Below are 144,179 nucleotides of genomic sequence, written 5' to 3'. Positions count from 1 at the left end.
TGATGAAAGATGGTTATTCCCTCTAACTATTCAATTATTTAAATAGAAATAGGGTCAAATGATAGAGCAATGGGACAGAGTTTACCTTCTCCAGCTGAACCTCCAGCCTTTTGGATTTCAAGTGCTAAATATCGTAGTTTTGATATGGATGGAGGTCTTAAAGTCTCTCTTACACATAGATTTAGAGAAGAAAAGTCATGCATTTATTCTCCATCATTCAGAGATGAACTGGACGCTGAAGAAAGACCACAGTAAGCTAACATCATTGTAGAATTTTGTATTATCTGGCTTTAACTCCAAAGTAAAGTGTCAAGCCAGTTTGTTGGTTTTTTTGTTTTTTTTTTTTTTTTTTTTTTTTTTGTTTTGGTGGGGTTTTTTTGTGTGTGTGGGTTTTTTTTTGTGTGTGTGTTTTTTTTTTTTTTGTCTTGGGACATTGCATTTTTATACCTGACTTCTTATAAGAACAGGTAATAACTCACTGATTCAGTGCTTGCCCATTGTCAAGTCATATGAATGGAGTTAGCATCTTCTGGATGGTGGGGCAGAGTGCAACCTCAATTTGCTGATGATACCAAACTGGGAGGAGTGGCTGGTATTCTGAAAGGTCAGATTGTTCACCAGACAGAACTTCAGCAGGCTGGAGAAGTGGTCTGGCAGGAATATCACACAGTTCAACAAGTGCAAAAATACTCTACCTGGGAACAGCCCCAGGCACCAGCATATTCTGAGGCCACACAGCAGGAGAGTAACTCTGCAGTAAAAGACCTAACAGTCCTTGTGGGCTGGAAGTTGAATATCAGCCAGCAACATAGTCTTGCAGCAAGGAGGGTGAAAGATATCCTGAGCTGCATCAGAAAGAGTGTTGTCAGAGGTCAAGCAAGGTAATCCTTCCCTTCTATCCAGCACTACTGAGTCCACAAATAAAGTGCTTTGTCCAGCTCTGAGCTCCCCAGTTCAAGAGAGACATAGACATACTGAAGACAGCCACAAGAAAGAACACAGCCCAGGTCAGCAAGGCCAGCAGAAGGCACAAGTTAGTCTTGCAGAGCGAGGAAGCTGAAAAGAGAAAAAGTTAGTTCACCCAACTAATTCTTATGGTAGATATCTGTCCAATGGGATTGTTTAGAACTATCATTATTTTCCTTTTTACACCCAATAGTAATTTATTTACATTCTACTTCTTTCTGTTCAAGATCTGTGGAAAATTTTCTAGGCATAGCCTGAAACTACTGCACATCTGTCTTCTTCACCACCAGAACTCCCAAGTCCTTTTCCACAGGGCTGCTTTCTATCACCTCATTCCCCAGCCTGTATTGATAACAAGGATTGTTCCAGCCCAGGTTCAGGACCCTGCACTTGTTCTTATCGAACCCCATGAGGTTCACCTGGGCACACATCTCCAGCTTGTCCAGGTCCTTCTGGATGACATCCCATCCCACTGGCATACCGACACAGCTGAGATCTGGGACTATTTAGCCTGGGGAAGAGAGGGCTTGGGCATGAATCTTATCTCTCCCTTTCTCCCTCATTCCCTCTCCCTCTCAATCTCTCTCCCCCTTTCTCTATCTCTCGCTCCCTCCCTCTCTCTCTTTCTCTCTCTCCCTCCCTCTCTCTCTTTCTCTCTCTCTCTCTCTATATATATGTAAATATATTCATATATTCCTGTAAGGAGGGTACAAAGAGGATGAAGCCCTGGCTCCATCAGTAGCAGGGCTCTTTTCAGTAGTTTGGAGTGAGCGAACCAGAAACAATGGGCACAAAATGAAAAGCATGAAGCTCCAAGTGGGCATTTCAAACCACTTTTTTCACTGTAAGGTGACCACACCCAGGCACGGGTCACCCAGAGAAACTGTGGAGTTTCCCTCCGCAGAGATACTTAAAGATCATTTGGACACAGACCTGGGAAACTGGTTCTGGGTGGCCCTGCTTGTCTAGGGAAATTGGACAAAGTGGTTTCCAAAGGTCCCTTTTTAATTCAGCCATGCTGTGATTCTGTGAAAGCACATGAGGAAGGATATAGGAGAGTACTGTGGAGATGGGAATAGAGGATTACGTGTGATGTAGGTGAAAACAACAACAACACCCCCCCACACACCCCCCCTCCCCTCCAAAATAACTACTGTTCAGCTCTTTCTATCAAATATGAAACATACAGCTCAGGACAGCAAGGTTCTTAAGTAAACACATGAGAGTCATAAAATGGCAGAATTGTGATTAATGGTTAAAACTTTTTCTAAGTGTCCAAACTTTTTCTGTGTGCCTCATATATCATGAGGCAGGTTATTAAATACATCATGCAGTTCCTTCCCTGCTCCTTTTGGGACTTTATTACACTGCTGTATTTTTGCTCCAAGTTGTAAATTAGGCTGGTGAAATTTGAAACAAGGAAATGGTTTCAATGAATTACAATTATAAATACATAGCTCAGAATACAAGGTATTGTAGAATTAGTTTTTACAGCTAAACTCTTCATTTTTTTTTTAGCACAACTTTTTCCCTTTCAGCTTCATCTCCCAAAACACCCACAGAAGTGGGTTCTCTCTGTTTTTCACTAGAAACATCAGGTTTTCCCTTGTGTCTGCTAAAAGCAGGGTGTATTTCACTCTCTGAATGGCTAGATTTCCTCTTCTGTGTAGGAACTGATATTTCAATCTTATGTTGTAAAGTAAAACTCAAAGTTAAAACATGTACTTGGGAAAATTAATGTTATCCACATCATAAAGAACTGAAAGAAGGGGAAAGGGCAATTTTATTTTTTTTGTTTTCCTTTGAAGAGCAACAAGATAGACTAAACCAAATTCACAAAACGCAAAGAATGGAAACAAAAATCTCTATCTTGTTTGATTAGCGGTTGGTTATTTTAAGAAGGATGTGTCTGAATAAACTTTTCTCTTTTCTGCAGTATTAGATCTTACTGGACAAATGAAACAGTAAATAATTGTAATAATCCAGTACTGCAATAAAAGTGAATTAAAAAGCAAAACATAAAAGCCTGTAAATGTAAGACTTTTACTTCAGAATTACATGAATATCTGAGCAGCAGTCAGAGATAAAAATTCTAGTATGTCCTGTAAATTACTGAGATTTTCAATGAAAAATAACACTTTTGTTCACTGGAATAATAGCCAATAAAGGAAGGCTATGTATAACATCATCAAGGCCTTGAGTTTTTACTGAGAATTACAAAGCTGATTTAAGGACATTCTCAAATAAAGGAATGAACTAATACAGTAGCTTCAATGACAGCTTCTTCTAAAGCTATAGATTAACAGTATGAGATAAAATAAATGTCAGAAGATCAGCAGAAAAAAAATTCTTAAAACAAATGCTTTTACACAGGTTTCTGCCATTTTTTAGTATCAGCCAACACACCTTCTAAACAAGAAAACTTCACAAGAAAGTGCCACACTCATTGTATTCCTGATTCAGCCTCTCTTGGTCAGGTAATATGTACTAGGACAGAGGAAGGATAGAGGGAAGTAGTCACCAGGATTTAAGATTGTGTTTTCAGACAGTGGCCGAGCTGTGCCACACAAGCAGAAGCAGATTGTTCAGAGTTAACTCAGTTTTCTCTGCATGGCATCTCTGCTTTGCATAGGAGCTAGCTTCCTCAGCAGAGTCTCACTGCAGTGAAAATACAAACACTCTGCAGCCAACAGGGCAGCTGCACTAAACCCTATCTGTATCATGACCAAGAGCTAAAGAGAAATAGATAAAGAACGTTACTTTTCCTTCCCTGTGCATACCTTAAAATACATTTCAGGCATTTGTTATATCATATATGAAATAATTTTACCAACATTTGTTCATTAAAAAAAAATATTAACGCTTTAGACATTGATTAGATGTGGAATACTGTTTCTTTTATAACAATAGAATTAAGTTCTAACTGCTGAAACCAGAAAATTATATTTACATCAGTCAGCCAAATGAATTCCTAAGCAATAGTAGCATACAGATTTAAAGTAGTTTATCCAGTTCCCTCTTTCTCCTTCTTGGTTATCTCTTTTTGACGTACTTTCCTACCCCCTGTGCTCACAATGTACTCATTTTTTATTCTTTCCAAGTCACTCTCAGATAATGTGGAATCTCAAGATATTAAATACTTTATTTTTGTAGGCTACTGTTAGAATTCCTAGTGCCAGTATAATAAATATCTGATAAATGGATGCTTTATTCTTTCCTTCTGAACTGATTAGTAAGACTCAAAAGGATCTGAATGTTAGCAAGATTAACTAATCCAGTAGCCTAGGACAATTAAGTTACTCTCCTGTTCTCATGCCTCTAAACCCATAATTATTCAGGTCTTCTCACATATTGATTTCAGAGAGTCTAACTTACCCTCAGATGCACATATTGATATGCCTCAGTGTTTTATTTCACTGCATAGTATTTGAGTGTTCTCACATAAGCTGTTTTGCTGGGATTTTGTAGTTCAGATAGACCTCTATCCAACGAGTACAGATGTATAGATGTTTGCAATCAAATAACTTTTTTTTTCCTTTTGGAAGGCAAGACTGTGACATTTGAACGTATCTTTCAAACAGTATCATGGCTTGTTTCAGTTTCTGCTCTTACAACATTCTCTTCTTTTGTTTTGATGCAAATGTCAGCCAATTTGACATGTGTAAAGAAATACAATGGCCTGTTACTAAGCAGCTTGTATTCTTTGAACCAGAGGCACACTGATCTACATTTTCACAAAACCCAAATGCATAATTATACATTCAGAAGGCATGATCAATTGTGTGACACACATTGTGTGTAGCCACAAGCTAGATTATATGTGATTTTCACTACAGCAGACAGAAAAGCTGTGGATCAGACCCTTTTGAGCACACAGTTTAGACAGCTTATGTAAGAGTGGAGCCATAATACTATTTTTATCTATATTGAATGGAAATCCATAGAGGTTGGAAATGTTTCCTAAAATACATTCAGGCTTTGACACTTTGCTTTACTCGAGTCAGAACAAAAACCTGGGTTGGCTTTTTCAAATTCTCTGAGAAAGAAAATTTAAGGAGAAAAAGCTTGGGGCTGATCAAACCTCTTTGTTCTCAAAGTACATTTTATCTGCTGTGCAGTATGAAAATTAAAGTGGAACCAAACTATTTCATATGAGTACAAACATTTCTTTCCAGAAGCAACATAATCTTGAGCAGTCAAATCCAGGACAACTCAGTAACCATACCAGTTACAGAACACAAAGATGTGACAGTGCTCCCAGAAGCTTTAAAAATGGTTCAGTATTGACCATTTTGCTTAATGACTCTGAATTGACTCTTTTAAATCGAATGGGTCTCTACTGGAACATTGTTATGGGATTTTGTTCCTTACTTTAGCTAAATAGGTATTATGAAAGGACACATTCCAGACATATTTCTTAGACAGCTGCTCTTTATCTTCCATTTCTATGAGTAGTGTGAAATACACAGTTCTAGAAAGACATTCTAAGAAAGATTGCTTAGAATAGGTTAAAATAGAAAAAAATTCACAATTTAAAAATGCTGAGACAGTTTAAACAGGGACACTGATACAGCAGCCATCACGGAAACCTGGTGGGATGACTCCCACAACAGGAGTATGGGTACCAGCTTTTCTGAAGGGATAGGCAAGGAAGAAAAGGTGGTGGAGTGGCCTTATATGTTAGGGAGGCATATGAAACTATGCAAATTAATGAAGGTGATGATAGGCTTGAGTCCTTATGGGTAAGAATCAGCAGTAAGGCCAGCAAGAGTGATATCGTAGTGGGAATCTGTTATAGACCACCCAACCGAAGAGATAGATGAAATTTTTTATAAGCAATTGAGAGAGGTTTCACAGTCACCACTCCTTGCTCTCCTGGGAGACTTCAACTTCCCAGGTGACTGCTGGAAATACAATACAGCAGGGAGACAACAGTCCTGAAGTTTCCTGGAGTCCATGGAGGACAATTTCCTGACACAGCTGGTAAGGAAGACAGCCAGGGAAGGTGCCCTCCTGGACCTGCTTCTTGTGAATAGGGAAGAAATTGCAGGGGAAGTAAAGGCTGGAGAGCATCTAGCGCTCAGCGATCATGAGATGATTGAATTCTCTATCCTTGGGAAAACAAGGAGAGGGGTGAATAAAACTGCCACCTTGAACTTCCAGAGGGCAAACTTTGGCCTGTCCAGGAGACTGATTGACAAAGTCCCTTGGGAGGCCACCCTGAAGGATATAGAAGTCCAGGAAGGCTGGACATAGTTCAAGAGGGAGGTCTTAAAGGCTCAGGAGCAGGCTGTCCCTGTGCTGAAAAATGAGTCAGTGGGGAAGGCATCAGGCCTGGCTGAATAGGGACCTTTGGCTGGACCTCAAGAACAAAAGGAGAGTCTATGGCCTTTGGAAGAGGGATCAGGTCTCTCATCAGGACTATAAAGATGCAGTGAAGCTATGCAGGGAGAAAATTAGGAACACCAAAGCACAGTTAGAGCTCTACCTAAACACAGCCTTTAAGGATAATAAAAAATATTTCTATAAATTCCTTAACAACAAAAAGAGGACTTGGAAAAATCTCCATCCTTTATTGGATGCAGAGAGAAACATAGCAACTAAGGATGAGGAGAAGGCTGAGGTGCCTACTTTGCCTCAGTCTTTAGCACTGGACACCCAGCCTCATGAACTAGGAGTCAGGGAGGGGAATCAGAATGAGGTCATCACAGTAAATGAGGAAGTGGTCAGTGAGCTGCTACAGTGCTTAGATGCACACAAGTCTATGGGGCTGGATGGATTACACCCAGGGGTGCTGAGGGATTGGCAGATGTGCTCACCAAGCCACTTTCCATTATTTACCTGAAGTCCTGGCTGCCTGGTGAGGTCACAATGGACTGGAGAGTAGCAAATGTAACATCCATCTACAAGAAAGGAAGAAAGGAGGATCCAGAAAACTATAGAACTGTCAGCATGACCTCTACCACGGAAGGTCATGGAGCAGATCATCTCAAGCACCATTACACAACACAGAGAACAACCAGGGGATCAGGCCCAGTCATCATGGGTTTATGAAGGGCAGGTCCTGCCTGCCCAACCTGATCTCCTATAACAAGATGACTTGACTATTGAATGAGGGAAAGGCTGTGGATATTGTCTACCTAGACTTTCAAAAAGCCTTTGACACTGTTCCTCACAGAATTCTTGTGGACAAAGTGGCTGCTCGTGGCATGGATGAGCACAGGCTCTGCTGGATAAAGCACTGGCTGGGTTAACAGTCCCAAAGAGTGGTGGTCAATGGAGTTAAATCCAGCTGGCAGCCAAGTGGTGTTCTCCAGGGCTCAGTGTTGGGACCACTTCTGTTTAACATCTTTACTGATGACCTTGATGAAGACATAGAGTGTGTCATCAGTTAAGTTAGGTGGCAGTGTTGGTCCGCACCAGGGTAGGGAGGCTCTACAGAGGGACTTGGATGGATTGGATCCATGGCCAGCCTTAACAGGATGAGGTTCAACAAGGCCAAATACCGGGTCCTGCACTTGGGTCACAACAACCCCAAGCAATGCTACAGGCTTGGGGAAGCGTGGCTGGAAAGCTGTCTGGCAGAAAGGGACCTGGGGGTTCTAATCGACAAGCAATTGAATTTAAGCCAGCAGAAATGCTGTGCCCAGAAGGAGTAGGGAGGTGATTGTCCCCTGGTACTCAGCTCTGGTGAGGCCACACCTCAAGTATTGTGTCCAGTTTTGGGCACATCAATACAGGAGAGATGAGGACGTGCTGGAGCCAGTGCAGAGGAGGGCAATAAAGCTGTGAAGGACCTGGAGAATAAATCTTATTAAGAGTGACCAAAGGAACTGGGGTATCAAATTTTGGGCTCCTCAGTTCAAGAGGGACAGGGATCTACTTGAGAGAGGGCTGTGAGGATGATTAAGGGACTGCAGCGTGTGCCCTGTGAGGAGAGGCTGAGAGCCCCTGGGGCTTTTTAGTGTGGGAAGGAGAAGACTGAGAGGGGATTTAGTAAATGTTATTAAATGTCTGATGGCTGGGTGTCAAGAGGGAGGGTACAGGCTCTTCTCAGTTGCACCTTGTGATAGGACAAGGAGCAATGGATGGAAACTACAGCACGGGAGGTTCCACCACAACACGAGGAGGAACTTCTTCACTGTGAGAGTCACAGAGCACTGGAACAGGTTCCTCAGAGGGGTTGTGGAGTCTCCTTCTCTGGAGACTTTCAAGACCCATATGGATGCATTCATATGTGACCTGTGATAGATTCTATGGTCCTACTCTGGCAGGTGGGTTGGACTCAAAGTTCTCCGTAGGTCCCTTCCAACCCCTAACATCCTGTGATCCTATGGTCCATACTCCAGCCCTCCCTTCCCCAGAATACATAGTCCAAGGTCTCAGCTACATCAATATACTAGAAGGACAGAGTGTCATGCAGAAGGACCTGGACAAGCTGGAGAGGTGTGCCCAGGTGAACCTCATGAGGTTCAACAGGAGCAAGTGCAGGGTCTTGCACCTGGGCTGGAACAATCCTCACTACCAACACAGACTGGGGGATGAGGTGACAGAAAGCAGCCCTGAGGAAAAGGACCTGGTGATGCTGACAGACGTGAACAAACAGTGCGTGCTTGCAGCCCAGAAGTCAGATAGCATCCTGGGCTGCACCAAAAGATGCGCTGCCAGCAGATCCAAAGAGGCAATTCTGTTACTTTTCTCTGCTCTACTGAAACTTCACCTGGAGTACTGAGCCCAGCTCTGGAGCCCTCAACACTGGAAGGATGTGAGCCTGCTGGAGCAGGTCCAGAGAAGGGTCACAAACATGATCAGGGGGTTAGAATGCCTCTGCTGTGAAGATAGGCTGAGGGAGCTGGGATTGTTCAGTCTGGAGAGAAGAAGGATCCAGGGGAGCTTAATAGTGGCCTTCCAGTATCTGAAAGGGGCCTATAATAAGGCTAGAGAGGGACTATTTACAAAGACCTGTAGTGATAGGACAAGGGGTAATGGTTTGAAATTATCAAAGGGTAGATTTAGATTGGGTGTTAGGAACAAGTTCTTTATTATGAGCATGATGGAACACTGGAACAGGTTGCCCAGGGAGGTGCTTGAGGCCCCTTCTCTGGAGATATTTGGGGTGAGGCTCAACAGGGCTCTGGATAATCTGATCTAGTTGAGGATGTCCCTGCTCACTGCAGGCAGGTTGGACTAGATGAGTTTTGGAGGTCCCTTCAAGCTCAAAACATTCTATGATACTGTAATTTATTGATTCCAAACTACAGATGCTCATTCCTTTATCACTGCTGATACCAAACAGGTTCTAACTGATTTGACATGGGCAGTTCTACTTCTGATTGTTATGGTGGTGTGTGTAGCCACTAAAGTGGCAGATTTCTTTTGCAAGGCTTTTAATAACTGACAAAAGAAATTTGCAAATATGCAGTTCTGCAATCATATTTATACAATCAACAGAACCAACACTCTATTTATCTAAATTGTCATAACTACTAGGGTGCCCAGAAAGGATGGCCCGACCTTGAAACAACCAGATGAGAGTTCGGACTGGGATCTGAGCAACCTGAGCTGGTGGGAGATATTTCAACCCTGAAAACAATCCAGGTTGGGCTGGGTAGAGCTGTGAGCAACCTACTTTGTTGACTGCAAGGGAGGTTGAAACTAGATGACTTTCAAAGGTCCCTTCCAACGCAAAGTAGTCTGTGATCCTATGATTCTATACAGAGTTCTTACATATTAGTTCATTTAAGAGTTTATATAAGAGCTTATGTATATTAAAGTCTGATTGTCTTTGTAAGTTTCATTGGGTTTATTTCAGGTTACCCTAAAAATCCTGCAAACTGAAATTTCCAGGTACCCTCACTTGTTCATTATATCAGAAAAAGACTGGCTTGTTAGAGAAACTTGTCCAGTCACCTGGTCATGACTTCAGCAATACAGCTAGCATAAGTAACATTATTTTATGAGGGAAGCTGTCATTCTCTGCTACCAAGTGGGCAACACATTTGTTCTTTTCGCCTCATTATCAGTCCATGAAGGTTCTCCGCACCAAGCAGACAAACCAAACATTTCTTCTTCCCCTCTATCAAAGTTTCTGGGTGCAGAATGATTACTACCTTCCTCACTGGCCTTGAAAGTCCCAGGCACCCAGCCAGTTCAGCACTGGTGATGGACCTGGCACAAAGGAGGGAACTGTAACAGCACAGAGCACCATCCACAAAATCAAATCCCAAGGGGAAACTTGGACCTGAACCACTGCTGAACATTGAGACCCAGGACCCCCATGCCCAGGGACACTCCCAGCATCTGTGGCTGCCTCCAGAGACCAAGGGAGTGACTCATTTGCTGTTACATGATTTAAGAATCCTGTTTATGATTGTTATCTCAATACAGCAAACTATATATCAAGATCTGACCCACTCTAAAGAGGGGAGATTAGAAATCATAACTATAGTTGTACTATAAATTCTGTACCATACTGCTTATAGGTTGTACTACAGTGATCATCCTCATAGAAGTTCTGACCCATTATAATAATAAATGCTATGCTACACTAATCATAATATTCTGTTAAGAAAATTTAGAATTGATCATCGCTATGATTTTATACCTTCATCATTCTGCCAATGATCTCAAAAACAATCCATCTGACCCTCAGTGTGTGATTTTTCCTCAATCTATCCATCATCTGCCTCTGTATCTGATTTTCTTGGCTACAAGGCTATATTTTGTCATTGTAAATGACATCCTTGCCAGCACTATGGCTACTGAAATGCTATCCATCACTGTCTTTCTGTCCATTTCTTTCTCCTTTTGTTCTATTCCTTCTCTTACTTCAAAAACATATTTAAATGCTGAGCTGATTTCAGTATTCTACTAGCATTTTCTCTTATACTGCTGCCTTTTTAAAAAGAAAATAAGCAGCAGTTAGTATCAATGCTTTTCAGGATCTGGACACTAAGGTGTGAGTCTGCAATATTAAATTTCCACAACAATAAAGACTCGAGAGAATATTATTACAATTATGTCCTCCCAGAACCTCTTCTAGCTTGTTTAGTTTTTTCCTGGTTGTTTTTTTTTTTGTTTGTTTTTAAATATTAGAGGTACATCCTTTTCTATCTCTTTCAGTATAGTCTAAAGCATGCTGTGGAATCAACCTATCTCAAAAAGATTGCCATTAACAGGGTACAGCCTGTCTGCAGTACAGGACACTGGATTACAGATGTGCTGCTTTGTCATTTCAAAGAAGGAAAACACAAAGGCGGCAGAAGCCTTGAGGACTATCTTTGAATTAAAAATAATTAGATTGTGGTATAGAGTGAAGGCAAGATTTTTCTTTTGAGAATAGTTTACTTCATCATTCTACATGATTTTTAATGTTGATGGATATTTTGCTAATCTATGCAATGAATCAGAATCATAGAATTGCTTTGGTTGGAAGAGATCTTTAAAATCAAGTCCAGTTACTAATCTAGCACTGCCCAGTCACCAATAAGCCCAGAAATAGCAAAGGGAAAAAGTAACTCTTCATTAAGGCTAAGAAAGACATGAAAAAAATTACAAACACAGATACAAAATTAGAAGTAAGAGAGCATTGTTCCCATTTGCCTGCCTTCCCCTCTGTTGACACTGAACAATGTGTTAATGAGTTCCATGACACAGCTGAGCAGAGTAATATGGGATATAGCCCTGGAGAGAAGAGCACTTCAGGGAAGGCTCATTAATATTCAAGGATCTGTTCCTCCAGGCTAAGGAATGATGCATTCCAACAAAGAAGTCAGGCAAAAACGCCAGGAGGCCTGCATGGACAAAAAGGTGCCCCTGCCAAAACTCAAACACAAAAAGGAAGCTTACAGAGGGTGGAAGCAAGGACAGGTACCCTAGGAAGAATAGAGAAAAATTGTCTGAGCAGCCACAGATCAGAATAGGAAAGTTAAAGCCTTGACAGAATTAAATCTGGCCATGCAACAAGAAAAGCTTCTATAGGAAGGAATACTAGAGAGAATGTGTGATCTCTCCAGAAGGAAATGTGAGTCATGGTTAACTGGTCTATGCAGAAGGGTGAGGTACTCAATGACATTTTTTGCCTCAGTCTTCACTGGCAAATGTTCCAGCCATACTATCCAGGCTGTAGAAGGCAAAGGCATGGATAGGAAGAATGAAGAACCACCCTGTGATGGTAGGGCCATGACACGGCCCAGTACAAATCCAGACAGGCCTTAAGATGTCTAGACAGAGTCCCTTTCTCTCCCCTTCTTCCTGCAGGAAAATAGGGCAACGTAGGAAAAGGAACAAAGGGGACAGGACTCCTGCCTGTCTAGTAAACAAGATGTTTATCTGGGGTGAGAGCACGTAAGCTGACCACGGCTCCCCCAGATACAAGGTCCTTGCTTCTGCCTTTTACGGTTATAGCTGGGCAGAACGCCTTTCCATTGGGCAACTACACGTTAGCTTCAGTGCCCCATTGGACCAACTGACTGCTGGCAATTTGTATATATGCAAGTGGCTAGGTAGCCTAGCCTTGCCTTGCTCAACCTTGCTGAAGCCTTGGCTTGCTTCAAGCCTTGCCACCTCGAGTTGCCCTGCCCTGCCTCGAGTGCCTCGTCCAGAGCCTGGGATAAAGCCACGAGCCATACACGTGCAAGCCGGAGAAGCCACAAGCCTAGCAGCCAGAGCCGCCGAGCCTGCTTCCCCTTGCCACCAGAATTGTGCCGTGCCTCAGTTTACCCAGGAACCAAGCAAAGCGCCCATCACGAAGAGCGTCGTTAACTGCCCGCCGTCCGCTGAAGCCAGACCAGCCTGGGACTGCGCGGTAAACCTTTCCGGCCATCAATCTGCCACGATGCGCCCCACAAGAGCTCCCCAAAGCCAATGCAGCAGCAATAGCATCCCTATGTGGGTGAAACTAATTGTGAGTAACTAATTCACTGCCCTTTGGGTTTAACGGTTCTTATGGAGCCTCCTCCCTGCGGTAATTGAGCGCTACCTGCTCTCAGGGACCTTCTCTTTCCAAGTTGTTGCCTCCTAATTTGCATAGAATAGTTTGTATTTGCCCTGAGACTGTATATTCCCATTGTAAATATATCTTCTAACTGTACAATGATCCTTTAAATGAGTTTTGGCATATTTCATTAATAAAGGGTTACTGTTTTATTAATACCCACTTGCCATATCATTTATTAATTATTGTTGTGAGGGTAATTAATAAATATTCCTCCCCTCAACTGCAGCACACTCCCTATAGGATAAGACCAAATTCAAGATTATCTAAGGAACCTGAATTTGCATAAGTCCATGGGACCCAATGAGATGTATCTGCTGGTCCTGAAGGAACTGAAGAATGAAGTAGCTCAGCCACTACCCATCATGTTTGAGAAGATATGGCAGTTTGGTGAAACTCACTCTTACTGGAAATGGGAAAACATTATTTAAAAAGAAACAGAGAGAAGGAAGAACTGGGGAACTACAGGGTAGACAGTCTCACCTCTGTGCCCAGCAAGATCAGCAAACAGATCTTCCTCGAAACTATGACAAGGCACATAGAAAATAAGAAGGTGATTGGTGACAACCATCATGGCTTCTCAAAGGGCAAATTGTGCCTGACAAATTTGGTGGCCATCTAAAATGGAATTACAGTGTTGGTAGATAAGGGACATCTGAAGGAATTTGTGCAAAGCACTTGACACTGCTGTCCACATGACATCCTTGCATTTAAGTTGTAGAGACATGGATTTGACAGATGGACCACTTGGTGGGTAAGGAATTGGCTGGGTGGGTACGTTTGTAGTCAATGGTTTGATGTCTAAGTGGAGACTAGTGATAAGTGGAATCCCTAAGGGGTCAGTACTGGGACCAGTGCTGTTTAACATCTTTGTTGGTCACGTGGACAGTGGGACCAAAGCACCCTCAGCAAGTTTGCAGGTCACACCAAGCTGTGTGTTGTGATTGACATGCTGGAGAGAAGGGACAATATCCAGAGAGACCCTGAAAAATGTGAGAGGCAGGCCAGTGCCAACACAATGAAGTCCAACAAGGCCCAAGTGCAAGGTCCTGCACATGGTTCAGACAATCCTAAGTACAAATACAGGACAGGTGGAGAAGAGATCAAGTGCAGCCCTCAGGAGAAATAGGAGGAGAAAGAAGATAGTGGTTGACAAAAAACTCAACATGTGCCAGCAGTGCACATTGCAGCCCAGAATTCCAGTTGTATCCTGGAGTAAATCAAAAAGAAGCATGGCCAGCCAAAGAAGGTGACTTTGCCCCTCTGTTCTCCCAACACCTGGCGTACAGTATTCAGCTCTGGGGCCCCCAACAAATGGATCTGCTGAAGTGAGTGCAGAGGTGAGCCACGATGATTATCAGAGGGCTGGAGCACCTCTCCTATGAACTTAGGGTAAGAGAGTTGATGTTGTTCAGCCTAGAGAAGAGAAAGCTCCAGACAGACTTTATAGGAGCCTTTTAGTACTTAAAGAAGGCCTCCAGGACAGCTGAAGAGGGACTTGTTACAAGAACATGTGGTGACAGAACAAGGGTTTTAAACTGAAAGAGGGTAGATTTGGATCAGTTTTAAGGAGGAACTTCTTCACTGTGAGGGTGGTGATGCCCTGGAACTGGTTGCCCAGAGAAGTTCTGGATGCTTCAACACTGGAAATGTTCAAGACTAGGCTGGATGAGGCATTGAGCAATCCGATTTAGTGGAAGATGCTCCTGCCAATGGCAGAGGGGTGGAACTAGATTATCTTTAAGGTCCTTTCCACCCACACAATTCTGATTCTATAACCCAACTTCCAGTCATGGGTCTATCTTGGCCCTTCATACAAATTGCTATCACCCAACTGAATGCTGATGTTTGGTCTTGCTGGAAGACACATATTTAGCAAAGGTAGATGGAGATATGCAATTCTTATATAGCTCTAATACAGCAACATGATTTCTTGTACCTTATGGCTGACTTAAATCTTGTGTTATCATGATTGCTCCTTTTCAACGAGTTTCAGCAATTCAGAAGCTTAAACAGTTGGCAGCTTGTAAAATGCTCCTTGTAACACAGCACCAATATAAAGTTTTCATGTTGCTGCAATATTGTTTTAGTAAGGTGAGGAAACAGAGATGAGGATTTCTATTGACTAAGATAGCCAAAATCTAATGTTAATAAGAAGTAATTTAGTAAGATTTTACTGACTGACAAATCTTCCTTGATAAATTACAGCAATTGAGTGAATTATATCTCTATGAATAAAAATATATATTTATTTCATAAGGAAATAATTGTATCTATAGTATTTGATATACATAATTTCTCAGGTAATATTCTCCAGCCTTGCTTTCTAAGAATATGTGATGAAGATAGATGTGTGTGAAAATGTCTGAGGCCTCCAACAGCCTTTGAACCTAATGGCCCAATGCTGACCCAGTCTTTACGAGAACTCAGAGTTAATTACTTTTCCATGAGTATTAGGAAAATTAAGGCAAGATCACAGGATGTTACGGGTTGGAAGTGACCTGTGGAGATCTTCAAGTTCAACATCCCTGCCAGAGCAGGACCACATAATCTAGCGCAGGTCGCACGGGAACGCACCCAGTCAGGTCTTGAAAGTCTCCAGAAAAAGAAACTCCACAACACCTCTGGGAATCCTGTTCCAGTGCTCTGTGACCCTTATAGTAAAGAAGTTCTTCCTCATGTTGTGGTGGAACTTTCTGTGCTGTAGTTTACATCCACTGGCCCTTGTCATTTCACAGGGTGCAAGTGAGAAGAGGCTGTCCTTTCCTTCCTGACACCCCGCCCTCAGATATTTATATTTATTTGTTAGATCCCCTCTCAGTCTTCTCCTCTCCAGAATAAAAAGCCCCAGGCATCTCAGTCTTTCCTCATAAGGCAGTGCTGCATTCCCTTAATCATTCTTGTAGCCCTCCATTGGACTCTCACAAGTAGATCCCTGTCCCTCTTGAACTGGGGTGCCCAGAACTAAATGTAGTATTCCAGGTGAGGCCTCACCAGGGCAGAGTAGAGGGGGAGGAGAGCCTCCCTCAATCTGCTGGACAAAGTCTTCTCTAATGCATGAAAAGATAAAAAAAAAATATTAAGAGAAGAAAAGACTTCAAAAAACCTCCTTTCCTCTCTTCCCCCACCAAGGGAAATGGATCAAGTGTGCATATGACTTTAAATTGAATAGTTTCAAAATGGTTCAGAATGAGCTACATCTCATGCTTTTCCATCCTCAGGGAAAGAAGAGGTGACAATGATGTGAGAAGATGTAAGGGGCACAGATGCATAGAAATATACAGCACACAGTCATAAGGCATTGCTGCTTATGGAATTGCTTGGTTGTTTTTAACTTACTGGCACCCCACTTTCGCTACGGGGTGGCATGGCAATTCATCTGAGATGTGCTTCTCCACTGTCACCATACTGCTCCCAAATATGACATATTTTCTGTATCTGATAGGTAGGATTTGCTTTAATTTCTTCCTTGGTGCTGACATAATCCATGAATTTAGTTTTGGTGAAAAGGTATGGTAAAGGTCTAACTAAAACAGCGTATGTATTTAGTTATGCAGATATCAAAATTTGGATAGAAAAAGACAGAATATAGTCAAACCTCAGCTTCTAGGCAAAGAGGTCATGTCAGTTATTCATGTACTCCACACTCTCTATTCCCTGGGAAACAGAGGTAAAGCCACTAGGCGGATTGGCTGGTTAGAACAGTAAAGAGGTTGGAAGGGTGAGAAAGCAGAGTAGGAAGGCAAATGCAGAATTGCTAGAAAGTCTGGCAGAGATGTAACTAAACAAATTTATGTCAATGCAAATTACTTCTCATTCCCACAAGAATAAATCCTTCAGAGGAACTGAGTTACAGAAATGGGAGTTGTACTGAAGTTGTAGACTGGAACAGCAGTGCTGCTGTAAATCTCTCACATACACCTAGAATTTTTTCATTTAGCATCTGATTTAACTTGAGGCATGGAACTGACAGACACATAAAGACAGGTTAATTAAGGGGAGGAGGTAATGCAGGAGGTTATCTGTTAGTCCACCATTCCCCTATTAGTACACAAAACCTCAGAAGCACAAATGTTAAGAAGAATCCTTTGTCAGTAAGAAGGGACACTGTTTGATTGGTCAGACATAACATGAGGTAATCTGTTGCAGAGAGATGTCTTCCTACAGAGAAAAATAGATCTTAAATGGCAGAGCAGTAGGCTCAAAACCCTACATAGATAGGCACCAGCGAAGACCAACTCCCACTGCCAGCTCTAATTCCATTACAAAGACAATTTTAACCCTGCCTGAAATCTGACAATCTGACTTTACTCCTCTTGGCACTGCTGACCAATACCTTGCATGCATTTAGCCAGAAGGCAGAACCATTTGTGTTCTAGTGAGAAAATAGCTTCTGATTTACAGCAACTCTGTTGAAAACAGGTTGCAGCCTGTCTCAAAACCCTGGAGAAAAATCTTCTATTTTTAACATTCTGTATCAAATAGACCGTGAATGTCCACTGCAATCTTTACTGACCCTCTACTAACCGCCAAATGAAGAGGTATGTTTAGCTTACAGCACTCATTCAGTTGCAAGCTGCTTTTCTCAGAAAGAAAAGCCTCTCAGAAAAACCACTGGACTGCATCAGAATCATCTGCTTCCTCTTCTTTTCAAACTACTATTAAACATCTTTCTTCCTTAGTGTTATTGACAGTGGAACATTCCATCATATCTCCTCTATGCTTCCCTGGTGCAGGTACTGGTCATGCTTATATCCCTGCTCCTTGTTTCACAAACTCCCTCTCAGCACATACTCTGCAATTCCTCATTAGTAGCTATAGGAGGATATCACTATTTAGCCTTTCTTAATGTTTTGGTTATTGTGGTAGACTCTCTCATGACAAATTCTATGTGTATAGTGCTGTTTGCACAGTAAAACATGAAGAATAGACACAAAGCTTTGTATGGTTTTATTATTTACTCTGTGATTGACATGCTTCTCTAAACAGTTGCACTTTTCACTGTTCTACATTTATACAAATAGAAAAAATCATTGTGTGATTGATAATTAGAGGAAACGGGTATCCTTGCAAATTGTACTGTATCAGTGAAGGTAGTGAAGTTATTCACAGAAGCTGCAAAACCAGCAAATGAATTAAAGATATACCAACACACCTTGGAAAATCGTAGATTATATTATAAATAGTGTGTACAAGGTACCATTTAAATGTAAGTGCAAGGAATATTCTTTATAATTGACTGATAACTGCTGCCACAGTAACTGTTCACATGTAGCAGATACCATACATCAGATGCAACATCTTTCTGATCATCAAAAATGTCAACTTGAAGCATATATATCAGACTTCCATCCCTTTTAAAGTAATTGGGTTCAGCAGTGACTTCACTATCACCATTAGATACTCAGGTAGCTCTAACTTAAATTCAGACAGAAGAGTCCCATGACAGCTAGTAATTTCTTGTTTAATACCCCTAAGCATTTGATCTGTAATTAGTTAAAGTCGAGTAACCACCTTGTGATTATGTTTAGATTACTCTGGAATTAGCTATACCACACTTAAATCTATGGACTATTTATATTACTTCAATTTATGGACTACTTATGCTCCTGTTTCTAGTAGTTTCTTACTGTGGAAATTATTTCAAAATCAACAACAGATACAACTAGATTAAACAAACTGCTTTCATACAGGTAAATACTATAATAAGGAATAAGTAGAATAGTAATGGAAATGTATTTGAAAGTATACACTTAGATGAACATGATATAAGGTCAAGAAATTTAGAAGTCTGGGCAATTACACTATATAGCACAGCAATTCACCCATCAATTTTTGCATTTAGAGTAATACACTGTGCCTTAAGTAAGTCCTTCTACTTTAAAACAAAAATAACTAAGAAACACTTTTAGCATATTGGATTTTAACATTTAGTTTCTTCTTTCCAATTGAGAAACTTTTCTTAACTGTAAAACTCATCCTAGGACCAGGGACATATAGTAAGTAGAAGAACAGGACACCTGAAGTATCTCAGCATAATACTTGAAGGAACTTGTTCCATGGGAGTATCTACATAAAGAAACAGGATTCTTCATAAACAGAATGGATACTTTAGATGTGTAAATACGACCTCAGACACGGTTACCAATTTTGCAAATACATTTTCCTCACATGGAAATACTGGTTTCTGTACAGTCAGTAAATATATATGCAAATTTTATTGGCACTGTGTGAGCAGCCATTTACAAAAATTACTGGCTTTACAGAGAGCTGATGTCCATGAAATTAGATCTAGTTACTTCTTAGCTAAACTCCTATCTGTTATGTGAAACAGTATTTCCTTTCCTGATTTTTCAGTTTTCAGTGACAACATTCATGATGTTAATTTAGAAACACAAGACAAAAAGAGTTGATTAGTATGTTGTGGCAACTGGAAACAAGTGAAATTTTACAAGTAGAAATTAAATAATTTCCATTGTTATTATTTTATGAGCTCCATTATGCATATATTTCTTTAAAAGACCAATATATAGTTATTTGTTTCCTATATGACAGCAACATCTAGAAATACTCTGTTTAAACTTTACTCTTGAATTGGTCTGTTGAGCAACAATACTGATTTCTACTATCAAAGCAGAGTGTGAGCCTGATGAGTAATATATGCATTATAGTCTTTTGTGATTTTTACAGCTTATGCATAATTTCATTTACAGGAACACCTGTTAGCTATGTCAGACAGAAATATCCTTTATTTAAATTCAAGATATAGATGGATGGATTATATTAAGCCATTGCAACTAATAACCACAAACTGAGAAATTCTTTCATTGACACTAATGAGAATGATATATTGCTCAATAGTGTAATTAGTTCTTGTTTAAAAGTGTCAGGGTAAACAGCATGAAGAATTTACCAAGCCTGAAATGAAAGACAGCCCTCCACACACTGACTGGGATTATCCCATGAAGGTTACGTCATGGGTCTCAGAGAAAGTTTTGTAGGCATTAGGAGTGTAATCATATTTTCCTGTTTGTTCATTCTTATCAGAATTTTTTCCTTTCTCTAGCTCCTGTACAAGCACCTATACAAACACCTAAAGGATAGCTAAACAGCTGCATAAATACAAAGATATTTGTCAACGTGTAAATTTTTTTCCATCAACAGTGAGAGATATGCTGCATAAATATAAGGTCACTTATTGCTGAGAACCCTCATGGGCGTTAGCTGAAATTAACTAAGAAGCTAAAGTTATTAGAGGGAAAATACTTTCCAATTCAAAATGGAAAAAAAAAAGGAACAAAACAAAAATTAGAAACACAACCAACAACAACAACAAAACGCGCACACACACAAACCCCAAAACAAAAACCCAATATTGTTTGTCCTTTACACCTCAGCTTTTCGTCTCACTTTTAGCATCACTTAAAAAGAAACATGACTGTTTAGTATATCCATGAATGGAGTTTCTCAACACATAATTAAAGGCTCAGGAGAGAATCCATATGTGCTGCCTGTGAAGGCATCAACTATACATAAAGATAAGTGTAAAAAGACAATTAAATATAGGCAACAGCATGAAATTTAACTCAAAAGGCCACAGTCTTCAAGGTTGACACAGTATTCATGCAGCACTTGTACCTATGCTACTGAAGTTTAAGGGGTGTTTTGCCATGGTCCTTCAGGAACACAAACTTCTGCTCTCAGAGAGTGCTGGTGCTGTTTAATCAACTATTGTATATATGTATACATACACACAAAGCAAATCAATCTGTCAGAGAGGATAGTGATAAGGACAAAAAAACATATGGAAAACCAGTTTTTCAAAACACCCAGTTTTTCAAAACAAATAAAATCACAGGTTAGTTTAGGTTTTGTGGGTTTTTTGGGGTTGTTTTGTCTGGGTTTTTTTTTATTTGTTGGGTTGGGTGGGGTTTGTTTGGTGTTGTATTTTTTTTTTTTTTCTTTTTCAGTTTCTTACTAAGATTTTACCACTGCAACATTACTTTTGTAAAAATAAGCCATTTGCATGGCTGGTCAATTTACTGGACCCATATCCACTTACATGATTGCAGCTGCTGCTCTGTTTCAAGCAGAACACACATGGTGGCAGCTGTAGGTGTATTTTGGATATAGATACATTTATAGACACACCAAATGGTTAATGTTTTAAACAAACCTAAAAACTGTAGCAGTGTTATGTTAAAAGCATGCTCCCTCTGGCTTCCTGTGTGCTAAAATAATATGCCACTACCTCTGTGACTGAAGCTCACATCTGGATTTTCATATTCAACACACTTAAAATGTATAGACGACAACTACCTAACAATAGCATTCTTCTGGAATGCCAGAGCCAAGACCTTGGGTTCCACTTACTGGTGAGTTTCATTCAGTCTCTTGATTATTTCTTGAATTTTCATGTTTGTCTGTAAAATAAAACACAGCATTGACAATTCCAAGTTGGTACCAGCTCAGGCACAGTACAAAGCTCTGAGAATAAGCAAGTCCTGGTTTACTCTGTGAAACTCATCCTTGAATATTGCATCCTCAACAAGTTTGCTGATGCTACCAAGCTGTGTGGTACAGCAGACACATTGAAGGGAAGGGACCCATCCAGAGGGACCTTGACGGCTGGAGGGATGGGCACAAGCCAGCCTAACAAGGTTCAACAAGACCAAGTGCAAGGTCCTGCATCTGAGTCAGGGCAATCCCAAGCACCAATACAGGTTGGGCAGTGACTGTCTGGAGAGCAGCCCTGAGGAGAGGGACTTGGGGGTGCTGGGGGGATGAGAAGCTCAACATGAGCCACCAGTGTGCACTTGCAGCCTGGAAAGCAAATCACATCCTGGGCTGCACCAAGAGAAGTGTGGCCAGCAGGTCAAGGGAGGTGATTCTCCCCCTCTACTCCACTCTGGTGAGACCCCACCTGGAGTACTGCATCCAGTTCTGGACCCCTTATTACAAGAGGGATATGGACATGCTGGAATGTGTCCAGAGAAGGGCCACCAGGATGAGCAGAGGGCTGGAGCACCTCTTCTATGAGGACAGACTAAAAGAGTTGGGGCTGTTCAGTCTGGACAAGAGAAGGCTCCGAGGAGACCTTCTTGTGGCCTTCCAGTATCTGAAGGGGGCTACAAGAAAGCTGAGGAGGGACTTTTTAAGGTGTCAGGTAATGATAGGACTAGAGGGAATGGAAAAAAAAAAACCAAACAGAAATGGGTAGATTCAGATTGGATGTTAGGAGCAAGTTTTTCACCATAAGGGTGGTGAGACACTGGAACAGGTTGCCCAGGGAGGTCGTGGAAGTCCCATCCCTGGAAGTTTTTAAGGCCAGGATGGAGGTGGCTCTGAACAACCTGATCTAGTGTGAGGTGTCCCTGCCCATGGCAGGGGGGGTGGAATTAGATGATCCTTGAGCTCCCTTCCAACCCTAACAATTCTATGATTCTAAGATCCAGTTCTGATGTGCCCATCATAAGAAGGACATAGAACTGTTGGAATGAGTCCAGAGGAGGGCCACAAAGATGATTCAAGGTCAGGAACAACTATGCTATGAGCACAAGATGAGGGAGCTGAGGTTGTTCAGCCTGGAGAAGAGAAGACTCCATGGGAACCTTATAGCTTCCTTCCAATACCTGAAGGGATCGTAGAATCATAGAATCACAGAATTGTCTGGGCCATCTAGTCCGACCTCACTGCAGTCTGCAGGAACATCCCCAACTGGATGTGGCTGCCCAGGGCCTTGCTGAGCCTCACCTTGAATATCCCCAGGGAAGGGGCCCTAACCACCTCTTTGGACAATCTGTTTCAGTATTCCCTCACCTTCATAGTAAAGAACTTGTTCCTAACATCCAATCTAACTCTGCTCTTCTCCAGCTTAACGCCATTGCCCCTCATCCTGTTACTGCAGGCCCTTGCAAATAGACTCTCTCCATCCTTCTTGCAGGCCCCTTTTCAGGTACTGGAAGGCTGCTATTAGGTCTCTCCTGACCCTCCTCTTCTCCTGGATGAACAGCCCCAGCTCCCTCAGCCTGTCCTCGCAGCAGAGGTGCTCCAACCCCCCGATCATTCGCATGGCCCTCCTCTGGACCCTCTCCATCAGGTCCATGTCCTTCCTACATTGAGGGCTCCAGGCCTGCGTACAGCACTCCAGGTGAGGTCTCACTAGAGCAGAGTAAAGTGGCAGAATCACCTCTCTGGAACTGCTGGCAATGCATCTTTTGGTGCAGCCCAGGATGCCATTGGCCTTCTGGGCTGCAAGCTCACACTGCCTGCTCCTGTCCAGCTTCTCATCCATCAGCACCCCCATGTCCTTTTCCTCAGTGTTGCTTTCTATCACCTCATCCCCCAGTCTGTACTGATAGTGAGGATGGTCCCAGCCCAGGTGCAGAACCCTGCACTTTCTCTTACTGAACCTCATGAGGTTCACCTGGGCACACCTCTCCAGCTTGTCCAGGTCCCTCTGGATGCCATCCCATCCCTCTGGTGTATCAACAGCACCACTCAGCTTGGTGTAATCTGCAAACTTGCACTTGATCCCACTGTCTATGTCATTGATAAAGATATTAAACAGCACAGGTCCCAGTACGGACCCCTGAGGAACACCCCTTGTCACGGCTCTTCATCTGGACTTCAAACCATTGAGCACCACCCTCTGGATGCAACCATTCAGACAATTCCTTATCTACCGAACAGTCCACCCATCAAATCCATATCCAATTTGATGACCAGGATGTTGTGGGGGGCTGTGTCAAAGGCCTTGCAGAAGTCCAGATAGATCACATCCATAGGCTGTCCCTTATCCACCGACATAGTCACTTTATCACAGAAGGCCACAAGATTAGTCAGGCAGGAATTGCCCCTAGTAAAGCAATGCTGGCTGTCCTGAATCGTCTCCCTGTCCTCTATGTGCCTCATCAAGGCATCTAGGAGGATCTGTTCCATGATCTTCCCAGGCATGGAGGTGAGGCTGACAGGAAAACTGGAGAGGGACTTTTCATAACGGTCTCTAGCGATAGGACAATGGGGAATGTATCTAAGCTGAAGGCGATTAGGTTCAGACTGAATTTTAGAAAGAGGTTCTTCAGTACAAGGATGGTGACAATCTGGAATAGATTGCTCAGAGATATTGTGGATGCCCCTTTCCTGGTGGTGTTCAGGGCAAGATTGGATGAAGCCATGAGCAATCTAGTCTAGTTGTGAGGCATCCCTCCCTGTGGCAGGGAGGTTGAGGTAGACTATCTTTAGGGTCCCTTGCAATCTAAGATGTTCTGTGATGATGATGCATCTGAATTTTTATGTGCTATGCCTCAAACAGCCTCAGCTTAGCAGGTTAAGTGGATCTGGAAGTTAGGTCTCAGTGGCTTTTCTAAAAAGCACAATCCTGCAAGGTTGTCAAGAGCTGTAGCAAGGAGCACAAGTCAATATGCATTTTCTGAGACAGAAATGAGAGAAAAGTATTTATCCACAGGAATATACAGTAAGCAGAACAATTTGAGTATCCTGATACACCACTACATTGGGTTTGCTCTACATAATTTCATTCTTTTGCACTCTTCTATGCTATGCATACTTTTAACACTATTAGCATTTACATGCACATTTTCATAGCACTTAGTTTGGATTTGTGGGGAAAAAATACCACAACATTGTCTCTTTCATTGCTGTAGATCTGAAATCAATAAAAAAAAGGCAGTGACTTACCATCAGCAAACAAAGTTTCTGACTCTTACTACAAGTCAAGGTGTGACCAGGAGTCTGTGCAACACCTCCAGATAGAGTGCTACTGAATGCTGTTACTCTTGATTAAAATGCTTGTTTCTAAATAATTTTCTGGCTGACATGCTGTATGACCCAAGATGAATATTTAGTCAGATGAATACAATGTGTTTCCATCAGCACATCATAAAACACTAGGTAAAATTTCAGGAAGACAGCAAGTGCTTTAAAACTAGAAATGTATCAAATGGAAAAATACAGTACAAAATCCACAGTATTTTGAAAAATTATTGGTAAAAATAAGGGGAAAATATATACTGACATCAGCATACTACACTCAAAGAAGATAAATTCTTTCTTTTAAAAAAATCAATAGGAATGCAATCACTCTCTGGTTAAATTAGTAAGCTCTGCACAACATGAATGGCATGGCACAGAACTTTATAATTCTCAAGAAGATGGCAAAGTAACAGGTTCTGAGCGAATCTGTCAGGATATACAAATAATAAAGGTATGAAAAGTATTTCTATCAGTGTCCCCGACTAGAATGACTGGGTTGAAGGACAGCCAGATCCAGATATGTAAGAAAAATATTTGTCAAGAAGAAAGTATTTTGAACCTCAACGTTCTAACTAATATAAGGCTTCAGACCCAAAGAACACGTTGTGCTGAGTGTAACAGAAACTGTAACATCAATTTGTTTCTGAATGGAAGAAGATTCACTGTATGCAATGAGGTCTTGTGAGAAGGGACTCAAATACCACCTGTCTATTTGCACCAGCAAAACCATGAAACCACGCAAAATTAGAGGGGAAAGAAAAAGACTTCCTTCCAGATGCAGCCTGCAGTAAGGTGAGACAAGTGAAAACCTACGCCTCTATGTAATGAGGCTGTCTAAAATGGAAAAGAGAAAGTAAAGAATTATGGGCAACTGTAAAAAAGCTTTTTAAGCCATTCTGAAAGGCAGACAAAACTGAAAAAACAGTATCACATGCCAATAAAAATTATTACCTCATAGTAGTTGTTTGTATATACTTTTTAATCTGCTTAAGAGCCAAAAAGAAATGCACAGATCCAGTAGTAATTTCTTAATGAATGTTAAAGTTTATATACTCACTCTTAAGATAGGATACAATTTATATTAGTATGGGGATTGAAGTCTTTTATTTAGGCTTAAATATTTATTTGAAAGGATATCAAGCAACACAAGAACAAAATGTGTAGGGATTAAAGGTTACAGAAAAGCCTGAAATTGAGAGAGATCCATTTCTTGTGTGACAAAAATGCTACTGAAAATCAATAATAAACAAGAAGTCATGAAACAAAAATAACATTTGGAAATTGTTGGTCTTTTGAAATGAAGGAAAATATCTTAAAAATATGTTATCATTAATTATATATTCAAATACTCAATACAAACAAAATGTTGAATACAAACAATTTTAACGTGTACTATGGACATGGGAGAACTGATAGCACAGAGTCAAAATTAATTACACAGACAGTGATGATGACTGCTTAATTATTACTTTATGATAAGCAGTCTGTGACCACTCAGCTGTATTCAATATAAAGAAAACATAAACATGGTGGAAGTAAAGAATTCAAGTTTACAAGAACTAGAATAACAGTATTCATGTTCTTTCCCAGATTCTGCCCACCTTCCCACATCCCAGCAATACATGTGGCCTCCTATGGGATTACAACAGCTGTGCAGGTAGCAAGAATTATTACTCACTCTGCAACTGTTTGTTATATAGCTATATGAGTACAGGGGGAAAACCTGGAATACTTGGAGCATTCTGTTTTTTTCATTATAGGAATGATGCTTCTTATCACTCCATCCTGCAACAGAAAGATCAATAATTCGCCCGATCCTATTTGTTTTTGAGACAGGATAACAGCTTTGGAAGAGCAGAGATAAGCTGCATGCAGGTAGGAGAAGCAGGTTCTGTGCTGAAATAAGGAGTGGAAGTGAAGATTACGTGGTGTTTGTGTCCGTGATCCATGCAACACCTTCTCCATTCGTATCTCAAAAACTGGGTCATCCACCTTATGTGGCTTCTCATCCTAAGAAGCATTCATGTTTAGCAAATTTCAAATATTGTAAAAAAGCCTAATCACCTGTCACATATAGGAAACAGATTCTTTACTGACAGAGAAAGCATTACTGTGTCCAAACAACTTGTCCAAAGCCATGCAAATCAGTGACGAACTCAGCCTGAAAACTCAAGTTGTTAATCACATATTCAGATGCCCAGGACATCTCACCACTGTCATTCTTATGAATGTTGTGTTAGTCCTGACTGTGAATAAGTGGTATGGCACAAGCATTCAAGGAAGTGTTCAAGACCAGGCTCATAAGGGCCTTGAGCAATCTGATCTAGGGGAAGGTGCTTCTGCCCACAGCAAGGGTGTTGAAACTAGATGATCTTTAAAGTCCCTTCCAGCCCAAGCCACTCTGTCAGTCTGTAAATATCTTACATAAACGAGGATCAGTGATTTAGTAATGTATTCCAAAGGCCTCAATGTCACTGTCATTCACCTGCCACTATAATGGAAGACATCACTCCAGAGTCCAAAGGCTCTGTGGTATGAACAAGATCTGTGAAGGGACAGCCTGTCACGGTTAGCAACCTGGCAGAAACCATGGCTGCATCCGCTTCACACTAGTGAATCAAGTGAACACTCAAGGGGTCTCAGGCCAACTGGGACAGACTGGTGTGTGACTCCACATGGGAGCTCTCAGTCTCAACAACAGGGTGGCAGACCACCATCTGGGAAGGGCACATGCTATATCTCCACCACCAAACCGTGATGAACTCTCATGGGGACATGACTAAAAAGGTCACCATACCCCAGGCTTTGAAGAAAGTCATGTCCAAGTGCTCACTCAGTTTTATTTACAAGCATGGGCACAGCCTGTGTCAGTCCTCCACAGCCAGAATTCCATGCTAAGACCTGCATTTATCATAAATCAGCAGACAAACAGTAGCATTAAAAATGCACAATGATGAACTTTCACATCTTCAGAATCAGCTTTGACCTTTCTACAGATTGGTCTTTAAATTAGGTTAGAAAAAATATGATCTACCTGTGCTCTAACATTTTACTACTGAACCAAGAGTAGGGGATACTAGACCCAACGGTCATCACAGAAGAACTCAGGTATACTCCTAGATCCACCATTCTGCAAACTGACTCTAAGGATCATCCAGTACATTTCAGAGAATCAAAACTGACAACAGCTACACAGCAGGGATAAAGGACTAATTATCCTAGCACGTTTTTACCAGGGATTTGAGAAAAAGGTGTATTTGCAAACGTACAAGTAGTAGTAAGAAAATTGCCACTACACTTGTTCCTTCATCCATAGGCATGAAAACATAGCCTCATGAAGGATTGTACAATGGATGTCAGCTTGCAAGTCTTAAGAAAGAGGAAATGCAGAGTGATGTGTTACCCACAGCACCAAGAAAGCTGGGACAGACAACTTTGCCTGCAAAGTGAACAGAAATGGTGTGTCAGGGTCAGAAATGCAACAGCTCATCTGACGTTACCAGAAAGTTTCTTTCTGATGAATCATTGTCAAATTTAAAACTGCACCCCGGAAAATACATGTCCTGAAGGAGTGCCACAGCCACATGACCCTCTCCTGCAGGAAATTCTTATCACAGCTCTCTCTCTAGTCACCACACACATATATGTGCTGCTGCTCTGGAAGGCACTTAGAAAAGACTGACTCATGAAAGGAGTCTTATAAATATTTATACTGCATTTTTACATTTAGCTTTATTGCTACTACAACAGCAACAAGGCTATGTTAAAATAACTTTATTTGAAAATCTGTGAGCGAGAGCAAGCAGCAGTAAATAGAAACCCACAGAGAAGGCAGGCTATGACATTATTTGAAATTACATTTATAATACTGAAAAGTGGCAATGAGAAAAAGAATTTGTAAGGGACTGCTGCTGAAACTGATTTCTTCCACAGAAAACCAGCAGGATATGAATGTGTTACATTGCTGTAAACTGAGGACTAGAGCCAACTTCTTTCACTGACACTGGGCATAAACCCAGCACAAATCTGTGGATTTTCCCTTTAGAAAACAAGATATGAAACCTCTTTTCAGCAGATAAAAAGAGAATGGTTGGATAGCTGTGAAAGTGGGAGCTGTGGTTTGTATTAGTGGCCTCGGGGAAAAATTCACTTAATACTTTTGGGTAATGCAAAGCTTTGAAAACCTGAATGTTTAGATGCCTTCTGAGAGCTCTTGAGAGACATACAAGTGGCAACGTGCTGCTATTTGTCAGCTTTTTTAACAGCAGGGGGGAAAGACGGTATCTGCACCATATATATATTGGCTGATAGTATTTGTCACACGATGCCTTCTTCTTGATCATGGAGGCACTTGCATATGAGATGATGTGCCAAGTCATCCACCTAACATAGTAAAATTATTAATGATGACAGTTGAGCTACAGCTGTGAGAACTTCCAGGGTTGAGTAACAAGGGAGGGAAAAAAAAGAAAAGAAAAAAGTTCAACTTCAGGACCGCAGAGTAAAATCCTTTTTAGCAATGGTGTTGCAATTCTTAAAATATAAACAGTATCTTGTAGATCCCAGGATGCACTTTTTTTATTCTTACTGCTAGAGTATCATCTCTGCAACAATATAAAAAGTGTCTTTCTTACGCCGATCTGAGGAACCAGACCTGGCGAGCAGATAGATCAGTCCACGTGGAGGCAGCCAGGCCCAAGGGCGGAGAACTGCCTGTGGACCTTTCCCTCACTCCGCGGGCACCTGAGCCGCAGCGCCAGGACGACCGCAGCCACCTCCCCCGAGACGAGGCGGCCGGACAAGTGCGGGACCACCACTACCAAACGCCGCTAGACCACACCGTTGAGACGATCCACCTGCGGCTCATGGCTTACCACCTGCCGCCTCCCCCCGGCCACGCCGTTTGCCCCTTCTTATTTCTTTCCCTCCTTAGGAAGGTGAGGAGAGTATAATCAACTTCTCCCCGGCGTTCCTCACACTCTCCCGCCCTCTGCCCGCGCACGCGTGTGTGCGAGGTGTGTGGGAGAGGGTGGGTTGCGCAGGCGCCGTGCGGCGCGGCCCGTCCCGCTGCCGCGCGTTCCCGGTCCGGCCGGCGGGAGGCGGGGTGAGAGCGCGGGGCCGCGGGAGCCGCTCCCCTGGCGGCCGCCGCCGGGGCCCTGCGGAGCTGCCCTGCGCGTCCAGCCCCCGCCCAGCCCGGGTATTGTTCCCAACCCGTCTCCTCCGGGGAAGTTTTGCCCTCGTCCCGGCTCCGCTCCCCGCCGGGGCGGGGCGGGGAGGGGGGGCCGGGGCCCCTTTGTCGCCACCTCCCCGGCGTGCAGCGGCCGGCAGAGGGGAGGTGGGCGGCCTGGGGGGGGTGGGGGGGGGGGGCGACGCTCAACATGATGGCGGCCGAGGCCGGGGGTGAGGAGGGCGGCTCGGTTACCTCAGCCGGGACGGCCGGAGCCACTGTCGCTGCGGGAGCGGAGCCGGGGCACTACTCCGCCGTGTGCCGTGGCAAGGGGCTGGGGCCGCAGGGCCCATTCCCGGCCGGTCCTAGCGGCGGCGGTGGCGGCAGCCCGGGCGCTGGCCCCTCAGGTGGCCCGGCTTTGTGCTCGGTGCTAGGACACCTGGAACTGGGCGGGGGGCCTGCCCCTCCGTCGCCCGGTGGTGCTGCCACAGCAGCCGGCCCGGGAGAGGAACTGGAGGCGGCCCGGGCGACCGATCCCAGCGTTACCGCCGCTATCTTTCCCCCGCTGCCACCGCCGCCGCCACCCTTGTCCGGGGGCCTCGGGACTGTGGACGAAGGCGACTCACTGGACGGGCCGGAGTACGAAGAGGAGGAGGTGGCCATCCCGCTCAACGCGCCCCCCACCAACCAGTGAGTAGCCGCCGCCACGCCCGGCGCTACACCCCTACCCCTTTCGCCCCCTCCCCATCGCCAGCCCCTGCTGCGCAGGGCCCCCACCTCTGCCCGGTGGAAAGTGTGTGTCAAACTCCCGCAGAAAGTTTTTGTCGCGCACCATCCCCCCTCCCCCCATTCCCCGCTCCTCCCCCGGTTCCGCTCCAGCAGGAAGGCTGTAGCACCAGGAGAGTGCCTAGGAACGGGAGTCCTGGTCTGGGCAACCCCGGCGGGTGCTCGGTAGAGGGGGCAGCTCTCCGCCTGTCAGGCGTGGTGTGGTGAAAGGTGAGCATCGGCTGCAGGGACGTGAACCTCCCCTTCACCTAAAATGTGATACTCCGGGGATAACCGAGGTCAGCTCCTGGAAAAAAAGTTCCTGTTGTCGAGATGACTTAAGTTTTTGCAAATTTTCATAGTGATACTGCAGCCTGCCAGGAAGAGAGAGCTGTTCCGGTGGTGGTTTAGCTGACTTACCTGTTAGGGAGACTTCCAATCTGTAGCACTGTAGTCTTTCATAAGAGGCATAAACTTCAGTTTTTTTTAAGTTAAAGCTAACAAAAATGTCATCTATGGCATGAAGTGACTCCTATCCCATTTCATTGTTTTGTGGTGCTGTTTTCTACTAAAAGAACTCCTACCCAAAGTAGTATTTAGCTTTTCTATTTTATACAGAGTAATGTGCACGTTTGGGGTTTAAAAAAATAAGAAACCCAATGCAGTCTGGGAAAGTGGATTCAAAGTGAATTACAATTCTATTTCTAAGTGTTAGTAGAGAGGCTACTTTTATGGATAATGTCCAGGGGCTTTGCTGCTCAGCCAAGTTAAAGTTGCTTTTAATTGGATTATGTTTGGAGAAAGGAGGCAATTGAAAACAAGAAACTTTAACAGTTGTAAGTTTAGTTTTACTTACCCATCCTTTAGGTTAATCAGGAGTCTTGCAGGGCTGGTTATAAAATCTTGCAGTAGGGACAGACCAGTTCAGTGTTTATGTTGTGTGAAATACAAGCTCAGATAATGTTGCACAGAGCTTGTGGAATTGGTAAGTAGTCTAAACACAGCTTTTGGAATTAACTGTAGAAATTCTGCAGATTTGTATTAGAATAGAAAACGGTGCTCAAATAGGTACTATGTTATCCCCAAAATAAAATTGCGTCAGAGGCTGAAATTACTTTCATCAGTATCTAGAAATATGTTGTTCCTGAACTTACACTGGGTGTAGTCAGTAATTTAGGGTGTTGGGTAGAAGGTGGCACACGTATTCAAGATAGAGGATGGAAAACTAATCCGAAAATACATTTGAATTTGTATTATTTTTTTGCATTCTTTCCTAACTCCACTGTCAGAGAGTTAACTTCTGCAGTATTTCACATACTGAAAAGATTTCAGGAGCTCTTGCAGTTGTAAGTAGGACATGAAATGTAACATTGCACGTTTTGTTTTAAATTAATCCTTCCCTAACCTGGACAGGCTTCCCATTAATCCTTTATTCTTTTAAATTTTGGGCTTGTCATGGAAGCTTATAAACATTACGTCTTTGTTCTGTGAAGACACTGTTTAAATACTCTGAAACTTGTAGAATTCCTTGACAATCGGGAAATAGGATTGTGCAAGGAACAAGGAGGGAAATAAAAAGACATGAAAGCTAAGTTACTTCTTCAGTATTGTGTGCCAAGCATGTGAGATACAGGATTCAGATCATCTGATTTTTCTCCCTGAAAGATCAGGCTGCTACTTCTTTTGGAGCCTTCTAAGTTCCCCAGAGAACTGAGGAAAGGCCAAAAAAGCAAGCTGCTTTGAAATATGTTTAGAAAGTGGGGTAATTATTATGAATAATCACCTGTTTTGTGCTAAGTAGTTGTTACCACATCTACAATTGTGAGTGAATTTTGCAGTGGCAGTGTCATCTTGTAAGTCATGTGCAAGCATGGTTAATTTCCATGAAAGAGCATGTCAGATATCTGACAGGGAGTACCTGCTAGGGGAAGACAGTGGAGGCCCTATTTTTGTTTTTATTAACAAAGCTACTTGCCTTATCCACACAAAGGGGACACTGAGGTTTTTGCGGAAGTTGGGCATAGCTCTGTACTTAAAAGTTCTCATGAAGATTCATTAATTTGTGACCATCTAACATGTAAAATACATGAAAAGATCGTCACAGAAGTGCATACCTCCATATACATGACCTTTTTGTTTGTAATTTTTTCTTAGTGTGTAAGACTTCCCTGTTTAAAAAAAAAAAGTTGGTTGACTAAAATAATTCTAAGCCTTTTTCCCCCTTTCATTCATCTCTTATTTATTTTATACAGCATCAGTTCTTGCCATTCTCAGTTAAGTCATTTGAATTGGCCATATGTTGCTGGTATATTGTATCCTTTCAGTCATGCTGTTCTGCTTGGGAAGTGCCCTTTCTTTGTAATCATACCATCTGCTTCAATGGAGTCGAGCTCTTGATTTATTACTAAAAACAAAGATCAATATTATCTGTCATCTTATATAAGGAAGGATCCAATGTAAACTGGATCGTAAGAGCAAGTAATTGATCTTGTAATTTAGACTTGAATTAAATTTCTCCAGTTGAATATGTTTGCAAAACTGCTGTTCATTTGCTTAAATATGAGTGCTAGCTCCACCCTTTTCCACTTCCTCCTAATTCATTCAGTTTTTACAGGAGGCATGCAGGATTTGCTTGATGGGTAATACCACGATTCTTGCAAAAGGTTTTGTTTCTTTGTCTTAACTGCTTACCATATATTATGTGTACATGGGAAAACTGAGAGTGCATTTCAATCCTGGCCTTGCTTTATGAATGAGAAGACATTATTCCTTTCACAACAACTCAATAGGCTTCTTTGCCTTCTAATGCATCACATTTGAGGATTTACTGAATGCTTGGTTACTAACTCCAAACAAATATCCGGTAAAAAGTGCTGTGGTTGTTTCCAAGTTCATACTCCAATCTTTGATTAGTCTTTTAAGTTTAAAATAAAATGATGTTTTTTGCATAAACTTATATACAACTTTATCACATTTTTGTCTCCTAACTTTGCAAATTGAAAAGAAAAACCAACCAACAAATCAACTAAACAAACAAAAAAAGCCAAAACCAACCAACCAACCAAAAACCAAACCAAACTCAAAAAAATCAGAGCAAGTTCTCAGTTTGCAAACGTTAGGCCATAAAGGTGTTACACACCAAACATTTTTTAAACATGAAAAAGTTTTAAAATACCATGTAGTTGACATTCTGACTGTCAGAATGACTAACCTGAAAAAGTGGGAAGTGAAGCAGACGAAGCAGATGCAAGTTCTACACTTCCCATCAGGATACAGTAAATATAGTTTGTTCAGAGTAGTCAGGATCTGTTTGGCTTTGCTAGCAAGCACCTAGTACACTTAATTTCTTCTGTTTTCCACATACCTGAGGAAAAGGGGATCGTGTCTTTTCTCAGTGTGTTTTCTTTAATTTCCCATCATGTAACAGGCTACCTTCGTTCACAAACTCAAAATCCCCAAGTAAGGTGGAATTTTACTTTCTTTGTTCCAGAGTGATGTCAACTCAAGACTTGTCATTGTGTATGGTACTGTACTTATCTTGTTAGCTTAATGCTAAGTGAGATGCTGGGGAATAAATTGGCTAATTGTTTCTTTTGGTGATTTTTTTTTTCTGTGCTTTCTGCCCCATTTGCAAAGCTCACTGACAGGCTAGGTGGTGTTAGGAGATGCCTTTGGATTTAATGAATGCATGCTCTTTAATTTGGTTGTAAACCAGCAGTATGTGGAATATTTATGTATTTGATTTAAAATCTTTGTGGACAAAATTATCATAGGTGCTATTGTTGCATTAAGTTGGCAGGAGCAGTTGTACTATGTTCCATCAAAACTGACATTTACCTACAGGTTTTTGAGCACTGGTTATCAGTTTGAAATGGAAATCAGTTTAAATCAAAAGCTATCAATCATACAAAATTAAATAGCCTGTCAAAACACCATCTGGATAAAACAGATCTTACCCAAAGCAGATGTAGTCTTACAGTCACTCTTGGTGCTTGTTGAGGCAACATAGTAGTGAGAAAAGGAGCTGAAGATGGAGATGTGAATAGAGTAATATTAAATAAGCATGGATTGTATGAAAGTAGAACAGTTTGCTATCTGAACATAGCGGGAAGTTGTAGTTTCTTCACATAAGTGTTCTGCTGTGTTTATTTCAGTAAGTCATAAAAAGGATATTTTTTTCTGAATAATGGCTTAAGGCTCTTTTTCCATACTGATGAATGAATCTCTTGCATTGAAAACTGAGAAGAAGCAATATGGACATGTTCAGTTAGGTACTGTGTAAACAAAAAATGAAATATGATGTAACTTGATTTTGGTGTATGAAGTGGCTGTTTAATGTGGTTAGCAGGTAACCTTTTCCCTTTTTTTCTTTTTTTTAAGATAATAAATTCATTATATTATAATGAAATAATTTCTGTTCTCCATGAAAGGGAAACCCCTTGCTTTTCCAAGCTGGATGGGTGTTTGCCGATTAGGCCACTTATTAAATAGACCTGAATTTTTGGTGTTAAAAGTGCAGTCTTGAGTGGAGCAGAAGAAAATTGTACTTAACCATATATAGGAAGTGAAGCACTAAGTGAGCTGAGTATGTTTGTTACATAAATGAAAGCTTCAGATGAATAAATCCAGAAGTAAACCAGTATTTGATGCCAGAGAAGTTTGAGGAGGGTTTTTCGTTAGTTCAGTCAGTATTTCTAATTACAAATAGGTGATGTTTTGTTTAAACAGTGAATAGTCTCTTGACCTGCACTTTATCTGGTTTTTATTTTGTGCTGTTTTTTTTTTGACTCCCAGGCTTCAGTGTGGGACTGAAGCACTTCATCCACTGGCCTATCCTATTGAGAAGCGTAATGTTGTGCTAAGTTTCTTCACCTTTACTTCTGCTGGTGTTTTGTGGCTGGGAAGTGGGGACGAACACAAATTTTACCAGTGAGGGCATGGATCTTTATACTGTAGGACTCCAGCTGTTGATTCAGTCATAAATTTTAGGACTCCTATACTAGTTTTCCAATTTCTCACATATATTTCTTTCTCCTTTAACAAAAAACAAAATACACAAAACCACCAAAACCAACCAAATAAAAAATAACCTTGGTATTTGTCTCACTGGTAGGTGTAGGAGGAGGGCCCAAGAAAGCACCTTGTTTTAAATGTCTTTGTGATGCATTGGAGTGAAATGATTATATTCTTCTGTGTCCTTCCAGAGTATGGTCAGTACCAATAAAATGTTACCAGTGCTTCACAAGTTTTATGTACTTTCTCCTGTTTATGTACTTTTATATACTATATAAAAGCTAAGGTAGTTTTAAGTATTTTTTGGTTTTATTAAAAGTGTCTGTTCCGTTGAAGAAAAAAGGTTTCTGTCTTTAAATTACGTTTTGTTGCTGCTGGTGGGGAGTAGTCAGTATGGATTTATGGGGGGGAAATAGTGCTTAAGCAACGTGACAGGCTTCTATAATGAAGTCATTGGCTTGGGAAGAAAGAGAGCTTACCTCAGTTTTAGTAAGAGTTTTGACTCCTCCCACAACCTCCTCAGGTAATTGTATGGGTTAGATACATGAACAGTGGGGAGAATTGAGAAATGGCTGAAAGACTGGGCCCAGAAGATCTGCGTAGAGATAATTCCCTAGTGGTGTTCCCAAGGCTGTACCTGAGGGGCCAGGCCAGTACTGTTTAACACTTAATGACCTAGGTGGTAGGACAGAGTGCACCCTTGGCAGGTTCACAGACAATGCAAAACTGAGAGGAGCAGCTGAAACCCTAGGGGGGTGTGCTGTCATCCACAGTGACTTGAACAGTGGAGAAACTGGGCTGTGAGGGATTTTTTCAAAGCTCTGGCACTAGGGAAGAATAACCCCAAACACATGCTGGGGGCTGACCAGCTGGAAAGCAGCTCTGCAGAGAAGGAGGTGGACTTCCCAGAGACAGATCCAGTAACTTGCATGGTGAGGAAGGCTAGCAGTATTATGGGCTCACTGGGGGATCATTGTCAGCAGGTTGAGGGAGGTGGTCCTTACTGTCTGCTTAGGACTGGTGAGACACATGTGGAGTGCTCAGTCCAGTGCTGTCGAGGCCAGCACAAGACAGACATGAACTAACTGCAGCAGGACTACCAGGATGGTGAGGAGACTGGATCATCTGCTGGATGTGGAGAGGCTGAGAGAGCTGGGACTGTTCAGACTGGAGAAGAGGAGGCTTGAGTGGGCCTTATCCATGCATATAAATACCTAATGAGAGTGAATGAAGATAGGGGAGCCAATCTGTCCTGAGTGGTACCCAATGGCAGGGCCAGAGGCAATGAAAACAAATAAAAACCCTTGAAATTCCATCTGAAAAAAACCCCAACCCCGTTATTTTACGGTGGGGTTGGTCAAAGAGCTGCTCAGAGAGGATGTAGAGTCCCCATGATTAGAAGTGTTTGTTATCTGACTGAACATGGCTCACAGCAACCAGATGGAGCTAACCCTACTTCATTGTGGTAGGTAGGAAGAGAAGGTTGAGGTAAAGAGCTCCAGTGGTCACTTCCAACTTAAGTGTGATTCTGTATATGTGTAAACATACTGTTTAAAGTGGAGGATCAGTGTTGCAGGATCTATTTGCTGAAAATAGTTGCCTGATGTATACAGGAATAGCTGTAGGCAGCAATTAATATAGAATACTTTAAAGGAAAGTGCAACAAATCCTTAAATTGGTAAACAGGATGTTTTGTTATTTCTTTAGATAGGCAGATCTTACAATTTCTGCTGTAAAAGCTTAAGAATTTGCCTTACAAAAAAAGTCTTTGTAAGGTATCTGCTTAAATAAGTATTTATTAAGCTTGGAATATTTACCTTTTTCCTTTAAGGTATGTTTTTATTACATTTATTGTCTACAAATTAATGTTTACAAAGCAGTGTTGCTAAATTAACTTGAAAAGTTCACTTGTGTTTTGTCAAGGGAGTATTGAGGTCTCTAGGCCACTGTCAGTGTTCTGGTAAGGTAATGTTGTTGATGGACAAAGGAAGAGCAACTGATGTTGTCTAGTTGAGTTCATGTAGAGAATTTGACACTCTTGTCCATATGACATAGCTGTCTCTAAACTGGAGAGACTTGGATTTGATGGATGGACCTGTCAGTGGATAAGGAATTGGCTGGATGTTCACACTAAAGTAGCTCTGTCAATGGCTCAATGTCTAAGCAAGGACAAGTGGTGAGTTTTGTTCTTCAGTGTTTGGTACTGAGACCAGTGCTGTTCAGCATCTTTGCTGGTGACATACAGTGGAATTGAGACACCCTCAGCAAATCTGCTGACACCAGTCTATGGTGTGGTCAACATGCTTGAGAGATAGGCCAATGCCAAAGCTAAGTGCAAGGTCCTGCACATATGTCAGGGCTATCCCAAGGACAAACAGGGGCTAGACAGAGAATGGATAAAGAGCAGTCCTGAGGAGAAGGACTTGGGAGTGCTAGTTGATGACAAGCTCAACATGAGCCAGCAATGTGCACTTGCAGCCCAGAAAGCTACTCATATCCTGGGATACATCAAATGAATTGTGTGCAGCAGCTCAGTCTCTCTACTCTGCTCTCATGAGACCCTATCTGGAGTACTGTGTCCATCTCTGGAGCCGCCAGATGTGGAACTGTTAGACTGGATCTCGAGGAAGCCATGAAAATGAATAGAGGGCTGGAACGCCTCTACTGTGAAGATGGGCTGAGAGAGTTGGCGTCGTTTGTTGTGGAGAAGAGAACGGCCTACGGAGAACTCAGAGCAGCCTTCTAGTATTTGATGGAGAAAGACTTTTTAGCAGGGCCTCTTGTGACTAGGGCTAATGACTTCAGATTGGAGGAAGCTAAATTTAAATTAGACATTAGGAGAAAATTCTTCACCATGAGGTTGGCAAAGTACTGAAACAGGTCATCCATAAAGTTGTGGAGTTGTTCACAGGCAGGCTGGATGGGGCCTTGAACAACAGATGTTCGTGTGCATGGCAGAGGGGTGGAACTAGATGATCTTTAAGGTCCTTTCCAACCCACATAATTTTATCATTGTTGTGATGTTCAGATCCTAAAAAATAATTTTTCTCTTCCATTTTTTTTTTTTTAGCTGCCTCTCAGGTTGACTTCATAGCAAATAAATTCTTTTTGCTAGGGTTTCCTTTTCTGTTAAACTGAAATAGTAGTAAGTGCTATTGTTTGTTGTTTGTTGTTTTTTTTTTAATTATTATAAGTAGATTTTGTCAGGTTTAGAAAACTATAAACTAACACAATTTGGGAGGGACCTCAAAAGATTATCTGGATCCTCCTCTTGTAGAAAAAAGGATGTCTAGCTGAGATTGTCTAGCACTGTGTCCAATCACATCCTGAAAACCCACAGTGAAGTGTTCGTCCCTCCCTGTGCAGGTTGATCCAGTGAATGATTTAAATACTGGAAAACCATGAAGAAGTCCACTTGAGCATTCTTTTCTTCAGGGAAAAGAGGCCTGACTCAGTCTTACTTACTCATTGGGCAGGTTCTCCATCATCTTGTGGCCCTCCTTTGGAACCTCTCCAGGCTGTCCACATCTTTCTTGAAATGTGGGGACCAGAACTGGACACAGCACTCCATGTGGAGCCTGACAGCTCAACAGAGTGTGGTGATCACATCTGTCTTTGCTAGAAATGCTTCTGTGGGTGCAGCTCAGGATCTGATTTCCATTCCTTGCTGCAGCTTTGCACTGCTGACTCGTGTTCAGCTTGTTGTCCACCAGGACCCCAAGATCCCTCCCAGAAAGACTTCTTTCCAGCCACACCGACCTCAGCATCTACTGGGCTCTTTGCTTATACTGTTTTTCCTATCCCACTCTTCCAGCCTGCCCAGCTTTCTCTGAGATGGCTCACTTTTCTGATGCATTCACCTCACCACCTACTTTGGTGCCATCAACAAAGTTAATGAAGTTGCTTTCCATCCTATCATCCATGTCTTCATTCATGAAGACATTCAACAGTGTGGGGCCCAGTATCAGTCCCTGAGGGATCCCACTTGTGACAGACTGCCTGCCAGATCACCACTGATCACCATGCTCTAAGTGTGGCCTGTGAGCTAATTGCCTAACCATCTTGGACACTATCCATCTCAACTGTGCCTTGCCAGCTCATCAAGTTAGTGTTGAGATGGTAGCTGTAGATAATTATATTTGAAGAAATTGAGTGTGTAACTATATGGGAATACTTGAAATGTTACAGCTTTCTGCTAAGGATTACTCTCAATGGCTCAGCAGGGGGGTGTGTATGATTGTCTTATTAATAGCTACTTACAGATACTTGGATAAAGTTTTTTCTATGAACTTCCTCTTGTATACTACACTGCTTTTTTTTTCTGGAGTAGTTTCCACAAGCCATCTAGGTTTAGCTAACCTTTGATAATCAACTTAGGAATCATAAGGTAATACTGTGTAGATTCAGGTAAGTTTCCTATTATTGTTACTTTAAGTCCACCTCTTGCTTTCTGTAAAATTATGGATAACTACTGGATAGTAACTAACAAGACAGAAGGAGAAAGTGAATTTAGTAAAGTCTGAGTGAAACCTGCCTTAATTTAACTCTACAAATAATGTGACTGAAGGGTTTAATGCAGCCTTACAAATCTGACAGAGATGAGTTATAAAGTGTTTAAAGGCAGTCTGCAGAGTCTGGATAAAAATGTTAACACTAAGAATGTGTTTTAAACTAAGAGAAGCTAAGAGTGAAATGGAACTTGAACAGTAAATATGACCACCAAGTATTCAGATGGAAAGCTTGAAGGGTGATGGTTGATGTTAGCAGGATAAGAAGAAAAATTATAGAATGGCAGAACTGGGATATTTTGTTGTGGTCTTTTTTTGTGTGTGTTTTGTTTGTTGTGTTGTTCTGGTTTAGTTTTCTCCTCTGCCTTCATGAAACTACACTTGAGATTTCTGTGTGCTGTATGAAACTGAGGATTTTCCCAGTTCAGGGTAATTATCACAGGATCACAGTCTGTTAGGGACTGGAAGGGTACCTGTGGAGATTGAGTCCAACCCCCATGCCAGAGCAGGACCATATGCAGGTCACACAGGAATGCATCCAGACAGGTCTTGAAAGTCTCTGGAGACGGAGGCTACACAATCTCTCTGTGGAGCCTGTTCCAGTACTCTGTGACCCTTACAGTATAGATGTTCTTCCTCACATTGAGTTGGAACTTCCTGTGCTGTAGCTTACATCCACTGGCCCTTGTCCTATCACAGGGCATAAGTGAGAAGATGCTTCCCTTTCCTTCTTGACACCCAGCCCTCATATTTATAAACATTTATTAAATCCCTGCTCAGTCTTCTGTTCTCCAGACTAAAAAAAAATCTCTTCTCTGTTTTGAGGGAACAGAGTTCATGTAGTCTAAGGAAGTGATAGCAGTGATATGTGTCAGATATGAGAGGTACTTAGGCAGTGACTGAATAGAGAGGAGAACTCTGACCATGACTCCTAGAAGTTCTCTGTTCTTCTCATGGGTTTTATTAAAGCAGCAAGGTGTGGCTGAGAGGAGGTTCGAATGAAGTGAATGTGGCATTTGCTGACTGTTTTTCCTGTGCACTGTACCATTCTCTAGATGCAAATAGAGAGGTCTGTGACTATTATCAACATCTACATTTGTGTAGCAGTGAGTTGCTGAAAAACACTTTTACTCCTCTTCAGCACTTTCTCCTGCATTCCCTCCTCCTTAAACTACTGTGCTCCTAAGCTAAAATTGCAGCATACTGTAACAGCAGAATCCTTCAGTGGAGCAACAAAGCTTTGTAATATTTGCCTTTCCCACATGCAAAAAAGGAACTATGTAAATAAAAGGATTTAGTTGAATTATGTGATGTGCTTCCACACACAATAGCAGCTGCCTTCTTCCACATGGTAAATTCACCATCTGCTACCTCTTTGTGAAAGGCCTGTGTCTGGTAGGGACCTTGTGGTGTGTCCATGTTGGAGGTCAAATGTCCTGTTACTGTGTCATGAAGTGGCTCAAGGAATGCAGTGCAGATGCATTCTTGCTTCCAGTAGAAAGTGCTGGCTGGGCCTAATGAGAATGGTGTGACTGGGTTTCTGATATCCAGCATCTTCCATACAGTAGAGGGCAATTAAGGAGCTCTTGTCTGCAAGCGAGAAGTAACAGCTCTTGATGCCGTGCAGCTCATTTCATGAGGTTCATGACTTGGCTATGTTTGTCAGCCACATGATGTGACTGTGGTGTTGTGTAGGGACCATTGTCCTGCACAAGTCTGTGTTACATGTGTGGTTATATAAGCTATTTGTGGTGTTGTTCTGTCTGCACTCTGTTTGCTGTAATTAAGATTTTGATGCATAGAGTTGGAGTTTAGAACATGCTGCTTTTGATATAAACTGGCAGATGGGAGTATTTTCTTGCATAGCTTCCAACTGATTTGTGAAACATGGAAGCCTATTGTTGGTATTCTTTTAGAAGCAAAATAAAAATTGTATTTTAGGTAACAATTTTATGAGTTTGTTACAGCAGTTAAATCAGTGGTCATGGAGACAACCACCTAAATTGTGATCCATAGCTAGTAAGCCATTTTTTAATCACTCCTTAACATTCCAGTGCAAGGCTGATGCAAGAGATAATGCATCTGATAATAGCTATTGTATTGTTAGGGCAATAGGTGTGATTGAGAATGTAATTTAATGGTGTCTGCCTAAAATACTGTGAAAATAGTGAATTGCAAGTGTTTTAGAATTTGCAAAGTTACTGTTAGAAGTACGGAAGGTGTTCCTGGGTAGCACCAGGCAAGCAAGCAGAGGTGACTGACAAGGAATGACAGGGATCTTGGCTTTGGCAGTTTTGGAGGACATACATCTCAGCAGTAGTGAGTTACAGTTTTGAGTGCTTAAATTTGGTAAGTCACAGCCACAGGCCATTTTATGAAAGCTGGGGAGGTTTTTTTTAATTTCATACCTTCCTATCCAAACCTTGATTTCTTTGTGAAACCTACAGTGCATTGTAGGTAGGACTCCATTTTTATATTGATTCAGAAGCTTTATTTGATGAGAATCAAGAGATCTGGGTAAGCACTGCTTCTGACTGTGAGCACAATAAGCATGAAGCTGTTATGGTTGCTAGTGCTGAAGTTGTTGATCCTTGCCTATGAAAATCAAAATGATACATAGGCTCTGAAGAGGAAAAGCTAGTTTCCTGTATTTTTGCAGAAGCACTGAACTCAAGCTTCACTGAGATACCAGATTGAGGTTTGAATCCAGAGGATCAGGGATTTATTTTATTTCAGTATATATGATAGTCTGGTCCTGTCCATCAGTGTTCTGCACTCTTCATTCTCTAATGAAATTACAAAGACTAGGGCAGGTTCTCCTGTCATTTCTATTGTACTTTTTGGATAGCACTGTATTTTGGATGGGTCTTCATTTATAACCAACAATATATCAGAAATAATATTTTTCACTAGTATGAATTTTTGCTCATTATGTTAGCCAACATTCACTGAAAAAATGGGCTATGGATGTATTTCAAAGCAAAAATCTTTCCACAATCTTTTAACAAAAGTATTATATATAAAAAAAGGATAATGAGCACTTCCTACACTTAGATGAGATCAAGCACTGCAGTTTTGTAAAGCAGTCTGTTTGTTACCAAATTACTTGCAGATGATGCAAAGTTGCAGAGTACATCTTCATTGAAAACAGGAGACAGTTGTACGAAGTATAACTCCTGCCCTTATAAAAACAATGTCCTTCATCACTTAAACTGTGTATTGCTTGAATAAAGTGGTTCTGTCTGATGATGAAACTCTGCTCTCTGGAAAAATGTAGTTATTTCTTGAGTATGCAAAATACTTTTCTAATGTTATCTTAAAAGCTGGTATTTAAATGTTTATCCTGTTTTTGAAAGATCTGTTCTATCTGCAGAGGCTTCCTGAGGATATCACTTGAGCTGTTTTGAGCTTGATATTAACTGCTTTACTGCCATGTGTACCTTTGTATCAGTTGGTAGTTAAATTCAGTGTTAATACTTGTTTCTGTAGCTAGTGGTGTAATTTGTGCTATACACAAATGCACAATGAGCTGTAAAATACTGTGTATTTTCTGAGTTGTCAATATTTCAAATATGTGCTCAGTGACACTGAATGTAATTGCACCCAGAAGTTAAATAGATGTTTTTATTTCAGAAAACAGAGCTTTTCTGAAATGAGGGAGCAAATAATTTTTAACCTGGCTTCCACTTTATCAGGTAATGAATGTCTTCTGTTAGGCTTAATACCAAACAGTTGAATGGGAGAGAATTTATATAGCCTGTTCAGCATTAGAGGAAGTGATCTTCAGCTTGTGGGATATGCTGATATATATGTTGCAGTCACTGGCAAGGAGGGTGTCTTCTGTTCAAAACCTCTTGTCTTAACATTGGAGCACCCAAGTTTCTTCTGTCATTGTAAAAAATCCTGGTTCTTGCAGAAAAGTTGGATGTTTTATTTGCAGGTAGTCCTTCCTTTTTGTTTACCTTGTATATTTTTAAAAAATTCTTATTTTCTATTCTTATTAGCATTCCCACCTTCTCCATTTCAAAAGCAAGCCTCTAAATTTGGCATTGTAATGCAGTGTTTCAATAGAGTTAAGGTTATTTCTCTCAAGTGGGTGATAAATAGGAACAAATAAAAGATTAGCAAACCTATTGTTAGTTTTTAAAATAGGTTTCATAGAATGTTAGTTTCAAAGAATTTCTTGATTGGGAAAGTTTCTTGGGTCTCTGGGGAGTTTCTTTGTGAAACTTGGTCTATAGAGAATAGCAAAATCCTGTTGTTGAGATGTGTTGGTAATGAGCAAACTCGGTTTTCAGCCATGCTGTGCACGCTGAAAAGAATATTTCATCCTGGGTACTTCAGTATAGATGGTCTTGATTTCTTTTTCTTGTCCTAAAGGACCCTCCTGGTAGGGGTGGTGTGCTCTCCTCTTTAAGACATGGGTTTTTCTCTGTGAGGCTGGAATGGAATGAGACAGGATCTCACTAATGTAACAGGGCCAACAGCAGCCTCCAGTGCTATATGTTGTACAGACACAACAGTGCTTTTTCTGGTTTAACTTGTTTTGATTAGAATGAGGAAGAGAAGCAAAGGAGAGCTTTACTAGCCAGCACACAGCTTTGCCAGAGTAAACAGTATCCATGCTGGTGCTGCTTCTGCTGTTATACACGTTTAGTCTAATTATGCATTTTGTCTATCTAATTTTCATTCTGATAAAAGCTCTCAGAACTTTTACTTATATTTCATAGAAAAACAAAAACAAAACTTTTGGTCAGATTTTACTAAAAATCCAGCTGTTGGAGTTTTTTGCCTCCTCCTCCCCTCTCCCTCCCCCCCTTTTTCTTTTCCTTCTAACTTAATTGGTGCATTTTTTGGTATTCTTAAGTTGCCTAAAAGTAGGCTGTATGGAAGCTGACATTTTCTTGAGTGTAGAAATGAAACGTTGAGTTAGACAGTTAGCTGATGGATGCAGAGCTAAGAAATTATTACAGTATGTAGCTCCAGAACATGCTGTGGCTATGTGAACATGCTGAGAACAATGTCTGGCTTTATATTTGAATGGCTCTCCACTGCTGCCTTTTGGGGAAAAAGAAAAAAAAAAAGAAAGTAGGAGGAGTGGTCTGACAAGAGCTGTGTAAGTAAACTGAGGTAAGGTGAATGAACGCCTAAATGGCAACAGTCTAGCATTTGATTGAGACTTAAGTATTCCTTTGTCATGTTTTGCAGTCTGTGATTTGCCAGCCTCTACCCTTGCTTTTAATGGGTAGGGTATACATTGTGACTAGTAAAGACTGTTTTGGAGCTAGGTGGTGGTCTGGTGACTGCTGTCACTCCAGTTCAGTGCAGGCTTTGCTGCAGCTGTGTCTGCCGAGAAACAGACCTTTACAATTCACTTCTCCACTGATGCTTCTAGAAAATTCACCCTGAGCTGAAGCCCCTTATAGGCTTAAAATACAAGTCTTCCAAGTCAGGTCGGTCACCTCTGGTTCTGTTTATTTAAAATAAGAAACTAGAGAGGAGAGAAAATCTTAAATGATATGTGTAGAGCTTCCACTCTTTGGGATAGTTCACTGGGGGAAGCAGTATTCTGTCTGAAAAATATTGTTAATCGAAAATAAGTAGACTAGGAGACGGAACATATAAAGATGTGATAACATTGAAATAAAGGTTTGGAACTACATCAGTTTTGATTGAAAGCTTTTGTTTGCTTCATAGGTATGTTCTGTGAGAATAATAAAAACTCTTTAGTTCTAAGGACACTCATTTGTTACTCTTTTTTCAGGTGGTATCATGGAAAACTTGACAGAACAATTGCAGAAGAACGTCTTCGGCAAGCAGGAAAACCTGGAAGTTACCTTATTCGAGAGAGTGATCGGAGACCAGGTTCCTTTGTGCTTTCATTCCTTAGTAAAACAAATGTCAATCATTTTAGGTGAGAATTAAATGTTTTATTTTAAAATACTGTGACCTGTTTATTTTTGTTTGTGGGACACAGAAGACTACAAACAATTGTATTATAATTGAATACTTTTGACTCCTTATCCTTGCACGGTACAGATTTCTACTTGTGCTCAACTGTTTTGAAACATGCTACTTAAAAACTACTTTATGGGCTGAAGAACAAAAACGTGAGGAAACCAGCAACATCTGGATAGAGATGCCTGTCTAAAGCAATTGTGAATAGACTTAAAGCAACATGGGAGGTTTCATTAGTCAAGGAGATTGTTTTGAGTCTGTTCTGTAGTAGCCATTGTAGCTTACAGGACATAAAGTGCTACCATGTCAAGTTGCTTCCTTAGTTTTGAGGGAAAACTGCCCAAAACTAGAAAACCAAGAAGAAACAAAGAGATATTTAATAATCTGAACGCTTGCTGGCAACAGCTTTCAGTATGTGCTAGTATTAGCTGTTCTAAATACAAATAGCTCTTTATCCTGAATTGTAGCTAGGATTATTTCAGCATTGCCAAGCTGTGTACATTAGTAAATTCCTTTAGTCTTGTGAATGAGATGTATTCTGGGAAGAGCTTGAAGGCTGGTCAGCAAAGTGGAGTGTTGGCTGTAGGGTGTTAATGTTTATAACATAGGAAAGCAAATGTTACTTCAGCAAAGAAATCTTTGTCTGTTGTATTGAAGAAAACAAATTCAAAGCAAATTCTTTAACTTCTGGAAGTGGGGATTATCCACAATACAACATATGGGCTGTTATGTGCAAGGTTTGCAAGTGGAGAAACTTCTGTTGCATCTGCTGTGTGAAGTGTGGTTCAGAGGTCCTGGTCTAGCATTGACATGAAGGCTCATCCTCTTCAGTGCAGGCAATGTAACACGCAAACAATATCTCACGTTCCCATATTGCCATCCTAGCTATCAGTTTCAACCTCTCAGCTACACTGATGTTCATTTGGGATCTGATTACTGTGTAGCACTAGCAGAAAAGTAAAGTATGCTGGTACTTGCTTTCTGGTGCTGTTTGAGAGGCCTGGATTATTTTTAGTAACTTCTTTTGAAGTCAGTATCAGGCATTTGACTTGGTTCTTGCCCACCATAAATCTGTTTCTGGCATCACAGGTATAAAACAGTCTAATGATACTCAAAGATCACATTCAAAGAACATTGTCAACCTCCAGAATTGCCTACCTTAAAGTTATTTCTAGCAAATATGGGTTTGGATCTCCCATGTCTCACAGAGTAGAAGTATTGTTTCCACCAAATCTTGATCTTTGCCAATTGCTGCCTACAAGTGCTAAAAATGCCTAAAAGTGCTTATTTTTCACATCCTAATTTTCTTAGATTTCAGTCATACTGAAATCTCAACACTGCAGTTTTTGAAACTCTTTAAATTCTTTTGGTGCCTCTTGGAAGTTGCATGCAGACATACATGCTTAGTTAGCAAAGTTACATAAAGTATTCTGAATGAAAATATTTCTTTTAATCTTGTCTTTCAGAATTATCTGATTACAGAAGTCATTATTTGCTATCTCAGTGTTCTGTAAAAGGGTTTAAGACTGATGAAATAATAATCTTAACCTAATCTCTGTTGAATAATTTACTAAGGGATATTACATAAAGATCTAGCCTGCCAGAATATCTAACCTGTGTCCTTAAAGTTTTATTGTTTTCTGACTCCTCTTGCCTTTCTATATGCTTAAAAACTTCAGACTGCATCTATGAAGATTCATCTTTGTATATGTGTTACATCACTGCTTGAGAAAAATGATATAATTCAAGGAATTGATTGACAAGAAAGATTTATGATTTCTGTATCAAAATCCTGACTTCCTAAAGAAAAAGAGTAAAAGTAGAAGAAACCAATGAATAGTGTAATCATTTGGGATGAAGGATGGGTTTCTTGGCAATTGGATGTTTGGGTTCTTTTTCCCCCTTTTGATTTTTTTTTTTTTTTGAGTTGGCTCACAAGCTTGTTGAAAAGTTGAAACATGAAGTGGATTCAAATATATTTATTCTTTGTACTGAAATTTATTTTGAAGTACCCTTAAGATAATTTTTCTATCTTCTTGGAGCTGGAGAGACAAGTAACATGAGCTTTTATTTAACAGCAAAGTTGCTTAGCTTTGCAATAAATTATTTCTCACGTTTTCTAATATTCAAGTGACCTGCTGCTCAGTATTCCTGTCTGGTCTCTGTGCTCCTGGAAAAGTTTGGGTCTGCTTGATGCCATGGATTTAAATAATGTAATTTCTTTGAACTGTCTGATCAAAAATATTTAAATTTTTTTCAGATTAAGTACTTTTTCCACTTTTGCAAATGCCTCTTGAGGATAACAGGAATGTTTTAAATATTGTTAACTGTTTACCTGAAGGAACAATTTCTGACTGATTTTAGAATTTTTATTGGTCAGCAATGTAAACAGACATGGTGCTTTCAGTCTTTGATAGTACATTAACAAATCTCTGTACTTCCAGGAAAAAAAAAGCAAAAGCAACCCTTAGAGAATAAAATCGAGTTTTGTAAGAATTGTTTATTGTGTGAAGTTACTGAAAAAGTTTTGTAAGCCTTTCTCCCCCTCCCCCCTGCATTAGTTAGCAAATTATTAAATTGTATTTAAGGAGATACTTTCATTATTCCAAAGTAATTTCTTAACTTTTAATATGGTAATGGTAAGATTTGCCAAGAACATGAATAATATTTGAAGGTGCTTGTTTTCTGCATTGTATAACTGAGTGCAGTTATTCGTGAAATTAAGGCTGCCATAAAATATCTATGTTCTCCATGATGCAAATAATAATAATATTGTCTCTAATAGTTAATTATTTCAGTTTTCCAAGACACAGGCAAGGATTATTATTATTCTTTTTTTATTTACAGGATTATTGCCATGTGTGGAGACTATTACATTGGTGGACGTCGTTTTGCTTCACTATCAGACCTAATTGGGTATTATAGTCATGTGTCCTGTTTGCTGAAAGGGGAAAAGCTTTTATTTCCAGTGGCACCTCCAGAGGCAAGTAGCAAAATATTTAAGTGTAATTTCTTAAACCTTTGTAACTTCAATCATTGTTCATAGTTTTCTAGGCTATCTTCAAATGCATTAGCAGCTTTGTGAGTAAAGAGAACTAAAGAAGACAAGATGTTGTTCTTGGCTGGCAAAGAGCACCACAAGAATGTAGCCTCTGCTGTTTTGTGATATTTTGTGTATCTAACAACAGTTTTAAAATACACGTCCTGGAAATAACCAAGATTTCTGAGAACAAAGTTTCTTTCACATACCCATCCATAAAACAATATAAGTAATCAAAATGAAACTAAATGCTGCATAATGCCTTCCCCTAACAAAGCCCAAACCTACATAAAAGTGTTACTGAATGCTACGCCTCTGCAAATTTCCACTCTAAGTGAAAGAAAGTTTAGAAGTATACTTTTATGGGAATTATCTTACTGGAAATTTCTTTTGAATATGATAAAAATAATAACTGTCATGAGAGCAGACAAAACAAAATGAGAGCTCTCATAGTTAACTGTATGAACTATGCTTTCCTAGTTCTCAGTGATTTTGAGCTTCGAAAATTTAAAACTGACAAGGGAATATATGTTTCAGACAGCTGAGTATATTTTCTTTGCACTTTAATTTTGATCTGAACACAATTGAAGGAGAATGGATCTGGTTTTAAATATGGGCTCTAGGTATATAAAAATGTAGAAGTATCTTACTGTAACAATGTCTAATGAAATATCCTGTGAGGACAGGCTGAGGATGATGGAGAGAGGGAGTCTGGAGGAATGAAGGCTTCAGAGAGACCTAGGAGCAGCCTTCCAGAACCTGAAGGAGCCCTACAAGAAGGCTGGAGAGGGACTCTTTACAAAGGCCTGGAGTGATAGGATGAGGGGCAACGGTTTGAAATTAGAGAAGAGTAGATTTAGATTGGATGTTGGGAGCGAGTTCTTTTCCATGAGAGTGGTGGGATACTGGAACAGGTTGCCCAAGAAGGTAGTTGAGGCACCATGCCTGGAGATATTCAAGGTCAGGATTGGCAAGTCTCTAAGCAGCCTGATCTAGTTGAGGATGTCCGTACTCACTGCAGAGGGATTGGACTAGGTAAGTTTTGGGGGTCTCTTCCAACCCAAATTATTCTATGATCTATGATACAAGTAACTCTTACAAGTGCTTTACCTCAGAATAGCATAACAATTAGGAGAGGGCTTCTGCACTAGAAAGAGGGAAAAGCATTACTGACTTTGCTTTCTTAAATTGTAGCCTGTGGAGGACAGAAGGAGAGTTCGAGCAATTCTACCTTACACCAAAGTGCCAGAAACAGATGAAATAAGGTATGTTTTAATAATGGCAGGAATTGTGAAATTCTCAAGGGTATTTATAAATACCAGTAATTTAAGTATGTTTTCATATGCAGATACTGTCCACATGCATCTTAAACCTAACAGGGTTTAGAGGATGATGCTGATTCTCTTTTATTGCAAGTAGCAATAAGACTTTTTATTCTTGATGTATTTATTGGTACTAATTAGAAGGGAAGTGACATTAAGTTTATAAGAGCAATATTATAGTTTTGAAATTCACTTTATAAAGCCCTATATTTCTCTGCAACAGGGTAAATTTGTGTATGAAAGGCTTCTTTGTGGAAATGCCTCATGAGTGTGTGGGGAAAAAAAAATTCAATGTATAAATAAGCTAGGCTTTTTTTCCTGAACTTCGACAATACTGAGAGCAGCTAAATATTAGTTCAAGCCAAACAACAGATTTTGACCACTAGAAAGGAAATACAAGCATTGACTGCTCATAAATGGAAGAATAGAGTATTTAACATCTTCTTCCAAATAAGAAGAAAGGAGTCATGTTAAAAAAAAAAACTTTGCCTTTAATGTTTTTGTGTAGTTTTCTTGCGTGTGCTCGGAAACTTAATGATGTTTTTCTCTTTACTTCTCTGTCCACAAAATGGACCAAGAAGGATTTCCACTTCCCCTGTACTTTTACGTGTATAATATCCCATAATTTAATATATTTTTAAAAAATACTAAATTGCAGGTCTATCACAGTCTCATACTTTTTTTTTTTTTGTTAACTGTTACTTTCCTACTTTCTAACACTGGTAGTTCAGTATTGTCTTAGGGATTGTCTGTACTCCTCACCTTTCTGGCATTTTCATAAGATGTGGGGTGGGAAGAAAACCAAACTAACGGTCCCACATGCAGTAGAAGAGCATGTGCTGGTTGCTTGGAAGTGATACTATTTTCTTGAGATGCCAGGTTTTGTTTCTGGGTTTTTTTGGATTTGTGTTCTGGGTTTGTTTTGTTTGGTTTTAGTTGTATGTTTTGTTTTGTGTTTTTTCAGATGGAAAAATAGAAAGACTTGAAAGAGATTTGTAGTGATTTCTAATCTCTCTAATGAGACATTCTTGGTGTCATAAGTTTCATAAGTTGATTTAGCACAAGAACTGAACTGGGAATTGGCTTGTGTTAGGGGCTGTTTGCCTAAGACATAGAGAAAGATAATATGAGAGCTTTCTATCGTCATTATGATTAAAATTTATCCTAAGGCTCGCAGTCTGTTTCTATCTGACCTTTTCCAGGGAGTGCAGTGAGAGTATCTGTCTGACCTTTTCTAAGGAGTGCTGTGAGGGTATCTGTCTTTGAGATTGTTTTCTAAGCAGATGATAAGATGGTGGTAAGAGAAGGAAAGAACTCTCTAATTGCATATTGCAAATAGGGCTTCCTGATAAGTATATGAATAAAAAGATAGATTGAGACCATTAAGTATCTTATTGCACCCACCATCTTAAGAGGAAACAACATTTTATTACTTTGCTATAAAAACAAAAATAATAGAAAATTATATATTTCTCCCCTCTTTTAGGTAGGATACAGCTACACTGTAGACTGTTTTGTGCTTCGGTATTGAGATCCATGTGGCTAAAATAGTTCTGTCTTGCATAGCTGGGACTCACATTCTCAGTTTACTGTTTTATGTCAAATTAAAATGTTCTTGAAGATTTCATGCATTTCAGAGAATCCTGATTTAAAAATTTAATATCACAATTAATATCTATAAAGCTTGAAGTATTACAGGATTAATTTCAGCCTATGTTCCATGCAGTAACTTAATGTATAGTTCTCTGTAATAGAGCTGATGGAAGGTGCTCCTACTGTCTGTCACCCGTTTTCAGTATTCAGGTACATTAGCAGATTAATTCATTCTTTTTTCAGTAGTGGTTTCTTTTTTTGTTTCTTGTAATCCTTGCTGTTTGCTTTGTGTTCATATTAACATCTTTTCTGTTGGCCTACTTCCAATGAGAGAAATAGTTTATTTCTATTTCCTGTACCCTGATGTATCACCAGACTTGATTGAGAAGTCTTGCTGTGCTAGAATGAAAGGCTTTCATGTGCTCTGAGTTTGAGATAACATTTAAGAAGTAACTTAAACTAACTTCCCAGAAATGAAACTCCCTTAGACAATTTAAAGCTTCTTATTTATCCTTGTCCTGTAGCTAATTGTGTGGCTTTTCTGGTAGCTATTCTGTAGTGTCTTTGTAGCACTTGTCTTCATATGTGAGAACATAAAGAATAGATATTACACAAGCTTTAGTTATAGAAGATTTCTTTTTGATGAGAAGAGTATTCTTTTCTTACAGACCAGTAGGGGTATCACTGGTTATTTTACTTGTGTTTGTTATTTGATCCTTCTTGATAAAAATACAATGTTACTATCTTGTAATGTTGTGGTGTTATTTTTCTTTTCAACATCCTTAGCACACTTTGAGTTTGACAGAACTAAATATGTATTAGATAAAAAACATAAATCAGAAGTATAAATACTCATATATACTAGCCACTTAGCTGTCAGGAAAAACACACAAGATGTACTTAGGTTATCGGTTCATGCATTTTTCACGAACAGATTTTCTCAGCTATTTTGTGGAAATTATAGTGATGAATTCATTGTGTTTATTAAAATGTATATTATGACTATATCTCTGATTTAAATCTTGCTGTAATCCTCTTCAGTTTCCTTAAAGGAGACATGTTTATTGTCCATAATGAATTGGAAGATGGCTGGATGTGGGTTACAAACCTACGGACAGATGAGCAAGGTCTTATTGTAGAAGACCTGGTAGAAGAAGTGGTAAGTAACTTTTACATTCAAATTTCTTAAATGAATGAGTTGTTTTTTTTTTTTTTTGTAAAATAATACTGAAAGAAACTGAAAATAGTGATATATAGTTGCCTGTTTTCTAGTTATGTACTTTCCTACACCTTGTAATTGGACATACTAGTTTGAAAATAGCATAACAAACTTTTAAACCTAATTCAGTGTGAACAAAATCCTTACTCACTTGTCCAAATTAAATTACAAATGAATGGTCCTGCAAATTTACTAGGTAGTTTCCTAAACTCAGCAGTCCTGGTGAAGGATCTGGTACTCATTTAACTGTATTTCTTTTTTTATGTTTGCTATGAAATAATCAAACTGTATGAAATGTAGTTTTTAATTGTCTTTATTTTTAGGATGAAATGTGGGTTATAAATATAGTGACAAGTTAGTTATATCTAGAAAGGCTTACATGGAACCACAAGCTAACAACGCGACCTGTAGATAACTCAGTTATCTGGGGATCAGATGGTTTAAGATACTTCAGAATGAAAAAACGGATTTTTTTTTTTTTTTTAAGTAAGCTCAGCATTGCTTTGGAGTCAAATATTATCAAATATTTTTGATAATATTTTCCTGCACAGTTCATGTGATCTACTAATAGCTGTGTTACTTGCAGATGCTTCTCAGTCTGCATATGGATGTAAATGGTTAAAGTGAAGTGACAGAAACAAACCGTTGAACTGTAGATTCACGTATCAGACATTAAGTTAACCTTAGGAAACCTGAGATTTAAAAACATCACTTCTAAAGAAGGACTTGGAACATCATAGAAGCAATCCTCTGAAATACCATATTTTGGCTGAATTTTCACTTAACGAATGAAGAGGAAAACTTCTTTAACTGCAATAAGCCCTTTAGTTTAAAAAATGTCTCAGACTTCTACAGAAGGTCTTAATCCATGAAAGTTTTTGCTGTTTTGTTTCTGTTTTTAATTGAGCTGTACTGTTGTCATGCACTTAATCAATATATGAATTTTCTCATTAGGGAAGAGAAGAAGATCCACATGAAGGCAAAATGTAAGGATTTTTGGTTTTTTATTATTTAAAGCAATCATTACTATTTATAAACATCAGCCATGAGGTTTCACAACCTCTGAGAAGGTGAATCCAAGAGATGTATTTTTTTCATCTCAATACCTTTTTTTTCCGTACTAGCTGCTGAAGATGAATGAATAATTAGCATGTAAGACTCCTGTTGCTAATGGGTTTTGGAGTGCTAAAATGTTGGATAAGTCCCTGTATGATCACTTTCAGCCAAAATATGCACAATATAGTAGTTCTTGAATGTAGAGTTTGTCTTAGGTAATCCTCTGCTTTTCAGATCTGCACAATTAAATCCTAGAGACAGCAAAAATGATAGCTTCAGTTTGTCTCTATTAGCTTCATGTAATAACACTTAAGCTTTATAGAGAGGGCTGGAGGACTGTAAGATCTGTTCTGTTTGCTTAAATACCTACAATTTTTTTCAAGACTGAATACAATTTAACAATGTATTGATACATAAAATTGTAGCATGTTAAGCTCTTACATACAGTCATAAGTAGCAGGCTGAGATTAGACAGAAGGTGCTGAACTCTTTTAGGATGCTGTTCTGACACAGAACTCTGGCAAAGTAAAAGGTGTAAGATGTAGTCTAACAAAGCTGGGATTTATTTCCACAGCTTCTGGCAAAATTCAGTTTGATTTTTTCTATATTGCGTTTAATCTTCTTGTTTTGAGTTTTGGATTTCATCATTCAAGTAAATTGTTGTATGAGAATGACTTCAAAAATCGGCTATCAAATTATCTGCCATTGAGACAGTTCATTTTAATCTCTAAAAGTAGTTGTATTTAAGTATCAACTGTTGGAAATCTTTATTGAAAGTAATTTTTTTATATACCCATTATTGTTAGGGTTTTTTCAAGCTGTTGGCAGAACAGAATCACTAAATAGCATAATCTCATTATCACTAAATAGCATTGATTATCTCCTCTATGTATATCAGGTCTTTTAAAGAAAGATCAATTTATAGGTGCCAGAGCCTTGGATGTCACCACAGCTAAGGAAAGAATGCTGTTAGTCTTACTTTCTAATTTTTGTCTTCATCTTTGTTAAGATGGTTCCATGGGAAGATCTCCAAACAAGAGGCATACAATTTGCTAATGACAGGTACTTGTGTTTCTGATTAAAATACAGTGGTAGTGAAATGGCACAAAGTGATTCTGTGTGTATGAAACATGGCAAAACTTCCTTTTTATGTGTGGACATATGTGAGTGTTTAATCTGATCAGCTCTTGTGGTTGTTGCCACATTGGAAGAAAACTGCTGTAGCTATGAGTATTGAGTATGTTCAAGTATGTTTTCAAGTACAGTTAATTTAATAATTTTTGACTGAAGTATTTTTTTTATTAATTCTTGTGATAAATTATATCCCTTATTGATGTCTTCATCAAAATGCTGTGGAGAATACGCTTTTATATACCTAAAGAAAAATTATGTTACAAACTCGTTTAGCCCTTTCATAGAGCAAATATTTGAGATGAAAATGTCAGGATTTCTGACCTGTATTGTTATATATCATACTTTAAATATTAGAACAGAAATAGTTAAATTTTGAAAATATATTGTGAAACATTTTCTGTAAAGGAGTGGCAAAAATTTAATAAGGTTGCTGGCTACGGCCAAACCTTTTTGCATGAATTTTGGCAGTTCAGTGCCATGTCATTTAGTTGGAGATCAATCCTGAGACTTGCCTCATAGACTTTGCATTTCTTCAAGTGTGCAACTCTTGCTAATTTATGTGGAAATAGATTTGATCAGAGCTTCTATATAATACTAAGGAAAGTAACACTTATGTTTTCAGTTGGTCAAGTGTGCAGTTTTCTTGTGAGGCCTTCAGATAATACACCTGGGGATTATTCACTGTATTTTCGGACCAGTGAAAATATTCAGCGCTTTAAAATATGCCCAACATCAAACAATCAGTTTATGATGGGTGGCAGATACTATAACAGGTAAGTTTTAATGGTAAAAGGAATTGTGTGTATTTTGTATTTGTGTAAAGAATTTGTAGAACTTGTTCCTTTATGTTTATTTACTGATAAAAGACTGTAGTTTTCTTAATGGTATACTAACCATTTAACCTAACTTCCTTACTAGTTACTTGTAATTGAGCAGGTTGTTAAGGTCTGTAGAAGCCTAAGCACAGCTTGTTTCTTTTGAAGCATTGTCCTTCTTCTGCAAACGTTTTTCTTTACAGTAGATTGAGGACTGTATGGATCGTATGTTCATCTGTAATTAAGAAAATGTGGTGTTGTCTCAGAAGGTACTATTTGTGTACTTGCCTATTAGAAAAGGGACAAGAATAATTTCTGAGACATTCAGTGGGAGTTTCAAATACTAGAAAAGATTATTTACAGGAATGGGGACAAACTACTTTAATTGTTGGAAAAAGTAATTAAATTGCACTGTGTGTGGTACTTGGTGAGAAGGACAGATCACTTCTGTAGATAGCAAACTTCATGTGCATTTGTTTTGCCATTGGTACCAAAAAAATAATAATTTGTACAAAACAAAACAGGAAAAAAAACAGAGCTGTTTGGTTGTGGGTGGGGGTTTTTTTGTTGTTTGGTTGGTTGGTTTGTTTTTTTCGTGTGTGTGTGAGAAACTAGCTCTGTGAATTCCGTCTGTGATAATCTTGGGTTTAGAGCTGTTGTAGATACAAAACTTCTCAGCAGCGAAAACTCTCCTTTCTCTTTTAAGAGAGGCTATTGCCTGCCTCACAAAATCAGCAGCTTTCACGACTTGCTTACCCTGAACCAGGGCATTCTTCATTCCAGTAGAGGATTTCTTCCAGTTTGGCTTCTGAGTGGTCAGAGATCTGGCAGCTAGTGTGTCTGAGAAAACATGAAGGTCTCGTAACTGAAGTTCAGTGGACTTTCTCATACGTCTTCAAATGGAGGATGGTGTGAGGCTAAACAATTGGACTCTAAAGAACCTATGCGTATTCCACACCAGGGCTACTTGCATACCTTCTGCATTATTCAGTCTGTCCTCATTGAAAACCAAAATGGTTGCAGTTTCAGCCTTTCATGATGGTAAATTTTATTTGCTCATTCTCTACTTAAATGGCTTATTAGGAAGATGATAGACTAGGAGCCCCCACACTAGATGCTAACTAGTGAATTAGTGGAACTCTTACGAGTCTCAGATGGTTTTGCAACATTAAATAGTAGACCTTCAAAAAGATGTAACATTAGGTAAGTTATTGCTTTAGATGACTCTGATACAGTGCTGGATTCACTTCAGGTGTGTATATAAATTATATTCATCTGCAGAAGATTCTATGGTGAAAGAAAGCAAGATTGTAAAGTAACACTAGTTATGACATAATCCTTTTAAATTATTATTTTTAAAAATATTTTGGTACCTAATTTGCAGAGATCTTCCTCAGTGGGAAAAGAGGTTTTGTTTAGCTATAAAAGGATTTATTTTTGCTATGTGTTTTAAAGAATTACACCTATACTCCTAAGCTCCCATTCAGTCCAACTTAGTGCGTGCAGCAGGTTGGTAAACTTCCTGAAAGGTCAGAAATGAAGTGACACATAATGCAAGAAAATAAGGCTGCAAAATTAAGATATTAACTGCTCAAATTCTCTAATGTAAGATCTACTGTATAGGGCAATAAATAAGGAGCGGGAAAGATTAAAAACAATGTTGTGGTCTTTGTAATTCTCTTATTAGTTCATTTAATGGGAACACAGACAATTCTGAAATATGTGAAGGATTACATGTTTTGTGTGGTTTTTGTGTGTTTGTGGATTTGTGTGTTTTGGTTTGGTTTTTTTCCTATATAATTGGAAGTTAGTTAAAAAAAAAAAACAACAAAAAAAAACCCAAAAAAAAAAAAACAAGAAAAAAGGGCATTTAATCCAGAACACAGATACACAAAGCATGAATTTATGCAAGATAATAAAACTATTTGTAAGCATTTCTTGGTACAGATAGTTCTGTCATTGTAGCTTATCTAAAAACGGACTTTACTAAAACATTTTAACTTTTGTGAATCTTTCTGTTTTTACAATGGATAGCAAATTACTCCATTAGTAATCTTTTGACGTTTTTGTGGAAAAGCTGGCAAAGAAATTTCTTGGTGGCTGTACTAATCCTGGCTGGGGAGGACAGTTAGTTTTCTTTACATCAGCCAGTATGATGCCATGATTCAGATTTGTGGCCCAAACAGTGTTGATAACACTAGTGTTTTGGTTCTTGGTGAGCAGTGCTTGCACAGTGTTGAGGCTTCTCCTGTTTTCCACAGAGCCAAACTGACCAAAGAGATGTGCTCAGCAATAAAAAAATGGAGAGGATATTTTGTCTTCCTCAGTGGGTACTGCTCAGACTGTCTGAGCATCAACCACGTTGTGAGAAGGAGTGAGCGAGTGCTTTTATATTACTCATGTCCTTCCTCCTCTGCCTACTAAACTCTTTTTGTAAAGTTCTGTCACATTTGCTGTTTCTCCTTTATCGTGAGGGAAAGTACTTTGGGGAGTTGAGTTGCTGGCTAGTGTCAGCCCTCCATAGGCATTTCAACACCCCACTCTTCCTTCTCCTTTTCTGGAGCTTTTGTTACTAATCACGGCATTATGTGGTAGGGAATATCTCTTTGGCTGGTTCAGGCCAGCTGTCGTGCTGTGTCTGCTTCCAGCTCTCTGCCATTCTCTGTTCTGTTTGTGGGGTGGGCACAGGGGAACAGAGTTCAGGAAAAGCCTCAGCACTGCAAGTAACAGCTCGGCAACAGTCAAAATACCATTTCAGTTATGCCTAAAATGCAGTGCCGCTGCTGTGAAGAAATGCAACACCATCCAAGGCAGACCTTTTACAACAAGTTTAGTAACTCTCTGAGATTTCAGTCCAAAGATGTGTAATTACTGGTCTATGGATTTTACTAGGAAGGTAATTGAACACTGGAACAAATTACCCAGAAAGATGTGGAGTCTTCTTCCTCTGAGATGCTCAAGTTGTGACTGAGCAAGGGCTGCAGTAACCTGCCGTTGTTGACCCTGCTTTGAGCTGAGGGCTTGGGCTGGGTGGTCTCAGAAGTGCCTGCTGTGCTCAGCCGTTCTGTGAAGAACTTCCACATGTGTTTCACAGTGTTTTCTGTGTAAGATAGCTTTTGTTGTTTCAATTCTGATTTTATAGGATTTTTGTCCTTCTATCTGCTGCCTTTCAAAAATTTAACCTATGTGACAGGTAGCATTCAAAAGACAGTAACAAAACCCCAAAATGTAAAATTAAGTATAATTCTTTGTTGCTGGTGATTTTTGTGTCAAAGAAGATAAGAAACATTGTCCAAATAGTTTATAAAGTGAACAAGCTCTCTACCTTGAATTTGAGAGATGGTAAAATTAGAAAAACTAGATGACTGGAAGATAATTTTATTTCAGCTGGTAAATTAATCTGTATTGTGATGGGCTGACAAGTGTGGGCTTGATGTTAAGTCTTTGCCTTTGTAGGTTAACAGTGTATAGAGTGGTGTTGCTTAGTTCTGCATCCTGGATTCTTCATTATGTGAAGTGTCAGCTGTTTGAGTAACTCAAATCACTCTATTAAAAAAAAAAAAAGATTCTGCTCATCATGGTAAGGTATTTTTAAAATCATCCAAGTTAGCCAAGTTCTGGGGAACTTTACAAGCCCTATGCTAAGCATTTTAAAATTACTGGAGTAACTGTAATGCAATGCTGAGATAGATCTTTACTTCTGTATATTAAGCCAAGTTTAACAATTTATTAGAAAAAAAAATGTATCCATTTTTATTTATACCTTCCTTGATGCATTTTGTATAAATAAGATTTTTGTGGTTGTCAGACATTGAAAAGGGCTATGATTCATTTTCCTGTCCCCTAGATAAGTTTTGTGGTCAGTCTGATTTCATGCTTGATGTTTTTACGTTAGACATTTCTGATGACTTGGAGATTCATGTTCTCTAGCGTACTTGTCTGGAGATACCTGGTATCTTGTTGTTTGTAGTGTTCAGATTGTTCAGGCATTGGAGCCCTTGTAAGGCACTATATAAGTGACCATCTAAATCAAGTTCACTTGTGCAATGAGAGGGCTGCAAAGCAAACCCTTCAGTCTCTCCATCAAGGCGTAAAGTCTAGTCTATATACTACTCTAACTCCCAAAGGAGTTTTCAGATACAATGCAGTTTATTCTTCCATTTTATGAAATTGAAAGGATTTAGGCACCTGTTTCTTGTACTGAAGAGCTCCTGCTGGGGTTTTTAACTGAGGAAGGAGAGGAGGTACTGACAGTCCAGGTATTTTTTAATTAATGAGAAAAAATATATGAGGTAGGTTGGCTTATCGTTGGCAGTGGCTATTCAACATGCAAACCATAGTATCTGAGTCTTTACTTTCTGTAGTGTGGTAGGGTTTAATTTTCTATGAAGGAAATGGCATATGAAGATTGCATCTCAGTAGAAGCTGAAATAGATAAATTATTTGATTTGATAGTACTGAAAAAGAAATTGATGTAATTCCACATAATTGAAACCCTGAAATACTTTTGGGAAGATTATTTTATCAGTTGTGCACTAGCTCATAGCTTCAGAATGAGAGAGACAAAAGGAAACAAAGATGTCTTGCTTTATGTAAAAATTTGTGAGATTTTCTTTACAGCATGAGATACTCTTCCTGTGTTGGACATAACTGTATCCAGTTGTAGCAGATTTTATTGCTGTGTGCCGGTTGATTATCTTTGCACATGCCGCTAAGTGCACATGAAGTGACTTCTCACCAGTTTTGTTTTCTATTTAATTATTCATCTTTTAGGTGGATGCTTTGCATATGAATGCATATGAATGTTGGTGTTCTTTACTACTGTGTAAATTTAAGTAACAGCAAAACTCAGAGCAACTAAAATGCCTTGAATTTCATCTTGTATCTCACTGCTTCTCTCCTCTGCCTTCCAAACACAACCACTGTTTGAATCTGGTAGTTAGAATGAATGCTTCCCTGTAGAGAAGTGCTACCAATTGAGTATTTTACATGATAGCTCAGCCATTTTCTGCTATAATCTGTATAAACTGTGCTACAAACTTTTTCTATTCCTTTCCTTCTGGAAAGAAATTGCTCTGTACTTGTGGTATCTCTCATTGCCGTTCCTTAGTTAATCTAGGAAGTTTATTGCAGATGCAATAGCAATTTCAGCCTTCTTGGAGAGCTGGTAATGCACATGTGCTACTTGAATGTGGAAAAGCAGTGTCCTCATCGGGCATTTTAAGCAACTAATTAAAATATTTTTCACAGTTTAAATTTAATACATTCATTAATACATACAGTTTTGTGAGCTTTCCTTGACTTCAGTATCTTAGTAAATTTTCATTGCTACAAATGAGATTATCATATTTAACACTTGATTTTATTAAAATTTTGTGAGAAAATTTTATGTGCTTCTATGGAAAAGCAAATTCTCAAACAGAGGAAACTCTAACCTGTTTAATATTTGAATTCCCTTTTTTTTCTTATTGGAACAGTATTGCTGACATCATTGAGCACTATAGAAAAGAACAGATTGTTGAAGGGTATTACCTTAAAGATCCTGTTCCAATGCAGGTAAGATTTCATCTCAGAGTTTTTGTTGTTGAAGACACAAACCTAATTATCAACAAATTAGTTTATGAAGAGAATTACAGAAGAGATAACAATGGTAATGGAACAGCATCACTTCCAATTTTAATGTTTTCAGCTTGTGTGTCTTTTGTTTTATCCTCAACTGCATTCACTTGCTAAAGGTTCGCTTGTAGTCAACAGAAAAAATGGTAAGCATTGTCTGTCCTCTGAGGTGTTCATCCTCTGCTGTGTCCCCCTAGCTCTGGTCCCTGGCTCAACCATGCTGTGACTTAGTCCCATGTTATGGGCAACCAGGCTGCCCTGTGTCTGAGGTTATTCTTCTTCCAGAGGAAGCATGTATACACAGAAAAGCTTCAGGGATGATTTCAGGGATGGGATTGCAGGGCTTGTCCTGGAGTGCTCTTGCCTGATAGCAAAAGCTCATCCCAAGCGCTCTCCATGTCGTGTAGCTTTTCATAAGCTTGTAGCTAGTTATAAAGTATACATGTTTATTTTGTTCCCTCTTGTTCCCAAATGTTCCTATTTCAGTGGTTAGAAATTTAATTTCCTCCCTAATTAACATTACACTCAAGTTATACCCCTTTGAGATCTGTCATACCAACATGAGAACATTTCTTGTATTTCCCCTTAGTTAGCTCACTAATCTAATCATACTAAGGACGACCTTGTCCCTTTGTAATGTGTTCATAGTTGCCCTGCTGCCACCAATTTTGGGGCAAGGTTGCCTTTCTTGAACGTGGTACACCAGAACAGTTTAGAGTACCATATCATTTCTTTTTTCTCTGGAAGATACTTAATGACTCCTATTTTAGGATATTTCTGTTTTCCATCGTGGGTTGACACTGTCAAGCAGCTAAGGATTGTCACCTTTCTTTGTTTGCTCCCCTCTCTTGCCGGATGAGGACCAAAGCAAAATAAATCCTGGACTGAGGTAAATACAGCTCAGTAAGCAAAAGAAAGGGTAGTGGATGCAAAGGCATTTACTCACCATTTCCCACAAGCAGACTGATGCCCAGCTGGTCTCTGAGCAGTGGTCACCCAGGAATACATCATCCCACCACTATCTCCCCAATTTCGTTGCTGACTGTGATGTGAACATGTAAAAGAATATCCCTCTAATAACTTCTCATCAGCTGTCCCAGCTACATCTGCTCCCATCATCTTCCCCACCCCAGCCACCTTGCTGAGAGCAGGGGCAGAGTGTGGGTAGAGAAGGTCCCGAGGCTGTGCAAACGCAAGCACTGATCAGCAGAAGTCAAAACACTAGTGTGTTACCAAAACTCATTGCTACAAGAGCTGCTGTGACAAAAGTTAACTCCTGCATACCCAGCACATTTTCACAGCCATGTTACATCATAGCTAGTCCTCCTGTGAATAACTCGGCTGTTTAAGTTTCTCATTTTTTGTTTTCTAGTGGTAAGTATCAACAAGTGTAACCTTGATGTTGTACTAGTAAACTTACACCTTGCTAATCTGGTCTTCCCTATGCTGCTAATTGTGTTGTGTCATCAGTGCTTCCAGTAGTTTGCTGCCATTAGCTTGCACTTGATAATGTGGCTGGGATAAAAGCCAAAACAAGAGTCCTGAGACAGCTCCTTGAAACACTTCTCGTAACTTTCCTTGTTCTCCTCTTGAATCATAGCAGTAACTGTCTTCATTTTAGCTTTTGGTCTAGGTACTGACAGTTCTCTGCCCTAAATAATTTTCCTTGTGAGACTGCTTCATATTCATTTGACCTATTGAGATATGTTTGCAACTTGCTTTGTTTAAAAATATTTATTTTCACCTTCCACGTACTACTGTGCTCTGCTTTTGAGGAGAAAGAAAAAAATCAAGTCTTGCGTACCTTTAGGGTCAGTCCGAGTGACTTCCTGTGTCTAACGTGAAATTTACTTACAAATATTTGTCACTAGATCTGTTGTTTTGTGTTATATTATGTTAAGTCCTGTAATTCCTCTTAGTATTATTACCAAAGTATTTTTCATCTTGCTTTTGTCATGTTGTTCAAAATCATAATTTGTGTAGATAACATGGGCAGGAAGAAAAGTAGCATATTTACTATGAGCCAGTTCATCTATTGCTTTTCATCTCACTGCTGTTCCCACTACTTCACAGTCTTGCTTTTCATGTTTTCTTATGGCTAAAAAACTTTTGATGATCAGCTTACTTGGTAAGGTGCAACTTGGCTTGTCTTTTGCCCATTCTCATTTGTTGCTTGCATTTCCAGATGCTATAGTTTTCTGTGTGAATTTATCCTTGTTTTATGTTTCCCATTTCTGCTTTCTTTTCTTGTCTTGGGTTCTACTCAGTTAAGAAATCCTAGTTCCAATGAGATTGAGGGACTGTGCCACACTGAGTGAGTTTAGTGGTGATCTGCACCACACTTGATGTTTCAGTTTTTCTTCAAAAGCTTTGGTAGAAGAAATTTAGAAGCTAGCTAATTCTTTAGAGACTTGCATAAATTTAACAGTGAAAGATGCTGATTTTTATTTCATAACAAAAAGATACAATGTTGCTCTGTAGAAATCATTCTGTATTAAAACTTTTTTTCTTACATCATTATTCTGGATATATGGAAATGGTTATATTACATTTCTAGCAAGGGTATTATTGTATGACAAATTATCTTGCTTTATTAAAACACATGAGAGTAAAATAGTAGTGGGTTGGTAGCATTCATTATGATAATCCTGGTTGAGCTTCATAGGATGTAATTTTTTTAATGGCAATTTCTGACCTTAAAAATATGTTTTTCTTCTTTGTTGGCCAGCACCAAGAACAAGTGCTTAATGACACAGTGGATGGAAAAGAAATCTACAATACGATTCGTCGGAAAACAAAGGATGCTTTTTATAAAAATATTGTCAAAAAAGGTTATCTTCTGAAAAAAAGTGAGTTATTTTTACTTTTATGATTTTTTTTTCCCCCAAAATAATGCAGTCTCAGGGAAAAGCCTTTTCCTGATGTCTAACCTGAACTTTCCCTGATGCAGCTTCATTCCATTTCCTTGTATACTACTGCTGGCCAGCAGTGAGATTACCACCTGATTCTTGAAGCAGGTGTAGACTGTGCTGAGATGACCCCTCAGCAACGAAGTCATCTCATTGCCTTCTCCTCTCTGAGATGAATTGAAAACCTTTAGCTAAGAGATAATGAGATGATTCAAATGTGCAAACTGGAGTGCTTAGTAGGTGTAGAAATGCACATACTCAAAAATCACTCTTCCATCTGGGGGACAGTGTAGTAAGCTGATGTTGATTTGTCTTTTCAGAACAGAGCTAGTACTTGTTTGTTGAGAGCCATGGCAATTTTATGACAATCAAAATACAAAACTCAGGCTGAAAGGTTTTTTTCTAAATGATCCTGTGACTTAAGCATTCATTAACTGCTGCAAGTTCTTAATCCATTGTAGCTCAGACAACATTTTCTCTGAAACAAGTGGAACAGAAAAATTCTTTTGTCTGTGTTTAGGGGCATGATTTTAATTTAAGTTTGCATATAACTTTTTCCTGTTACTCTATTCCTCACCTATGCTCTTTTAAGATATTTTAATGCAATCTATTAAAAGTTATTCCTAAACTCTAATATTTACATGTGAAGTCTGTTTTGTAATTTAAATTATAATAGATGGGATCCACACCATCATTATTTGCAAACTGTTTGGATACTGTCTTAACACTGAGAGAAACTCACTGTACAAGCAGGTCATTTGCACTTGCATAAGCCTGTTGAAATTGGTGAAAATGTTTAGACCCTGAAGAGGGTCTAGTTTTACCCACAAGCTGCATAAAACTGAGTGTATACATTGATATTAAAACCTAAGTGTCATTACCTGTGCATTCTTATTCTATTTGTACTTTGACAAAAGCTTTACTGCCCTCCTTAATGTACTTCATTTGCAAAATTTACTCTTGCTTTTTTAAACAGTATTGTAACTTTCTGCTTGACTCTTCTTACAGGTAAAGGAAAAAGATGGAAAAACTTGTACTTTATATTAGAGGGAAATGATGCCCAGCTTATTTATTTTGAAAGTGAAAAACGAGCCACAAAACCCAAAGGACTAATAGACCTTAGCGTGTGTTCCGTCTATGGAGTACATGACAGTTTGTTTGGCAGGTAGGACACTGGCTTGCAATTTTTCTGTGTGCAGCAGGAGAGCTGACTCCTAGTTTGAGGCAAGTACAGGACTTGGGCCAGTGAACAAGTAACCCTGGCTTATGCTGTGGCTCTTGATCCATGCCAAGAGTCTGTACTTGGTGTGGATTGCAAAAGCACGTGTAAGAGGTCTGTCTAATGATTAGTAACTTGTTTAGCTATGGCAGCTTGATTGCTAGCTACTGTACATAACAAATTCTAGTCAGAAATTTTAGAATTTAGTATTAAAGTTTTATTATGAAATAAGATGTCATGATGATTCAAGGGATTTTGCATTATTTTTTAATGTTGAATACATTAGTTGTTTGATGTATTTTACAGAGATTAGAGATTGAGCTGCGGGTTTTAATCCTTTTGAACTAAGAATTTTGTCAATTCCTAACATTCTTTTGATAGGTATTTGAAAGCTAACTTGGTTACATAGTCTGCAAATGCTTTTCTATTTAAGAACAGCTACTTCTGTTAATTAGACCAATATAGTAGCAAACTAATTTAAGTCGTCATCCTCACAAATTGTTTTTGCATGTTTACTGTGTTCAGAGATAATTTGCACATCAAATCTTATTCCCTGTAATATTTTGATGTTTAAAATATGCCAACTGCAAGGAATGTGATTATTAGTGAGGAAGCTGAGAATCGAAAGTCTTATAGCACTGGTAATTAAGAGTTGAAATATTTTTTCATTGGTGGTTATAAAAAACTCTCCCAATACTCTGTATTTTAAAATCATATTGGAGAAATAAGGTATAAATTCTAGTTAGATAGAAATGATGGATCAAAGCTAGAGAAGGATAGATTTAGATGAGGTGTTAGAAAGAAGTTCTTTACCATAAGGGTGCTGAAACACTGGAACAGTTTGCCCAGGGAGGTGGTACCCATCCCTGGATGTTTTTAAAGCCAGGCTGGATGTGGCTCTGGGCAACTTCATCTAGTGTCAGGGAAGTTGGAAATGGAAGGAACCTCAAGGATCATCTAACCCTGACAATTGTGTAATCCTATGGATTTTAATATTTATTTTAAAATTATACTAGTCAATATCTATTTATTTTTCTAGAAAAAAAAATATTAAAGAGAAATTCTTGAAATTAGTGGCATTTCTTAAGCCACAAAGACTGGTGCTTTTGTTTGGTCTGTTGTTTTGCAGCTCCTTTTAAATCATTGTAATAATTTGAAAAACTCTGTAAAACCAATGTAATGAGGAGCCTAGATACAGAGTACCAGAACAGTGATAAAAGGAGTTTTGAAATGTTCCTTATGTAAGCTGGCAGTTATGCAGGAAGCTTTGGTGTATATAGTAAACAAAGAACACTTAGGTTAGCAGTGCCTACCTCTGAACAGTTTTTGTGGGTTGAAGTTTAGCTGGACAGTAAGTGGCAATAAAAGTGAGTGGGAGGAGATGGAGAGTTGCACTAACTTAGGAAGCTCTTAGTGAGGAATTGTAGCTGAGACAAAGTTCCTCCTGCATCTCAAGTATCTGGTTTGCCCTTTTCTCAGAAGTACAGTGAAGTCTGTAGCTTTGCATGGTTCTTTGGTGACAATGATTTAACTAGCCCAACACCTGACTCCTTCCAGCTATCCCCCACTCCTCTGTGGCATGGCCACAGTGTGTTCTGTCAGCATTTCTCTAGGCAGTGAATTGGACGGGGGAAATGAAGACTTGAAACTCCCTGTAGGGGAGATCTAAGTTTCCTTGAGTGCAGTGAGAAAAGTTCCTGAGGGTAGTGTGTGCTTTAAATAGCTTGTAATTTAGCAAAGCAAAATATTTCTGACTAAGTTTTTGGCAAATCGGTGGAGGTACACAAAATGGCAAAGACAATATTATTGGACTTCAGATTGTAGAGGTTTGTGTCACATATATTCCTGATCTCTGTGTGGCCCAATACACTTTTTTTTTTTTTCTGGTTGCAAGAGCTATGAGACATGTTGAGATAGGGGATTACTTAGGTTAATATTATTTCCTGAGATTGTGAAATAGTAAATCATTAATACATGATTAATTAGTTGGGATCTGATTAATTAGCTGGGATCTAATGTTGAACGTCTGCTGCTTTTGAAGCATCTAGGAATAGTCCTTATTGACAAGTCTTTTGCTTTGGCTAAAAGTCAGCATATATGCTTGTTAAGTGCAGACCATTCTAAACAGTTCTTAGTATTCTGAAACAAAATCTATACTGAAGTGTGGTTTTCTGGAAGTGACATAATACATTCAAAACAGGCTGCAGTTTTGAAGGACCTGAGAGATTTTCCAGTTGCACTTCCTCTTTCCATATGTGATGATCTGCAGGTATACAAACACAAATTGATGCAATGTGCAGTGCTCCTTACAGACAGTAAATGTATTGCAGCATAAAGTTATTAGTTCGGTCTGAACTTTGTTAGATTAACTCGCAGATTAACAAGTGAGTGTGTCAGTTACTACTACAAAGATTAGTAATTAATTAATTTTGTTTGTTTCTTTGTTTGTTTTTAAGGCCAAACTGTTTTCAGATAGTAGTTCAGCACTTTAGTGAAGAGCATTACATCTTTTACTTTGCAGGCGAAACTCCAGAGCAAGCACAGGTGAGAACTGTTGTTGATAAATATAATTTAAGAAGTAATGTTTTTGTCTTGTGATGTTTAATGATATCATCCTTCTGGAACAGGAAGCAAGTGTATCACAAACAGTTCAGTGGCTGTGTCTGCATTAGCAGGTGTTGGAATAGCAGTGGATCTGTAAGGGCAACAGTAGGTGCTGGGAGCCCAAGCACTTGAGGGTTCTGCTTTGGACAAGTTCCAGTCAGGTCCCATGGACTGAAATTCCATTATTTTCCACTATATTGTTCTGAAGACTTTTAATTATTTTTTTCTTTGTACAGTTCAATTCATAAGAATAATTTAATCACTAGGTGTTTTTCATGTTATAAACCAAAACATGCTATAGTGTGAGTTTTCCTTCACAGCACTTTCCATGAGCTAGATGCTAAGGAACATATGTGTACCCAGTGATCAATGCATCTTGAACAGCTGCCTTTTGCAGTTAGTTATCCTATCCATTAATTGTGCATAAAAAAGTTGTTCTAGTTGGCATCCTTTAGTTAGTAGCTCTCCAGCAGTTATGTTTGCTGATTAAGACTTGTAGGATAAGAGCCTAATTCTCTGAAATTCACTCACCAGCAGGAAAGAATGTCTAAGAAGAGACAATGTCCTTAGTAGGTGTACAGCTCTGAAAGTCCACATCTCTGAACTTCACTTGTTGCATCAGAAGTGAAGCTTTGCACTTGGTTTTATTTGAATAGAATTAAAGCTCTTTAGAGCACTCATAATAGACTGCTATTCACCAGAGCATGAAAGCTGTACAAATTTAGTATTCTTGTGCTGTCTGTAAAGGAAAGCACAATTTGTATTAATTTTTATGTTAAATTAATCCAAATTTATGACAGTTGCTGAGATCACATCAGAATGGTGCAGTGGCTGTTGTCATACAACTCAATGTACTCTCTTTGAGAAGCCTTGTGCTGTAGAGTAATTAAGAATATACATGTTAATTTCCACGGTCATTACTGTACATTCATTTTTGTCACATCTGAAGTGGCTTGTGCTCTAGAAATTAAAAGAATTAAGTGTGTAGAAGACAGAATATCCTGTCTTATTCCCTGAACATTTGGTATAATCTGCTTTTGATCTTGATCTGATTAACAGGCTGTTTACTGTGTTTATACAGAATACAGGGTGTGTGGTTTTTTTGTTGTTTGTTTTTTTTTTTTTTTTTTTACAAAATGGCTTTGGCCCAGAGAAGCTTAAAGTATTTGTCTGTGGAGAAAGCTCAGCTTTCTTACTCTGTAACATTTAATAAAGGGATAGTTTTATTTGTATGTTAAGGCTCTCTTATAATGTGGTAAACAAGTATCAAAGCAGCACCATCCTGTGGACTGTTATTATGACTTCTTTATGTTTTGCACAAAACAAAAAGCAAGATAAAATGTAGTCTTACATGCTGGTGTCACCCTGGTTACTGTAGCACATTGTTCATTATCACTGCTCTAAGCTTTGGCATTTGAAGGGAAAGGTTTTCCTGCTGTGAGTGAGTATGAGGTGTACTATGCATCCAGGAAATACTTCTGTTAGAGTATTTAAGGAGGCATTTGTTTCTTCGATTGCTACTCCTTCTGTGACAAAGGAAACAAGCTACCGTGACTTAGTGATGCATAGCTGAAAGCTTTTCCTTCTGTGGAAAGTTTTGAAAGCTGAAACCTGACTCATAAGGTGGTGTAGCTGAGTGTAGCAGAACTACATCTGGCTGTATTTTGTAATTACGGAAGGTACTGTGAAGACTAAGATTGAAACACTGTTGGTTTTTCTTTTTTTTAGTGGCATTTGCAAACTGTACTTTGAGAATAGCTGGTAAATCTTTGAGGTGCAGACTTAAGAAGGTTGTCGGTCAAATTCTGAGTGTTGTGCTTTATAAGAGCTGCACAAAATTTGGTGGCTGGTGCACCAAAACTAGTGAATGAGGATATAGCACATCTTCCTAAGGCACCTTGCCAAACTGCTCTGTTAACAACATTCTCATGTTGCAGTGACTTTTTCAGAGGTGGCCTGGTGAGTTGGCAGTGCCTCTTAGCAGCTTATTTGTTTAAAATCAATTACACATGAAGTGTGGTGTTAATAAACCTTATTTATTTCCTTGATCAAAACAGAAACCATCCGTTCACTCTGCTGTACACATTTGTGAGCAAAATTGAGAGCACTGGATATATGTGCTGTGTTTTTCTGTGGATGTTGTTTTTCATTTCTGTTTGATGTATACACATAGTATTGTGACTGCCATACAGAACTACTGGAGAGAATAATTGGAAGAGTTTGTCCTGGTAATTGTAATTTTCTCATGAGCAAACAAGTTTTGCTTCATTTTGTATAAAAAAATTGTAATTTTATGTAATATTACTAGACTGGAAAATTGTTAAGGGTCACACTCTGTATCCCTTAGTAATGCTTGATATTTCTAAAAGAGAAAATGGCTCAGATTTGCAAATCCTTTGTTAGGCTTTTCTCAGAAAAGATAAAAATTTTGCTTTAATATTCAAAGCTGCATGCTTTGGAATTACAGGAAACTTAGGTTTTGCCAGCCTAAAGGGAAAACTTCAGATACTCTTTTTAGATGTGTCTGTTCCACTGCAAGAAGCTATATCTGACTTTTTTTTATTACTGTTCTGCATGCTTCTCTCTTAGGACTGGATGAAAGCACTGCAGATGTTTTGCAGTTTAAGAAAAACCAGTCCAGGAACATCAAACAAACGTCTGCGTCAGGTAAAGCTGATACTATGGGGTTTGTGGTGTATGGTGGAGGAATGTTTTGTCTCCTTTCTGAAAAATCATATTGATCAATCTCACAGTTTTCCTTTCAGGAGTAGTAAAATCTGCATGTACTGTACTGATTCTCACTTATGGGGTTATGCAGAAACCAAGCAGAATGACTTAAATTTTGTTGTAGTATTTACCTGTATAAAACCCAGAATGGCCCTAGGCAATCTTAAATGTGCTTTGCTAGGCATTATTTTCTAACTACATTTGGCTAAAACGGTGAAGAACTTAGTGTTTGTACAATCTTAACTTTTAAAATCTACCACATATGAGAAACTTGACAGACTTGTGACATGTAAACAAACTACTCATTTAAATAATATTATTGATTTTCAGTAACCAGTGTATTCTGAACCATGCTTGTGGCTTAGTTTCTCTTGGCCTCTTTAAAGTGCTGTGTTTGTGAGAATTTTCTCATAGGCAGAAAAGAGTCTTAAATGCCTAAGTATGTTTTAGTTGGAGAGTAACAGGAAAGCATTTCAAGCACCCCTCATATCTCTTAATGTTAGGAACATTCTCTGTAGGTAACAGACAGTGGAGACAGGAATAGAATAGGGTGTTTTTCAGGGGACTATTTCAGGATAGCTATTTTGTAGTTCAGAATCACAGAATATATCTGGTTGGAAGAGACCTCAAAGGTCATCCAGTCCAACCGTTGACCCAGCACTCAAGGGTCAACACTAAACCATGCCTGTAAGCACCAGGTCCATGTGCTGCTTAAACACCTCCTGGGATGGTGACTCCACCACTGCCCAGGGCAGACCATTCATATGTTTGATAATTCTCTCTGTGAAGAAGTGTTTCCTAGCATCCAGCCTGAACCTCCCCTGGCACAGCTTGAAACCATTTCCTCTAGCCCTGTCGCTTGACACCAAGGAGAAGAGGCTGCCCCCTCCTCACTCCAACCTCCCTTCAGGGAGTTTTAGAGAGCAATGAAGTCTCCCCTCAGCCTCTTCTTCTCCAGACTGAACAACCCCAGCTCCCTCAGACGCTCCTCACAGGCCATGTACTCCAGGCCCTTCACCAGCCTCACTGCCCTTCTCTGAACACACTCCAGCACCTCAATGTCCCTCTTACAGTGTGGGGCCCAGAACTGAACACAATACCCAAGGTGTGGCCTCATCAGTGCTGAGTACAGGGGGATGATAACCTCCCTGTTCCTGCTGGCCATGGTGTTTCTAATACAAACCAGCATGCCATTGGCTTTCTTGGCCACCTGGGCACACTGCTGCTTCATATTCAGTCAACTATCAACCAATACCAATAGCTAACATTAAAGTTGTTGGGATACTGCTGAATAAATGAGCAAGTGAAATCAAAGGCTTCAAGTTGCAAAAGCAAAGCAAAAAGAGTGACAATATGAAATAATCTTTTTACCTTATAAAGTGAAGTAAATGCTCATCTACATAAAGGGATAGAATTTAATGTATTGCACAAGAGAATTTTTATGTCATCTGTTGGGAAAGCACCAAATAAACTGTTACTCCATGACTCTTACTCAGTAAAAGTAATTTCAGTAAAATATTCTGAGAGTAGAAAAATTACTATCTGCAGATACTAATGCCCAAAAATAATTTTAAAAGAAGGAAACAAGATGTCTTAAATATATGGGGCTGGAGATTCATTTTCAGTAATTATGAGTAATTGTTGTTTTGTTGTGACACATAAAATCTTGATTCTATAACTTCTGTTCCATGCTTTTATTAGGAAACTTCAGTTGTTATTCATTTTTCCTGTGTTAACATTAAGCCACAACACAGAGGATAAAAAAGAATTCGTTTATATGTCTTGTATTTCTATTTTAGCAACAAAAAGTAAGTTTTGTGTATTTTTTTTCTTTCAGGTCAGCAGCCTTATTTTGCATGTAGAAGAAGCTCATACCCTCCCAGTAAAACATTTTACTAATCCGTATTGTAACATCTACCTGAACAGTGTGCAGGTAGCGAAAACGCACATCAGGGAAGGGCAGAACCCTGTGTGGTCAGAGGAATTTGTCTTTGAGTAAGTCTTAACCTTCTTGAATTACTGAATTTCACTTGTAAGTTGCATTGCATTAAGACTCTTGACAACCTGTGTTGTTTGGCATGTGCTTTTTAAAAATACTGTATGTGTGTTTATACAGCAGCAACCTTTCAGCCATATTCTGTGTGGGCTAAATTTTCTGTTATTACCTAATTATCTTTGTTAATTTAAGTGTCTTTGGGTGATGATAACTCAGGATTGATATGAGTGTAGAATTAAGCATAAATGCCAGCCAAGTATAGTACTAATTCAGCCTTTCTGTTTTTTATCCTAGTGATCTTTCATCTGATATTAACAGATTTGAGATAAGTCTTAGTAACAAAACAAAGAAAAGTAAAGATCCAGATATCTGTAAGTATTTTTCAGTAAAAGATGAGTATATACATACATATATATATATATATAAACTGCAGCAATGGATACTTTGGTTTTCATTACTCTTGTCAAGCGTTGCCACAGGAGAATCAAGTGTGGTTTTTAACTGCTCTGTATGTTTTGGATGCCTCATACTAGCTTTCTATTAATGTTTTTACCCTGCGTGTTTTTCAGTAACGAAAAGCACAGAAATTCAGTTCTGTGTGTCTAATGGCTACCCAAGCTCTGCTGTGGAGTAGCCATTCTGTTACACAATGACTGTGCATACCAAAGACCAAGAGAAGCTGTCAATACTAGTCTGCTCCATAAAATGCTAAGCTCCACAGAGTTTTGGGTTTGACTGCATGGCGTTTCTTTTCATATATTTTTGTTGCATCCAGTGCGAAATAGAGAGGAAAGGTGTAGTACTTTCATCATTAAAAAGAAATCAATTTTTATTCCAGAACTTGGTGATCTCTGAATAAAACTTTCCCTTCTTTCTTTCAATTTTACCTCATCTGTCTGCTTTCCTTGTACTGCTCTTGGGTTTAAGCCTGAAGTTACCTCAGGATCCATATTTTCTTCTGCATTTCACAATAGTTGCCAAGAGCTTATTTTCCTCACGTAACCCCAGACAGCTACTTCTTTAGCTCTGGTGGTGTTCCTGTTCAGCAAGTTAACCAGCACGCTGGTAATCTATCAGCTTTCTAGGTTTAAAAAAAACAAAGAAATAAACAAAAGGTTTTGAAAAACATGGATTTCGTGATCTTAGATAGAAAAAATGGAATTTTACTTCTCTTCCCACACAGTGTTTTAGGTTTTTGTTTGTTTCTTTGTTCTCTTACTGAAGGTAACTTATTGCCCACCGTACTTGTTCTGGAGCAGCTTCATCCACGTGCCTTCTGTTTGGTGTCTGCCAAGGCAAGACACCTACCACAACCCCTACAAATGTGTTCATTTTCTTTCTTTTCCATTGTGTTCAGAGATATCTGTTCCAAAATTTGTCAGAGTATTTATGATCTCTTGCAGGGTTCTTTCATTTTACATATATTGTGTTACTGGCCTGTTACATACGTTTCAGTGCTAATTTCTTGGGTTTGGTTTTTGTTTTGGTTTTTGGTTGTTTGGGTTTGTTTTTTTTTTGAGATTTGTAGGGAAACCTTGACCAAAGTAGAGGAGTTACCACCCATTTTGAATTTTTGGAACCTGATACAATTTTAAACCCCTTTCTTCTTCCTCTGACTAGAAAACTTTGTGTAGCAGGGGGAAAAATACATTCCTTCTGAAGGACAAAAAGCCTCCAATTGCATACGTGACCATGTTCTTACACTGTTCTTCTATTCATTTGAGCTGGAAATCTCAGTATCTATCTACACCAAAGCTTAAGTTAGTAAAAGAATCTTTAAAAGGATAGTTCAACCCTGACTGATTCTATGATTCTATAGTTTTTGAATAGGGTACATAAGTAACTTCCATCCTAGGGAGGTTGTGTTGGCTTTATAGAGTTCCAGCTGGTGAGAGTTGATAGGAGGTTTCTTTATCTGGGTCAGGAGCAGGATGGGCTGAATGTTGATTGCAGTTAGATGCACTCTTACAGCATAACCCAACCATCCTTTCACTTTGGGTAAGTCATCTTGAATGAACACATCTTTGCTGACAGCCCCAGTCCTTCTGAAAATGTGAAGTGCAAGGGGAAAACAATGAGCTAAACCAGAATTTATTTAACATATCTGTATGCTGCATTGCCTCAATAACTCCTGAACTCTTCAAGAGCAAGAGAACTGATTCTGTGCCTGAGCATTCTCCTTTTCAGCCACAGTTGTTATATGTGGGTTCCTAGGAAGTGGGAATTGTGTGAAGCTGGTAATATTCTTCTTCCTGATTAACTTACCAGCTTTCTGCTTTCTTTTCTCGCCATGGAATACAGACTGAGGGCCCCAAAATGTCTCGCTGCTTTATTTGTTTTGTCCTAACACAAAGAAGTTAAATACCAAAATTATACTAGCATAAAAGCTATTTTTTCACTGTTTTAAAATACTCCCTGAGTTTTCAAGTTTTTTACTTTGAAGTTTGCATATTATTAGTATTCCATAATTATTGTATCATTTTAATTTTTTAAAAAGTATTTCAATAGTAGGAACTGTTACTAAACAGTTTATTACCAACTCCATTTAAATTTAGTTTTTCTTAACAGTTAGATTGCATAAGGATGTATTTAGATAAATACATCTTTATGCAATATATCCAACTGCATATCCAATGCATCCTTGGTGGCCCAGGGGAGGGACACCAAGATCATAAGAGGAGAGCTGGAGCACGTCTCCTATGATGACAGGCTGAAAGAATTGGGGCTTGTTCAACCAGAGAGGGACAAGGCTCCAGGGAGACCTCATAGCTACATTTCAATATCTGAAGGGGACTTACAGAAAGGCTGGGGAGGGACTATTTAGAAGGGCTTGTAGTAATAGAATGAGGGGCAATGTTTTGAAACTGGAGCAGGGCAGGTTTAGGTTGGGCATAAGGAAGAAGTTCTTTACAATGAGAGTGGTGAAATATTGCAGCAGGCTGCCCAGTGATGTGGTTGAGGCCCTGTCCCCGGAGACATTCAAGATCAGAGTTGGTGTGGCTCTGGGCAGCCTGATCTAGTTGGAGGGGAGGTTGGACAAGGTGACTTTTGAGGGTCTCTTCCAACCCAGTGAATCTGTAAATATATGTAATACAGCTTGAATAAAAAAAAAAAAATTAAAAAATCTAGAATGTACTGGGACGCTTCTGCTGCTACTGCAAACTGGGACGGTTGGATAGGATTAGGCAGTTGAATCAGTAAATCCCCCGGGACAATAGCACAGTGTTGAATTGGAGTGGAAGTTCTTGTTTGGTTAGTTGATTAATTTGTAGTTCATGATGAAAACCAAACATTTTTATAGAGGAAGTGGTCACCTCATACAGGCAGGTCCGTAGGGCAAATTTGGTATTAGCCTTTCCTTTCAGACACAGTTATTATTTGCAGTAGTGGCAACATGTGTTTTTTCAAACTGATAAATGGATTTACAGAAAGATGGGCTGTGCTGAGGTGGCAGTGACTTGTGAAAGGCAAGATTTAACATGTCCATGTATTGAGCAATTTCCTCTAAAGATTTTAAATAGGTCTTATTCTGAATCAATAATGGGATTTTTTTTTTTGGAGGTGGTGTTTTTTTGATGGCTCTGTTTTGTTCTGGAAGGGTTAGACAAAGTCTTCATAGTAAATTTGGGTTCATTTCCAGTCTGAAGACTGGAACAAATCTAAGTTTAAACCACTTTTTGTTTTGATTCCCAGGTTAGAATTACTAACATTCAAAATGCACTCTCATTGCTAAATATGGCCAAAGCTTCATTAGGAACATAAACTATTAAGAAAATTCCTTTTTTTTTTTTTCCTTATTAGTGTTCATAATGTAAAATATTTTTATTTTTTGATCAGGATCTTTATCTGGAGAGATCAACTATTACTTGCCTTGATTTTCTGTGTATATTTGTTTCCTTTTTAAAATGTTCTAGGCTGCAGTGTAAATATCTTGGATTTTTCAACTAATATCAGTCTTTCTGAAAGTAGCCTAATAATTCAGTGTAAGATGCTAAATGGGAAAAAGTCTTGTTCCTTCAAGTCAGTTGATTATCTGGTCTAAAGACATAGTAGCAGGTAATCACAGAATCACAAAATGTTGGGGGTTAGAAGGGACCTCAAAAAATCAGTCCACCACTACTGCCAAAGCAGGATTACCTAGGGCAGGCCACACAGGGACACATCCAGGTGGGTTTTGGTAGTCTCCAAAGGAGGAGACTCTACAACCTCTCTGGGCAGCCTGTTCAGTACCCCATCACCCTCACCATAAAGAAGTGCCTCTTGTGTTGAGGTGGACCCCCCTGTGTTCCAGCTCATACCCATTGTTTCTTGTTCTATCACTGAGCACCAGCAAAAAGAGCTTGGCACTTTCATCTTGATGCCCACCCCTCAGGTATTTATAAGTGTTGATAAGGTTCCCTCTCAGCATTCTCTTCTCAAGAACAAACAGCCCCAGGTCTCTCAGTTTTTCTTCATAGGAGAGATGTTCCAGTCCAACAATCATCCTCATAGCAGCCCAGCAGATTCCTGTCTCTCTTGAGTTCAGCAGCCCAAAACTCTTGGATTTGTTGTTTGATTGGTAGTTTTTAATGAGGAACTTAAAAGTGGGTTGTGTTGAGAGGCACAGAAGAGAAAGTTTGCTTGAAAGATCCAGACTGACAGGCTGAATGTGAACCCTCCCTGGAGTGTTGTTGGTATTTCATAGACGCAGTGTTGCCTCAGCAAGTGCCTGGGCCCCTTATGTGTGAGGTAACCGGGAGTGTGTGTGCCTGCTCTGGATGGACCTCTCCTCCCAGTGCTGCAGCCTGCTAGCCAGCTGCTGGGCCAGACTTGTGCAGTCCAGGTCATGCTTGGCAATTGTGAAGTGTCCCTGCCCATGGCAGGGGTGTTGGAACTAGATCCTTGTGGTCCCTTCCAACCCTGACTGATTCTATGATTTCAATGTACCAAAAATACTGAAAGGTGACTAAATGATTTGGCCATTTGGAGTTCACTGTCATCATTATTTAGGCAATAAATTGTGACTGTGAACACTTTTAAATGTAATTTGCATAAGCTGTTACAGCCTTTAACCTGGGAGTTACTATGAAAGAAATAAATATGGCAGTGTTTGAAAGCCACAGCAACACTATAATAATAAAAAATAAGAAGTAACAAGGTCAAGGAGCAGACCTGATGGTGGTACCAGCTTAAGGTTGGAAAGAGAATGTTGAATTCTGAACACTTTATCTATTTTTTGTTTCTGAATACTACCCAGATTTGCAGGGTAGAACTTCTTTAGTCGCTACTTGGGTGTGTCAGTAAACATGCAACATTTTTTTATATATATGTATACATTATTCTTTACAAAATGCTTTATATTTCTTCTTCAGTTTACAGGAGTGTTTTAAACCATTCAAGAGAGAATCTGTCAATATATTGATGGCAAAAACCTTGATTATTCCTATTAGTAATCTTTTGCTGAAAGAAGATAACGTGCTGAAAATTAAACTGTTTGTGTTGTTTTATTATTATTATTCAGTAGTAACAGTGTTTAGCTGGAGATAACTTCCTGAACAATGCTTTTTTCTTTCCCCTGAAGTGTTCATGCGTTGCCAATTAAGCAGATTACAGAAAGGACACGCCACAGATGAGTGGTTTCAACTCAGTTCCCATGTGCCACTAAAGGGTATTGAGCCAGGGTCTCTGCGTGTTCGAGCACGATACTCTATGGAGAAGATCATGCCAGAAGAGGAGTACAGTGAGTTTAAAGAGGTATCAAGTTGTTTAATTTCCCTTGCACAGTAGTGTTATTGGCTGAGATGAATCTCAGTACACTGGTTGACATTAAATAATACTGATAGTGATTTCCATATACTTCTACAGATGTATGATATCAGTTTTTGTAAAGCTGTTATGTGTTAGGAGAAGCTTCTGAGTGTTTTAAAATTCTGTTTTTTCTTTCAGCTCATACTCCAGAAAGAACTTCATGTAGTCTATGCCTTATCACACGTTTGTGGACAGGATAGAACGCTTTTGGCTGGCATTTTACTGAAGATTTTTCTTCATGAAAAGCTTGAGTCCTTGTTGCTACGAACACTAAATGACAGGGAGATAAGCATGGAAGGTACTGTGCTAAATGACAATACCATTTACTGGAACTCTGGGCAGGTGGGGAGGGAAGGGATCTGTCGCCTTCCCATTTCCTCCTGCCTTAGCTACAATGTAATATAAATGCAGCACATTTTTCCTCTGCTTTTTATTGTCTTCTTTTCTCAAGTTCTCACTTTGCTGTCTTGTTTTTATTTTCTCCAGATGAAGCTACCACCTTGTTTCGTGCCACCACTCTAGCAAGTACACTTATGGAGCAGTATATGAAAGCCACAGCAACAAGTTTTGTTCACCACGCACTGAAAGACTCCATATTAAAGATAATGGAGAGCAAGCAGTCCTGCGAGGTGATACCTTGAGCTATGTTATTAATACTTTGGTTTGAGGACACAATTATCAGTTGGTTGTTATGGTTTAATGTTTGCATTAAACACCAGCTCAGACACATTAGTTTCTCAGAGCTAAAACTTGTTTACATGAAAATTACAGAGACTGACTTCATTGAGTTGAGTGAGTTTTTTTCCCTGAGACTCTTTGAACAATTTTCAAGTAGGACTTTTAAATTTTTTTTTAATTTTTGTTTTTCTAAGTTATCAAGATATCATAGAAGTCAGTGTCTGAACTTTAGTTTTAATTTAAAACTTCCTGATATTAAATGATTGTTACTGATCGTAAAACTGTTTTCAAACTTGTGTGGTTAACTTAATTGTTCAAAGGATGGGAGTTCTCAGAAATTTAGATTGAGAGAGACCAAAAGGTCATGCAAATGGATAGTAGAGAATATCTGAGCTGTTAAAAGCTTAGTGTATCGGAACTAAAAACCATTGCTTCATTGTCTTTCTTGATAATACATTGAAACACACTGTTGTGTAAGAGTTCTACAGCATCAGAATATTTAATTCACTTGGAAGTAGTATTCAGTGTATAATATTATGAAACTATATGGAGCTCTGGATAGGAGAAGAAATGTAACCTTTTTCTCTTTTCTTCTAGCTAAATCCCTCAAAGTTGGAAAAAAATGAAGATGTAAACACTAATTTGGCACATCTACTCAGCATACTCTCAGAATTGGTGGAGAAAATATTCATGGCCGCAGAGATACTGCCTCCGTAAGTTTGCAGTTCCTTGTTCAGATGTATCTGAAAATTCTTGTTTGTGTGAACTACATGGCACCTTAATATGATGTTCTTATTGGTTCCACTTCTGCTAGTTAGTGTAAGACTACTGTGTTTAGGGCTGCAGGGTAAAAATATAACCCCTTCAAAAATTAAAACTACTTTTTTGCAAAAGCTTCTGGCTAGAACACGTGCTTTGAAGGAAAAGCTACTAGAGCTCAGAGAAAGAATAACAGTAAAACTACTAAATCTCATATTTCCACTAAAAGGTAGAACACAGTAGTAATTAGGAGACAATTGTATATCCTTAAGTTGGTAAGTACATTCCACTTTTGGGAAGAATTGATAGTCCTCTTTCACTTTGTCATTAGCTTTTAAAGTACACAAAATCCTCAATTCTCAGTAGCACTGAAGTGTATCTTTTGTATCAACACTGACAAGATTAGCATTAAAAGTTGCACTCTTTCTAAGTATATTGTGGAGCTTTCAACATATTCTGAAATAAACCACAATTTTCCCTTTATTTTTTCTTACAGGAGAAGGCTATCACTGTCGTTGCTTAACTTTTAAGCATCTAACTCTCATTAATGGAAAGAATAGTTTTGGGTTTTTTTTAGTTAAGAAGAGGAAAAAAGTCAAAAATTTAAAAAAAATCAAAGCTCTTTGAAAAGGGAATACTACTTGAGAAACAGGGAACAGAAAACATTTAATACACATGAATAATCAATTGCACATGAAATTGTGTATTAGTGAAGGGTTTTCCTTGCCATTTATAAATTTACTTGTTAACATGTATTCATTATTCAACTTCTATTCGAAAGTTGATTGTATTTATTATAAATTAACCCTTAGTTAAAGTTAATTTAAAGTTGATTTGTAAAGGTAGAACTGCTAATAGTTCTGCATCAAGTAGGAGGTTGTCTACATCCTGTCTGACCAGTTTTTTTTTATTTCTGTAAGATTAATGGAATGAGTAATTAGCTGTTCTTTTTGCAGGACGCTGAGGTATATTTATGGGTGCCTACAGAAGTCTGTTCAAAACAAGTGGCCAGCTAATACCACCATGAGAACCAGAGTTGTTAGGTAAGCTACTTGGCACTTTCTTCTGCAAATAACCACTTCAGTCTTGTTGGTTAAAGACATACTTCAGTGTGTTTATCTATATTTCAGTGACAAAACTGCATAGTGCTTGCAAAGGTTACAGCAGTATTTAAGATATTTGTGATGCTAAGGCATGTCCTAATTAAGGACATGCTAGATCCTTAATCATGTACTTAGAGCCTTGCCAGAATAAGGTGATGCAGTGTAGAGGTCAGTGTAGCTTTGCTTGATAGTTTGTCAGGTTTTACCAACTCATGTAAATAAGCAATTTCCATTTCCATTCTGGGAAATAAAAACCTCCCTCAAAGCAATCTCTGAAGGGGATGTTTTTTTACTTCCACTATGAACAGAAAGTAAGTATTTTTTTATGCTACTGAAGGCTCTTCTGGGTTTCTGTTGAATGAGCTTCTAGTTCTGCAGTAAAAAGAGGGTTCTTTTTTTCCAGCTTTCTATATGGCAGGAGGAAAGCAAGAGATACCTCGTTATTTTTCTGCTGTACTGTCCTTAGGATTTGGATCACCTTATGATAGCCTAAGGTGCAGTGAAGAGAGAGGGTCCCCCTCTCCTGTGCTTCTCCTTCATTGTCTTGGGAGAGCAGGTGGCTGTGGGATGGATGCCTTGTAGGAGACAATGGAAAACCTTTCGTGGTCAGGGATAAGAGGTTCCTTCTTTTTTGGAGCTGGTGTGGTCCATGTCAGTTTGACTTCAGCATGACTTTGCAGTTAAGTTCTTCCCACATGGTTTCATCGTTTCAGCTCAAGTGGGAAATCAAATGATAAAAGCTGAAAGAACAGGAATACTGAAGTCACAGCATGATATTCATAATTTGTTAGCAGATTCACAGAGGCTGGTTGGTTGGTGTCTCAGATTCCATGCTAACTTAAATCCTTGAATTAATTCTGTAATTTTGTTGAACAAATTGCAATTTTCTTCCCATTTCAGTGGCTTCGTTTTTCTCCGACTGATTTGTCCTGCTATCCTGAACCCAAGGATGTTTAATATCATCTCAGGTGACTATATGCTTCAGATTGAATTCAAAGCCTGTAGAGCAGTGGGTATGAAATTACTGTCTAATGCATGAAGCTTTTTGAAGGCTGTGCCCAAAGTCATGTTACTCATGTTACTTGAGTTCTTTCTCCATAAGGCAGGCAATGTATGCTTTTCACCCTTAAAGTTGAGATTGTGGTTATCCCCACTGTTATTTCAAAGTCCAGAAAAACATGCACTGTAGTATTTAATAATACATATTTAAGTTAAAAGTCTTAACAATGTGGATTATATTGTAAGCAGTGTGAAAAATGTGTGGGATCTCCAGATGCCACTTTGGGTACAATGCAATGCCAAAGTTACTGGCTGAAATCCAGTAGTATGTCCTAATGAAGAAGACACATATAGTTGAAAATGAGTCTGCAGAGCTTGCAACACTTTTTGTGCATCTGGGAAACTGTGCTTGAGTAAGTGCTTAGGTTCCAGCCATTGGAATGTCTTTTCTCTGACTCATTAAGCAGAGTCAGTCTCAAATATGAAATCTTAAAGGGTGGCATTTAGAATGGGCAGGTTGTGAAGACTTGAGATGGTGATCTTGGTTAACTTAAAGGCTATATATGGGAGAGTTCCCATGGGTTTGCCTAAATTAATGTTCTCACCACATAAATTCTTAGCCTGTTTTTTAATGCTCTTTTGGTAGAGTGCACTACAGAAGTTAATTAAAACATCAGGGAATGTTCCTGCTGGCAAAACCAGCTGTGTAGGCCTGTGGCAGAGTCCTGGCATCAGATGGCGTTTTCCCAAACAGTTTGTGGGGGTGACTTGTATGGTGGGAGCAGGAGGGGAAACATCAGGGATTACATCTGACATGCTGTTGGCCTGGGGCTTTTCTGTTGTGAAGCTTTAATGGTGAGGGCATGAACTATCCCATGGCAGTTGCCTTAAGCACCTAGAATGTTTGGGGCCATTTTTAACTTAGCTTTTGGGCTGGGGAGGGTGGAAAGGAAAGGTATAAACTACTGAAAACTTACTATTAAACTACCTGGATGTCTGCACTGCTTAATTTTAGAAGTTCGCATATGTTATCCCTCATCTTTGTCTTCTGTGGGTTTTTTCCTGGCAACGATCATGCCAAGCTAGAGGGCAGTGAGTTTGCATTAGCCATTGCTCTTCCTCCTTCCCTCCCTAGCAGTTTCTCGAATTTTCCTTTTTTAGCTGTAAAATGCTGATGTGGAAATAGGAGGAAGTCAGAAATATGATTCAGAAAAGATGTATTTTTTTTTCCTTTATTTATCCATAGGTAGTTTTTAAGATAGGATAGCAGGTTTTCTGCGGTCTATCTTTAAAGCTGTACTAAATGAGAAGGGCTGTGTTGAACAGAAAGTTCCTTTCTCTCACCCAGTAATCACTTCCATACATGCTTTGAAGAAATAGGGCCAGCTACACAGTGATTCTTTCCTTTAGGCTTTTATTATCTTCAGGTAGCTTTCAAGTTAGGTATCTCCTCACTTGAGATGCACCTGTGTCTGCAGATGTAAAAAAATTACCTACAAACCTGAGTCACCCCTTTTAAGCTTTTCTGTGAAAGTCACATCCAGCTAACATTCTTGAGTGCTTCTAAGGTGAACTTACAGTCTCCATGTAGGGCTTTTAGAGCTGTTCAGGAAAAGACATTTCTTTTGGAGCAAAGCTTCCAGTTACCTTCTTAGTAGAGAAAAAATAAGGAAAATAAGTATGGAAAATAGGGGGAAATGTATTCTGAAGATACATCTCAGTACAAGCAGCAGTCTTATCACCTTGGCAGTTGTGATTGTTTAAAAAGTTAAATCCTTCAAGCCTAAGTTTTTTTTTTTTTAAAGAAATGCACTTCCTTAGGTCAGTTCTCCTAACCTGAAGTTCCAGCTTCCAAGGCTAACAACGTTTTCCAGCCTTGCACCTTTAAAGGCTTGTTTTGTACCAAGCACTAGATAGATACCATGAACAACTCACATAATTTGCTTCAGCTATACAGGACAGATTAGAACTTATTTTGCAGTGATTTTTGGAGGAGGAGAGGAAGAAAGAAGAAAAGATAGAGGTAGACAATGAATCACAGAATCACAGAATGTTAGAGGTTGGAAGGGACATCCAGAGATTGAGTCCAACCAGCCTGCCAAAAGCAGGGATCACGTAGGGTATTCTGCACAGAAATGCATCCAGGTCGGTTTTCAAAGTCTCCAGAGAAGAAAACTCCACAACTCCCCCTGCAGCCTGTTCAGTGCTCCATCACCCTCACTGTAAAGAACTTTCTTCTCAAGTTGAGGTGAAACCTTCTTTGTTCAAGTTGGTATCTGTTGTTTCTTGTCTTATCACTGCACACCACTGAAATGAGCTTGGCCCCCTCCACTTGACACCCACCCCTCAGATATTTATAGACATTGATGTGATCACCTCTCAGTCTTCTCCAGACTGAACAGCCCCAGGTCTCTCTTCATAGGGCAGATGCTCATCATGTAATCATCCTCATGGCTCTCCGTTGGACTCTCTCTAGCAGATCCCTGTCTGTCTTGAATTTGGGAGCCCAAAACTGAACACAATACTCCAGGTGTGGGGTCTCACCAGGGCAGAGTAGAGGGGGAGAAGAACTTCCCTAGCCCTGCTGGACACACTTTTCTTGATGCACCCCAGGATACTTTTGGCCACAAGGGCACATTGTTGTTCCATGGAGAACTTGCTGTCCACCAGCACTCCAAGGTCTGTCTCTGTGGAGCTGCTTTCCAGCAGGGCAGCCTCTAACCTGTCCTGGTGCCTGTTGCACTGGTTTTTATTGAACTTCATGAGGTTTGCCTGCACCCAGCTCTCAGCCTGTCCAGATCACATTGGATGACAGCACAGGCTAATGGGGTGTCAGCCACACTCCCCCCCCCCCCCAGTTTTGTATCATCAGCGAAGAGTCTATAACATCCTTCTGAAGAATTATAACATGTAGAGCTTGTATAAGAACCATGTCCATTGTGGAACATTTCAAACTTGGCGTTCAGCCAGGACATTTATCATAATGGGAAGAAAAAATAATTGTAAGATACTGTTGTTCAAAAAGGAAGTTTTAAGTTTAAGTGGTTAATAGTAAGTGTTAAGTGTAATGCTAATTAAAGCAAGTGACTAACTTCATGGAAATACAAGCCAAGATTGCATGTAATCTTTACTTCTCTGATGACACCAATTCAAAGTAAAATTTGTATGTCTTGTCACTTGTGGGTATACACAAACAAATAAGGTAAATGTGCTTTTTCTTTTTTAATTCTAACAAAAAATAATCCTTCTTTCAACAGAATAGTTTCATTTTTGTGAAAATGATTCCTACTTCACCTAAGTCTTACTAACACCACTTTATTTTGCATACTTGTTCTGTATGTAACTAGAGAATCAGGTGTTTGTATTAATGTGTTTTTGTGGACATTATTAAAGCAACGTAGGTTTGTCACCAAGTGATACACCTTCCACGTGCAGTTCTGTGGTAGAATTAAAAATACCTTTTTTCCATGAAAAAAATACGAATTGGGAAGGAGCTTTACTTTCATGTGAGTGCTGTAAGTTTTGAACAGAACAGCTGGTAACTCTCTGCTTTGTGTTCCTGCCAGATTCTCCTTCCCCCACTGCTGCAAGAACGCTGACGCTGGTCGCCAAGTCTGTGCAGAATCTAGCAAATCTAGTTGAATTTGGAGCTAAGGTGAATATAAAGTGCAGCCCAGAACTGTGTTGTAGCCACATTTCCATGTTCCTGTGTAATACCTGCAAAAATCAGTTGTCGTTTTGTCATGCAAAGCCTGTGCCATGTCCTTTTGTCCTGATCAGCAAGGAGGCCTCGCATAGGCCATTTCTTCTGTCCTCTTCGTTTAGAGATAAGCAGGGTGTAGATCTGAACTAGAGTAGGCAGACTGGGAGGAAGTGATATAGGAACTCACAGTAACGATTTGTTAGATCCCTTGAAGATTTTGAGTCTGGTAGTAGGAACACCAGCACTGGTGTGTTAAAATCACCTACGAACAGATTTACCATACTGGGAGAGCATGATGCAACCAGGTATTGAAGCTGTGAGAACACAGATAAATCCAGCAGACATTTGTCCAAAGCAGTAGGAGGAGTTTGTGGGAGGGGCATTCTTTGTTTCCCTTTGTAGCAGAGCTGCCTTATCTTACTAGCCTCCACTGGACTCTGTGGTAGTTCCCTGTTTCTCTTGAACTGGGGAGCCCAGAACAGGACAATACTTCAGATGTGCCTCACCAGGGCAGAGTGGAGAGAGAGGAAAAGCTTCCTCAGCCTACTATTCCACACGCATACTCTATCTATCTATATAGAAATTAACTTTCAGATGGAGACTAATCAAGCCTAAATTCCCATCTTGGTATCAAATACCTGATTCTGAAATGAAAAAAAAGAACCGCCAACCCTGACTGTTTCCCTTCCCCCGCTTTCACCTTGCCTTTATTTACTCCTTCCATTGGTGTTTTCTGTGGTGGAGCACTTGAAAGCATCCCTTCTATTTGTATTCATTTTCATACTGCTAGACATAATTAATGTTGCCCTAGAAATCTCCAGCTTTCAATGCAGTTTCTGCTTTAACACCAAGAGAACACCAACAAAATTGATCTGTCTCAGTTCCCAGGCCAAAACACAGCTGAAGACTAAATCTGTTGGCTTAAGCATAATGAAAGTGTCTTCAGGGTGGTTTTAAAGATACTTCTCTGACACGCAGAACTTGGAATGTAAGTGTTAATGAAAGAACAAGGAAGAGGACATTTATTCCTGGTCATACCTTTGAAAGCAGAGCATTTGTTCATTGCTGCTAGGTACTGAGAGGCATCCTTCTGAGTGCACGTGACAGGAAATCTCTGAACTCCTCTGAATAGAGTTAAATAGAATCATAGAATGGTGGGGGTTGGAAGGGACCTCCTACCTGAGGTCTGTCATCTGTCATTAGAGATTCATTTGAAAAACTAAGATTCATTTGAAAAACTAAGATCACTCACAAGGACAAACTGTTTTTTGCAGTCATTTGGCTGCATTGTGCCCACTTCAGCTACTTTGGCATTGAGTTGTTCTAATGAATGCTTCTAAAAATTACTAGGAGCCATATATGGAGGGGGTCAATCCATTCATCAAGAGCAACAAACATCGCATGATCATGTTCTTGGATGAACTTGGGGTAAGTGGTTAAAGAAAACTTTACTGGAAGTTACACAGCACCATTGTAAATGAAAGATTTTTTGCACTTCTTACAAACTAGCTGAAAAATGCACCAGCTCCCACACAATTTTGAATGCTTCTAGCAATAAACTTCTCTCGTGTATGTTGAGAAACTGCAGATTGATGGACTGTCACAAAATTTAAACTATCAAATTTTATTTGATAAACTATCACATTTTGTACCTCTGTAGAAATGAAAGGCTGAAAAAGATTTTTACAACTCTGAGGATTAGAAATTTTGGCAAAAAAATACTGATCTTTAAAACCTAGAAATTTTTACATATGTCATATGGTTTTGACCAGAGATTGACATTTTTTTTATCGCTTTAAAATAGTTTGAATTTGTCATGCATTACCGAACATGTCACTGTGTATATTCTAGATACTGTAGTCTGAAAGTGCACTACAGCTACTGTGTTCTTTTTAAATAGTTACTATTTTGTGTATGACAGCTGTAACAGGAGTTAGATCCTCCTGTTGTACATCTGTATTTTTACATCAAGAATCCATCTTAAAAACAAAAAAACAAGATTTAAAAAAAACGTGCCCAGCTTCCTGAATTGATCCCTTAAAAGCACCCTAGAGTATTTTGATAAGAGTAAGAAATAAGAATCTCAAGAGTTTTTGATAAGATGTAAAAATGAAGGTGGCATTCAGGCAGGTTGCCACTGTTACCTTTTTCTGGTTAAATTGCAACTTCTGCATATAATAATATGTGAATTTTCTTTAAGTGACAGGTTTGTTATAAAGTTTCTGAGAACTGTTGGTTTGAGAATAACTGCTGGACTCATCTACTCTTTTATGACAAATTAGTTGGGTTACTGATATTAATTAGTTAATGAGTTAGTTGATAGTTACAGGTTTTGTTGAAGTTTTGTTGCTGCTGTTCTCTCATTTAGATTTCTAATGGATGGATCCCACTTGTTTAGGGGAAGGTTACAAGTCTCTAAATGCAGTAGCTTTCTGCTCAGCTCAGTGGTAGGGTGATGATCAATACCAGGTCTTTCAGAGTCTCACAGTATATCAGAGGTTGGAAGGGACCTCAAGAGATCATCAGGTCCAACCCCCCTGCCAGAGCAGGATCACTTAGGGTAGTCTGCACAGGAACGCATCCGGGTTGGTTTTGAAAGTCTCCAGAGAAGGAGGCTCCACAACCCCCCTGGGGAGCCTGTTCCAGTTAAAGCATTTCTGGCAGAAGTAGGAATTGCAGGATACTCATAAAACACATCTCCATTTATAAGAAGGAAATCACAGCAGAAGGATGGACTGAAGACTGAGCTGGAGAGACAAACATCACGGTACTTGCTTGTGGTATAAAGGCAAATGTGTCAGCTGTAGAGCTGTAATTTAACCCCCTGTGTGCCTGGGTGCTCAGCATTCTACATCTGCTCTCTTCTCTTTTTGTTGCCATTGAAGAATGTTCCTGAGCTTCCAGACACTACAGAGCACTCTAGAACTGACCTGTCTCGTGACCTGGCAGCCCTGCATGAGATATGTGTGGCGCACTCGGACGAACTGCGGACACTCAGTAACGAGCGAGGTGTAATGCAGGTAAGCCCAGAGCTACTCTTTGGAGTCAGGGTTCTTCTGTAGTACTTCTGGCTGGTAGTAAGACTGAACATTTTAAGGTACCTGCATTGCACCAGGTGGCTGTCAGTTGTAAAGCTTAAAACAGCTACAAGCAGCTTAAAAAAGTGAAGGTCCTTGAACACAGTCTTATGGGGAATGGCTGAGAGAATTGGGGTTGTTTAGTCTTCAGAGGAGGTGGCTGAGGAGAGACTGCATTGCCCTCCACAACTACCTGAAAGGAGGTTGGAGCAAGGTGAGGGTCTGTCTCTTCTCACATGCAACAAGTGACGGCAAGAGGAAGTGGCTGCAAGTTGTGCCAGGTGAGGCTGAGGGTTGGATATTAGGAACAATATCTTCAGAGTTCTCAGGCGCTGGAACAGGCTGCCCAGGGCAGTGGTGACTTGATCACCTATTTAAAGACATGTGCATGTGGTGCTGAGGGACATAGCTTAGTGGTAGTAACTTAGCAGTGGTGGTGGGATTGTGAGCTGAAGGCAAGTGGTTGAATTTGATAATCTCAAAGGTCTGTTCCACCCACAACAGTTGGGTGATTCTAATATTCGGTCCAAAGTTCTGTTTCTTCATTCAGCAAAACCAAAGAGGTTTTTTGAAGTTTCCAGAGGAAGTCTGAGTTTCTAGAAGAAGCCTAAACCCACAAAACTACTACCTCCTGACAGGCTCTCCAGGTCATTAGTTTTAGGATCTTGGTTTTTTGTTAGCTTTCTATTGATACCCCACTTCTGCTTCCTAATCTGCCAGTACATGTGTAAACAAACCAGGCAAACTTCTCTAGCAGTGTGCCAGAGTGCATTTGTTAAACCACAGACCAGCACAGAGATCCATGGGTGGGGAGGCAAAGTTCACACCACCATTTTAGACTTCCCTTTCAAAGCTGCTGTCTGACAGCAGAACCAGCCATTTCCTTTTTTTGGTTTTATTATAAACTACCCACTAGTAGGTCTGATAGACCAATGTTGAAAACACCTCTCAAGCAAGACTGTTCTGTTTCCAGTGGCTAACACAGTTTTACTGATTCCCTTTCTACAGCATGTTCTTAAGAAGCTTCTGGCTATTACTGAACTGCTTCAACAAAAACAAAATCAGTATTCAGTGTCTAACAACACCAGGTAGCAGCTCTCTACCTGAATTCTGCATGGATCCAGCATGACCAACATGGCGACTCACACCAGTACCACTTTCTTCTTGCTCTTGCCAAAAAAACAGCACACCCTATCACATTCCCAGTGATGTGTGAACTATGCAAAAAGAAAACAAAGATCCTGTTGGTGAATGATAATACCAGCAGCTTTTTTTTTTTTTTTTTAAGCTATCTGTGCAGGACATTTGCACTTTTTTTCCACTTGGAAACAGTTTTCACAACCTCTGAGCCTTTGGTGTACAGTTCACCTTCTGCAAAGAAAATGCTGTGACTGTAGTCTTGAACTTTTGAAAACTATTTTCAGCACCTCTGATTGCCAAAGTTTTGCTGTCTTGTTGGAAAAAATAATCAACTGACATGAAATGTGTTGTTCTGACAGCTGCATATAACTGGATAACATTTCTTACTGTAATTTCTGACTGGTTACAATAATTATGACTCTTGACTGTTTCAACCACTTTTAACTTTTATTTACAGTTTCCAGAATTTGATGTTATGATAGAAACAATCTTTACTGTACACTTTTTTTTATACCATGCTGTTTCTCTTGCTGGAATCATGTTGAGAAAATACGGAGAATTGGGGGTATTGTCAGCTTTATTATTTTATTTGTTTGTTTATTTTGTTTTTGATGGGACACTGATTCAAGTCCAAAATAGTTCTTCTGTTGAGAACCGTATATCCAGATAAATCACAATGCTTTTGTAAAATGTTTACAACAGTAAATTTGAATTCAGTAAATTTATTGATCATTGTATCAGACATGCATGCATTCATTAAACCATTTTATAAAATATGTATTGGTCGGTCTTTTCTGTACTGTAAGTCTAGCAAAAATGCTACTTTTTTTATATGTGAAAAGCAAAGTTTTTAAAATAAATCAAGCTGCAGATAACTCTCTCTGGAAAACAGCTAGCTGGCTGTTGTGGAGATTTGTTGCACATGATGTGCTTTGAAATATTTATGCAGTGTCTTTTTTTTTTTTTAGCATGAATCCTCAGAATAGCTTTACAGCTTGTCCCTGTGGCTTTATCTGTACATCTCTCTCACAAGGTGAGAATGCAGATGTTAAATACTAAAATACGTGGTGGAGTCAGAGGGTGTTTCAGCATCACCCTTTGTAACTCCCCATTAGTGCACAACCTCTGTCTGGTCTCTGCAGTTTGGGACACTTCTTGAAGGCAGGGGCCCTGTGCTGTAGCAGACTGCTCCCTGGTGTCACTCATCCTACACTTGGCAGACAGAGGTGATGCTCTCAAAACCTAGTGAAGTGTTAATGTTTGCCAGCACATTGGTACTACTGTACTCTTCTAGATCATCCCATAAAACTCCTGACCTGTCACTGTCAAGCCCATGTTAAACTGCATCTTAGGGGAAAAGGTAGTAACTTTTTCTGCCTGCCTTAGTTCTCTGTGTACTCCTAGGTCACACGAGTCCCAGTTTGTAGTATTTTTTTTTTTTTTTTTATGATGAATGCTGCAGAATGCTCTGCTTGCAGCTTCCAGCCAGGTCAGAACCCCAGAATGTGGTTTAAGCTGTATTCAGTCACATCTCCTTCACTTGGCTATGAAGGTAGTGTGGAAATGGGGTCAGGGTCCCTGGAGTAAAAACGAAATAGCCAAGAGCCCTGATACTGGATTTGTCAAAACCAAAGTGGATAATGTAGGTTATTTTGTAGATTGAGTTGGCTGAGTGTAGGTAGCATAACATGGTAGAAGTACAAGCTTTGGAGAACAGATGTGGGTGGCTATTTACCCCTCGATGAGAGTGAAAACCAGGCAACTCCCAAATGTGTGTGTACTGTAAAACCGCTTACATTCTGTGCATGAAAAGGAAACAGACGTTGCTTTGGATCTGGAAAACATCTCACTACTTGATTGAAAAAATATTATTCTCAGTTGCCCCCTAGGTAAGTTGGTCACAGCAATCTAATCTGAAATCTCAGCTGCAGAGTTAAGTCACACAGGGGTGATTATTACCTTCTGTGTTGTAAAATGTGTTGCTAGAGCTTTCTGGTACACTTGAGAAGAGCTTCCCAAACCTATCAAGCATTATGGGCACAGCTGTATTCCTTTAAATGCTTCAGTGACAAGCTTGGGAAGAGGGGAGCACATCTTGCTCTAAAGCATGTAAGGGTCTGTTACCAGAATTTATCCAGGTCTGCCAATGCCATGCTCCCGTCCTGTACTGAAGTCACATCTCAAACTACTCCTGAAGCAAAGCTCTTCCCTGAGTGACAGATCTCTTAAAGCAAACATTTTTTACTCATGTTTGACCTTGAATGGAGGGTTTCATTGAGCTATAACTAACTATTTAACAAAGTTAAATGTTTTATTGCAAAGGTATAAATACTCATGACACAGAGTAAGTAACCTGTGACGAGTTCAGGCTTGACACTGAAGAGCAATTCCTGCAGTGGTAGGATTCCATCTTCCTTCAAGGTTACATTGAGTCCACAAGATCATCATCAGTCCACTCTTCCTAATAGAAGGGAAAAAGCAATGCCTTGAGCAAGGTGTGAATCTGGTGTGCTTACAGCAAGCTGGGTCAGGCACTGCCTGGCTGTAGAACACACTACTACTGCACATGCTGTCACTGTGTATGCTAGAGTGAATTACAGTGACACACAGAACTCACATCTCTGAACTGTATCTGCTCTCACAGTCCTTAAGCAGCAAGTTTAAACTGAGTTCTTGCATACTTGACAGATGTGTATTTCTGCCAGGGCTTATCTTGCACACTTCCTTCTGCTTCTGACAACCATCCAGTAATTAGTTGTCCATCCTGGTTAACTTAATAGCAGAAACGGGAGCTCATGCAAGGCCTGCACACAAGTCACTTGATGAAATGCAGGTTTGTCAAGTTCCCCTTCAGATTCTCATGATGCAACTGAGTTAAGGTCACTGCTGACCAACATGAGAGGATATTCCCTTTCCTTAAGCTCCCCATACTGGATTTCTGCTGAAGCTTGCTCCCACTGGTTAAGTGTAACCACAGCTGAAGAAGTTTCTTTAAGCATGCTGCTATGAGACTCCAATTAAGTTTTTATTTCCTGTGTTTGTTTAAACTGTTTCTGGCATGCCCCTCACAAGCAACGCTACCCAGTGTGCTCAGTGTTTTCTGCAGGCAATAAAAAGAAATAACATAGTCAAGTAAACATGGAAAAGGGAAGACTATTTTTTGTATTTATTTTGGCTAACAGTGGCTAATCCCAGAATACAGCACTTAAAGCCCTCTGGGACTAAGCCCTATCCCTTGCTTCTGCAAGCGTGCCACAATGTTCATAAAGAACATCACCACCCTCCCTTGCCAAACCTATGCCAGAAAAAGACATGCCTTCTATGGTGAGGATTTAATACTCTACAGAAGGACTCTATGAATAGAAGAAAAGCTGAAAACAAATACTTGAACTCTCAGTGACTAAGCCCTTGAACTGTAAAGCTAGTTACCCATGCCTATTCTTAACAGGAGTTCTGAAGTTACTGTCATTTCAGCAGCACCTTTGTGAGCTTTAGCTCATGCTCCTCCATTATGGACAACTATGCAAAGATTTCCACTGGAGCTCATAGTACAACTTTTTACCCAGCATCTTGTGCTTTTAATGGCTTTCATCACTTTGGCAGCCAAGTCACCTCTGCCCACCAGTTCCCAGTGTGTTTCTCTACCAGTTGAGACTGGCTCTCTGTACCAGTTGCAGCCTTGCTCTTAACTTCAGCTGTACACTATTAGCCTGATTGAGTACTTGTATACTTCAGCCTAATTAACTGCAGATAGATACAATACTGTTACACCAGCTGACTACAGCTGTGAAGCCTCAAAGTAGGTGCAGTATGCACATACCATCAGCTTTCAAAATACCAGGTCATACTTTCTCTGCTCTTCCAGATGATAACTGCTTATGAATCAAACTACACAATTGCAAACCCATGGCTGTTCAGATAAATGAGTGTTTAAAAATCTAAATTCAGGAGCTGCCAAAACTGCAAGAGATTAATATGAAATTCTGCGTGGTACATGGATTTGTCCAATCAGTTTATTCTTTTGAAAAAGAATAAAAAAATTGTTAATTTAATAAGAAACCCAAATACTGAAACTGCTTCAAACTGTAGTGGCAGTTTGAAGCACACACACCTTTAATTTAAACTGGGGGGTATGAAATGCATCAGGCTGAAGCTTTCCCCAAATCATTTTGAGAGACTGAAAAGTTTTACTTGCGCTACTTTTGAGGTGCCAGTTTCAATGTGCTTTCTAATATTTTGAGCAAACACTATTCAAAGGTCTTATAACATTAAATAATTGCCGTAAAATTTGCTCAAAGTGCCAGATTTTATTAAACACTTCCAATGCTGATTTTTATTAGAAACTTGTTCAATTAAATTTTAGATTCTAGTTCTACATGACAGCATCAACCTGCTGTGATATAACAGCAAGACTCCTTGACATAGAAAGCCACACGGTTTATGTTAAGATTTTGACAGATGACCCTCATCAGCTGTTAGCAAGCTTTTCTAAACCCCAGTTCAGGTGTCCGAGTATGAAGATGTGCAACGTCTTGAGTATCAAAGGCAGTTAGGAAGGTTCTTCACAGAGCTATTCCCCCTCCAGCAGAATGTTTTGTCTACAACTTCCAATCAATGTCACAAATGAAAGCTCTGAAAGGTGCCCAGATAAATCTGAAGGATTATTGTGTCAGTGTGAGCTGAAATTCCACCCCCCCCCACCAACAATAACCAGGCTAGCCCAGTCTGGAAGCAAATGAAGCAAATGAAGGCTGTATTTACAAGCAGAGTCTAAAATCTACAATGAAATGCAATGAATATGTACAAATATACAAAATTCACAACATTTACAAATATATACAATCAACAGAAAAGCACAACCAATCTCCCTTTGCTTCCCCCCAAAGGGGACCCTTCCCAAAGGGGCCTCCCTCTCCCAGGAGCTTCCCCCCCAGACCCCCCTTGGACAGAAAGCAGAGTTAGCTAATCAGAAAGTTGTTAACTTAGCTGCCAAGGTCAGTACGTGTTATCTTCAGCCAGAAGAGAAGTTTGTCTCACTGTGTCACTTTTGTCTTGGTAGTTAATGGGAAAACGAGTTCAACAAGTTTACTGACCTCATCCATTTTAGATTTCTTTGAGACGTATTCATCATCTTCATAACCCTTCCTCTTCTTCCTAACCCCCATTCAGGAAAAAAAAAAAAAAAAAAAAGAAGAGGGTGAAACATTCAGACATTCCTTATTTAGCCACAAGATCAGATTATGGACAGATTTGTCACATAAAACACCAAAGCTTCACCAAGCAGCTTGCTGGAAGATCAGGTTCCTAAAGTGAAAAGGGCAGGAAAAAAAAAAATATCAGTAATTCCTTTGCCATCCACACAAGTTTTAAGAAAACCTTAACCTTTACACAACTCTTGTTTTAATCACATCACTCTAAAGTCCTGGATTCTCATTATGTAGGATACCAAGTGGCCAGACCTTAGAAGCCACTCAGGATTTGTAGTTTTTATTATAAATTAACTGGTTATTACAGACTGCAGTGCAAATCAGCACAAAAGAAAAGGTATTTACACATATTACTGAAAAGCACCACTTACATCTTAGTTCTCAGCTTCCAGGGGATTCAAAGTAAGCCCGTGAACAGACATCCTTGTATGTGTATTTCAGTGTTTCAATTTTCAGTCACTCACACAGATCAGGGAAGGTTAACAGCAACAGAAAAGGCAGAACTCCAACACAAAGAGTAAGTATCTACTTACGGGTTTGCATTAAGTGAAAGCTCAAAGCTGTGACACTTCTCCAGTTTCTGCTTCAGAGAAGCAATGTCTTCAGGCTTTGGCATCTCGTATTTCTTTATGAGATTTTTCATGCCTGCAGAAGCAACAACACAGGTCTGAGCACATTAAATAATTCCTGCTCTACCTAGCATTGGGTTTGCATGGTCAGGATTTGGTAGTGACAGGGTGGCTTCTATAAGGAGAAATAATTTCCCCAAGTCTGTTTTGCCTATGATGGTAATTGTTGAATAATCTTTTCCTGTCCTTGTCTTGATCCAGGAGCCTTTGATTTTATTTCCCCTGTCCAGATGAAGGCAGAGGTAGAGCAGTTTTGTGGGCACCAGGATCAGCTCACCACATTTATGAATTACACAAGGTTATTCTAGCTATTATTGCTTATCCCTCACAGTTAACCTTGAGCCAGGAGTTCACCCTCTTATCTCACTGTAAGAATATAAATTTTCAAGCAGCTTCTATTAGGACAAAAAAAAATTAGAATGGTAGAGAGGAATAACAGAACCAAAGAAGTTAAAGTCCACACCACTGTAAGGTTTTGAAAGCAGTGCATCTAGTTTTTGATCACTCAAAAGACACTGCAAGGCAACATGCAAACATATTACAAACAGTCAAGACAGAAAGCTCACCAAGTAAAATCCTCTGTCAAAGCAAGCATTAGACCTTCCAAAGATTAACTCATTCCAGACTACTTGCTTACAAAACTTCCCATCCCATACAGCATTCAAAACTTCAGAGGATCAGAAATGTAAGACTTAACTATCATCTTATATCCAAGATCAATTCTAAATAACATCAAGTACAGCAAAAACTGAGCACAAGGAGCTACACTGAGTTAAGCCTTTGGCATCACTGATAGTGGGATGTCCTTAAGGTAAATTATAGCAGAGTTCACATCACTCAAAATACACTCAGCATTTTACCTCATTTTTAAAAAAGAAATTGTCTGTACTCTTAAGAATACGAATGCATGTACAGCCAGCCTGCTACCAGCAGTATTTTTAATCCTAGCACCAGTTACCTGTAAAACTAGCCATTTAAATATGCTTCAAGATCTCCCTCCAGCCATAATACGTTTGCAGAGGGCTAAAGCTACCTTCCAGAATAATGCAAGTGAAGAATAAGTGATCCCCGCATTCCTTTTGCGTCTCAGTAATGGAAACCTGAAGGCTGGGTTTATTAGCACTAAGAGAAAGGGAAGACCACCTTAAATTTCATAAACCTAATTTACAGATTTTGGGAAGAACACACTGAATGTAGTAATATAGAGAATACAGGAAGGACATGGAGCTGTTAGAGTGGGTCCAGAGGAGGGCCACAAGGGCTGAACCCCTTCTCCTATGAGGACAGGCAGAGAGGTCTGGAGCACTTCAGCATTCCAGCACTTCAGGCTGGAGAAGAGAAAGCTCCAGAAGACCTTACAGCAACCTTCCAGTATTTGAACAAAGCCTACAGGGCAGCTGCAGAGGGACTTTTTACAAAGGCTTGAAGTCACAGGACAGGAAGCAATGGCTTCAGATTGGAAGAAGCTTGATTTAGGTTAGACATCGAGAAGAAATTCTTTGCCATGATGGTGGTGAGGCATTAGAAAAGGATGCCCAGAGAAGCTGTGGAGGTTCTAACACCCAAAGTAGTCAAAGGCTGGATAGAGCCTTGTGCAATCTGATCTAGTGGGAGCTGTCACAGCAGGGTGATGGAACTAGATGATCTTTAAGATCCCTTCCAACTCAAACTATTCTATAATTCTATGAATGTAAATTGGAACTGTACTCCTTAGTGACTTGTAGGACATACTCACCACAGTCAAAGGATTGCATTTTTAGTGCTACCACTCTCCCATTTTTAAGCATTACCTTAAAGCATTAACTAGCTAATTACTTACTGGCAATTTCATATCCCAGCTTTTTAATTTAATTAAAAAAGGGTAAATATCAGTGATCAACGTCCTACATTCCCTACTTAGTTAGCTAAACCACGCTAGCATTCTTAGTGTTTTATATCAAGAATATATAAAGATGTTTAGGTTTGCTAGTGTGATAAACAACAAACCTACAGGTAGTTTGGAACATCTTTATAACTGCAAAACAGAAGTCAACTGCAAATCCTCAGCATTCATCACTTAGCCTAGAAAAGGTACCCTCTGGTGGCAGAAGTAGCTACGTGCAGCCTTTTGTCTGAAGCTGTAATTTTCATTTACAAAAACCATTATCTTGTTCCCAAAGTAGATTTCTCATTTTTAAGTCAGTTGCTACTACTTCAATGACTACAGCACTTGCTGTTCTAAGTAGCATTAGGCCCTTTGCCTTTCAATTTCATTTGCTCATACCCAAGAAAAGTCTCAGTGTTCTCTACCCTTGCATCTACAAGCTAAGTATTTCATTCTAGTGTATGTGTTCTACTTACTTTGCTTGTAATTTTCCAATCTTTACTTACATTTCATGTTCTCTAGTAAAGTGGCTAATGATGCTTTTTCTTGTTTCAGCATAAGGCTTTCTGATAAATAACTGCAAAGAGACATGGAGGAGTAAGTTCATAAAGTGTCATGACTTGTGGCAACAATCATTAGTTAATAAAAGATACTATTATTACTAGAGCTTTGATTGACTAAGAACATTAGCACACCCTGGTTAGAAGAGCTATAAAGTGTCATGAAGGGAAATCTGTGACTTGCAACATTATTCTTCTGTAAGAATGTTATATCAGGTTCCCCCCAGCCATGTAACAAACCAAAGTTCCAACACTGCTGAACTAAACATTTGTAAGTAAGCCCCACTGGGCTAAGTCAACTTAGATTTAAGTTTCAATATGTTGGCACACTAACATCCCACTACTGGAGAGTATGGCTGCTGGAAAAAGCAAACAGCTCACAAGAAGCAGCCTACAGGCAGATCTGTGGAACAAAGTTTGCAAGATGGGACTGCTTCTTTTGACAACTGAAAGCAAATCCAAAATGCTGTCTTGCAAAAAGTCTGTGAGTCTCTTTCTCTTCCCTCAGAGATTTAAACTTCCTCAGCAAAACCACCTTTAAACCACCTCAGTAAAACTTGCAACACACCAAGATCCCCAACAATCAAGTAGTTTTATCCCTTCTGGGAAATGCACTTCTGATTTTTGTGATTTAATTAGAAAACTCCAAAGTCCATCAGCCCTCTCAGTCTGTTAACTTCAAACTTACTTCACAGGCCCACACAGAGGCACCAGCCACTATAATGGTAAGCTGACAGCTGCTTTTAGCATCACTGCTCTTGTAGAACTCAAATTTTAGAGTATTATTTCACCTTGTGCTGACTCAAGGCTAAATAGAAATGAATGTTAATTTAGATCCAGCTATTAGCCAGAGCACAATGGTACCCATTTTTTTCCTGAAGCTCTTTTTCACCTGTACACTGACATGGAAGCAACCTTCCACATTGCTTCCCACCACAGGCACACCTACTCATAAACCCACAGAACCTAACTGCAGCATTAGGAGCTCAAACTCAGGTAAAACAAGGCAAGGTTACAGCAACTGTATGGTGCAGACAGGTGACAGACTTGAGTTCTCCATAAATATACAAAGAAAGTTCACACACCAATTCACGCACTACCTACAAATCCTTCTATGGTTTTCTAAGCATGCTTTCAGGTAATTCAGGAATGATATCAACAAATATCAAGTTCTGGTAAGCACCTGAATGTTTTCACACTATTCTGAGAGGACAGTGAACCCCACTGAGGACAACAGAGACTTGAGATTCGTTTAGAGCAGGTGAAAGAAAAGCTTCTTCAAAACAAGCTGTTTGCATTCAGCCCTTGTGCCTGAAGGAGTTACTCTCTGGATAAAAAAATGCTCACATAGAGCATCATGCAATTAAAACACTCCTGATGTAGCTGCTTACAGCAACTACCTCCATTGTTTTCCTGAAGAAAACAATGTTTTAGCTTCAGAAAGAATCAAACCAAACAAACCATGCTTTTCAGCAATGATAGTGAGGTGTTTGATAACACCTTTGCAAACACCAGTGGAAGTTAAAAAAGGGACAGATTTAAAACAGCCACTCGTTAGTCCACTTCCATGAAAACTGAACAGTAGTACCAGCCAAATACAGCACTTAGCTTCCACATGCTTAGTAGCTGTTGTCAACTCAGTGCAACTTCATTTGAATAGGTACCCTGATACCTTAATAAGCCTATTCTTAAAGTGATTCTCTAGCTGTTTCATACTCAGTTTCCTCTGTATTTCCACTTTCTTCACTCTAATCTTCAAGATGAGTCTGAAAATCCTATGCTGTTCTCACTAAAAAGTCACCAGGTTTTTTATCTTTCTTCCAAAGGAATACAGAAACCAGACACCAACTAATTCCATTTAGGTTTTTCTTTAATGGAAAAAGAGATCAACAAAAAAAAGCAGATAAAATGTTTAAATCAAACTTAATTAAAAAAAAAAAAGAAAAAAGGGAAAGAAAATAATACCTTTCCATATTAATTCCTGCTCTTGAACCACTAGATAATATGGCAGTAAGTGCTATCTGTGATGGAGCAAAGAGCAGATATGCATCTGTCAGCACCACTCGATTGAGGAAGTCATCACCAGATTTCCTCAAAACCTCAGGATTCTCCAGCACTGGATAGCGAGTCTAAAAAAGCAAGTATTAAGGAAAGTAAGTAGCTGGTTCCTCATCTGCTGGTTTGTGAACTCAGAACACAGTTCAACAATGTTGTGTAAAGCTGAAAGGTAACAGGCCACTTTCTCACTCAAAAAAAAAAAAAATCTAAAATGCTTAAAGATCACAACTAAATAAATTTGCTTTCAGGTATTTGCATATCACTTTTAAAACTTGGCCTTTTAAGATCACAGGCATTAAAGGAAGTAAAGGTTCCTAACACAACCCACAGCAGATTTGTGTTATGTTAGTCTACAGGGTACATAGCATAGAAATCAACAGTACCTTCAGATCAATTAGAAACCCTTCAAATGGCCTGTATGGATTGTGGACGATCAGATGGAAGTTCAATTGATGAATAAGCAGTAGTTCATGCTCCAGTATCTGCTCGAGGGCTTTTTCCTGTCCAACAGGGCTTTCATGAAGGTTGCTAACAAACTGTGCACTGGACACATTAAATTCATCTACTTTGCAGGCCAAAAATACACATGTTAGCCTTGAGAAGGGAAAAGGAAAAACAAAACTAACAAATGCAGCATCCATCTTTTTATGAACAGTTCTCAAAAAATTTCTATCTTAAAGTTTCTGAACATAGCAAACTTTACCAAATAGAAACCAAAAATGACCATACTTTTACTCACAGTTAAGCTCTTTGATTTCCTTTATAAATTTCTCAGGTCTTTAAGTATTATATCCCCAGTGTTCCAAGTGACAGAATAACTTAAGATATGCAGGGAACTCACATTATTATCCGAGGATGATACTCCATCACTGAGTTGTTGAGGTAAAAGCGTTTAAAATACATGCAAGCAGTTCCCTAAATAACAAAAAATGAGAGGGAAAGTAAGTATGGAAGCAAAAATGGATCAAGAAAAAAAAAAAAGAAAATAAAATCACAGGTTTGAATATACTTTACAGATATAAGACACATGAAGGCACTAGCATGCACACAATGTTGTATCAGTAAATATTCTGAAGTCTAATACATTTATGCCTGCAAAACTAACAAAAGGGCATCTTGGTTATCTTTTCTTCCAAATACATTCATGAGAAAAATAATGAAATGTAATTTAAGGACTAGAGACTGAAAAAAATATCTTGTAAATTGTGAGCAACCCCAGACATTTGACTTTCCAAATCAGTAAATTTCCCAACATGTTTTAAACACTTGTACACCTGCGTGTTTAGAATTACTGATGTGAATGCCAAACTTCCATGCTGATCTGAACCCCACAGGTATGAGGCCTTGGTGGGTCAGATCCAGCACTCTACATGGGCCACTTCTGAAACATACAGTCTGGCTCCATAGAGCATGTAATGGCTGACTACTACTAGACTTCAAATGCATCTTCAGACAAGTCATTCTTCATCTTTGTTATCCACCACACCTGCCAGAAAAAGGGAAGACTGGCAGGGGCAACATACATTACAGATTTTAATGGCACAATTTCATTCCTTGTTTCAGCTGTTGAGTTCCCACTCTCTCTTTCTAAAAGCAGTCCTGGATTCAAAATAAGTCAGTTCAAAAATATTTTCTTCTTTTCCTGTGTACATTAGTTTGTTGCCTGTACAGATGCTTCATCCAACTTGCTTTGGGGACAGACAAATACCAGTGATTGAGAAATAACCAGACAGCATCCCAGCTTTGGTACTACCTCCTTTAGCTACAAGAAGCTCATGTTATTCATCATCAATCCATATATCGTTAGGTTTGTTTCTGCTCTTTGCTTAAGGGAAAGGATTCAAAGTTTAAAGGAAAGCATTTAAAGTCATCCTGGCAAGCGTAACACCCACAAGAAACAGATAAAGATGAGAAATAACTTTTATTTTGAAAACGGCTGCACTGCCCAGAAAACAGAAAGAGATAAACTGCTGTCTGAAACAGACTGCAGCACTGGAAGACAAAAAAAAAAAAAAATTCTGAACGACATCCGTGCTTTCAAGAATGAGACAAGCGGCAAGAGATGGAGCAACAGACACGAAAGGAGCAAAGCCTACCCCTCGACTGACCGTAAACAGACCAGAAGGCACACCGAGCAGGCACGGCTGCTTACCACCACGGACTTCGGCATGGCAGGTTTGAAGACGGTGCAGAAGTCCAGCAACCGCTTTTCGTAAAATTTGCATATCGCCAGCTCCTCATGAGGCTCCAAGAGAACAGGGTCGGTGGCCTGTACCTTGAGGGGAGCAAAGCCGTGCCTGACTTACCGGCAGTGCTCCAGAGCTGCCACCTCCTCCCCTCAGGTGCAGGGAAAGCCGGTCGGGAAGAGGCCGCAACAGGCTCCGATCCCGGCCCCACCGGCCCCACCGCCCCCATCCTTCTCCTCACGGCCTCTCGCCCCGCACCTTCCCACTCGCCGTCACTTTGCTGCGGAACCGGCGGTTTGCTTCGGTCCGGCACTGCGCCAGCGCCTCCTGGTCGCGGAAAGTCCACTGCCGCCGCTGACTGCTGCTGTGGTACATGATGGCGATAGCGGTACCAGCCGCTTTGCCCTGCGCGCTTTGCGGCACGCAGAACGCTTTACGGCACACAGCATACTTTACGTCAGGGACAGGGCATGCCGGGACTTATAGTTTGGCGGGAGAGGGCGAGGCACCGCTTTGTGGGCGCGGGGCATGCAGGGAGTTAGAGTTTGGCGGGGAGAGGGGTGAGGCGCCGCCTTGTGGGCGCGAGGCAGGGTACGCGGGCGAGCGAGCTGGGGGTGGTGCCGATCCCTCGCTTCGGGCTGCATGAGCGTGCCGGCAGCAGGCCTCGCTGCTACAGTAGAATAGGTTGGAAAAGACCTTTAAGATCACAGAGTCAATTAGTTAACCCAGCAGTGCAGGCCACCACTAAACCACGTCTCTCAGCATCACAGCTGCACGGCTTTTAAATTCTCCAGAGGTGGTGACTCCACCACTGCCTGGACAGCCTGTTCCAGGGCTTGACAACTTGTACAGTAAAGACGTTTTTCCTAATGTCCAACCTTTACTTCTGCTGGTGCAGCCTGAGGCATTTCCCTCTTTGTCTGTTGCTCATTACTTGGGAGAAAAGACCAACCCCCACCTGGCTCTGATGTCCTTCCAGGGAGCTGTAGAGAGTGAGAAGGTCTCTTCTCAGCCTTCTCTTCTCCAGACAAAACAAACCCACCTGCCCCAGCTGCTTCTCATACAACTTCTTCTTCAGACTCTTCACCAGCTCCATCACTGTTTTCCGTACTCACTCCAGCACCTCAATGTCCTTGTAGCAAGGGGCCCAAAACTCAGCGCAGTACTCAAGGTGCAGCCTCACCAGTGCCCAGTACAGGGGCGGGATCACTTCCCTACTGCTGCTGACTACACTGTTCCTAATCCAGGCCAGGATGCTGTTGGCCTTCTTGGTCACCTGTGTAGACTGCTGGCTCATGTTCAGATGGCTGTCAGCCAGCACCCCTAGGTGTTTTTCTGCCAAACAGCTTTCCAGCCACTCTGCCCCAGGCTTGTAGCATTGCTTGGGGTTATTGTGACCCAAGTACAAGACCTGGTACTTGGCCTTGTTAGACTTAGTAGAACGGACCTCAGCTGATCGATCCATCTCTCTTTGCAGAGCCTTCCTACCCTCCAGCGGTATGCTTGGGGTCTGTCTGACACTGCACGAACTCAAGGTTCCCAGTGGCTGAAGAGTTATTTTTATTCTCTTATTAAAAGAACTGTTTCACTAAGATGATCATTTTTAGGCCTTTCCACATGGAGATTAGGAAAGAACTCTGTACTGCCTCTTTTAGCTTTATCTGCATATTCTTATGTTTCTTGCTTATGATAAGCAGTTCTTAATTTCTTTGGTTTTTTATTTGCCTCACTGTTATCAGTGAGATTATTTTGTTGAGGAAGCATTATTCTGTAGTAGCACAATGTATCAGTCTTTTAAACCAGTAAAAAATGTGTATAAATACCTATACATATAAAAATATCTATACATATAAAAATACATAGATGTGTCAGTGTGAGCTGAAATTCCCCCCACCACCAACAAGTAACCAGGCTAGCCCAGTCTGGAAGCAAATGAAGCAAATGAAGGCTGTATTTACAAGCAGAGTCTAAAATCTGCGATGAAATGCAATGAATATGTACAAATATACAAAATTCACAACATTTACAAATATATACAATCAACAGAAAAAGCACAACCGATCTCCCTTTGCTTCCCCCCAAGGGGACCCTCCCAAAGGGGCCTCTCTCTCTCCCAGGAGCTTCCCCCCAGACCCCCCTGGACAGAGAGCAGAGTTAGTTAAGCAGAAAGTTGTTAACTTAGCTGCCAAGGTCAGTACGTGTTATCTTCAGCCAGAAGAGAAGAAGAAACAGCAGCCAGACAGCCCAGCAACTGCCCCCACTGCAGAACGCAGAATGTGCAGAGTGCCTACTTTGTTTTGGGTAATAGTTCTTAAACATTTCTATCTATCCAATGGAAGTGTTTAGAACAATCAGTATTTTGCTTTCTTACACCCAATAGTGACTTATTTATACTCTTTCACTTTCTCTGTTCTGAACTTTGCAAGGAAAAATTAAAAAGACAGTTTCAAACCATCACAGTCCACCCCTTCTGAACAATTCCATTGGCTGCTACTATCATTTATCTAATCTAAAATAATATCTACAACAATAGGTGAATAAAGACCATAGTCCATTACGGCTATCTCAGATGTAGATGATTCAAGAGTCAAATCACAGGAAAAACAGCAAACAGCTTGTTTCCTCACAGATGGAGCGAAGAAAGGAACAGGGACTCTCAGGTGACTCAGGGCTCTCAGGGTTCGTGCACCGTAGATCTCATGAACTCTCCTCTTGGGCGCGATGCTGTATCTGCGCAACACTCTGAATTTAACCTCTCTCAGCCAAAGTTAGATTTCTTTGTGGAATACACTGAATTTCACCATTTTCTTGCATCACCCAATAGGTGTGACCAGGACCTTCAGCAGAAACCACCCCTCGGACAGGTTTGGCCTCTCCTGAAGGAGAAAATACCCAAACAGTTTTGCCTAACAGATTCTTTTCTCTGATAACAGGAACTCTATCACCTTCTTCCTTTCGCAACAAATCTGATTGGGCAGGTCCAGCTCGATTCACTGAACCTCTACTATTCACCAACCAGGTTGCTTGTGCTAAATGTTTCTCCCAGTTTTTCAACGATCCACCCCCCATGGCTTTGAGAGTGGTTTTCAGCAAACCGTTGTAGCGTTCGATCTTCCCTGCAGCTGGTGCATAGTAGGGAATGTGGAATATCCACTCGATGCCGTGCTCTTTGGCCCAGTTTTTTACAAGATTGTTCTTGAAATGAGTTCCGTTGTCCGACTCAATCCTCTCTGGAGTTCCGTGTCTCCACAGGATTTGTCTTTCCAGACCAAGAATGGTGTTACGTGCAGTTGCATGAGGAACTGGATAAGTTTCCAGCCATCCAGTGCTTGCCTCTACCATAGTCAGCACATACTGCTTACCAGATGGAGAACGAGGTAGAGTGATGTAGTCAGTCTGCCAGGCTTCACCATACTTGTACTTGGACCATCGGTCACTGTACCACAAGGGCTTGATCCGCTTTGCCTGCTTAATAGCAGCACAAATGTCACAGTCATGGATGACTTGTGTGATAGCATCCATGGAAATGTCAATGGATCTGTCACGAGCCCATCGGTAGGTTGCATCTCTGCCTTGATGTCCTGACGAGTCATGGGCCCACCGAGCTAAGAACAGCTCACCTCGGTGTTTCCAGTCAAGATCAGGATCAGGATCAGAGTTTGTGTCCACCTGGGAAACTCTTGCAGCTAGATCTGCCTGATGGTTGTGTTGTTGTTCCTCTGTAGCTTTGCTCTTAGGAATGTGAGCATCGATGTGTCTCACTTTCACTGGGATTCTCTCAAGATAAGCAGCAATGTCTTGCCACAGATCTGCAGCCCAGATTGGCTTTCCTTTCCTCTGCCAGCCATTCTTCTTCCAGTCTTTCAGCCAGCCCCACAAGGCATTGGCTACCATCCATGAGTCGGTGTAGAGATAAACCTTTGGCCATCTCTCACGTTCAGCTACGTTAAGAGCTAGCTGGACAGCTTTTACCTCTGCAAATTGACTGGATTCTCCTTCTCCATCTCTCGCTTCTGCAACTCTGCGCGTTGGGCTCCACACTGCAGATTTCCATCTCCGCTTGTTCCCAACAAGACGACAGGAACCGTCTGTGAACAAAGCATATCTCTTTTCATCATCAGACAGATCACTGTAAGGAGGAGCTTCCTCAGCACGAGTTACTCTCTCCTCTGGAGGTTTTGCACAGCTTGTGCCTTCTGGCCAGTTTGTGATCACCTCCACCAAACCAGGCCTTTCGAGATTTCCCATTCGAGCTCTCTGTGTTATCAGAGCCATCCACTTAGACCAGGTAGCATCTGTTGCATGATGTGGTGAAGAACCTTTGCCTTTGAACATCCAATTCAGAACTGGCAATCTAGGAGCTAGAAGAAGTTGTGACTCAGTTCCAATCACTTCAGAAGCAGCTTTCACTCCTTCATAAGCAGCTAAAATCTCTTTCTCTGTTGGAGTGTAGTTTGCCTCTGAGCCTCTGTAGCCACGACCCCAGAAACCAAGAGGACGTCCTCGTGTCTCCCCTGGAGCTCTTTGCCATAAGCACCAGGTTGGACCATTGTCACTCGCGGCCGTGTACAGAATGTTCTTAATGTCTGGACCAGTTCGGACAGGTCCCAGACCCATCGCTTGGACTACCTCTCGCTTGATCTGGTCAAAGGCTGCTTGTTGCTCAGGACCCCATTGGAAACTGTTTCTCTTTCGAGTCACATCATAGAGAGGTTTCACAATCTGACTGTATCCAGGAATGTGCAGTCTCCAAAATCCCACTATGCCTAAGAAACGCAGAGTTTCTTTCTTGTTGATGGGATTTGCCATGGTGGAGACTCTGTTTATCACATCCATTGGGATGTGACGGCGACCATCTTGCCACCGCACTCCCAGAAACTGGATTTCTCTGGCAGGTCCTTTCACCTTGTCTCGCTTGATAGCGAAACCAGCTTGCAAGAGAATGTCAAGGATTTTGTTACCTTTCTCGAAGACTTCTTCAGCAGTCTCACCCCAGACGATGATGTCATCGATGAACTGAATGTGTTCTGGAGCTCCACCTTTCTCCAAAGCATCATGGATCACTGCATGGCAGATGGTTGAACTGTGAATCCACCCCTGGGGCAAACGATTGAATGTGTACTGAATGCCTCTCCAGGTGAAAGCAAACTGAGGCCTGCATTCCTCTGCTATGGGAATAGAGAAGAAAGCATTAGCAATGTCTATGGTAGCATACCATTTGGCCTGCTTGGATTCCAGCTCATATTGGAGTTCCATCATGTCTGGTACAGCTGCACTCATGGGTGGAGTTACTTCATTCAAGGCACGGAAATCAACTGTCAGACGCCACTCTCCATTCTGCTTTCGCACAGGCCAGATTGGACTGTTGAAAGGTGAATGAGTTTTGCTGATGACCTTCTGACTCTCCAACTGACGAATCAAGTTTTGAATGGGCACCAAAGAGTCACGGTTGGTTCTGTATTGTCTGTGATGCACAGTTTGAGAAGCAACCGGCAGCTTTACATCCTCTATCTCATGTTGTCCCACAACTGCAGATTCATCTGAAAGCTCAGGTCTGATAGACAACTTCAATTTTCCTCCATCAATTTCTACAGTTGCTATTCCAAAAGCCCATTTGTAACCCTTAGGGTCTTTAAAACGCCCTTCTCTCAGAAAGTCAATTCCCAAAATACAAGGTGCATTAGGACCTGTTACAATAGTATGTTTCTTCCACTGCTTCCCAGTTAAACTTATATCAACCTCTATCTTAAACAACTCTTGAGATCCACCAGTGACTCCCTGAATAGTTATAGATTCTCCCCCTTGATAATTTGATGGTATTATGGTGCACTGAGCTCCTGTGTCAACCAAGGCCCTGTACTTCTGAAATTTTGAAGTGCCAGGCCACTGGATGTACACATCCCAATAGATTCTGTTATCTCCATTATCCCTTACCTCCCCCTGGCGGAAGGCAGGGCACCCCTAATGGTGGGGATTACCTCCACATGTACAGCTGGCACAATGTCCAGCACCAGAATTAGGATCACTGTTGGAGCTATCAGAGTTGTTCTGGGAAACTGAGGAAGCGACAGCTACCCTCCTGGTATTGCTACCTCGGGATCTGCCCCTCTGCAGCTCCCGTAACCTCTTGAAAAGATCAGAAGTTGGTTGACCATCCCATCTGTTCATGTTCTCACCAAACTGATCACGCAGAGTTATCCAGATACTGCCACGTGATTGCCTCTGCTGTCTGTTTTGGTTTGACCTATTCTGGAATGGCCTCCTTGGAGCACGTCTGTTTCTGACAGCTGAAACTTGTATCCATCTGGAGGAAGAGGAATCAGAATCATCCCCCTTCATCAAGTTGGATATGGAGGTTTTAAGTTCCTCCTTCAGCTCTTTCATGCAATTCTCCATCTTTCCAGACAGAGTTTCAATGGCTGAAACCAAAGAAGTACGTGCAAGACTATCCTCCAATTGCCTCATTTGGTCAGTGAAATGGCCAACAGTAGGAGGTGCTCCACCATAATTTCTTGCCACAATCCTGCTTGCCAGAATAGTAGCATAATTAGGAGGAGCAAGCTTAATGAGCTTTTTGGCAAGGCCTGTTCCAACAGGAATTTCATCAGGATTCAGAGTCTTATGATCTCCATACATTACTTCTCTCACAGCAAACTCTCTCAGACGCTTGATTCCCTCAGCTATTGTGGTCCAAGGCTTAGGGTTCCATGGTAAATCATCTCTGCTGGGGTACCTCAGCGAGACTGCCAGTAGGAGGCGTGCCCACAGAGAAACTTTACCAATGCACTTGCCTAGGTGCCTGTCTATGCCTGTATCCTTTGAGAGCATCCCCAACTGAGAGGCCGACTTGTCACCTACCACCAATGCTGGGGCTCCCATATCAAAACACCTGGCTAGCCAAGACAGGACTGGCTCATTATCTCCTCTGATGTAATCCTTCCTCACATGTCTAATTTCCTGTCTGGGTGCATTAGCTGACTGTATGTCATCCTCATCATCATCATCATCATCATCCTGAGGTCGCTGTCCCCATAATCCTGTTGTAATCCTCCGTTGAATTTCCTTGAGTTCAGAGGCACTGCCAGCAGTTGCTAATCTACCAGGGTCTACATCCTGACCTACATCTCCATCATCCATGTGGGGTCTCAAGAGGTCTACCAGAGTTTTAAGGCTAACCCTCTCTTCCTCATCAGAAGGATCTTTCTTAACAGAGGGACCCTGAGTAGAAGGACCCTCATCTCCATCTGCACCATCTCCTGCAGCATCTGCATCTCCTCCTGCAGCTCCTTGGCGCTTTCTGGTTACAGTGGCCACCAAATTTACTGGCTTGGTTTTCACATTCACAGCAGAGTTGGAAGAGCAAGTAGCCTTATGTCTTTCTTGACACAGTGCTATCAGTAGCCATATGATTATTCCAAGAAGCAACAAAATTAAGGCTAGCACAAGATGTCTAAGGTACCAAAGACCCTCTGTAGCTGTAAGAGGAGTAACAAACTCAAATGTGTCTGCTAGCAGATCCGTAGTTGAGTTACCATAGCTTCTTAGCCAAATAAGACCACAACAGAATTCACCAACATTCAGTAACTTGTTCTTAACCCAAAGAAACGACTTATATGCCACATATCTCACAATCTTGTCTATCATGCAGGAAACAGCCCATCTGTAAACAATGACACTGATAATAGATGAAATAGAATGACTCAGAATCCAAAACAGCTTCATTTTGCTTCCTAATCTGAGCAGAAATAAATCATACAAGCAATCGAGCCTGGAGTTGGAGCGCCAAAACATAAAAGTTGTGTCAGTGTGAGCTGAAATTCCATCCCCACCCCCCCCCCCCCACCACCACCAAATAACCGGGATAGCCCAGTCTGGAAGCAAATGAAGCAAATGAAGCTTGTATTTACAAGCAGAGTCTAAAATCTACAATGAAATGCAATGAATATGTACAAATATACAAAATTCACAACGCTTACAAATATATACAATCAACAGAAAAAGCACAACCGATCTCCCTTTGCTTCCCCCCAAGGGGACCCTCCCAAAGGGGCCTCTCTCTCTCCCAGGAGCTTCCCCCCAGACCCCCCTGGACAGAGAGCAGAGTTAGTTAAGCAGAAAGTTGTTAACTTAGCTGCCAAGGTCAGTACGTGTTATCTTCAGCCAGAAGAGAAGAAGAAACAGCAGCCAGACAGCCCAGCAACTGCCCCCACTGCAGAACACAGAATGTGCAGAGTGCCTACTTTGTTTGGGGTAATAGTTCTTAAACATTTCTATCTATCCAATGGAAGTGTTTAGAACAATCAGTATTTTGCTTTCTTACACCCAATAGTGACTTATTTACACTCTTTCACTTTCTCTGTTCTGAACTTTGCAAGGAAAAATTAAAAAGACAGTTTCAAACCATCACATACATACATACATTCACTTACAATGAATACACAATACATAAGCATTAGAATTCTCAGCAAAAACACAGATAAGTGAAAAAGGACTGAAAAACAGTCACTTTGTTTTGTTTTAACTATAAAGGAAAACCTTTTGGTTAATAACGTAGGACTTCAGAAGAGCATTAACTGTACAATCTCAAAGAAATTGCACATCATGGGAGAAAAAGTTAAATATGCTGAGGCAGAGGTGTTTGTTTGTTCCTAAACTGAGGGCATCACAGTCATTCAGCAGTGAGGGCTGAATTCCATCTGGGCAATCAGAATTGTGTGCTCCTTTTGTTACTGTGCAGGTCATCTGCTGAGACCAAAAGCCAAAGCTGGCTTCTATGAAGGAGCTTGGTTATTTTTTGCCATTCTTCACTGACATATCCAGAGTCATTCATGGAGAAAGTTACATTGCTTCCATCCTGTCTTGCTTGCTTTTCTTTCTCAGTATCTCCCTTCCACATTCTCACTTTGCCTTGAAATTCTTGACCTCCCTTTTCAATTCCTTCACAACCCCATTTTCCCACCCACTTCACTTACAATATGTTATCTCATATGAATATAATTCAATTCTTGATACTGATACTGAAAATTCCTCAGTGGATTTCTGGACTGATGGTATGCTGAAGTTAAGAAGAAATTGAAGATGTGGACCTTTGAGTCATTCACTGCAACTGTTTTCATATTCATTGTTGTGGCATGTTTACAAAGATTTATTTGAGAGCAAGCATGCCTAAAAGCAAGCATGCTCAAAATGTTCTTTAAAAGTGAGTGTAGGTAGGTGCTGCAGAGTAAGTGGGTATGAAAGCAACAAAAATAGGACAAGAAGGCCACTTCCAGCCTAGAAGATGTCTGCTGAATACCTCTGGTTTTGTTTTGTTGGTTTTTTTTCAGCATTTCAAACACTTTCTTTAAGGTTTATGTTCATACAAATCTATGATGGCATGAGGATCAGCAATTTTGTGTTTAGTTAGCATGCTTAGATACCACTTCTGTAAATAACTCTGAGCTACAGCAGCAGATTCTGGTCTGGTCCAGAAGTAGTGCTCAGAGTTGGGGCTCTGGTTCACTTTAACGTAAAACAGAAAGGCTGTCACAATGCTGGGGTTTGATGCAATCTCCTCTAAATTTCAGAGGATTTTGCCCCTGGAGTTCTTTCTGAGACCTTTCTTCAAATTGCTACGGGACTGCAGAGTGATTGGAAAGGATAAGGTTGCTTTTACCAAAGACATGTCAGTGTTATTGACCCTTTAGGTATAGCCTGCAGAGATCCACGAGCTCTCTTTCCTGTCCTAAGGCATAAAAATGCTGGAAATTGAAGCTACTTTGTGTGATTATTTTATGTGCTTTTGGCTATGGCATTCTAAGAAGCCTTTGTATCTGATCACTTCACATATAAAAGTGAGGTGTGCCGTTCTTATCCTTTTCCCTGCACTGCTGCCATGCTGTGATGTTGTCGGTTGGTGAGCCAGTGGTCGTGGGAAGCCAGAGAGACCTGCTGTGGACACTGATTTTGGAGGGTGTAGTTACCCTGGCAACAACAGGCACGTGGAAGGAGACAAAATTACTCTTCTGCTCATCACGTGAGATTTTGCTCTCTAGTCTAAATGCTGCCAGTAATGGAAGTAGATACCTGGTGGAATTACAGCAAGCCCAGGGAGATGGAAGCATCTGAAAATTGAGAGATGGCTCTTAGGCCATGCTACACTAAAAAGCAAAACTCTTTCCTACAGAGTCATCACAGCTCTCACTATTGCTGAGACAAAGTGAGCTGTGAGACAAGGCTGAGAATTCATTATCTTTGCCAGAGATAATGACAGTGACATGCCCACTGGAAATTATTACCAAGGAAAGCAATTTTTTATATCTTTATGTAAATGAAATAAAATTAGGCAGAGATAATAAAGTCCTCAGTGCTAACAATGTGCCCAGGAGAATCAAAACTCCTTTGCTAAGTACCTGCAGTTAATACAATTTGGCAGTTTGTATTTTACAGTTTGGGATATTCACTCTTTTTACATTGTTCTTTGTTACCTGTCATCTGTGTGTTATGTGAGAATTGAGTAATTTTTATTCATAGATATATTCATGACTGAAAATAAACTTCTAAATTAAAATATTTTCCGATACTTGTGGGTTTCTATCATCTTATACAATCATAGAATTGTTTCAGTTGGAAAAGATCTCTAGAATCATCAAATCCAAACACCTATCTGGCCCCATTGTGGCCATTAAACCATGTCCCAAAGTGCCATGTCCACACAGTTCTTGACAGCTCCAGGGACAGTGACTCCACCACCTCCCTGGGCAGCCTGTTCCAATGCCTGACCACTCTTTTAGTAAAGAAAGGTTTCCTAATATCTGACCTAAAACTCCCCTGGCACAGTTTCAGGCCATTTCCTCTTGTTCTATCAATTGATACTAGGGAGAAGAGATGCACCCCCACTTCACTACAACACTTTACCCAAAATCCTTCAATCCTTCACCGAGCCACAAAGCCTGACCTGTCTCATGTAGTTATGTGAAAGACTGAATATCATGGACCTCCATTTTCTCTACTGTTTAGAAATGTGTTCTGTTACTCAGTCACTCGGCTTGGTCCCACTCTTCTCACACCCTCTTTATTAAAGGGCAGAGGTTTCTCCAAGGAAGAGAGGAGGAGAGGTGGCTGTCTTTCTACACCATCCCTTCACTGGAAAGAAGACACTTATCATCCTTCTGTTTGTTTTTGGTGGGGTTTTTTGTTTGTTGGTTTGGTTTTGTGTTGGTTGGTTTGTTTTGTTGTGTTTTGTTTCCCTCTGTAGATGAAGAGAGTGAAATAGTAAATAAAAGAAGATTTGCAAGTTTCATGACAAAAAATGAAGAGGTTTGCTCACAGCCAACAGCTCGTGGCCTGTTCAATATCAGTGGTCAGATAATTCCTTCTATTCTTCATTTTTTTTTTCATAAGAATATTTTACATGGGATATTCTTCCTGTTTGGCTTTGGCAGAGTGTTAGAAGAGACTATTCTGAGCAATGAGCTAACAATTCACGTGTACTTCATGCTCTACGACATTCCCAAAGTTGCTCTTTGAGGGACTTAGAGAAGAAACTCTTCACAAAGTTCTGTCTTGTATAAGTGGGTTTAGCTGCTTTTATTTTTCAATTTAACTCTTTATTACAGTAAATTTGACAAGAAAACATTTTCTTCCCTTTTTTTTTTTTTTTTTTTTTTTTTTGTCTGTAGGATATGGTGAAATGAAGGACCTATACCCTGCTAAACTAAGGCATCTGAAATATCTATAACATAAAGGGGTCTGATGAAGGCTGGAAAATGCTTTTATAGTTCCATTGCAAAGTTATAAAGAAAATGAATGACAAATCTGAGAAAGAGATGCACCAAAATTGTCAGGCAAATTGGATAATATGAAACCTCATATACAAAGTACTCTTCTGACCCATTAGTCAAAATATACTGTTAAATTAAACCCATCAGGAGGCAATTTTCTAAGGGCTAAATAACTACTAACTGCACCTATAAGGTTTCCTGACCTAATAACCACTGACCTGAGAATGTAGGAGGTTGCAAGAAATGAAACAGGTCTTCCTTCTTGTAACTCAAAAGTAACTTCCATGTTGGAAGAAGGCTTGGGCTGCAGAGATGGAGTGCCTGCCTTGTGCAAATGCCTTTGCAAATCTTGAAATTATACTGTCATACCTCACATTTGCTGTCACCTCTCATATTGTCAAGCTCTTCTTTGGGGACAAAGAGGAGTACAAATTAGATTTAGTGGGGTAAGCAGGGCAAAGGACTGACCTGGACCATGACATGCTTTGAGAACCTTCGGGTTTCAGTGAATATTTTGGAATAGATTCTTCTCAAACTAGATTTTTATTAGGAAAAAAAAAACCCTTATCTTTCCCAACAGGCTGACTGAGAAGAAATATTATTAGAAACGTGCCTGGTGCCTGTGCCTGGTAAGATCATGGAGCAGATCCTCCTGGAGGCACTACTGAGACAGAAGAATAGTGAAGAGGTGACTGGGTACAGTCAGCATGGCTTCACCAAGGGCAAATCCTGCCTGACAAACCTGGTGGCCTTCTATGAACAGGTGACAACATTGATAGATGAGGGGAGAGCAACTGATGGCATTGACCTGGACCTGAGCAAAGCCTTCCACACTGTCCCACACCACAGCCTGGTCTCCAAACTGGTGACACATGGGTTTGATGGGTGGAGCACGAGACGGATAAAGAACTGGCTTGATGGCTGCACCCAAAGAGTGGCTGTCAATGGCTCCATGTCCCAGTGGAGGCCAGTGACAAGTGGAGTCCCTCAGGGCTCAGTCCTGGGACCAGTCTTGTTCAACATCTTTGTCGGTGCCATGGACAGTGGCATTGAGTGCACCCTCAGCAAGTTTGCTGATGACACCAAGCTGTGTGGTGCAGCAGACAGCTGGAGGGAAGGGATCCATCCAGAGGGACCTGGACAGGCTGGAGAGGTGGGCACAAGCCAACCTCAGGAGGTTCAACAAGACCAAGTGCAGGGTCCTGCATCTGGGTCAAGGCAATCCCAAGCACCAATATAGGTTGGGCAGTGACTGGCTGGAGAGCAGCCCTGAGGAGAGGGACTTGGGGGTGCTGGTGGACGAGAAGCTCACCAGGAGCTGTCAATGTGCACTTGCAGCCCAGAAAGCCAACCAGAGCCTGGGCTGCATCTGGAGAAGTGTGGCCAGCAGGTCAAGGGAGGTGATTCTCCCCCTCTGCTCAGCTCTGGTGAGACCCCACCTGGAGTACTGCATCCAGTTCTGGAGCCCCTCTTACAAGAGGGATATGGACATGCTGGAAGGTGTCCAGAGAAGGGCCACCAGGATGATCAGAGGGCTGGAGCACCTCTGCTATGAGGAGAGACTGAAAGAGTTGGGGCTGTTCAGTCTGGAGAAAAGAAGGCTCTGAAATGACCTTCTTGTGGCCTTCCAGTATCTGAAGGGGGCTACAAGAAAGCTGGGGAGGGACTTTTTATGGTATCAGGGAGTGATAGGACGAGAGGTGTAGGAGATTGTCCAGAGTCAGGACATGGACTCAATATGAGTTAAAGTCCTGCTCAGACAGAGTCAAGACACAGGCCCAATATGAGTTCAGAATCTTCCTCATTTATTATTCTAAGACACAGGCTTTTATAGTATTATGTGCTGTCCACACAGGTAACATTAACCTTCAAGTGGCTAACATACATTGTTCACGTCCCTGTTACTGTACGCTGATTGGAATATGGTATGGGCAATGTTTTTCTGCCTTGCAGCTCCAACACCCGGCTTCATCTCCTGTTTACTGCTCTGCCAAGCTTTCTCTTACCAGCCTCTCAAGGACAAGTCAGCCTGTTTAGCTTGGATTGTGCAGCTTATGGCCTTTTATCTTCTGGCCATTTCTCTACAGCGGGGGAATGGAATAAAGCTGGAAGTGGGGAGATTCAGGCTGGATGTGAGGAAGAAGTTCTTCCCCATGAGAGTGGTGAGAGCCTGGAATGGGTTGTCCAGGGAGGTGGTTGAAGCGCCATCCCTGGAGGTGTTTGCAGCCAGGCTGGATGAGGCTCTGGCCAGCCTGATGTAGTGTGAGGTGTCCCTGCCCATGGCAGGGGGGTTGGAACTTGGTGATCCTTGTGGTCCCTTCCAACCCTGACTGATTCTATGATTCTATGATTCTATGAAATAGAAATGGTTCCCAAGAGGGCTTACCATTGTCTTTTGGACCTGAAGAAAGAGATAATTTACATTGATTCTGCATGGCTGAATGGCCTTAAACTACTAGCAAGGCACTCTGATGATTATGGGTATCAGCCTTCTAAGTATTTTCTCTTCTTCTAAACACTAAATAATAAAGTTTTAAAATGTTTTCTATAAAAACATCTAACATAATCCATAAGTTCAGAACAAAATGGTGGCAAATGAGTTGTTCTGCATCTCATGTGTTCCAGTAGTTTCATCTGAATGATGTAGTATGTGTGCAAATACTGCAGAAAATTGCACTCTGGGATGCTTTGAAATTACACTAGAAAAAATAATTAGGTTGAAAGTGATTTTATGAACATTTTGTGAAGACAATTTACAACACAATATCTTTTCCTGCAGATAAACAAGTTGAACTTGTGTACAACATCTCTTTAAAAATACTAAGAAGGATGAATTTTAGTAGTATGCATGTGCTGTGACTTGAATGCTGTGGTCTTCTGGTTCAAAATACTTTGTAAACATTGACTGACAGATTCCTCCAATAACAGGAGATAGTAATAACTTAAGTCTAAGCATGTAATGTATAGCTGTTTATTTATGGGAGCAAAAGTGTCACCTACGTGGCAACATTTCCCAGTAAAATCAGATGTCAGGTCAATAAAGGCAGCATCTCTTCATTCACTCAAAGGCAGAACCAGATCTCACCAGGAAATTCTGGGTACCACTTCGAGCAGGACACAAATTTTGTACCTAAAGAATCTCATTTATCTGAATACTGTGGTCATGTTTCAAACTCTGTGGGCTGTGGACTCACTGGAAGGTAACTTGAAAGTCATCATAAAGAGGAACCCTTAGGGGAAAAAATAGTACTGGTGTCATAGTGAAGCGACCCCTAAAGCAGTAGGAAGTATGACCTGTTCTTTATGTGAGATAGCTTAATTGGTAGAGCAAGTTGTTCTTCATCTCAGCTGTGGTTCAGAACTGGTCCTCATTTTCTTTAAAAAGAAAAAAAAAAAACACAAAACAAAACAGTCATGTTTCTGAATCAAAGACTGGAATCAGCAGGAAATTTTTGCAGAGCTATTTACAGTGACATGACAGTCTCAATGCCACAGGTGTAAAACGCTGTGGTACTCAGGCAAGGCAGTAAAAGGAAAATGATGATGACAGAGAACTTGCACAGCTGAAGATCTTTTTATTCTTACAATAATGTGTTGCCCTTTCCTCTAAAGGAAAACAAACCGTATCATTCTCAAGATTCCACCATTTTTCAATCTGCTGATAGGTATATTACTTTTTATGAATTAAATATAAACCCCTGTTGAATTTATTTTCCTTCTGCATTACTTTTAAAGGAATAAATATTCCTCAGAGGTGAGAAGTGTCATCAAATCCAACAGGAAAAGATTTGGAGATGAATTTATGCTTGGAGAAGCCTCTCTAACCCCACTATTCCTTGAGTGCTTTTGGATGTTATCTTCAAGATTCACCTTTCTAATTACTTTTCAACTTATTTAGTACTACAGTTCAAATAAATCAGCTGTAAACTGGTTGACTTTACTGGAAATTACACACAGAGAGAAAATACAGGTCTCCAGGTTACCCCTCCTGAATTTCAAATAGGCATTGGTATTCTGAGCTGTGCCCAGTTTATAGTTCGTTTTATTTTTCCTCCCATCATGCAATGAGTTCAACAATTAAAGCAGAGAAATGGCAACACACTGATTTCCCTTATGCCACGCCTTCTTGATTTAAATCTGTAAATTCAAGATCATGAAAAAATGTGAGCAAGGCTACAATATGCAGACCTTTCTGTTAGGTTTACAAACCAGTTAAGATAATTTATTTGCTTAGCTATTTTCTATGTGAACATTGAGTAGAAGGATTAGATCAAGAGAAGCAAACTGAGAGACAAGAACCCTAACCAGTCCATCCTAATTCTTATTTTTCAAATGCTGATGTGTAAAACAGCATTGGAAAGCAGAACAGGATCAATGCTTGTTATCCAGGATAATTATAAAATTATGTACCAGGTACACCTTCTCTGTCCATAGCTGTCATTTACTGCTCACAATATCCTATTAAGGCAAAGTGTAACCTCCTGCACCTAGCTCGGGGTAATCCTAGATATTGATACAGGCTTGGGGATAATGAAGTTGAGAGCAGCCCTGCAGGAAACAACTTGGGGGTGCTGGTGGATGAGAAGCTGGACAGTAGCTAGCAGTGCATACTTGAAGCCCACAAGCCCAATCACATCTTGGGCTGCATCAAAAGCAGCATGGCCAACCACTTTAACTTTGCTCTGATGTGACCTCACCTGGAGTATTGCATCCAGCGCTGGAGTCTTCAGTACAGGAAGGACATGGACCTGATGGAGCAGGTCCAGAGGAGGGCCACAAAGCTGATCAGGGGCTGGGAACGCCTCTTCTACAAGAGCAGGCGAGGGAGCTGGAGTTGTTCATCCTGGAGAAGAGAAGGCTCTGGGGAGACCCAATAGTGACCTTGCAGGACCTGAAGGGGGCCTACAAGAAGGCTGCAGAGGGACTGTTTACAAAGGCCTGCAGTGATAGGACAAAAGACAATAGTTTGAAATTAGAGAAGAATAGATGTAGATTGGATGTTAGGAGCAAGTTGCCCTACCATGAGGGTAATGAAACACTGGAAAGGTTTCCCAAGGAGATGGTTGAGGCCTCATCCCTGGAGGCTGGACAGGGCTCTGAACAACCTGATCTAGTAGAGGATGTCCCTGCTGACTGCAGGGGGCGTTGGAATAGATGACCTTTGAAGGCCCCTTCCAACCCAAACCATTCTACAATTCTGTGATTAAGAACTCATCTCATCTCATTTTATTAACAATGACTGTTGAACTACTGTAGAGTCTGTGTGCACTGCATACTGAAACCACCCAGTGACAAAAAGCCTAAACGTAGCCTGACATCTTCCTCTTCTGCTGTAGAGAAATAAAACTTCTGTAAGGTAGACCCCATGGATCTGTAATCATTATAGGGATTACCTAAATTCTCTGGTTAAGGGTGGGGAGGCACTGACACTGTGGTGAAGGCACCATATACCCGGAATTATGCCCCAAGTACTGTAAAAACTTGTCCCAATCTGTTTGGGCAAGTTCCTCCATCCACCCTTCTTTCCTGGAGTGGGAGACAAAGGCCCAGGCACCAACTTGCCTTCTAAGGACATAATTCTAACTTCACGCTTTCTATAGGCTGAAGCAGGTTGTTGATAAGAGTGCCCATTGGCCAAACTCCAGCCTTGAGAAACTTGTAAGTATTACCCCAACTTGTGATCAAATCATTCTCACTTTGCCTGAGCTTGTAAGCTCATTGTGCTTAAGCCATGGCCTGTAAGTCTTCTCGCTCCCACATGCATGCATACTAGTGGCCTCTGCAACATAGAGAAGAAAACAGTGCCCTGGGAAGGCCTCTGTGCCTCAGTTTGCCCAAGGAATCTGCAAAGGAGATCCCTTCGCTGAAAGTCACAGAAGGTTACAACGTTGAAAGCCCAGTCCCAGCAGATTGGAAGAAGAGCATGCCTGCCTCTGCACCCCCAAGGGTAAGCCTTTCGCCCAGAGGGGAAAGGACTAGCCCAATCCAGGCTGTTCAAGCATCTGCTATGGCCATGAGCAGCAGACAAAGAACCACAGAGCCTCTGTGCTGATTCAGAAAGCAGAGCAGCATTCAGATGCACCCTGTGTGACCTCACTTCACTGCTCCGCAGCCCTGTGACGCTAGAGGAACTCAAAGTCGGGACCACCCTGAGAGAGAGTCCTCTCTGCTCCTCTGAGCCAAGCAAAGGACTGCCTCGTAACCTTAAATAGGGAAGCAGTCGCTGAGAAGAATCGGTATTGCCAGCTCCACTTTGAGACAAGGGGAAACACTGCTCCGCATAGCTGCACCCCTTCCCGGAAGTCTGTCGCCCCACCTCACAGTACGGACTGACCCTGCCAGGGCTGACTCCATCCAGGGAGTCGAACTGGCCCTGCCTCAGCCGAGGGACCTCCCTGCTGAGGGAAACCACCGACTGGTGCAAGTCTCGCTCCTCCCGCAGAGGCAGGAGGAGAAGAAAAGTCGCCAACCCTGTCCGGAGGGAGCCTCCCCGACTCAGTTGGACCAGCCCTGGGCAGACAGTAGACAGGCAGCAGCCAGCTAGCGTAACCTAGTAGCTTACTTCGCTACAAACAAAGGCACAGTGTATCTTTTCACATGTGCAACACTCACTAACTTTCAGTTCAAAGCACCCGTGCCTAGCCACATGACGTCCTAGCTTGAACTGGCTCTGATAGCATTGTAAATCTTTCACTGTATATAGTTAAAGCTGCCAAGTGTCTTGTCGAGTCATCGTCTGGTGGACAAGCCGTGGAACTGCACCCATCAATCCCTTAATTAGAAATTAATTCTGTAAATATTCTAATTGGGTCAAATTGTACATACTAAACCAGTTCTGGGATGTATTTCACAACTGTGCACTTTATATATATATATAAAGCAGTGATTAATAAGTTATTAATAATTTTAATAATAAAATTATTTTCATAATTCATAATTCATAAATTAATAACCTCTCCATCACAGGCACAAGTTGCCCAGAGAAGATCCGGAGGCTCCAACACTGGAAATGTTCAAAGCCAGGCTGGATGGGGCCTCGAGCACCCTGGTCTCGTAGGAGTTATCCCTACCCATGCCAGGGGTATTGTAACAAGATGATCTTTAAAGGTTTCTTCAAACCAAAACCATTCAATGATTCTATCCATCCATGCCACAAGCATGATTCTTACAGTGTTACACTATGTTCATTTTCTTCCTCTTACAACAATGTGTAAGGCTCATTTTTTCCTTTTATTTAGTAAAGAATCACAGATTCACAGAATGTTAGGAGATGGAAGGGACTTCTAGGGATCATCAAGTCCAACCCCTCTACTAAAGCAGGATAACCTAGGGCAAGCAGTATAGGAACACACCCAGATCGGGGTTTGCAAGTCTCCAGAGAAGGAAACTCCACAAACTCTCTGAGCAGTCCAGATATATGTAATTATAAAGTGTATCTTACACATGAGACAACAACTTTTTATCTGATTATTTCAGAACACCTCTCAATTAGTTATGATTCTACCACAGCACTGTGCCATCTCAGGGCTCCATATCCTGGGAGCTTTATGTGTGGCATTCATAAACGGCTCTGTCTTAGACTTGGCAAATTACAAATTATTTAGACCCAGTATTCCAAGTGGAAGGTTGTCATAGACTGTATTGTCCCAGAAGTGATTAACATACTCTTCAGTGTCTGTGTGTTCATGGCCCTGTTAAGCCCAATGGATTCTGTAGCAGCATATTGCATTAGCTTAAGTTCATTACCCCAGTTTGTCAGACTTGGCAATTTAATGTCCTGTAAGACAGACTTTCTATTTCATAGGTCATGTGAACATATTTTGTCTTCACTGAGTCCAGTTCAGAACTCTATGTCCTGGTAAACATCTTATTGTTGTACTGGGTGATGACATTAACACTTCCCTGTCTGTACTAGATGAAGTTTTCTTGTTATATATTGAGATTTTATTTTGGGGCAGGGGGGCTTTAGTTTAGTTTGGGTTGTGGGATTTTTGGGTGTTGTGAGTTTGGGTTTTTTATGGGGGTATTATTTCGTCATAGTTATCCTATGATCGACAAAGCCTTGAAGTGTTGTTTTTAGACTTTCGTTTTTCCTCTTGTAATGTAGACTCAAAACTCCCAACACAAATTCTGGTAAAGAGCTAAATACATGCCTTTGTATTTCAGGATATTAAATGACAAACTTTGTCCTTTATTCTCTTCCCTAAGGTCTCCTGATTATTCCTGTTTGATATTCTGACCTTCCTTAACACCATTGATGCAATGTCTTCCAGCTTAGATGCAAGGTTAAGAAGTCTTATTTTCTCAGACAAATCATATTCTTCAAGAGAGGTCAAAGAACATATAAGGTAGAACCCCACTTTGGACCATTCTTTTAAAAAGGATGTTAAATCATTATGATTCTTATGGTGAATGATATGAATATTCCTCCTCACTCTCTAAACCTGTTTCCTTAGCTCATGTGCTTGACACGCTCTGATTTTTTTGTGTGTGTAATAAGGTCACTGATGGAAATAGTAGAAAAGATTAGTCCTAAGGAGGTCTGCTTATAAATTCATTTCTGACATCTTTTGTTACTAATGTATTGTTCATTAACTATCTTGGTATTAGTTCTCACTCTTCCCATTTTAAGATCCTATTTGATATCCTATAAATACTTTACTGAGAAAGAGAGGCTTCACTGGGATCTATACTGAAATGAGATTCGATGTAATTCCTTCGTCTGGGTAACAGATTGTATAATGAAAGAGGTGAGTTTAACACAATATGTATTAGATAATCTTATGTGGTATTTTATCCTATATCCCATTTACCTTCCTAAGTATATAATAAATGCACTTGTACTTTCATAAGCCTTTGTGGCAGCTTTTCTGTCCTCTTATCAGGAAGTCTCAAGTTTCTGCCCTTGTCTCAGTAGATTCATTCAAATAAATCCTTGAAATAGAACTTAAAGTTTTATATACCAGTTATTTTGGAAAAGAGGTGAATGGATATTTTAGCATGTACAGATATTTTAGTTTTACATCTGCCCTATGCGTAGTAGCTACTTTCCTGTCTTTGTTCTCATGCTAGACCTCATTAATATTCCTGAATATTCAAGATCTATTTAAATTTGGGGCCATAATTATCATAGAATCATAGAATGGTCTGGGTTGGAAGGGACCTCTAAAGGTCATCTAGTCCAACCCCTCTGCAGTCAGCAGGGGCATCCTCAACTAGATCAGGTGGCCCAGAGCCCTGTTCAGCCTCACCTTGAATATCTCCAGGGATGGAGCCTCAACCACCCTGTGGCAACCTGTTCCAGTGTTCCACTGCTCTCATGGTAAAGAACTTGTTCCGAACATCCAACTTAAACTGCTTTCAATTTCTTTCTCATCTCAAACTTGTATTTTCCTTCAAGTAGAATGAGAAAATGTGAACATTTACTGGACAGGAAAAATGGTAGAAATGTGTCTGTATGAGATTGTCGTAGTCATGAGGTTTAAATGTGATGGTAGGGCCATGACACATGGCCCAGTACAAATCCAGACAGGCCTTAAGATGTCTAGACAGGTCCCTTTCCCATCCTTCCTGCAGGAAAACAAGGCAGTGCAGGAAAAGGAACAAAGGGGACAGGACCCTTGCCTGTCTGGTAAACAAGATGCTTATCTGGGGTCAGAGTATGTAGCTAACCACTGCTCCCCCAGATACAAGGTCCTTGCTTCTGCCTTTTATGGTCATAGTCTGGCAGAACGCTTTCCATTGGGCAGCTACACGTTAGCTTCAGTGCCCCATTGGACCAATTGATTGACCAATTGACCTCTGGCATTTTGTATATATACAAGTGGCTAGGTAGCCTAGCCTTGCCTTGATCAAGCTTGTTCAAGCCTTGCTCAAGCTTGCTGAAGCCTTGCCTTGCTTCAAGCCTTGCCATCTCGAGTTGCCCTGCCCTGCCTCAAGTGTCTGGTCCAGAGTCTGGGATAAAGCCACGAGCCATACACGTGCAAGCCGGAGAAGCCAGAGTCGCCTAGCAGCCAGAGCCGCCGAGCCTGCTTCCCCTTGCCACCAGAATGGTGCTGTGCCTCAGTTTACCCAGGAACCACGCAAGCGCCTGTCCCCAAGAGCGTCGTTAACAGCTTGAAGCCAGACCAGCCTGGGACCAGGCAGTAAACCTTTCTTGCCAGCAATCTGCTGTGCTGCACCTTACAAGAGCGCCCCAAAGCCAATGCAGCAGCAGCATCCCTTATGTGGGTGAAACTAGCTGTGAGTAACTCATTCACTGCCCTTTGGGTTTAACGGTTCTTATGGAGCTTCCTCCCCACTGTAACTGAGCACTACCTGCTCTCAGGGACCTTCTCTTTCCAAGTTGTTGCCTCCTAATTTGCATAGAATAGTTGTTTTATATTTGCCCTGAGACTGCATAATTCCCTTTGTAAATGTATTTTCCGACCGTACAATGATCCTTTTCACAACTTTGGCATATTTCATATTAATAAAGGGTTACTATTTTTATTAATACCAATTTGCCATATCATTTATTAATTATTGTTGTGAGGGTAATTAACAGATAAGCCTCCCCTCGACCGCAACACCAAGTTGTTATGATCTAATTTTCTTCCCTGCTATGAGACAGGTTCCTGTAGAGAAATGTCTTTCTAAAACTGTGTTATAGCACAGCTTTAGCAATTATTTAGACCATATAAACTGAACTACATTCCTAAGAAAATTTTTTTAAGTGCATGGCATCACTAGAAATGATAATGTCAAGAGGGTAATTGTCATGTCATTTGTTATTTCATTGGTACTTGCATTTAGTTTTTACAGTGAATGTCCCTAGGGATACCCAGATCAAAGAACATTGAGAAATTCACAAGTGTTTATGAACTTGTCCTTAGAATGTTGTAATCAGATTGAGATCTATTGCATCTTTCTGGTAATAATCTTCTTTACCAAGGGTGTTGGAAGCAAAGAACAGCTACTGAAGGAAAAAGTGCTTTGCAAGGTTACTAACAACACTTCTGTAAACAGCAAAATTTCAGTGAAAATTCATTGAGACAAAGGAAAATTTTTAGTGATAGTGCTGTAATTTTTTATTTTGCTGAGATTTTATAGCAGTTCAATTTCACATATTTTCCTAAGGTATCTTATACTTCTGTAATACTAAATAGAAATAAATCTTATAATTCTGTAATACTAAATAGAAAGACACACCAATTGGTGTGTCTCTGCTGGAACATTTTGAGCACAAATCCTACCCAGGCAGTGAATGTAGGATGGCAACACTAGGCTTTCTCCCAAACTCAACTTGACAGCTGTGCAGACAGATAGATTTGAAGCTAGAATTTCATTCCTGTGCTTTCTGCTGCTTTTTGACCACTGAATTTTTGCTAGCCATCCTTCATGTAGTGGCATTATTTAGGCTGACAAGAGCACATGCAAAAGCCAAAGCAGAGGTTACCCAAGTCTTCCCAAGACTGAATGTAGCTCTCGGGAGCAGGTCTGTCCAGGCCTTCATCATTGGCAGTACAGGAACTACCAGACAGCCAAGGAATTAAATCACATTTTCTCATTTAATGCATGCACATAAAGACACCAATTTCAAGAATAATTGTGGCAAACCTGCTGCTCTTCAATGCATTTCTCTTTGCCTATTGTTTTCAAATTAATATTTGAAAAACAGATTGTTACGTCCTATGAGAAGTTTCCACAAATAAATGAGTATTTCTTGCATAAAAGAATATTTTCCTCTTGAAAGCCTCAGAGGCAGTTTTACTGTAGAGAGGTTAATACCAGTATGTAAAAAACTCTCTGCAGCCTTGGAACTTTCACAGATATTACACTGCCTACAGCTCAGCAACAAGTAAAAAATGAAAAGCAACAGCTGGTAGTTTTTGTCTTTGAATAGAGAGAAAGGTGATGGTACTGCATGTAGATAGGTGGCACTCATGACTTGTATCTTAGAAACATTCTTCTGCAAGTTGTGATCTCTGGAAGCTTCATTTAAGATACAGCAGTTTTGGCAATGCAAAGAAAGCTAAGGAAAGAAGACTTGAACTAGAATGCTTAAAATAATTTTGTTTGACATTAAGGTTTCTTATCCAAATCTTTATCCCACCTACTTTCCAGACATTTCTTCTGGAAATAAGACTTCTCTGTCTGTGAGGACATTTAAGTATAATCTGTTCAAAGCACATGGAAGCCAAATGGTATTTCATCACTGTCAGACCCAGTCTTATAAAATGTAGTTCTTTCAAGGGCTTACAGATTATTCAGTGCTTGTTACTGTCTCATCTCTGCTCAGTGCAGAGTATGCTACCTTTTGACATGTTTGTTGCTGGTGCTTGCACATTGGGTAAAGCCAAGGTTTAGTATTGAGTCAGGAGTGATTTCACAGCCAAGACTGTTTAATAGTTTCCATAATAACCCTGAGTTCATGTGCCCCATTAGTTTGGCACAGGAGATGGGTGGAAGAGAAAATCTGGAAGTAGTGGTGGGAAGGGAAACTAGCTGAAATTTACTACAGCACTGGGTGGGTTTTGTTTGTTTGTTTGCTTGTTTTGTTTTGTTCTTGTGGTTGTTTGCTGTGACTTTTGTCAATTTGCCGCAAAAAATGTGGTTCAGCACCGAAAATTCAGATGGGAAGTGGATGAAGTACAATGGCAAAAATTTACAGGATACTACTCAAGGAGAGCTTTTCTTTCTTCAAAATGGAATTGTAAGAAATGGAAATGAGTAAGTGTTCTGTTGGGATTGCACCTACCTTTTAAGGTGAGATTTTGAAAGAGGGATAAATACTACTACTATAATATGTTTACTCTGGATTTTTATTATTTTAGTCTCCTGTATAAGGACTGCTAGGCATGTTTTGCCTAGTAGTTTTCAAACTACTTAATATGTGATACCAGTTAGTAACTGTTAAGAGTCTGATATTTCTTATGTATTTAAAAAATGCTTCAAAATTAATAAAATTACTTTACAAATCGTAGAATTACTGAAGTTGAAAAAGATCATCAAGTCAACCAAACACTACCATGACCACTAAACCCTGTCCTGAAGTGACACATCTATGTGTTTTTTGGACACCTCTGGGGATAATTACTCCGTGACTTTCATGAGCAAATACATTAATCACAGAATCTTAGGGGTTGGAAAGGACCTTTGGAGACCAAGTCCAATCCCCTGCCAGAGCAGGATCACCTAGGACAGGCTGCACAGGAAGGCATCCAGGTGCGTTTTGAGAGTTTCCATAAAAGGAGACTCCGCGACCTCTCTGGGCATCCTGCTCCAATGCTCCATCAACTGTCAGATCCCTCTAGTCTTCTTTTGTGTCGTGTTGTGTCCACTGTATTCTGATTTACCTTCTTTGCATATTTCATGAAAGGCCTGTAGAAATAATATCTGTAGAAATAGTTCTTAAAAAGACCACTAATTCACAAGTATTTGTCTGCACTGTTATCTGAAAGGATGACCTGAAGCTTGTGAGGCTTAGACATAAAATGAATTTGCATATCTTTCTCCCAGATATGAGAAGATTCTTTTGTCTGCACTTCCTGTAGATTCATTCTGGATTTCCATCAGGATTCCATATGACTCTTTTGTTATATGTGAGCTTAAAGTGGGCAGTATTCATTCCCTTGGCTCTGCATAAATAGTCTCAATTACACCCTCAGAGTGTATCTTTACTGGGGAGAGTTAAAAAATATAGAGCCAGTCTTCTTGTAGCACAAGATGTGCCACTGCAACCACACCACCACTCTAACATCATGGCAGCATCATATTTTGCAGCTGTAAGTGAAAATCAGACATGATATTTCCAAGCAGTTAGAGGATGGAAAGTTGTCAGCTGTATCAATTACAAAACCAGAAGGAAATCAGAAAAAACGTAGAGAGCTGAGACATATGTCATAAAACTGTGGGGTTGTGGGGGTTTGGTCTGCTTTTAATCAAATGATATTGTCTTAAAAAACATAGTGATTTTTTTCTTTCCCACTGAGAAAACATCTGTGACATGAGGTACGAGTTATCGCTAAATTGGCACAGAGTGAGTTCCTCATTGACTGGAATTGCATGAATTGTGCTTTCCTTTTAGTAACTTGGAAAACCACTTTAGACTCATTGACTTAGACATAGTGGTTGACTGGGTAGTGTAGGGTTTATAGTTGTACTCAGTGATCTTAGAGGTGTTTTCCAGCTTGAGTGATTCTATGATCCTGTGGCCTTGTGAGTATTGTCTCTGTATTCTGCCCTTGCTGGAAAACTTCTAATGCATCTACAGAACAGTGAGATAAGATTTTCTGAGAAGGAATTTGCTTTCTAAAATGGACTTCCTGCAGAAATCTGAGCTGTTAGAGACCTGATGGTATTTCAGCTGCTCTGTGCTATTGAAAACAGGTTAGCAGGCAGTTACATTGCAGAATCACAGAATATTAGGGGTTGGAAGGGATCTTGAAAGATCATCTAGTCCAACGCCCCTGCCAAAGCAGTATCACCTATACCAGATCACACAGGAACACATCCAGGTGTGTTTTGATGTGGTAGTTTGGGCTGGGTGCCCCCTGCCACTGCTGCATGAGATACACCTCTGGTGTCCTGGGTGCCTGCCCAATAGGGGTGGACACAAGAAATGGCGTATTTCTACCCATAAATCCTGCGCCCTATAAATCCATCTACAGAGTCATTCTCTTCCTCTTTCTTCCCTCTCTGATCCCATGGGAAATATCCTCTCTTATTGGGTAACGCCAGGGGAGTATCCTCAAGGCCTCTTAGACCTGTCTAGGCCTAATGCCAGGAGGAGAATGGAGGGGGGGCAGTCTCGGACCTGGCCAGCCTGAGACTTGCCTAGCAGTGGGAGGGGGGGGAAGGAAGAGCCCTGAGGGTTTTGGGTACACCCTCAGGTGGGAGGAAGAGAGGATTGGGAAGCTTTGGGAATTCTGTGAGGGGTTCTGTACGCTTTGGGATACTCTTTGCCACTATGCTTTGTAGTCTTCTGTAGCTTCACCAATTGCTTTTCCATTTAAACTTTCCATCACTCTCCAATCCATTTGTGTGAGTCTCATTCTTTTGTCCCTTTCGGGGCAAGAGAGGATCTGTCTGGCCCCAAACCAGCACATTTGTATATCTCCAGAGAGGCAGACTACACAACCCCTCTGGGCAGCCTGTTCCAGGGGTTCATCACCCTCACAGTGAAAAGATTTTTCCTCCTGTTTACACAACTTCCTATGCCTCACCTTCCACTCATTGCCCCTTGTCCTGTCATTGGGCATCACCCAGAAGAGCCTGGCTCCATCCTCTTGACACTCACACTTTATGTATTTATAAACATGAATGAGGTCACCTCTCAGTCTCCTCTTCTCCAGGCTAAAGAGCCTCAGCTCCCTCAGTCTCTCCCCATGAAGAGGAGGTTTCAGAAGCACCTTTGTGCCATCCAGAGACAAGAAGGTTGAAACAGGCTTAGAATCATAGAATCAGTCAGGGTTGGAAGGGACCACAAGGATCATCTAGTTCCAACCCCCCTGCCATGGGCAGGGACACCTCACACTACATCAGGCTGGCCAGAGCCTCATCCAGCCTGGCTGCAAACACCTCTAGGGATGGGGCCTCAACCACCTCCCTGGACAACCCATTCCAGGCTCTCACCACTCTCATGGGGAAGAACTTCTTCCTCACGTCCAGCCTGAATCTCCCCACTTCCAGCTTTATTCCATTCCCCCTAGTCCTATCACTGCCTGACACCTTAAAAAGTCCCTCCCCAGCTTTCTTGTAGCCCCCTTCAGATACTGGAAGGCCACAAGAAGGTCACCTCAGAGCCTTCTCTTCTCCAGACTGAACAGCCCCAACTCTTTCAGTCTGTCCTCATAGGAGAGGTGCTTCAGCCCTCTGATCATCCTGGTGGCCCTTCTCTGGACACCTTCCAGCATGTCCATATCCCTCTTGTAATAGGGGCTGCAGGTGCTTACCCAGCACCTGTCATTTTCTGTCTACTGGGTTGACTCCCTGAACTGCCTTAGTCTCCAGCCACATCTGGAGTGGAAAAACAATGTAGGTTGGGAAATTCATCCACACAGGACTGGCAGATGGGACACAGCACCTATGGGACAATTGCACTACATCAGACTGAAGACAGCCAGCACAGACTGAAGCAACTGATAGCACTAGACACCAAATTCCCTCTTTGTTGCAATTTTTATTTTGGTATGGCTGCATAGTTTGTCATGCACTGACTTGCTTTTGTCTTCACCAGTCCATGATAGCACTCTCATTTGGAGTAGCTGGAGTCAGAAACACTGATAGGCTTTAATCAGTGTCATATCTCTACTTAGATGATTGGAAACAGAGAAACACTGCCTTGAAAATCCATAAACAAGAAAAAGAAAGAGCTTATTTCCCCTTGGATAGAGGTGACAGTCTGAATTGTGTTTATGGCATTAGAGGTGGCTTTTATTGTAGCTACTGTTCTTTATTCCAAATTAAAATAGACATATGAAGTGAGTTACTTTTTACATGCTGGAAGAAGGAGTATAGTGTTCTTGGTCAGCCGTCCCCAAGGTGTACATTAATCTGTTTCTAACATTCAGGAGAAACTGGAAAGAATAGCATTTGTTTATAAAGAACTGTGATAGATGCTGCACATTTCCACCTCTGTATTCAAAAGTAATTCCTTAAACATGGGAATTGGGAAGACTCTTTGCCAAAGCTGGTGATAGACTGCACAACCCAGGAGGAAGAAATCTTAGTCAACATAACAATTATGTTACATTTGTCCTGGAAGGAGAAAGTACATGTGTCTGCAGGGCTGAAAACGAGTGTGTTCCCTAGTTTTCACTGGGCTCCTACATCACTCTGTTGGCTAAATACTACCTCTTTCAGCAGCAGCAGTGGTGGGCTTGTTCATGCCTGCCTCAGTACACTACTCACTTCATCCTTACTGCTTTTGTTCCTGTTGATAGGTCATGATACTGTGACTATTTAGTGGTTGGGAGGGCCTGTCTTATTTATTTGGGAGATCAGGAAGATTTGGAACTGGCAAAATCTAAAAGTAATTTTTAAAATTTTATTTTGTAATCATAGCTCTCCCATCCTTCTTGACTATTGCTAGAAGCAGCGATGTCTGTAGTTTCAATTATACATGCTAGTACTAAACAAGAAACTATGATACCACCTCTTTGCTGTCAAATATGGAACAACAATTATTATCTAGCATCCAATGCCAAAATAAACATTCCATCTGTGATTTCTGTGCCCATGTCACCTCACTAAAGTGCTCTCCATTACCACAGTGACACTGGGCTTTGCAGTACAGAGAGTTATGAACTTGTGAATGCCAAGTCAAGGGGTGGGGGAATAGGGGCCAAAAACCCCAAACAAAACCAAAAAAACAGAAAGCAACCACAGAAAAATGAATCTGATGTTTGCTGACTTGCCATTAATAGACCTGCAACCGCTTGTTACTTTTTTATTGGATGCATTTACTTAAAAACTTAGACAAAGTCAACATTCTCTTTCAAGTTGATATGCTGCAGATTTTGCCAAAGGTCTTACTCAAAAAAGCTCATTTCATCCTTTGGTAGAATGTGATTGTTAAGCAGAAAGAAAGAATATCAGTGAATGATACAGGTTGTCAAAAATGGCATTTCAGTAGGTCCAAAAATACTCTTCAAAATGGGTTGTAGTTACACAACAGCTTCCTCAAGAACAAGGGGCAATACATTTAAAAATTAAATGCCTTTCATTTACCCAGGTATTTCATTTTTCAGGATCATACTCTGTTTTCATCTAACCCTGGAAATTACCTTAGAAATCATAGAGTAACTTCTGCATCTACCAGGGATTTTCTCTGATGTATTAAAGGTAAATTTTATGTGTTTTGGTTGTTGGCACACCACCTGTGTTACAGAATCCAAGGATACATGACCACTTTCCTAAAACATGTTTGAAAGTAGCCAGGGTTGGTTTTTTTTCGTTTGGTCAGGTGTTTTTGTTTTGTTTTGGTTTGGTTTTTATTAAAACATCAGCAGGTTTCAGACAGGAGCTTTCTGAACACAGACATGGGAATAATGTCTCCACAGTGTTTCAGTGCAGGAAGAGGCTCTTACTGTGTTAATGTTGTTTAAATAACAATAGAATATAAGCTTTGTGTATGTCTTGTTTGCTCAGAGTATCAACTCCCTGAAGACTTTTTTTATCCTTTCACTGCAGTTTCTCATTCCATAAAATCCTGGCAGTCTGACTGAAGCTCTAGACTTACATCTAATAAACTTACAGGGGTGTTCCTCTGGTTTGTTTGAGAAGCTATTGCCTTGTGATCGTCAGGTTCCCAGTCTTAATCCCATTAAAGAAAACCAAGTGTTCTCAGAATTTTAGTGAACACATAGTAGTTGCAACGCTGCCTTTGATCTATAAGTGGCAGCATTTATTTGCAGGAGATGGTTAGAATTTGCAGCAGGAATGCCTGTGTGTCACTCTGTTTCGTTTCTAGCTATGCAGTGTGGAAGCCAACTGCAGTTTCATGCCAGCAAGAAGCATAGTTTGCAGGATAATTGCTGGCATTTTGCAGTGATTCCATTTTTACCTTACAGCTCAGTATACATTTGAGAGAGTGGTTTTCATAAATAAAAACACCACAAATATTTTGTAATCGCCTTGATGATGTCTGGTATTTTTGTCTTTCTACGTGTTTAGAAATGTTTTTCTATCAGCTTGTTATTCACTCAGTCAATGACTGTGGGGGAAGGGGAATTCATTGTTGTAATGCCATTGTAGATGTGGTTTGACTTACCTACAATGTCCAGTTTTGGCTAAGTTAACATTCTCTGGTTCTAACCCAAGTGCTGTGGAGAGCTTGAAATATGAACCTAAATCACTTTTCATCTGCTGTCTCACCAAGTGTTTACTGACCACAACAATAATTCAAGTTATAATGCCAGGTTTATGCTTAATTTGGCTTATATCTAGAGAGGATTTCATAAGTGGCAATCCTCTTTTGCTTGAGCTTACTAGGTTTTCAGGAGTCTCAGGTGACAGTGGTGAGATGCTCTTCTGTGGTTTGGCACTCATGTCTTACTCAACACTCTGTCTGGGCACCCAAAAAGCAGCGTTAGAGACTCCACAGTCATCCTGCACAGAAAGCATGTCTTTGAGTGGTCTAAATAAAATCTCCAAGACTGACAGTTCTACAAACCTTTTGAAAATTAAGTTTGAAATTGTGCATGTATTGCCTACCTATATATAATAACATCACTCCTTCGTGAGTTTGGAGGTCACTGTTGCAGAACCGTTGAGCCCCATACAGCCCTAGCCTAGAGTCTGCCTTGAACTAATCAACATCCTGTTGGATGTCTGCCACTGAAGTGTGTTCCTTGTAACTTTGTTGACTATAAGCTGAAAAAAGAACCATTGCACAGTACATTTTAAGGTATTTCTGTACTAAATGTCATTAATTTAAATGTCTCTGCTTTGTAGTCAGCTACTGAAGCCTTTCAGAGCTACATGTTGGATACCAATGAGACCTTTCTGAAAGAGCAGACCCCCTCTTTCTGATTTTGCAGGTCATAGTACTTTTCAGCTGTGACATTCAGATCAAGAAGGGGTGTTATGTTTGAAGACTGAGACTTGCCCTTCTTGAATAATGATTAGCATGCTACATTTGCTGCTCAAGAGGTTATTTTCAGAAACATGCAAGAAACATGACCATTAACTAAATTGTCTGAGTAAGAAAAAAACACACTCTAGAGTATCAACCTGAATTTTAAACCTCATTTTTTCTTAAAAACTTTCTGTGTGCTCTGGTCCAAATGAAACATTTACTGTGTTTTGTTTCCTTAGTTCAGCCTTGTCAGGGGATTTAATATCTGTGTTGCTTCCTAAAATTGCATAATAGTTTGTTCTCCATGCTGAGCAGCATCTCACTTATTCCTTTCACTGTCACAATATTATGAGAAAGGTATATGTGTTAATCTTAATGGTAATACACATATATCTGATAGAGATAGATTTAATGTTTGTGTGTGTGTGTACATATACATGTGCAGGACATAACAGGTGAAATTTGTAGCAAACCATTCCATTCCCTGGTAACAGAGATGTTGAGTACTGTATCACTCACTGAGATGCCTGTGTCAAACAGCTGATGTCTGAGATTGCCACATTTGTTTGGTACAACACATTCCTTAAAAACACAAAGTCTTTTCAGGAAGGTCTGAATGCAGAAGGTTCTTCTCTGGAAGAGTCTTTCAAGTGTTATCCTGCTTATCACAGGGTTAAGAGGATAAACTAGTAACTGTGCTCTGTTCTCATGCTTCATGACACTGCATCTTTCTCACCACAGTCCTGACAGATGAGAACTGACATAGTCATATAGGACCGCAGCTCCTTGCCCTTAGGGATTTTTGACAATCATGACAGTGTTTTGCAGATACCATAACCCAAGCTATTGCCTACATGTTTCATTATGTACATTCCCAAATTATATCTGTACTACATGTGCAGGCAGATGGTGTTGGAGACGTACTCAATCTCTAAGTATACGTAGGAAAAATAAGATACGGACCATCACTCTGGAGGGAGATGTTAGTATCAGGAGTCTTCACTGAGTGTGTCTTATCTTCTTAGGATTATGGGTCCAACTGCCTCCCACAGTATTTTGTGCTCCCTAAAATCAGCTCAGCAATGGAATCTCTGAGATATTTTAATTTTATAATCCCGTTGTTAGCTGCTAAAAAATCAACACTCTGCTAGAGCAAAAATAATGTTTTTCAAAACCCTTCTTTCCTGTCAGCCACCCTGACCCTAAGCTTCCCCTGTTTCTGCCTCTGGTTTATGTAACATGCTTCAAGGTTTACCCAAAATGCCCACATTTTAAAGGAGCATGGATTATCTGAGGTGCAAGTTGTAAATCCGCAGTATTCCAAATGATGCTGGGTTTCTTATAATGCATTATAGGAATATAGGAATACAGAACAGAGAAACAATTTCCAGCTCACATTAAATGCGTAATTATGCAGCCATTGTCAGTCAAGCTTAGGTCAAGCACCAGTTTTATTTAAAGAATAAAAAGCAGAATGATTTTGTGTAGTAGAACATCCATGTAACATATTACATGTTTTAATCATTAATACTGTATAAAATGTATAACTTATACCATATATGCATGACATATATTTTTGAACCAATATAACTCAAAATTCAAATACATTAGAAAGAAGTTACTAAATTTTGTATGCAGATAACATGAATCCAAGAGCAATCTGTGCTCTGTGTGCTTCCCAACTGCAGACAGTTGCAGAGTCGGCTTTGAGGTAGAAAACCCTTTTACATAAATTCTCCTTCTATCCTTCTTCTCCTCCTCCTCTTGCCACTCATAATGCCTGAATGAAATTAACATTTTAACTCTTGCCTGGGTATCTATGGTGAATGTGATCTTCTTTAAAAGTCTTCCTTTCAGAAGCTAGTATACGTGCCTTGACAATAGCTAATGGAAAGAGCAGCCTTGGCTTGGAAATGTTCTGGTTTTGTGGGAGAGAGCAAGTCTAAGATTTTTTTCCCCCCCTATTTTTGTAAGTTTTAAGCTGATTGTTCCACAAATATCTTTCCCAGAGTTTTAAATATATAACGTCCCTAAAGGTAGCACTAATAAACCTTTTTAGTGCCTTTCTGATAGACTGCAAGGCTCACATACTTCGTTTTGTACTCACATACTTCGTTTTGTACTCACATACTTGTTCTAATATGAATGTTAACAAGTATATCTGTCCCAGATGCCAGAAAGTACATTTCTCTTCCATACAGAATGTGGCACATGGTTATACTGATTTTTGACTAGGAAGTGTAGAAGGGTGTTGTATATACATATATATGTATGTATCTATGTATGTATTTCCCCTGCTGAAGTACACAGTTTAAGCAGGGTATTTTTAACTTCACTGTTTTACCTCTTATTCTGCTTTAGTACATACTTCCTCCTTGAGTAATTTACATAAACATACATAGTCTATGAATAATGCATGAAACTTATTTTAAATGCAGGGCTTCTAGCTCCCACTGTGCAGTAGGGTATACAACAATCTTGATTGGCTTTGGTCTGTTTTCATTACTGGCAATTTCTGGGAACACAAAAGAGGTTGAAAAGGCTGACAGGAATGGACAATATTTATTTTGTGAGAAATATTTGTAGCCTTAGCAAGGCGATTGTATTGCAAAGTTTTGCCTGTGATAGTTGTTCCTCAGTTTATTTATTTTATTTTTTTTTCCCACCCTGGAAAGAATGCATTAGAAGGTCTGTGATTGCTCTTTTGTAGATTCAGTCAGATCTCTGATTATTTTACTTTTTTTTAAAGGATACTGATGGATTTTTTCCCCCTATTTGCATAAATGTGAGCACAAGATATAAATAAGTAAAGAACCATCAGATTTCTTAAGGTTCCTCAGTGAAAGGCAATGAACACTGGAAGAAGTAGAAATATCTTGACATACAGATGTTAAAATATAGAGGTTTTAGTTTATAGTACTTTAAGGGTTTTGTTTGTTTGTTTGTTTGCTTGTTTGTTTTCAGGAGAATGAAATGACTTCTAAACCAAAAGTTCATCTGTTTTATCTGGGTCAGCTGATGATGTCACAGCACATAGGTTGTCCTTATCTGAAAAACTCAGGTGTATTCTTAATAGAGAACAAAGACCCAGTACTAATTATCCTTGATGCTCAAAGGTTTTGCTTTTACTTTAGCAATATTTTAGACATGCTTTTATGTTTATGCCAAAAGAAAATGGACTTGTTTCTCTTTTTCTCCCCCCCCCCCCAAGAACTCATTATTAAAATGGTTGGGTGTCCTGATGCTGACAATGATTAGAATTTGACCAATAATATTCCAAGTTCTTTGAGCATACTCAGAAAACTAAACAGTATTTTGCCCAAGATAAAATGAAGGTCAATGTGCCAGTCTCAGTGTGCACCTCTAACCATCTTGCAGTTTCATCCAGAGAGATATAAAGGTTTATTTTAGACATTTCTGTATCTGCAAACTACTTGGAGAACACTTTTGTGATTTCTTTTGATATTATGGGGAAGTATCCAACATTACTAGATCAAACAGTTTCACAAGGTGTTTAACTGGTGCTGGAGATGCACCAATTCTCCACGGTTAGCTTTGATTAATTTTTTAATGGCTAAGGACACTGTCATTTCACTATCTGCTGTTTATATTAATCATTCTGTAAATGAATTGTTTTTAACTGACAATATAACATCACATGTAAGCAACCCAAACACAGTTTTGAAATGGCTTTTTTTTTCCTCTTTTTACCAATGACAGCTGAACTTTTTTCAGTTAGCATTTCAAAGTCCATGACTGCTGCTTTCTCAGGTTACCTGAAGCAAAACTTTATTTTCCTTGCTCCTGACTTGACCATTGCAAATAAGTGAATGAATGAGTAAATAAACACAGCTTTAGAAGAGTAAATAGCCCATATGAAACCAATGCAAACTGCAGAGCCTTCGCTTCCGCATATCCAGAGGAGCACAGGGAGAAAGATGTGACTGTGCCCATTTTCCACCTGCACCGTGCTCGAGTGGTCAAAAAGTGGTAATGTCCCCATCTGAGGGCAGCTGATGGGATGTACCTGGTCTCTGAGGATTGCCAGTCTGCAAGGCAAGTGCTGGCTTAAATGAGTATATTTTCTGTACATAGTCGTGCATATTCCTGTTTTTTGAAACCCAGTTCCAAAGTGTTGCTAGTAAACACTAGAATATATTTCAAAGAGGAGATTCTTTCTATTTCTCTGCAAAATCCTAGCATGGGTTTTGTTTCGATTCTGTGATACTTTCACTTCTGCCACAAACACGCAGAGAAATGTCCATAGAAACTACCCAGCTGATGAAATCTAAATCTGGTGATCTTACTAATCACCACAGATTTTTTTCCAGAGACATGCAAATGCCTGGATGGAAATCCCAAGCCAGCGAAGCTGCCAGATTGCATGGTTCATAGCAAACAAAAAATTCAGATAATTTTCTCTTGCAGTCACAAACTTAGGTCTGTTTTTTTAGTGAATCATGCATAAAATCAGCTCTTGAAGAGATTTTTTTTGGTGTGTGGTTGGACATGGTGAAAAAATAGAAAGATTAGTTATTAGAACGGACGGGCTTGGGGGTTGTATTTTTGGTTGGTTTGTTGGTGTTGTGGGTTTTTTTCTTTGTATCTCTTTATGTTCATGTTCTCACCAAACTGATCACGCAGAGTTATCCAGATACTGCCACGTGATTGCCTCTGCTGTCTGTTTTGGTTTGACCTATTCTGGAATGGCCTCCTTGGAGCACGTCTGTTCCTAACAGCTGAAACTTGTATCCATCTGGAGGAAGAGGAATCAGAATCATCCCCCTTCATCAAGTTGGATATGGAGGTTTTAAGTTCCTCCTTCAGCTCTTTCATGCAATTCTCCATCTTTCCAGGCAGAGTTTCAATGGCTGAAACCAAAGAAGTACGTGCAAGACTATCCTCCAATTGCCTCATCTGGTCAGTGAAATAGCCAACAGTGGGAGGCACTCCACCATAATTTCTTGCCACAATCCTGCTTGCCAGAATAGTAGCATAATTAGGAGGAGCAAGCTTAATGAGCTTTTTGGCAAGGCCTGTTCCAACAGGAATTTCATCAGGATTCAGAGTCTTATGATCTCCATACATTACTTCTCTCACAGCAAATTCTCTCAGACGCTTGATTCCCTCAGCTATTGTGGTCCAAGGCTTAGGGTTCCATGGTAAATCATCTCTGCTGGGGTACCTCAGCGAGACTGCCAGTAGGAGGCGTGCCCACAGAGAAGCTTTACCAATGCACTTGCCTAGGTGTCTGTCTATGCCTGTATCCTTTGAGAGCATCCCCAACTGAGAGGCCGACTTGTCACCTACCACCAATGCTGGGGCTCCCATATCAAAACACCTGGCTAGCCAAGACAGGACTGGCTCATTATCTCCTCTGATGTAATCCTTCCTCACATGTCTCATTTCCTGTCTGGGTGCATTAGCTGACTGTATGTCATCCTCATCATCCTCATCATCATCATCCTGAGGTCGCTGTCCCCATAATCCTGTTGTAATCCTCCACTGAATTTCCTTGAGTTCAGAGGCTCTGCCAGCAGTTGCTAATCTACCAGGGTCTTCATCCTGACCTACATCTCCATCATCCATGTGGGGTCTCAAAAGGTCTGCCAGAGTTTTAAGGCTAACCCTCTCTTCCTCACCAGAAGGCTCTTTCTTAACAGAGGGACCCTGAGTAGAAGGACCCTCATCTCCATCTGCACCATCTCCTGCAGCATCTGCATCTCCTCCTGCAGCTCCTTGGCGCTTTCTGCTTACAGTGGCCACCAAATTTACTGGATTGGTTTTCATATTCACAGCAGAGTTGGAAGAGCAAGTAGCCTTATGTCTTCCTTGACACAGTGCTATCAGTAGCCATATGATTATTCCAAGAAGCAACAAAATTAAGGCTAGCACAAGATGTCTAAGGTACCAAAGACCCTCTGTAGCTGTAAGAGGAGTAACAAACTCAAATGTGTCTGCTAGCAGATCCATAGTTGAGCTACCATAGCTTCTTAGCCCAATAAGACCACAACAGAATTCACCAACATTCAGTAACTTGTTCTTAACCCAAAGAAACGACTTATATGTCACATATCTCACAATCTTGTCTATCATGCAAGAAATGGCCCATCTGTAAACAATGACACTGATAATAGATGAAATAGAATGACTCAGAATCCAAAACAGCTTCATTTTGCTTCCTAATCTGAGCAGGAATAAATCATACAAGCAATCGAGCCCGGAGCTGGAGCGCCAAAAAATAAAAGATGTGTCAGTGTGAGCTGAAATTCCCCCCACCACCAACAAGTAACCAGGCTAGCCCAGTCTGGAATCAAATGAAGGCTGTATTTACAAGCAGAATCTAACATCTACGATGAAATGCAATGAATATGTACAAATATATAAAATTCACAACGCTTACAAATATATACAATCAACAGAAAAGCACAACCGATTTCCCTTTGCTTCCCCCCAAGGGGACCCTCCCAAAGGGGCCTCTCTCTCTCCCAGGAGCTTCCCCCCAGACCTCCCTGGACAGAGAAGCAGAGTTTGTTAGTCAGAAAGTTGTTAACTTTGCCAAGGTCAGTATGTGTTATCTTCAGCCAGAAGAGAAGAAGAAACAGCAGCCAGACAGCCCAGCAACTGCCCCCACTGCCGAACGCAGAATGTGCAGAGTGCCCACTTTGTTTGGGGTAATAGTTCTTAAACATTTCTATCTATCCAATGGAAGTGTTTAGAACAATCAGTATTTTGCTTTCTTACACCCAATAGTGACTTATTTACACTCTTTCACTTTCTCTGTTCTGAACTTTGCAAGGAAAAATTAAAAAGACAGTTTCAAACCATCACACTTTACTATGTTTTTTACCCAGTTGAGCAGCAAGAGAAGGCAATTCCTCTGCATTGCATAATTCTAGACAAAACAAAGCAAAAAACAAAATGAAAGAGAGAGAAAGAAGAAGTCCTCATTTAGTTCACTTGGCTCTCATCTTACTACAACTGTTGTGAATTTAATACAGTGAAATACTAATCAAGATGTCCAGGCAGATGGCTCTTTGTCTCCATTAAGAAGAATACTTGATTAACTGAAGACGTTTCTTGAATAATAATTTCTTCAGGAAGACACAGTGCCCACCAAATGACTGAGAGGCTCTCAAGCCATTTCCTCAGCAGGTGCATGTCAGAAGGGATCTGCTGGAACCATCAGAAATGTCTGAATCTGTGGTTGGGCTTCCCAAAGCTGGAGATCAGCATATCCAAGCACTTAGACCACTCAAATCCTAAAAGGTATTTGGGCACCTGAATCCTATTTTCACAGACTGGCTAAATCACTTACAAATCTAGGTTATCAAATGTGACCAAATCAGGTTAGCCAGGGTTGCTGTGATACCAATGATGTGCAGCTGAGCTGAAACAAGATGCAGAAACAAATGTTGGACTTACACTGAGCTGAAGAAGAGGAGGCAGTGGATGAAAATGCTCATCAAGACATCATAAAAAGGAACTGGTGAAATACAGAGGCAATGAAATCTTAGAGGCCACTGTGTCATTAGGTCATGTTCCTGACCTAGAGAGAAGTTGTCTTTATTTTGCAGTGATTGCTGAGAATAAGAATTTAATTTAGAGTTACTCCTTTGTCATAAAATATGTATGATACAGTAGCAGTAAACAATGTTAGCCAGGCAGTTTTCCTTTAAAATTACCCTTTCCTGCCTAGTGTGCAGCAATTGTAATGTGCAAAAACCTTTAGTCCTAATGACTTAAGTGCTGAGCATCGTACAAAAGAGTTCACTGCCATCAGAAGTGGATCACAAGATCATCTTCATCACATCTACTTTTTGCATACCTGATACTAATTTGTCATGCCTCAGCTCCATCCTGTCAAGATACAACCAAACATGAAAAAAAAAAAAAAGAAAAAGATCTCATTTTGATGTTGAGTACCTAAAACTGTTTTTCCTCTTTTTCTGTAATTACAAGGATTTTGATTCCTGTGGTCCTTTCCTGAGTAGACTATTCTGTGGCTGTCATTTAAGCAGCTATGCAATTATTTCCATTGTTGGCATATTGTGCTGGTGTCAAAATGTTTTCACACCATTAATACTAGTGCTGGGGCTGGAGTGTTGTTGGGTCTGGAGCAAACCTGAATGCTGAGCAGCTGTGTTGTGTCATGTTGGGATGCAGGACAGTGGATGAAAGTGGAAGCAGTTTCCAGGCAGAGGAACAAGATGCATCCAAGCTTGCAGAGGATGTGGTGTTGCAAAACTTCCTCCTCATATGGGTCTTTTCGTGAGGATGCTTGTTTCAATGCCATTCAATTAAACTCTGTTATCATTAACACAGAAGAAAAGTTAAATCACAAAAAGCTGAATGCCAATTCCAAATCTGCCTTTACCATGAATGTGCCAGAGATGTGAGAATTTCTATGAAGTCCACAGTAAATTTTGCCAGTGGTTCAGTGCTGACATGCAGCTATTTCCATCATAAGGGACACGTGATGCTCTTCATTTCTGAGTTTTCCTGCTGTTTTTCTTGTAGGTACTTTGTCTGCCTATAATGAGTAACATTTCCAAGATCAGGAGAACTGATGCCATCTGGTTTATAGTGCATAAACACAAGCATGTCTTTCATGCACCTTAAATCAAGACAAATGATAATCTGGATGAAATTAAGTAAAGCCAATATCCCAGAAATTCTGGTCATGCCTCAGGCAGTGTTCAACATTATAATTTTTAATTGGAAGCTGAGCTGCTTAAGAACCACACTGCAATTTTTTAGATGCTCTTTAAAGTTCCATTTAAAAGCACTGGTGTCAGTTTCAGCAGGGTTTTTAAACTGGGTTATTTTTTGCTTCACCTGTTTCAGGAAGGAAAATAGAGACAATCAAGATGCCACACGTTCCACTATAAGCAGTGACACAATGATCACATGAAAAACAGTCTGTTTCAGAGTAATCAGAGAAGACACAGCTGCTGGACAGTCCTGTACACACAAAGAGGACTCCTTTACTCATTGTGAGCTTGAGGAAGGTTACCTGACCCAGCTGGAGAGCTTTAGCTTCTTTCTTCTGCTATGAAAAAAATTGCTTTGCCACATAGGTCTGCATCATGATGTAAACCTTAATGAAAGATTCTGAGATGTCTGAGCAAATCAAGCCATTTGGCTACCCTGATGCTTCTTAATCTATCTCCCTACTCTAGTCTGCTTGTACTTTATGTTTTCGAGGTGAGTAGTAGGGGAAAACTACATTTTAGTTATAGGGCAGCAGCTGTTATAACCACCTGAGTCCCTTCCTCTCTTGCACCCTGGGCAGAACTGATATTGTGATTATTATTATCTTTGTCATACTCCTTTCCTTACTAGAAGGAAAGGAAAAGCTTTAATATTTTGAAAATTATTCCTATCAATACAAATTTTAGTCTTCTGGGACTGAGTCCTTAAGTCCTTATGCAATCCTTACTCAAAAATCTCACTGCAGGCATTTGCCTGCTTAGGAGGTTTTCCTGATCTGTAGGGATGGCATTTCAGTAATTTTCAACATTGAGTCTGCTCTCTGTTCTCCTGTGCTATAAGAAAAGATGCATTTCTTTGCTTCTGGGAAGAAAAAAGATCCATCCACCTTTATGTATTATAATATAATGTAATGGCCATCAAACTTTATTTGACAGAGTTGGGTTTTTAGCTGCTATGAATCCACTTGGAACTACATGTTGGGGTGGGGTTTTTT

The 144,179-nt window shown here is 40.3% G+C and overlaps 2 protein-coding genes across 2 annotated transcripts; one reads left to right on the top strand and one right to left on the bottom strand.

Moving 5' to 3' along the window:
- Nucleotides 1-30,114: 30,114 nt before the first annotated feature.
- On the top strand, nt 30,115-91,576 carry RASA1 (RAS p21 protein activator 1). The gene is made up of 25 exons (XM_054398253.1): nt 30,115-30,593; nt 45,954-46,103; nt 48,995-49,130; nt 50,382-50,452; nt 53,144-53,261; nt 54,276-54,307; nt 55,387-55,439; nt 56,134-56,284; nt 61,804-61,882; nt 64,671-64,791; nt 65,860-66,016; nt 68,527-68,614; nt 71,264-71,341; nt 73,239-73,396; nt 73,692-73,768; nt 78,958-79,130; nt 79,323-79,482; nt 79,671-79,813; nt 80,460-80,575; nt 81,578-81,664; nt 82,625-82,692; nt 86,290-86,378; nt 87,777-87,854; nt 89,312-89,446; nt 90,512-91,576. Exons 1-25 carry the CDS (start codon nt 30,115-30,117, stop codon nt 90,593-90,595), a joined length of 3,081 nt encoding a protein of 1,026 aa, XP_054254228.1. The 3' UTR covers nt 90,596-91,576.
- A 538-nt stretch (nt 91,577-92,114) lies between these two features.
- Nucleotides 92,115-103,522, bottom strand: CCNH (cyclin H). The gene is made up of 9 exons (XM_054397458.1): nt 103,406-103,522; nt 103,114-103,236; nt 101,803-101,876; nt 101,345-101,555; nt 100,869-101,032; nt 98,850-98,920; nt 96,384-96,495; nt 95,737-95,797; nt 92,115-93,104 (listed from the first exon to the last, which is right to left on the bottom strand). Exons 1-9 carry the CDS (start codon nt 103,520-103,522, stop codon nt 93,066-93,068), a joined length of 972 nt encoding a protein of 323 aa, XP_054253433.1. The 3' UTR covers nt 92,115-93,065.
- Between the last annotated feature and the right edge of the window lie 40,657 nt (nt 103,523-144,179).

This window comes from Indicator indicator, chromosome Z (assembly GCF_027791375.1).
Source record: "Indicator indicator isolate 239-I01 chromosome Z, UM_Iind_1.1, whole genome shotgun sequence".
Classification (NCBI taxonomy): Eukaryota; Metazoa; Chordata; class Aves; order Piciformes; family Indicatoridae; genus Indicator; species Indicator indicator.
The sequence above is the reverse complement of the archived record's forward strand: the minus strand, read 5'-3'. Positions and strand labels throughout refer to the sequence as shown.

Coding starts and splice junctions, on each gene's coding strand:
- RASA1 (XM_054398253.1), top strand. CDS start 30,115: ATGATGGCGGCCGAGGCCGGGGGTGAGGAGGGCGGCTCGGTTACCTCA. Junction 66,017..68,526: donor CATGACAGTTTGTTTGGCAG/GTAGGACACTGG, acceptor TTTGTTTTTAAG/GCCAAACTGTTTTCAGATAG. Junction 82,693..86,289: donor GATGTTTAATATCATCTCAG/GTGACTATATGC, acceptor TGTTCCTGCCAG/ATTCTCCTTCCCCCACTGCT.
- CCNH (XM_054397458.1), bottom strand. CDS start 103,522: ATGTACCACAGCAGCAGTCAGCGGCGGCAGTGGACTTTCCGCGACCAG. Junction 101,877..103,113: donor CCATGCCGAAGTCCGTGGTG/GTAAGCAGCCGT, acceptor TTTGTTATTTAG/GGAACTGCTTGCATGTATTT. Junction 101,033..101,344: donor GGTTTCTAATTGATCTGAAG/GTACTGTTGATT, acceptor TTGCTTTTTTAG/ACTCGCTATCCAGTGCTGGA.